Consider the following 132419-nt stretch of genomic DNA (forward strand, 5'->3'; position numbering starts at 1 on the left):
ATGTGATTAATCAGCCTGTCTGGATCATACCAGTCTGTACCATATGCTGACGAATGTCTGGAATTAATGATGCTTGAGCTTTTCTCAGAACTAACTTCACTTTCACATAAAGAGGGTTTATAAAGGGTTTACACAGGTTCCACAGAAGAGTAGGTATAGTTCAATAACTACAGATATATTCTACAAAATCAATAATAAAAACTAAAAAAGTGTCAAAATACTTTTATTAATTTTAAACAATATATCACTTTTAACCAATTTAATGCTTCTTGGCCCAATCTTATTGGCCCAAACATACATACAAGTGTGGCTTAGTGTTCAAATTGTTTTTTGAGGTCACTCTTACCATTTCAGAGGGCTCTGGTCTCTGCCTCTATCTTCCTCTCACCATGCGTGTCAGTGTCTGGGGGGCTGATGGTTTGCCGCACTGCAATTTCTGGCCCACCGCCATAAATACTTAACAAGTACTGCCACGTTTCTTCAGATATCTGCCCGTAGTCTGCTCCTGCAAACCAAACCGTAGATAATGAACTATATACAAAGACACACATATGCGAGTCAGACAAAGTTTTGACATAAGATGAGTCACAGACATGTCAATTTTTGGACAGGAATACCCTGTTTAAGCTGGATATGTCCGCCTTTCATTACTGCAATCTTGCTGTTGTCAATGGGGCCGGGCGGCTCTAAACCATCAGAGAGAGAGAGAGAGAGAGAGAGAGAGAGAGAGAGAGAGAGAGAGAGAGAGAGAGAGAGAGAGAGAGAGAGAGAGAGAGAGAGAGAGAGAGAGAGAGAGAGAGAGAGAGAGAGAGGGAGGAAAAGAATAATGACCTTTACAGTGCATAGGCAAACATTCCCTTGAAAATACAGAGGGTGGTCTTGGCCGAGCTGACAAGAAATCCCGCCATTGGTTGAGTCAATGTTGGAAAGTCAGGCTGGTCGGAACACTCAGACAAACAGAGGGATGTTTTGAATGTGTTTCAGAGCCACAGTGTTTAAAAATTTTAGGGAGAACTATAACATCAGATAAAAATTACACACATCACCTAATGTAACATGGACTTTTGGAATGTATTTTACACAAAGTCTTAAAGGGATAGTTCCCCCAAAAATGAAAATTCTGTCATCATTTACTCACTCTCATGTCATTCAACTTGTATGCATTTCTTTCTTCTGTGGAACACAAGAAAAAGATAAAGAAGATATTTTGAAAAATGTCTGTTTTTTGTCCATATAATGAAAATGACTTATTTTGTGTAAAGAAAAAAAGAAAGTCATACAGGTTTGTAACAGCATGACAACAAATTTGAGGTAAACTATCCCTTTAAAGTCAGCATTAATTGGAAAATGCAATGGAATTTTCTTCCCTTGTGACGTAAATGCAAATAAAAGGGCACCTTGAGCAAGAAAAAAATAATAATTGGGACTTCATTTTGTCTATCGGGAATTGACTGGATTGTTGCCATTTGCTAATTGCTGCGATTGTTTCATGTGAGAGACAAATTGCTGGAGGGGAGGAATTGAAACTTGTCAGGCCATTGGACAACCTTATTGCCAAGTCCTTGTGCTGGTTTACACGTCAACAGAGAAGAGATGTCATTGTAAGGGGAAGGGGACGTTAATGTTTTTGATTAAAGATTATGAGGACATGTGAAAAAAAAAAAAAAGAATGATGTGCATGGATAAATTACTTTTATTGAATACTGCAATTTTTCATTAAAAATAATAAGAATAAGAATTGGCCATGTTGATTTCATAGTGACCATAGTGACTAGTGGTGCAACTGATCACTAAACTCACGGTTTAGATCATATTACAGTTTTTGAGTCACGGATCGTATCATTTTGCAGATCAGCAAAAAAAAAAAAAATATATATATATATATATATATTTGGGGGGTGGGGTAGGTGTAATGTAACTTTCCTTTTGATAATTTTTTTACAAATAAATACAATATAACAAAGTTACAAATAAAGTAAGGTCTAACAGTAGTATTCAGGTACAGAAATGTAATCATTAAATGTAAATTAACACTATAGTGTTCACTGTATAAATTAAATATAGATTAATCTTTGTTTCAGATGTGTTTTGTTGTTTGTTTAACATTAATGACATAGACATCAGTAGATTTTTTTAGGCTGCTGTCACTTTAAGACCTAATGACCGGATCCAATATAATGATACACATCTGATTTCTTCCTCAACTGTTTATATTCACTTCAGACATAACCGACTGTGTTTACGAGAATACTTGCCAAGACGGGTATTTTAACATCATTTTGTGAGTATGTTTCCGTTCAAGCGCAAGGAGACGTGAAAGAGGAATCAATTCTGTGTTTGCACGTGGTCTACAATGCGGCTCTCTCTGTGTGTGCACGCTTTGGGTGCGTGATGCTGTACGCTCAGAAAACAGTGCATGATCAAGTTTTCTTTCGCCTCTTCTCTGAATGGTTTAAATCACTTGAATGTGTAAACTGTCAAGAAAAAAACACATGCAAATGATAAACTTTCAGTCTATGATGGTTAAACTTAGCAAATAATCCACGAATCACATGCATGCCTTACCGTGAGGCCTGGTCCGTATGGATCACGGATTAACTGTGATCCATTGCACCCCTATTAGTGACTGTTTTAATACAAATATAATGCTTAAAAATAGCTGTGCAATATAAACAGACACTTAAATTCCTCCCTCAGGTCAGTGAACTAAATGCCACAGATTTACATTATTATTCATTTTGCTAAAAAAATAAAAATAATTATAATAAAATAAGCAGTACCACATGTTTGTGAGTTTGCATAAGAGTGTACCGTTGTCTTTGCCCTTGACAAAGTTCTCCCATTCTCTGAACCACTGCATGCTGATACACAGGATAACTGTAGGTGCTTCTTCAGCCTGAAACTCTTTATTTAACTATAGACAGACAGAGAAAAAAAGAAACAGAGAGGGATATGACCACTATCAACTTCAAACTCCCTCTAAACAATCTGAGTGTTTCTGTACTCTTTAGCATAACAGTTATAACTGCATTTAATATTGATGTGCCCCTTTAAAAACTGTTCAGTTTCAAACATGACATCCACATTTTTCCAAAGCTTCAAAACATGTCTGTTTCAAAGCTGTTGATGCACCTGATAAGATGCTGCACTCCTGATAAGATTCCAGTACAGGTCACATCCTTGATCTGTTCAGTATGCAGTCTGTTTTTCATCAGTTCTCTGGCTTTACGAGCAGCAAACACTTCCAAGAACATTATGCTCCTTCCAAGAGGAGTTTCCGCACTACGTTACCTAAAATGCTGTTTATCTAAGTGGATAACCTAGAAGAACAGTATTCAAATGCACTCCCTCCTATCTGTGATTCACAGTGAGTGTTGTGGTGAAGGACAGCATCTCATTGTTTACTTTTAAGTGGGCTACAATAGTTGGCAACATATTAAACCCGCAAGAGCAAACTAATTTGTCTGTACATGAACGGCACTTATTTTCGCAAACATTAGAGAACTTTTATCTGTCTGTGTGAAGTCATTTTTTCACCTTGATGAAGGTGTCTATCTCCAGCTTCCGACGTTTGGCTAAGGTCTCGATCTCTACTTGGCAGATGGCACACACATATAAGTGATTCACGGCTGGGCCTCCCCCAAACCTGTGAAAGGCATGAAGAAATGTTCAAAGTATGGCCAGTGAAAAGCACAAACACATAACTCAACAATGTTTACATTGCACTGCTGGTGTAGTTCTTTAAACATGACATCAGATGCCTCGAACCGACAGAACGCGATACACATCTTGTGAGTTCAGGGTTGGACTGAGGTTTTGTTGACTTCAACAGATTAAAAGCTCAAAAATAATCCATGTTCCACTGAGGTGATAAATGTCCTGAGGACTTCCTAAAGGTCAAAAATGTGCATTGCTATGCATGACTCACCTGTTGTAGAGATATTCCCACACATTTTGAGGAAGGATCACGACCAGATCGTCCACATAATGGTACTTAGTAGGAGGGATTCCTGTATAAAATCATACCTGAATTAAGTTTTTACTGCTACAGCAAGTGAAAAAGATTCCAAAATATCTACCAATGTGCAAACCATAGTGGGGCATATACTGGGTTGAAAATGAGCTATTTGCGAAAAGTGCCAATAGGGGGTAAAATGAGTAAAATAAAAAAATAAAAAAATAAAAAAGGTGATTAATTATAGGATTATTTTTGCTATAAACTGTATCACTTGTTGTAATATACTTTCTACGTGAAATGTTGTCTCTCATAAAAACATTTACACGGCTAGATTCGGTGGCTTAATGCAATTAATAGTTCACATATGAGTCATCACATGGAGCTCTAGAAGAGGAAAATAAATAAAAACTTCAGGCCATCCCAGATAAACTTTGGTGGTCATTTTTCCACTGAGGAAAAAGTTGTAAGAAGATGTGCGAGTTGTGACAGCCACACGAGTCTTTACATGCAGACAGAAGAGAAGAAAATACAACTTTTTTTTTTGTTATACAAATTTTAAGACTGTATGTCACTTATGTCAAGCAAAAAAACAAAAAACAAAACTGTGAGGGTCAGATAGGGGTGTGTGATTATGTATTGTCTACGTTAATCTCATAATTGTTGTTTTAATGATGCGTGAGCTAACACTGTTGAGTATGTCACTCATTATGCAAAAACCGAACAAAATCGTGCCTTGAGTGTGCATGCTTTCACTGTGTGATGTAGCCTGTCAGAATGCAGTTAAATTGTCAACAAAAATAGTCTAAAACAAAGCCTACCTGAGCAGAACCATTGCTTGTCTCTGAGAACAAGACAGTGGTGTTTCGTCATCGTACAAATTTTCAGTGTTGAATGAATCATTAAAGTGAATCATATGGATTCACCATTTTGAACAAATCCTTTAAAATAATGCAATAATTCAATGGCTCACCCATTAAGCCAGCAACTTACTGCTACCTACTGGCGGTATTTATTTCATATTTAAAGTATCATTTCATTTTTTAAACCATTTCATAACTCAAAATGTTATTTTTAAAATATTACCCTCGCAATTGTAATTTCGGTGTAAATGCATTTATGAGCTGCATTAAACAGAAAAAAACTTCTAAATGCCACAAAATATTGAGATCATTTTTTGTCAATATCACACACCCCTAGGGTCTAGCAATTTAAACAATCTATTATGTGGCAGTTTACAAACTGCAGCCACAAACCACATACTGTAGCCGGTAAATCCATTTACCCACCCACTAAAGTCAATTTCTCACATTCAGCTCTTCATACTTACACAGTAATCACAGTACAGAGAAGAAAATGTGTGCTTTCATTAGTGCAGCAAACTTTATGACAGAGTAAAGCTCAGAAGTGCCCCCTGGCACCCCCTAAACTCTTCTGAACCTATGGTCTGACAAAACCTTGATGTAGGTAAATTAATATTACAGTCATGTAACTCATTCAACCTAAATTGGTCCAGTTTGGATAGGTTTTAGATATATACGACAGTATTTGTGTGTGATTATACCTCCATGCTGACAGAGGAAAGTGTGGTTGGCGATGGGTCCAGGCTCAGTGAATGTGTTGAACTTGTTGAGCCATTCTCTGGAAATGTAGAACTGAAGCAGACTGGGCTCCTTTAAATTAGCCAGTGCAACAATCTTCTGTCTCTCTCTCACAGATTCTTCACTGCTCTTCCTAAAAGAAAATTAATATGAAATTACAACCATTTAAAAGTGCACTCAGCACTATATGTCCCAATAGTATTGGATTTTATTCTGATATCTATTGGCATGGAACCTAATGAACTTAGCATACATTGTTTTAGTCATTTAAAAATTTTTTTTTACTTCTATTCATTTAATTATATGTAAAACAGTTGCAGAGTAACATAAGTAGCGACAGATCTTTTCTTACGTATCGTGACGTACATACAAGTGAAACAGATTCTCACAAAAATGTAGGCCAGGGACTTGGTTCTATCCATCCGTTGTTGATTGGATGGAGGCAGATCTAAATGTAAGCCTGTGATTGTAAGAAAAGGGGTGGGTTTATGCGGACTAAATGATAAGTCTGGCATACAGTCAGGTCCATATATTTGGACACAGGCACAATTTTTGTTATTTTAGCTATTTGCCAAAACATATTCAAGTTACAGTTATTTAATGAATGGGCTTAATGTGCACACTCTCAGCTTTAATTTGAGGGTATTCGCGTCACCCCTTTTCAAGGGGCCACAAGTAATTAGACAATTGACTCAAAAGCGGTTTCATGGACAGGTGTGGGCTATTCCTTCATTATTTCTTCATTGCTTAAGCAGGAGTTGATTCTAAGTGTACGTTTACATGACAACGATGCGCTTAAAACGGGGACGTTTTTCTTTTGAGTTTTCGGCGTACAGACGAACGGATCCCCCATTTACACGGATCCGCGAAAACGACTAAAAACCTATATTCTGCTGCCCGGCCATTAGATGGCGATGAAACACTATAGACTGAACACGTAATACATGTGCATGACGTCATTGTCTTCAGAGATTCGCATTTTAGGCTGGATCCCAAATGGCACACTTCATGTGGACTCGTGGTCTCATGGCCTTAAATTGAGCGTGCTTGGCAAGTGTATGAGTCCGTAGGGTGTCCCATTCGGCATTTTAGCGCTCAGAAGTGTGCTCGCGAGTGCCGCCTTTGAGCCCTTGATGCGGACTTCGGCGAAGCCCGCACTGTCGCACCCTCCACACGAGTTACCGATCATTGCGAACGCCCGATCAGATAAATGAGGGGAGGAGTTTCGTGGCTGTTTGGCTTTCGGTGGCATGATGTCATCAAGCCTGTCCCAAAATACACTCTCGCTTGCCCTCGTGGACTCAAGGCTAGTGCCCCTTAGGTCTGCACTTCCTGACGTTACCAAGTGTGAACTCGAAGGAGGTCCACAAGGCCAGAGTGTGCCATTTGGGATCCAGCCTTTGTTGTTTACACAGAGACCGTTTTCAAAAACGTGCAGTTTGAAACCAGTTTCCAGCCACCCAAAATGCTGCTGATGTGTAAACGAACGGCCAAAATGCATAAAAAGTTTTACGTTTTTAGTTGAAAATGGTGTTGTGTAAACAGCCCCTAAGTGTGGCATTTGTATTTGGATGTAGCTCTCCATGCAAGTGAAACAGGCCATCATTAGGCTGTTTCAAAAACCAAACAAACCTATAAGAGAGATAGCAGGAACATTAGGATTGGCCAACAGTTTGTTACATTCTGAGAGAGAAAAAAGAATGCACTGGTGAGCCCAGCAACATAAAAAGGTGATGTCCATGGGTTCCAGACTTCAGGCAGTCATTTCCTGCAAACGATTCTCAACAAAATATAAAAAAATTACAATTTATTTATGATTATTTGTCCAATTACATTTGAGCCTTTGAAAATAGAGGGACTGTGTATAAAAACGGTGGCAATTCCTAAACGTTTCACATGATATTTTTGTTCAGATATTAAATCTAAAAGTCTGCACTTCAATTTCATCTTGATAGTTTTATGTTAATTCTATTCTGTGGCATACAGAGCCAAAATGATGAAAATTGTGTCGGTATCCAAATATATATGGACCTAACTGTACATCACCAGAGAGAAGTCTGCCGTTTGACTGGAAGATTGAGTTATAACATTTTGATAAAAAATTATGAGGTCCAAAAATTTTTTTTTAATGAAATATGCAAGGATGAATCATAAACAATAAGGTGCGTAAAAAAAGGGTGAGTTTTCATTTCAAGCCAACTTTAATAAGAAAAACATTACTGTGTGCTCTTTAAACAAACATTACAAAATCAATAAAATAGCACAAAAAAGTACCTGTAGAAAAGGACATATGCTTCAGCATTCTGCACTACTGTCTCGTGCACTTCTGTTACATACTGATCATCAAACTCGTACCACTGTCCATTGATCACATTCTGACAGTACGCTATGTAGTGACCACCTGTTCAACAGGGGGAAAAAACTTTTATTTCACTCAAATAATTCAGACAAAATAATATATTTTTTCTCATCTGGGAAAAGCGCCAGCAATTAACAAATACCAGGCCATTTATCAAAACCTCAAAACGCTATATTTCGCAATATTACACAGAAGTAACTTACTCCCAGCAGTTCCGTGATGACAGATGACAGACAGCAGGTCGTAGGTAGTAATCTGCGACGGGCTCTCCTTAGCCAAGAAGGGCTTGAGATCCAAACCCTCCAATGGAAATGACACATGACTATTTATCTTGAACGAGTACATGACTTCATGCCTGAAACGCTTCAGGTGAACGCACAATATCTGCAAAGGAGATCACACATAAACAAACAAACTAGGAATACAAGTTGTATTGAAAAGAGCAGATCGAAATGGAGGGGGTACTTACTTCTGGTAGACGCAGAACTTTACAATATTTCACACCATTTCTCAATCTGGGAAGCAGGTAGAGTAAATTAGCATGTTTCTAAACAAGTAAACCTAACAGCTACAGTATGGTTTTGGCTGTAAAACCATAATCACTATTTAGATTAGATTACATTTTAGCCTTTTTATATATATATATATATAAGAAATCTTACTTTTTACATCGTTCACAGCTGTACATGTTGTCTCCTGTTTGGCGGAAAGAAAAAAACATCAAACAAGGGTTTCCAAACAACACAACATTGTGGAAAGTGAATATTATTATTTTTACCCTTTGCTGTCACATTCATAATTCCACATTCATAAATGTCAAACATGGTGTGCTTACCTTTCAGCTCATCAGCAGCAAAGAAGGCTGCCAGGCAGTCCTCCAGCGTTACCATTGGACCCCAAAACCAACTGGGAATACAAGACACTACAAACCTGCAAAAAAAACCACACAGATTAGAATCTTAAAAAAATTTTTTTGCAAGGTTTCAACAAAAATACTGAGCAGCACAACAATTTTAAACACCAATAATAATAAAAAGGTCTTGAGCACCAAATCAGCATATTAGAATGATTTCTAAAGGATCATGTGATCATGACTGGAGTAATGGCATCTAAAAATTCAGCTGTCATCACAGGAATAAATTACAATTAAAAAATATATGAAATTAGATAAGAGTTATTTTAAATTGTAATAATATTTCACATTGACTTTTTACTGTATATTTGTTCAAATAAAATATGCAGCCTTGGTAAGCATAAGAGACTTCTTCCAGTCTTAGAGACTTCAAACTTTTGGACTGTAGTGCAATACATTTTTCCATTAGTTAATTCTCAGCCTCAACCAAACTCTCACTATACCTTCTTATAGAATCCATGATGTAGGAGATCCAGCCTTGTGCCGCATAGGCATCCGTGCAGACACCAGCTTTAACTGGAGCGCTCTGGTGGATAGAGGAATGGAGTTTGGCCAAATCTTCTTTACCCGGAATAGGCAAAGACAGGTCCTGAAAGGTCTCCACAGTTGTCGAAACCTACAAAGGCAGATATTTTCTTTAAAACATTGCTATTTCTGCAGTCTTACACATACTATACCGTTGAAATATATCCTTCTACAGTTACATAACATTTGGTTTATGTGATATGAACACAGTCTGTTTTGTGCAGCTATGAATTGCTGAATTCTTCTAGATAGAATGACCTGTAGTGAAAGTGGAGGACCTCAGAAACCACATGGTGCATCACTGACTTCCCTGCAGTACACTGTAGGTTTGATCATAACCGATTTGTTCATTTTGAACAACTCTTTAAATTGACTCGGGAACGAGTTGCCTCAGAGAGTGATTTGTTCATTTTGTGTTGACCGCACATGCGCAACATCCTATTGGTTCTGTACAGGAAACAGAAATGATTAGTTAGGTTAGTCATTTATTCTTTGGTCACATGACGTGACAGCCGTATTCGATAAAGAAATGAGTTAATACTTCCCAAACTTCCTTACAAACATGAGCGTAGTCAGTTTTTTTCCTCTTACAGTTAATGCTGCGTTTCTGGTCTCAAATTGTACTTTCTTATTTCTTACAATTTATAAATTTGTGAATTTCTGTTATGATGTTTCTTTTCCATAACATTGAATGTGGTAAAGAGCTGGTTAATGCTTTAAACGTTATCTTTACCGGATGATGGGTAAAATCACTTTGATAAAGCAAAGATACCTACATATAATAACAACATACAGTTACGACTCAAACTCGAAGACTCGAGAGGTAAACTAATCATTACCTCAGCTTCTGGGCTGTCACGGGATGAACGAACGACTTGAATCTGAAGACTAGAGAGGTGAACTAATAAATTCTGTTTCCGGTAGACTGCACAGCTCAGCTTATGGGGATGCGATGTGACAAAAAAACAAACGACTTAGATCGGGAGGTGAGGTAAACTAACTGAATGCTTTGCCTGAAGACCCAGCTAACCAATAAATTAATTATTTTCTGTTTCTCAGAATTTGGTAGAATTATAGTTTTTTTTTTATAGTAGATGTGTTGGGGTATTTGCCCAATAACATGCAACATTTTAATTATATTCTGCTGAAATTAACAAAATGAATTGAAAAAAAGGTTCATTCATTTTGATGAAAGAGATTCAAAGATCCAAGTCAGTAAAATGATCCGAACTTCCCATCACTACTGTAGTGGTATATTTTTAAGTGTAATGAATGTGATTTGATGCTTGGTGCCCTCTAGAGACAGAAAAACTCCTTGCATCCTTCCTCACCCGGTCACATGTCAAACACTGAACCAGACTCAGAATGGATCCGTCAAAGGTATCTGAAATAACACTGCGGAAACAGGACTGCTTCTTCTTCTTGGTGCTTAGGAGCATCTGAGCTACAAGACAAACAAACATAATGGTTATTTAGTGTAAAGCAAAATCCAACTTTACACAAAAAAAAATATGATATGCTGTATTTGTCTATATGAGAGAAGCAAACCTTTCTTGAAAGTATAAGTGGGTCCAGTTCTGAGGGGGCTGGATCTTGGTGGGCTGCTGGAGAGTCTGGAGTGAAGCTCCTGCAAACTGTGAGCGGGGCTAGAAGGATGAGAGGATGGACAGTGCATGGAAGCTTCATTATCAGGTTCTGCAAGAAAAAGAGGGATCAGGAAGTGAAAAGATTTATGTTTTCACATCCAAACACTTCATGAACTCTGTTAACATACTCTCTACTGTTTAAAAGTTTGGAGTCAGTAAAAAGAGAAATTAATACTTTTATGCAGCTTAAATGCTTCAATTTATCAAAAGTGACAATAGTTTTTGTCTTTTGCAAGACTTAAGACTTTTGCATTTTTCCAAAAGAATTCGAAAAATATGATCATGGTTTCCACAAAAATATTAACCAGCACAACTGTTTATACATAGATAATAATAAGAAATGTTTGTCGAGCATCAAATCAGCATATTATACTCATTTCTGAAGGATCATGTGACACTGAAGACTGGAGTAATGACTGATGAAAATGTAGCTTTGTCGGAATACATCTAAACAGTTCTTTAAAAACATAATAGCATTTCTTAGTATTACTGTTTTTGCTGTATTTTTGATCAAAGTGAACTCTTTCAAAAACACAAAAACATTAGTTGTCCCCAAACTTTTGTTAGTGTAAGGTCACGTTCACACAGCAGCAGAATACGCTTGTCAGTCCTGTATTTAAGTCCTTAATACGGTTATGTTCACAACCGCATTCTTTTACCGAACTCACACCCATACATTTTCAGGACTCACAACTGCATTCTTGGAAAAACCTGTGCTGTGTGTGAACGGAACCGGACTGGACAACAAGTTATCCCTCACATCAAAGAGCCGCTCTGCGCTTCACAAATGTTTGTCTACTGTGTGTTACGGGTTTTCATGAGTGGTTTCGGTAGCTTACAGCGATGCAGATGTGAGCTGTGTGTGATCTGAGGGTTTTAGATCCAGTCACTGTTCTCCAGTGGAGCTGCTCGTATCAGTTTTGTGTTGTACGTGCGACTCAAATTCCCCGCTCTCCATCCAGATATAAAAGCTGCTGTCAGTTAATGAAGATTTGACGGGTGAACTCGCGGCTCGATGGAACTCTTGTCGTGTTAGAAGTGATAAGACTTTTCAGTTTTATGGACGTTGCCATCTTTAATATTACTTTGGTCACTGTCATTATGGTTACTGGTAAGAGAATACAGGCTTGACTCACGTTGCACATTCATACAGAAAGTATCTGAGACGCTACTGTAAGTAAATGTTGTGGGCAATCCCAAAAACTAAGATTATAAGAACATCATACCTGTATTTCCTGATGTCGGCACAGTTGTGGTTGTAGTGGTTGTAGTGGTTGCCTCTGTTTCTCTCTCTGCCTGTCCCTCTTGTGCGGCCGTATCCACATCTGCATCCTCATCCATTTCCCGTGTCCTTTCTTCTCCTCTTCTCTCCTTCAGCCTCTCTTTCTCCGAGATCCCTCCGTTTCCTCTCACTCCAACGCACTCATCTTGGATGAGCAGCTCTGCTTCTCCTCCTGCCCTCTCCACATCTCCTTTCTCGCTTCCTGATCCAGAGTCACACGACAGGAACTCATCCTCAGAGGGGCTTCGGTCTCCATCGACATGGTTAAGGTTGTCAAAGTTGTGATCAGGGTCGACATCTGAGATCGCAATGCTGCAGTCGGTCAAAGGCTCCTTCAGCTCCTCATGAAGCTGGTCCATCAGACATCGCAAAAACTCCTGAGTGTCCTAAAAACACAGAAGCAAGAAGTGTGTACTTTATGGGGCTTATATGAGAAACACAACTACCGTCTTGAAAAGTTGCATAGTAATCTTCATATTTACATTTATGCATTTGGCAGACGCTTTTATCCAAAGTGACTTACATTTCATTTCAAGGTACACATTTACATTCTTATCAGTTCTTGCTTTCCCTGGGAATCGAACCAATGACCTTGGCGTTGCAAGCGCCAACACTCTACTGTTTGAGCTATAGGAAAGCGTTGTTACTGTTGATTAAAACTAAACTATTGTTAATTGAAATAAAGCTCAAATTAAATCAAATAAAAATATTAGGAAAAACTTAAAATATTAGGAAAAACGTAAACTTATAAATATTAAACGAAAATTAGCAACTTGGCAAATTACTCATATAAAATAAGTTGAAGTTGACGTACTAAAATTACTGAAGTAAAAATAAAATATAAATATTTATAAACTCAATATAAATGACAAAAGCACATAAAAAAATTACTAGAATAAACAAAAATTGCAATGAAAACTGAAAATAAAAAATAAAGCCAATTCAATAAACGAATAATTACTGTATAATATTATATAAATAATACTAAAATAACACTGCTTTATATACCTGTTGAGCGTAGCCACGAAACATGGGGTTCACCAGTTTGATTCCATGAAACAGACTAGTGGGAACAACATAGCTTGGCCTAGACAGAAAGCAAAAGAAAGTACAGAAGAGGGAAAAAGAAAACCAACAGAGAACGGTATGGTTCAGATAATTAGGACCAAGCTCAATAGATTAAAATTAGGCTTGCTAGAACTGGCCAGATCTAGTTTAGCGGTTTGGCAAGTCAGTGTTTGTTACCGTTTCTTGTGCCAGAGCTCAGAGATAAGCTTCTGAAAGCTTTTACACAACGCCGGCTTCTTATCCGTACGCACCAACCCACTGCAATCCAGGAAAAACTGAGTCAAAGGAGGACTGAAGAGAAAAATAAAAATAAACAGGAAAACCATCGTCAATTTAAGGGGCATGATGCACAGAACTGAAAAACAAATCAGTTGAATCAGTCACGCTTCCAATCTGTGCTGTCTGAATAATGCCTATTTATGCTGCACACGTTGTGAGCTCACCAGTTGGACAGGGCCTGCAGTGCAGCGTTCATGTAACAGGAGTTCCCAATGTTCTTCATCCCTGTGAGACCTGAGATAGAATAAAGAGTATTAAGCATAACGAGTAATGCAAACACCAGCCTACAACTTTGCTAAATATTGCTTTTGGAAATGACAGATGACCCTCAAATTTTGCAGTGTGGAATAGAATCTTAGTCATTACACATAATCAATGACAATGAGATTCAATTTAATTCAGGCTATGTACTTCCATATTTTCATATTTAAAAAACAGAAAAGGAAATTGACTGGTTATTCGTTCATTATTGAATCCGCACATTTAAGCTGTTGTATAAACAGGGCAAGATAGTCACATCTGTTAGTAAACACAAATGTAGAAGTTTATATAAAAGGTCATCAATAAGATTTTTTTTTATAATATCAATAATAAGAATTAATACTTTTATTTAGCAAGAATGCATTAAATTGATCAAATGACAGTAAAATGTTTTATATTTTACAAAAAATATATATTTAAAATAAATGCTGTTCTTTTTATCTTTCTATTTATCAAAGAATCCTGACAAAAGGTATCACAGTTTCCACAAAAATACTAAGTTTTCAACAAATTGAGCAGCAAATCAACGTATTAGAATGATTTCTGAAGACTGGAGAAATGGCAGCTAAAATTCCAGCTCTTTTAAAATATATATATAAAAAAGAGAAAACAGGTATTTTGAACTGTAATAATATTTCAAAATATTACGATTCTTACTGTTTATTTAATCACATAAAAGACTTTCAAAAACATTTAAAAATCATACTGATCTCAAACTTTTGAATGGTAGTGCATGTGTCCCCATCAATGCCTAGGTGGGTGTCCTCGCCATTTATCATTTATTAGAGGATTTGAAATGCCATGCAATATGTACTAGCTTCCTGTCTACATGATTATACCTCTAGGTTTAAGCTCATCCTCCTCAGATTCTGAGCCTTCCTCATCCGCCACTGCGATAGGAACCGCCTTCAGTGGGTGATATGTCTGGGGAAGATGATCCTTAAAAATGAGTGAATTGTGTATTTTGTGTTGTACATGTATTTTATAAATTCTAAGTGAGATCTTCAGACTGATATTAATAATGCAGAAACAGGAAGTACCATCTTAATCATGTTTATACAATCTTAAACAGCAGAAAGTGTAGATTTCTTAAATATTCGGATGAATTTACCTGTTCATGTGGTTTGCAGCAGTGAGCTAATGATATAGGAGTAACAGGTTTTGGTTCCAGAAACACCTCCCTCTCACAGACATAACACCACACCCTGAATGTGGTCAAGTTTACTGTCAGATTGTGTTTTCTGGCCTGGAAAAAGGTAAAAAGAAGATGCACACATGTACAAAAGAACAAAAAAATCAGATATGGATGATACCTAGATAGAAATCGAATGAATGCTTATGCTTAGATAGAAAGAAAGTGTGCACAAAATATTTAAATGATTAAGCAAACTGTAAGAAAGTCACCTGCGCGTGTATAGTACTGTGATCAGAATATGATTCTCCGCAGCCTACATAGGGACAGTCACACTGTGGGCAAAACAGGACAAAGAGATTAATGATTTTCAAGAAATATATAATTTACTTTGAAGTCGACATGAAACAGAAGTTGCAATAGTCTTTTGTTTCTTTTTGTGACGAATATCTGAGTGAAACTGCCTCTCAAAAAAGAAAAATGCAGGGCGGGACTTGATTTTGTCCATCGGTAATTGATTGGACCGTTGTTGTTTGCTAATGCTGCAATCAAATATGAGTTACAGGTTGTCCTGTTTAGATCAAGAGAAAACAACTTGCTATGCCGAGATCATGAGAAAACAAGAAGGAAAAAATAATAATGCATGGCCTCTTAGGGCTTCCGTAGTATGCCGCTGCCCCAATTCAAGAAGAATCTTACCACCATTAAGACATATGAATGAACTTGGACAGAAAACTTTCTTGTCTGCCATACCATTCCCAACACAGCCCGTTTTGAGTGTCTTTGATCAGAGAGGGCCAACAACAGCCAATCACAACAGGGGGACATTGTTAATGTAATACAAACAGCCAATCAAACTAAAAGTTCCAGAGAAGGCCAGCCGCCAATAGCATTGTTAACACAAAGGTTTGGAAAACTGATTTGTGTGCACAATCATATTTTTTTGTGCTTGAGTTTGGGATTTGGGATATCTTTAAGTTTTCATTTTACGTGCGAGCTTTTTCACAGTGCTCACACTGCTGTAATTCACTTGTGTCCTGGTGTTCATGCACTTGCTCTGTTTTGTCCATCATTTAAAGCCATAATCAGAGAAGAGAAGAAATGTTGTTGCAAGAGAAAGGGAAGTTATTTTGATTAAAGATTATGAGGGCACATGAATTAAAAAAATAATAATGTGCACGGTTAAATAAGATACTGAAATATTCCATTAAAAATATGAACTGTGAATATTTGATTTCATGCTGATTTTAAAGACATGTTCTGGGCCTAATCTTAAAGATTGCATTCATAAATCTTTCTACATGCTTAAAGTATATTGTGCTTGTATGTTTGCTAAAGAAAAGGCTCCTTACCTGTAGACATGCCCAGAGGTTTGGTCCACCTACCCCACATGACTGACACGTGCCCTTGAGTAAAAATAACATAATAAAATTCAATACACAGCACTCATAATACATTTAAGACCTAAACATCAGCAAAAGCAATTCTAACCTTTGATTTCTGAATAAGTTCCTCCTTAGTTACTTCACCAATAAAGTCCAAGTGAGGACAAAGATCCCCGCTGTCAGTCATCTTGATTTTGACGTCACTCTATTACAAAGCACAAAGAATTGAATTGAACTCTGCACAGCATCAATACAATAAACAGCTGTGAAGTTGTGGGGTTAAAGTACACCCCCAAAAAGGAATTAAATCATCTATTTAGCCTCAAATTGTTTTTGACTTTCTAACTTATGTGGTAAACAAAAAGAAATACTAAGTCAGTCACCATTCACATTTATTCTATACACACACACGCACACACTCACAAAAGATTCTGCCAAACATCTCAATTTGTTTTCTACAGAAGAAAGAAAAATAAACAAGTTTGGAAAAATATGAGGGCGAGAAAATTATGACAATTAAATTGTTTGTTGAACTGTCCCTTTAACCTTCTAAAATAAACTTACACTCATCGGTGTGAAAGAGAAAATATGCCATCATTGAATACATTATTTTAAATAATAATTATAGAAGAAAACAGGAATAAAACTGATACTGATTTCTAGTACATCTGCTTAATATGAGATGGCAATGTGAGTCGGTGCCTGAAACTCTCATGACTGAGGAGCCCAAAACTGCTGTTTCATGCGCCTAGCACGACTGAATGATGAATTCATCGCATATCACTCCATCCATTGTTACAGTGGGGAAAATGCACAATAATACATTAAACAAATAATCTGTAAATCTGCTTTTCGCAAGAAAAGTAGCTTTAACTTATCCGCAGAGAAACTGAAGAACAATAATAATATGAACCAGAGTCTATTCATCTTATTAGAAAAAATCATCTCAAAACATACGTTACGGATACTTACTTTCTGCGGCTTCGGTAATTATCTTGTTCTTCAACACAATACAATTCCACTAAATGTCATCGTCAACCACTCAAAAGCTGTTTTACATCACACGATCTTGCAGAATAAACAGGCCATATTTCCACTCGGGCTGCAAGACACTTTTCATACGCTCAGTCGACATGATATTATCCTGACAAATAAACAGTGACACTTCGCTTTAACCGAAGGAAAGATAAAAACAGTTATTTACCTGTCAGACATAAACAAAAATAACACTCATAGATGATCATTTTAGGCCAATCTGTGGTGTTTGTAACAGAGGTGGGTAACAGTGCACTAAACAGCATCCATACTGAATATAGCAATAGTGTGCGTCACAGCTTTGACCAGAGCCAATGAATGCTTTCAGCTCTTTCATCTGATCAAAAACTATTTTTTATTTACTTACACTATTAAAATGTACATACTACTTGTTTGGGCTGTTCCTGTTTTTAATTGTTTGTGTTATTGTTTTTACTTCGGGTTTTTTTCTTTCTTTTTTTTTCCAATTCATAAAAGTAGCTGATCTTCAACCAGTCCCTTTATCCTCCACAGTCGCTTTACTCCGTTAAACGGTTATATGGAAAACGGATGAGCTGATCTTAGATCAGCTGTTAATACAGTAATTGTGACGTCAGCGGAAGTTTCGGGAAATGTGGAGAAAGAGGTCCGTCACTATATACAGACCGCCGACGTTGCGTACTGGCGTGTGAAGGGGTAAAATAAACATTAAATATATAGATTTAAATAGTTCTTTGAAATCATGCCACCGGGTAAGAATTTTAGGAGGAAGAAAGAGGATTCATCCGACGAGGAAGACGATGAGACGAAAGCCGTTGTCAGGTAACGTTAGATAGGTTTATCACATTCAGGCCAAATACACTAAATTTTGCCATAAAATAGATCAACCGAACAACAGAAAAGCATTTATTCACGTGTCAGAATTATCCAGATGTTACATGCAGATGCCTTTTTATAAACAATATATAATGTAAATATGTTTAAATTTGTTACATTTAAATTTGTTTCCAAGGTCCAAACTGGATGAAGCCAGGGAGCTTCAAAGTCTTCGAAAAAGGCAGCATGGAGTGAGGTTGGTCAAGATGATTGTCTACTCAATCTTAAACGTTTGCACAAGTCTTATTTTTGTAACGTACAGTGTTTAATTTTTCATTTCTATTATATATATATATATATTTTTTATATATATACAAAATCATTTTCAATTATGCTCAATTATTATCGGAATAATACATTTCATGTACTTTTCTACTTTTTCATTCTACTTTTCATTCTATTCCTCCAGTATTGCAACGTTACTTGTAGGAGAGAAGCTTCCTTTGGATGCTGAGCTTGAGGTATGTTCTTTTTTTTCTCTGATTTTAATCAAACTACATTTTGTTGTACAATGAATGTCTTGTAGTGTTTAAGTTTGTGTATCTAATAACTAATGAACAAATAATTTATGTTTTGTGCGTTAGGACGACCCATTTAAACTGAAGACGGGAGGTGTTGTTGACATGAAGAAAGTTAAAGACAGAAACCGAGACATGTAAGTGTTACGATATCATGTTTGCTTTTCATTTAAAGTTGATGTTTTTGTATTTTACAACTTAAATAATTAACTTTTCCTCCACTATTAGGACAGCTGATGAAAACGACCTGAATCTTGGTACATCCTTTTCTGCAGAGACTAACAGACGAGATGAAGATGCAGACATGTAAGTTTGGTGCAGACAATGTGTGTGGGCAAAACATCTGCATTCAAGTTTCTGCATGATGGTCTTTCTTCACTGGTGTTTTTGCCTCAGTTTGTTTATATCTTCTCTCTCCTTGTATGTGATTTCATTCAGGATGAAGTACATTGAGACTGAGTTAAAGAAAAAGAAAGGCATGGTGGAGGCAGAGGTGCAGAAGGTGAAGGTGAAGAATCCAGAGGACCTCCTGTACGAGCTTCCAGAGAGCATCCGTGTCAATTCTGCCAAAAAGACCGAAGAGATGTTGTCCAATCAGATGCTGAGTGGAATTCCAGAGGTGGACCTGGGGATAGAGTAAGTAAAGACCAAAACTAATTCAGACATTTTCCATTGATCGCTTCAGATATTTTTCTCTGTAGTCTGGCTAATTAGACCTACCTAGTTATGGATGCCAACTCCAAAACCCTCTCTCTTTTTTTCAATCCTTTTAAGTGCGAAGATAAAGAACATCATCAGCACAGAAGATGCCAAAGCAAAGCTGCTTGCTGAGCAGAGGAATAAGAAGAAAGACAACGGGACCTCCTTTGTTCCCACTAACATTGCTGTGAATTACGTCCAGCATAATCGCTGTAAGTGTACACACATACTACCGTTCCTTCAAAAGTTGGGGGTCAGTAAGATTGTAATGTTTTTGAAGTCTCTTATGTTCACCAAATACTGTAAAACAGTACTGTGAAATATTATTACAATTTAAAATAGCTCTTTTCTATTTTAATCATTTAAAATGTAACTTATTTCTGTGATTTTCAGCAACCATTACTCGTCTTCAGTGTCACATGATCCTTCAGAAATCATTGTTGATTTGCTGCGCTAGAAACTTTTCTTATTAGCAATGTTGACCGCAGTTGTGCTACTTAATTTTTTATATATATTTTTTCCAGGATTCCTATATGAATCGAAATTACAAAACATTTTATTTTAAATACAGGGTGGGCCATTTATATGGATACACCGTGGTGGCATGGGAGTGGTTGGTGATATTGAGGTCCTGTTTGTGGCACATTAGTATATGTCATGGTCACCACCCATCTTGAGGAGTTTGCCCCCTCACATGTACTGGTGCCACAAACGGGACTTTGGTGTCACCAGCCATTCCCATGTTGTTGCGGTGTATCCATATAAATGGCCCACCCTGTAGAATTGTTTGTAACAACTGTATTTGTCCTTCAATAAATAATTATACAATTATTTCTTTACATAAACCAATTTACTGTATCAGTAAGCCTATGTGTATTTTATATTCAGAAGTATTGTTTTGTCCATCACATCAAGATTGAGTTAACAGTTTTATGAATTACAGCTTCATCTATGCCTAATGTTTAAACATGTAGATTACTAACTAGGAATATTTGAAACATTTCCTGTCCTTCCCTAAAGGAGAAATGTTAAGTCATTTTCTGTTCTTCTCTCAAGTCTATCACGAGGATGTGAACGCTCCCCAGAGAAGAGCTCACAGAGAAGAGCCCAAAGCCAGGCCGCTACGAGTAGGAGACACTGAGAATCCGGCACCTGAGCGTAAGATCAGGATTACAACCTATTTTGCTTAATTGACAGATTGAATTGCATTTAATGAATTTATGTTGATGGTTTTTTTTTCTTTTCTTTTTTTCTCCAGCCTCACCACCCAACTTCCGCAAGAGACCGAATAACGAGAAAGCCACAGATGACTACCACTATGAGAAATTCAAGAAGATGAACCGACGATACTAATCCTCCACCTTTGTTATAGTCAACTAGATGTACACTTTTTTTCCTCTCTGTAAACTGAGTGATGTAAATATTTTGTTACCGGTAAAAATTTCCCCATAGCTTACAATCAAACATTTTACAATAAAACTTTCCCCAAAACATTGATCGTTTTTGCAAACTTTTTAAAAGTAGAACATTTTGGTTTAATAGTTATATACTGTGCAATGCTAATGATATGTGTTTCAGTCTGTTTCAACAAAATTGCTTGATCACTATATTAATTAAACCTCATTTTTTAGTATTAAAAATTATTTTTATTCTACAGAATTTACCAATGAAATAAAAGTAAAATTTTAATCTCTATTACAGTTTTTGCTTGGAAGTCTTGTAACAACCTAAAATGGAAAGATCACCCTGAGGTATCACACCAATACAATTTATATATATATATATAAATTATAATTATGTGTGTATGATTAAAATAACAAAGAACACTTCCTTAGCAGTTATGAAGAGCATTACAGCATGTTTACAAAGAAGTCTTATTTTCTATTAGCATAAAAAACACCACTTCCATTAAACAAGTTTAATTACAGAATCATTTTAATTCTACTTTTTTCTTGCAGAACAATAATGAAAATAATGTATAGAATAGTTGCATTATTACTCAAACTAAAGCCATTAAATGTAACCAATAAACAGATAGAAAGAAAAACACTTTATTATACCACTGTTACCCAGAACTAAGTTACCCAGCTTCAATACTGAAATACTATTTATAAGAAATGTTCTCAGTATTAATTCAGTGTCATTTTTGCAGAAAAAAAAATCTCATCAATTCAAGTAGTTCTCTAGATTTGTAGTCTACAGCTGGAGGTTTTAGATGGGGCTTATTTAGATGGAAAGTTTCTTGGCTGTGTAATCTAACTGGTCCATGAAGGAAGCCGCCAGTATTTCACGACTGCTCACTAGTGCTGCTGCCGTGCATGGACTCCTGGGTCCCCAAATGGTCTGAATCCTCTGGGTTGGCATGTGAAAGGTCAGAGGTCGTCTCGGGGGACCCCCAACTGTCCCGCCGATGAAAGGCCTCACAAAGTGGCAACTCAACACCATCCCACTGTCCACAGCTAGAAACGTTATACACACACGTTACACACAAGCACACAAACTAGCATTTCTACTGTCCACTTCTGCCTAAAAACACACTCAGTAAACAATTAGGAGTATATATGAATAATGAACATTCGTAAAGGACACATACACAGACAAACTCACAAAACATGAAAGAACTGGGAAAGGAAGCCCAAGCAGGGAAAGGAAGTTGTGAAAAGCATTATTCAGGATTGCCACTAACTTATTGATTGGAAACGTGTGGTCACATGCTGTCCTTTGAGTTTTGGTCTGTCAGATCACATTACTCTTCTGTTTGCTGTGTTTCTGTGCATTGAACAGATGTGTGTAGAGTTTAATAATAGAATTGCTTAATAGATGAAAAGCGAAAGGCTGTAAGCAGTAGAGAATTTAGACTATGAATTCAACAGACAGAGGCAGAACATAAATTCCAAATCGGAGACGAGCAAATAATAGATCGGACACTAAATGTGCTCTCGTTTCTATCTGGTTTATTTATGGAATTTAAAATGGTTTGTGGAAAAACTGACAAATAATCTGATACATTTTAAACAGGCACTTATGTGACCAACACTGTTTCTACTAAATACGTCACCACAAAGAAACATAGTATAGTGCGATTTTAAACCACTGAGGAAAACAAATGCTTTTTAAAATGATAAATATTACATTTTAAAATTGACATATGCCACTGAAAGCTAAAATATTTTGCCAGTTGCACAATATTCAATTAATTTAACAGAAAAAAAAAGGCATTTATGAATTCTCAGGAAAACAAAAACAAATTGTTTCTTGATCTTAACCATTTTCTTCCAGTAAGCAAATTAATATGATTCTTTAAAAGTAATTTATACAATACTTACAGCACCCGATATTCTTTTTTTTTTTTTATTCTAAAGTCTGTCAAATCAAATATCAAATGACATTCAAATTAAAAAATATTTCAATTATGAAATAATTTCCATTATAACCCAAAGAAATGTTCTCTTCACATATAACTATTAATGGTTACAATGTTTGCGCTTCAAAGACAGCTTAAATGTATTTAAAATCTTTAAATAGCAATAAAGATCCAGATTTATCCTATACTAATCTCTATAAAAAATGTATCTGACCAGCACCATTAATAAAAGTAAATACACATCCTGATTCCTGATTGCAAAATGAAGTAAATCTTCGAAAACATAATTGATTAAGGCACCCAGAGGGGAAATATTTACATGCACTTATATATGTATAACAGAAGGGGTTCTTGTACAAAACCAGTTATATGGAAAGTGCTTTATAATGTCTTTGGTGTGACTGCAATATGGATGGATATGACAATATGGATATATGGATTTTACTATATTAGAAGCATAGCAGAAACAGATATGATAATGTCTGGCTTGTTATAAACATGACAAGTGGAATAAAACCCAAAGGTCTACAGTATCTAAATTGTAAGTGAGTCTTTACTACATGACTGAGGTGTGTGAGAGGAGAATACACTCTTTCATTAGCTATAGGCTTACCTGCAAGAACGAACACTCTTATTAAGGCACAATGGTATGATATGAATGTGTGTATGTGTATGGAGGACCAAACTAGCAAGATGTAATAAAACAAATACGGCAAACCAACAAGGTTAGCGCATATTATAAAATGATCAATGGTTGGAGCCAATAATTGGTTGTGCAAGTAAATAAAAAAATATCTTTATAGACATATTAATGCCTGGCTCCATAAATCACCCTGTGTTATGTTCTTATGATGTACATATGCATCACGTTTGTAAGCAATGGAAGGCAGCGGTAACTGCACACGTTTGGGATCACTGGTCTATTTGTACCTGGAGGAGTAATACTCTTCCTCGAGCTCATACAGGTCGATGGCAATCTCATCACGCAGGGAGATGAGCTTCTTGTCGCACTCTTCCTGCAGCGTGCGCAGCTGCTGGTTGCGGAGACTGATGGCCTCGTTGACAGAGGGGAAGTCATTTAGGATGAGGAACTGCTTCAGGTCCGAGACAAGCTTCATGAGAGACTCTCCTGCACGTACCTAAAACACAAACACATTGAAGGTATAGTACACACAAAAAGAAAAATTCTGTTTTCAATTACTCACCCTCATGTTATCACAAACCCATGAAACTTTCATTCAACTTCAGAACACAAAATGAAGATATTTTTAATGAAATCTGAGAGATTTATGTCCCTTCATTTAAAGTCTAGTCGCTTCAAAATGTAAAGGGATAGTAAAATAAATCCATATGAATCGAGCGGTTTAATCCAAGTCTTCTGAAGAGACACGTTCGCTTTATATGACGAACAGATTTAATTTAGGCTTTTATTCACATATAAACATTGATCAGCGAACGCACATACAGCAAATCAAATATGGTATACGGAAACTTGACACGCAAGAACCAATGATTTTTCTTCTCGCGTGTAACGACTGAGATTCTGTTTACCATAATGTGAGTGCCCTATGTATATATCTGCTGATATATGTTTTACAATCTCTTTATGAACGTTTTGAAACGTCAAAGTTTTGGGCGATTAGACTTTCAATGGAGGGACAGAAATCTCACAGATTATTTTTTTTAAATCCTTATTTGTGTTTGAAGATGAACAAAAATCTTATGGATTTGGAATGACGCAAGCGTGAGTAATTGATGAAAGAATTTTCATTTTGGGGTAAACTGTCCTTTTAAATGTGTTAACTGGTATCTGAGGTGTCTGTTTATCACTGTAGATCTTACAATGTTGGCGGCTCGCACATGCATTTCATAGTGGTCCTGCTCAGCTTGTGTCGCCCTGAAAACCTGAGTCTCATCTTCCACCTGATCGATGGGATAACCAGATTATTGTTTTGGAGTTAAATCATATCAATATGAATGTCATCCAGCACAATGCATGCATGCTAACATACCTTGGCAGTTTTGATTATTTCTGTAAAATTGTCTAGAATTGACCTGATGTCATCTTTAAGTCTCTTGTTGTAGTTCTGCAGTAGAGTCTCTTTGCTTTGCGGGAGGACTCTCTGTGAGGTCATCTCTGCACTTTTCGGGTCACTCTCTACTTAGTAAGGATCTGAAACAAAACTTTATTAGAATTGCAATTAATTTTCACACAAACCGCTACTAAGCACATATAATAAACAGGCATTATTGCATTTTATATGAAATTGTGCTCTCAAAAATTATGAAAAAAAATCTAAAGTATGTTCTAATTTTTAACCCTTAATAATACTGGTTATTACATGTTTAATACAGTTTATACTGTATAGCTTAGTCGTTAGTAATATCCCTATGTAGTCTGTTTTTTAAACAGTAAATGTAAAAACAGACTACATAGGGATATTACTAACGACTTCATACTGTACAGTCTTGTAAATCCTGGTTTAACGTTCTTATCTGCATAATTAAGATGAACAAATAGCCTATGTATGTGCTCGTGATGGCGACGCAACTTCATTTAATAACAGCTCGTCCATCTGTGAAAATGTATTTCTGGCTATTTTAAGAAACACATAAAAGTGGAGCCAAGAGTACTGTCTCTATTCTTCAACACTGTTAACGTTAGATTAATGCGAATGTCTCCATTCGAGATTTATTTTGTTTCACTCAAACGCTATAACTTAACAGCGCGTAAATATTTCTGCGACTGTACATCTCGCATTAATAATTAATGAGTTAAGAACAGTGTAGGTTATGGTTCTCAATCCTGGTCCTGGGGACACACAGCTCTGCACAGTTTGTATGTCTCCCTCATTTAACACACCTGATTCAGATCATCACCTCGTTAGGAAAGAGCTCTGAACTGAACTGGGTGTGTCAGATAAAGGAGACATATAAAATGTGCAGAGCTGTGGGTCCCTAGGACCAGGATTGAGAACAGCTTAAATATATAAAATCGCTACTTACACCGGCAAGCATTCTTCTAATATCGCTTTCTTCTTCTTTTGGTGTTTTATTGCGGTTGGCAAACCAGCTTATGGTGCATAGTCCGCCACCTACTGAGATGGAGAGTGAGGCAATAATATCAAAGGAAAAATAATCATATTTAAAGAGGGGGGGAAAGAAGAAAATCTACCTATATTCTATTATATAACTTTGTTATTATCAGGAAACTTATAAGAGCTTTATAACCTTTATAAGAACTGTTTAGCACATTCAGATCATTTTAATTCCTCTTTTAATTGGAGTCTTTCAGTTTCATACGCCCTACAGTTAATCCGCACATAATCTACTGTTTCTGGAAGTCCACAATAATTACACTGACCGGATTTGTGTTTTTTTTTATATCGCTTCAAATAAACATGAGCTTTTGTTCTGTCGCGTACAGATGATGTCATTACCAATTGTCGCGGTAGTTATATTTCCCACAATCCTCTTCTTCTTCCTTTCCGTCTGAACCAACATGGTGAGTGTCGGATGGTTTTGACTTGGAAGCCTACACTTCTTAAAATCCTTAAGCATCCTATTTTGTAGGGTGTTGTAGGACTCATAGTAAATCGGTTATGGAAAATAAAGCACCAGCGCTTGCTCTCTGAACGAGAATTGTGATCATTTTAAGTATGTAGATGAAGAATTATGAGAACTTCTATAAGGTGTAGTGTCCGCTTTATGTCAGCAAGACGACTCGAGATGTGGCGCATTTAGACCGTAAGCATTTAATTGTCCGCAGTTTTAAAACGGTTAAAACATATATTTTATTAATAACATGTTTATTATTACGAGTAATTCAATAATGGACGCTTAACTCTAATGCTAATATGTTAGCGTATTCATTTGTAGGCCAAAAATGAATCGGATCGGCCCGCTGGTGTTTCTTAAACACATGCGTTGTTGAAGTTTACAGTATTACACGCCCGTTAGTTAATTAATAATTTGCCAATTATGATCAATGAAAATGCAGTGTTGGGTAAGCGTTTATATCTGCAATGCTAAATTGTGTGAGCAATTAAGTTGCTACAACGCATGTCACAACATTAGTTTTTTTTGGTTTGTTTTTTGGCTTTTGCAGTGATGACTTGAATTTCTTCACCTGAACATTGTGTAGAACTCATTTTTTTTAAACTGAGCAAGAGCTGTAAAATGCTGTTTCTGTTGAATGTTCTGCTGTTTGTGGACTCAAGTTAAGTAATGTTGTGTCTCTTCATAGCCTAAGGGGAAGAAGGCTAAGGGGAAGAAGGTGGCACCAGCCCCTTCAGTGGCCAAGAAGCATGAGGCCAAGAAAGTCGTGAACCCCCTGTTTGAGAAGAGGCCTAAGAACTTTGGCATTGGTGAGTAACAACTGGACCGCTGATGAGATTTGAGTCCACACAGTCGTTTGAAGTGTGAGACAGTCAAATAAGTGCAGATGATGTAAAGAATATTTGCTATCTTAACAGTAATGCTGACAATCTCCCACCAAGATCGCTGATGCACAAATGTCTGGATATCAATAGACAATTTGTTTTGCCATTTATTGCAAATGAAAGGCATATGCTTTAATCTTCAGGTCAGGACATCCAGCCGAAGCGTGATCTGACCCGATTTGTGAAATGGCCACGTTATGTCCGGCTACAGAGGCAGCGGGCTATTCTCTACAAGCGTCTGAAGGTTCCCCCTGCGATCAACCAGTTCACCCAGGCTCTGGACCGCCAGACTGGTGAGTCTCTTGACATTCTGATGCTGTATGTACAACAATGCATGTAGAGGCAGACAATTGTGGATTTTGCTGATACTATAACTTTAAAATGGAAAATGTGCTGGTAAGGTTAGTTTTTGATCTGTAATGTGAAGGAAAATTTCTGCTTAATGTAAAAGTGCTTTACTAGAAAATTAAACATGAATTAACCCTGATAATATAAATATTTCACAATATAATTAAAGGGATAGTTCACCCAAAAATGAAAATAGTCATTTACTTGCTCATGTCGTTCCAAACCTGTAAGATTTTCGTTTCTTTAAAACATAAATGAAGATCTTAATGAAATCTGAGAGATTTCTGTTCCTCCATTGACGGTCTATGCGATGACCACTTTCAAGCCTCAGAAAGGTAGTAAAGACATCATTAAATTAGTGTGCCTCCAATGGTTTAACCTCAATTTTATGAAGCAACGAGAGTCCTTTTGTTTGCGCAAAAAAGCACAATTCACTACTTTTACAAAATATTCTTCTCCTACACGTTCACAAGAGCACCACATGCATGTCGATGTGAGGGCAGATGTTGTGTGAACGCGCGTTGGAGATTAATATTTTGTAGATAGTGGTGTGAAAAAGGTTGGTTCAAACAGCACTCGCTTCGCTTAATAGAATTGAGGGAAAACCACTAAAATCACAAGGATTAGGCCTACTTCAATGTCTTTATAGCCTTTCTGGGACTGGAAAGTAGTTGTATAGGCTGTCAATGGCGGGACAGAACAATCTCAGATTTCATTAAAAAGATCTTAATTTGTGTTCTGAAGATGTACGAAAGTCTTACAGGTTTGGAACGACAAGAGGGTGAGTATCACTGACTTTTTATTTGTTGAACTATCCATTTTAATGTAACTTTCAAGTCTCATTGTATATTAGGGAATTAAATAAAAAATTAACAAAAAACCAATAGTTCCACCAGTTAATCAGTAAAAACATTGATTGGCCTCTAAATGTTTTATTAGACTTGGGGCATTTGACTTTTTGTGCATGTGCAGATGATGTGAAGAATATTTGCTATCTGAAAAGTTGATGACAGTTTCCACCAAGATCACTGATGCACTGTATGTTATATAATGCTGCCTAGGAATTGTACTTTAAAAATTAGTGTTGGCTTAAGTTTGTCCTAAATTGTAAGCTTAAAGGGACCTGGCATTGATGCAAGAATTATGATTGCTGAAAAACTAAACTGGCTTTTACATTACACTTAAAATTGTTTAAATGTAACTTTCTGTAGCTACCCAGCTGTTCAAGCTGGCCCACAAGTACAGGCCAGAGACCAAGCAGGAGAAGAAACAGAGACTGCTGGCTCGTGCTGAACAGAAGGCAGCTGGAAAGGGAGACGTGCCCACTAAGAGGCCACCAGTCCTCCGTGCAGGTGGGTCTTTTGAAGTGTCTTTTCCCATGTACAAATGAGTTTGTCATTTGTACATGGCATCCATCAGTTGTTCTCAACCTTTTTGACTTCAAGGCCTCCCTTTGTCCAGTGCTATAATATATATATTTTTAATTTGTCTCGTTATTTCTCAGGTGTGAACACAGTGACCACACTAGTGGAGAGCAAGAAGGCACAGCTGGTCGTTATTGCACACGATGTGGATCCCATTGAGGTGTGTTTCTCTTTCTTTTTGTACAGAATGGACATGGTCAAATTCTTGTGGTTGTCTGCAATGATGTTCTTGAATTTCTTCACCTGAATACAAAATGAAGATTAAAAACACGAGCTTTTTAACCCTGAGCAACAACCACTCAATGTCTCTCAGGAGCATTTCTGTTACAATTTGTTTTGGCTTCTGGCTTGGTTTTGTATATGTGGGGGTTGTTGTCGATTCTTAATTGGTTTAATTTGTCATCTGTAGCTGGTGGTGTTCTTGCCTGCTCTGTGCCGTAAGATGGGTGTCCCATACTGCATTGTCAAGGGCAAGGCCAGACTGGGCAGACTTGTGCACAGAAAAACCTGCACTTCTGTTGCCTTCACACAGACAAACCCGTGAGTAACGCACACATTCATGTTTCACTTTCCTGTGCTGCACATCCTATGGCTATGATGTCTGAATTTCTTCAACTGAACAACCATGTGGTTTCAAAGAGCTTTTTAACCCTGAGCAAAAGGTTTTGCAGTTTCACACTAATTTGGGCATTATGGGACAAGACCTTTGTGGTTAATGTTGTTTCTGTCCTTCTCTCCCACTCTTTAGTGAAGACAAAGCAGCTCTTGCTAAACTGGTGGAAGCTATCAAGACCAACTACAATGACAGATACGAGGAGGTTAGTTTGTTTCCTGCTGTGGTTGCAATTGCTGAAACTAATGCACTACAATTTTATTATTTTCAAATTAACTTTGGATAACCAAATTGCCTAATTTCTTTCTCCCGTTTCAATTCTCTCTTCAGATCCGTCGTCACTGGGGAGGCAATGTCCTGGGTTCCAAATCAACTGCTCGCATTGCTAAAATCGAGAAGGCAAAGGCCAAGGAGCTGGCTACTAAACTGGGTTGAGTTCCCATATTGTTTAATAAATAAAAATGTTCACACAAGTATCTCGAGTTTGACTTGTTCTTTTTAAACTTTCAATATTTTGTTTTTTATATCTTTGTCAATACATTCAACTGAATGATTTCAGTTATGATTTATACACTTTTATAACCTTTATACAAATCTCTAAAAATGTTTTATTTAAATTAAACCAACTTATAGAGCTGGGTTTCAACCATAGACTGTAAAAAAAAAAACAGGTTTCAATACTCAAGGGCATCCCATTAATGTCCATAAATAACACTTTGGTGCTCTTTGATCATTTGTCTGAATTTTTACTTATCAGAATGGTACAAAACTTGATAAAGGTTATATGAACACAAATCATGGACATGATTCAAAGGTTTTGAAAGTCACTAGTACTGCATTGGAAATAAATGGGAATCTAATTTCATAGTGGAAGCTTTTGGTACATCAGAGATCAAGCTCATTTGATTTAGGGTTTAGATTTATGGCTTTTTATGCAGTTTGAATAAAGTGTTTTGGATGGTATATTTCATAAAATATGAAAATAGTATTGTGAATTTTACATAAATGTAAAATTATATAACCTTAAGTTCACTTTTAAAAAAAATCACTTCAGGAATATTCTGCCAAGTGTCATTTTTAAAAATACTCTTTTTTTTTTTTTTATTTTTTTTTTTTTACTTAAGTCTATGCTCCAAAGCATTTAAAATTCATAAAAGTTCAAGCAATTTCAGGCTCAGTGAATACATTGATTATAACTGCTGCAGAAATATAATTGTGCACAGTAAAATCCCCTAAACATACGTTTACGTTTCATTAAAACGTTTCATTAAAAAAATTATAAAATTTCAGTTTACAGAATTGTTATCCTGTTGCCTCTTTTGAAGTTTGCTGAGGCCCCCTAGTTGAGAACCACTGCTTTAGAAGATTATTCCCCTTTATAACCTTTATATCATAGCATGAAGGTTTCTTTAACTAATTCATTATTTTATCATACAACAGATCCACATATTTATAACAGTATTGGGTTCAACATTAAAAGAGCTTTATTATTCTACAGTGAATATTCCACAAGGGCAAAGTTCTGACATTTTTTATAAAGCAATACGCTTGATGAATTTTGCATACCACATGTAGGAAGTGGCAGCACACAGTCCATACCTAAAAAAAAAAAAAAAAAAAAATATTAAGTTGTTAACAATAAAAAAACGGTTAACCTCAATCAAATAGTTCCTAAATAATTTTAAAGCAATTTTGTTTCTTTTTCAAGGGTAATGCATGAGGACTTCACTAAAAATAACTGTCCATTTAGCAATCCAGACAATTAAGGCATGTTTTGAGGTATGACAATGAAGGAGTAAAAATGTGTTTTAACAAACCATGTGATGACATATTGCATGTGTTCATTTCTCAACGCCACTCTTGTCTGCCCTCCTATTGGCCCACCAGGTATTGTGCACTCTGAATGAAAGAATAGAAAAAGATTTTAACTGACTTACATTCATTACAATTGATGTGATCACTGGGCAAAACGTTTTATGGGTTTATACTAAATATTCACCAAAAGTTGGTATATTAAGAGCAGCTCTAACCAAACACAGAATCAATGAAGATCTCCTCAGCACCAGTGACATTTGCCATGGCCTCCAGATCCCGATAGTGCCAACTATTTGCCTTCACATTGTTTTGAGGGACAAATGGTTTCCGCTGCTCAGTTAAACGCACCACGCCAACAAGATCCACATCCTCAGTCACCTTTTAGAAAATATAAACAACCTCAAAAATTATTTAACATGTAGAAAGATTAAGATAATGTAATAAAAAAAACTAAAGTCTCAGAGAAAAATTAATCCAGTAAGACCCTGATGTGAGTTGATAATGTTTATGCATGGATTTGATTCAGTAGAGATTAATGAAGACATTATTACCTGTCCCTTCATCCTGGTTTCTGGTCTGATCTTAGCTTTGGGTACATAACCTCTGTTCACCAAGATAGTGATCCTAAAAATTGATCCAGAAAGTTGTTATGCCCATATTAGAGTGCAAGGCAAGTGTACATAATTCAGTGGAATCTAAATGTATTGTGTTTTTACCCCAGATCAGTGCAGTAGAATGGAGTAATGACATTAGCTCCGCTCTCAGCGCTGGAGGAAATCCTGCCTGCCTCACGGGCCTCTCTCTCAGGGTCCACAGGGGAGCGGGGCAGGACATACAGCTCTTTTGAGTGATCAAAACGCCCACGCACCTTCACTCGCCTGTACTCCAGCTGTTTGATTTCCAGAGAACTGACACACACAGATTGCATTACCACTTCATCACAACGTCTAAGCTTAATAACACTGGAGAGTATGGCACTCAGATGTGGAGAAGGCACAGACTCACTCTATGGGCAGCGGGATAGGCTCTGAAGTCGTCAGGCTCTGAAGATCACGGATCAGCTCCAACTTCCACTCTCTGCGTTTTAACTACAAAATCAAAAGCTAATTGCAGTTTTAGCTATGATTTTATTTTGATTTTTTACAGATAAACAACACCCTCATGCACGTACCTGCCATGTTCCAAGGCCAAAGGTGGTGGCAGGTATTAACAAGAGTAACCACTTCAGGAAGGAGTCTTCTCCTTTCTCTGTTCCCGCAACAGTGGAACTTTTGCGCTTAATAAACCTGGATAGGTTACCTATAAAAAAAAATAATAATAATGTAAACGTTTTTTTTCAAGCATAATGTCTGAAAGAAAGACAGCTATATTTTAGTCTCTAGCCTAGCTTATTAGAAACTCACTCTAACTGTTAACCTTTTTTATTTTACACAACCATTCAAAAGTTTGGGGTTCAACAGAAATTAACACTTTTATTCAGTCGGTGTATGAATGAGTGAGTAGATGGGTGAATGTGAGGCTATGTAAAGCGCTTTGGTGGCCATAGGTCTATGAAAGCGCTATATAAATGCAGTCCATTTACCATTCAGCAAGGAGGCATTAAATTGATCAAAAGAGACAAAGTATACTTTTACTATGTTTTTAAAAATATATATATTTCAAATAAATTTTGTTCTTTCAGTTTCCACAAACAGCACAATAGTAAAAGAAAAAATATATATATATATATATATATATATATATATATATATATATATATATATATATATATATCATTATTAATAAGAAATGTTTCTTGAGCTGCAAATCAGCATATTAGAATGATTTCTGAAGGATCATGTGACTCTGAAGACTGGAATAATGATGCTATATTTTAAATAAATTCCAATAGAACACAGTTATTCAAAATTGTGCCGAACACAAAGTTTTAAACGGTAATATAGTTAGTCTATTGAGAATTAAGAATTTAGTAAAGAGAATTACACCGGAGCACTGGGGCATCCTGCCGTCTGAATAAACCCTGTCGCGTCACAAACAGCGTCCTCTTGGGTGAGATGAGAATCTGAGAAAAGAACAAATGAACTACACTTTAACTGTCAAGAATAAATGACAAACATTTTGATAGTAAATAAACATTATTTTAATGGAAATCTGCTTTATGAGGTGGGGTAAAAAATGAAAATGAACTTACACTTCCTCGAATGATCTTAAATGTATTATGAGAGAACATCAGCATTAATCTAAAACTGCTCATGATAGCTGGGATTGTTGTAACCTAAACAGCATCTGTCAGGTCGACTACATAACATGGCTTGTGCTTTCAGGGGAATGCTTTCAGTGTAACCATTTCCGGGGATTCTGAACCATCATGCGCATGCGCAAAATCAAAAACACGTGCGGCATGTTTCTGAGTACACATTTGGTGAAGTTATTAGGGCTGTCGCATTCAGTCCACATTTGAAGGCTTTTATCCGATTCAGTGTGTAATTTCTAGGGAGGTAAAATGCCTTTATATTTATTCTCCAGTTGATGTAACACAGTTAAAACATCACAGAACGAAGTTGTGCGGTGAAATTTCGACGTTTTTTTATTGTGCGAGGTAAATATTTCGAACAAGTTAAACGCATAATGATACGCTTACTACATTTATTAATTGATGTATTTGTTATTTATTAGTTTGTTTGTGTGTTTGTAATAGGAATCATGGCCAGCCTTGCTGCGAAGTATGATTACCTGGAGAAGTTGACACGTAAAATATGTGTGTCTCAGAACAAGGAGCCAAAGAAAAGACCCTATGGTAATGTTCTGCATTGGTAATTGCACATTAATGAATTATTAATATTGAATAGTTACCTGCAGCAGTGGTGAAATTGTTATTGTTGGTTTATTTATTTATTCATTCATACAAAGTTTTAATTTTCAAGTCAGCCATTGGAAGAAGCATAAAATAACATTTTTGTTAATAATTATAATTAATAAAGTTGTATTAATCCCCTTTTAGTTCCATTCCAAGGCAGTGTGGTTAAAGATGGTGCGCCTCCAAAGAAGAAAAAGAACAAGCAAAAGCCAACAAAAGGAGATAATATGAATGCAAGCAAAAATAAACCAGTTTCAAAGAGCACTCAGCCTGCAATACCTCCAGCAGTACCTCCAGCTCAGAGACAAAATGTTCAGAATGGGATTTCAGAGACACAAAAGAAGACTGAGGGTAAAAAAGCAGTTTGTAAAGAGAGAATATTAGTTCATTCAGAATGCTTTATTTGAACTGATTCATCCCTGTTAGGTGGAACATCCCAGGAATTTAATGCTGTAGACATTCTTCGTCAGAGGCTCCACCAGAAGATTGAGGAGTCTCGTGGACAGGTACATGCTCCAGTTGGACTAAAAGATTAAAATGGAAGAAAATGCCATGTCTGTCAGAGGGATATTAAGTGTTAAAATGCTGAATCTCTTTACTTAAGAGCATTATCTTTTCTACGGGTCAGAGAAATTGCGTAAATTGTTCATAAAAGCTACATGATGTTTTTCTTAAAAAATAACATGATAAATAGTACTTGAATTATTAAATAAAAAAAAGTATTACATGAATAAAATTAAAGCTGCAAGCAGCGATGAAAGGGCCCTCGCACCCGTGCCATCGTCACTCGTTGGCTTTAGGAAGACAGAGCATGGTTGGGCAATGTGCATTTAAGGAGGTATACAGTATATAGTAGTTGCTAGCATGTTTAGTATGTTTTTAGCATGCTTAGTACACAATAGGTATGTGGTTAGTACTGCATTACTGTGTTAACCAGTTCAGTTTCTGTTGGCAGTAGGTGGGGTTATATATCTAAATATTGCTTTGTAGATGTGTTCAGTGCAGGACTTTTATCAAGTATGTGAAGTTTGGGGCAGATTGGATATTGTATGTTTGAGTTACAGCAAATTCATATTTAATTGTAGTAATAGTATGGTTTAGTACTTATAGTGTTTACTAGTATGTTTTAGCATGTTTCTAGTATGTTGGTAGGATGTTAAGCACCTACTGGCATTTTTTTTATATGTTATTAGGAGTCCACAACAGTGTTTAACATGTCACTTCCTGTTGCCAGCAGGTGGCGCTTTGACTGTAACTGAATATGAGCATTGTCATGTGTTCAAGACAGAACGCTTATCAAAAGTGTGAAGTTTGGCGCAGATTGGACATTGCCTTCTTGAGTAACAACAACATCCTGTTTCATTATATTAGCATGCTTTAGCACTTAGCTTAGTATTGCTAGCATGTTTTAACATGTTTCTAGCATGTTTAGAAGTCAATGGTATTTTTAACATGTTGCTAGAACGGCATCAACGTGTTAAACATGACACTTCCTGTTACCAGTAGGTGGCGCTATTACTATAACTGAATATTCTCATGTAGATGTGTTCAGGCCATGACTCTTATCAAACGTGTGAAGTTTGGGGCAGACTGGACATTCCGTGCCTGTGTTACAGCAAATTCCTATTTAATTGCAGTATTAGCATGCTTTAGCACTAAGCTAAGTGTTTGCTAGCATGTTTTAACATGTTTCTAGTATGTTGTTAGCATGTTTAGCACATGCTGGAACTTTTTTATATGTTATTAGGAGTCCACAACAGTGTTTAACATGTCACTTCCTGTTGCCAGCAGGTGGCGCTATGACTGTAACTGAATATGAGCATGGTCATGTGTTCAGGACAGAACGCTTATCAAAAGAGTGAAGTTTGGCGCAGATTGGACATTGCCTTCTTGAGTAACAACAACATCCTGTTTCATTGAATTAACATGCTTTAGCACTTAGCTAAGTTTTGCTAGCATGTTTTAACATGTTTCTAGCATGTTTAGAAGTCAATGGCATTTTTAACATGTTGCTAGAACGGCATCAACGTGTTAAACATGACACTTCCTGTTACCAGTAGGTGGCGCTATTACTATAACTGAATATTCTCATGTAGATGTGTTCAGGCCATGACTCTTATCAAACGTGTGACGTTTGGGGCAGACTGGACATTCCGTGCCTGTGTTTCAGCAAATTCCTATTTAATTGCAGTATTAGCATGCTTTAGCACTAAGCTAAGTGTTTGCTAGCATGTTTTAACATGTTTCTAGTATGTTGTTAGCATGTTTAGCACATGCTGGAACTTTTTTATATGTTATTAGGAGTCCACAACAGTGTTTAACATGTCACTTCCTGTTGCCAGCAGGTGGCGCTATGACTGTAACTGAATATGAGCATGGTCATGTGTTCAGGACAGAACGCTTATCAAAAGTGTGAAGTTTGGCGCAGATTGGACATTGCCTTCTTGAATAACAACAACATCCTGTTTCATTGAATTAACATGCTTTAGCACTTAGCTAAGTTTTGCTAGCATGTTTTAACATGTTTCTAGCATGTTTAGAAGTCAATGGCATTTTTAACATGTTGCTAGAACGGCATCAACGTGTTAAACATGACACTTCCTGTTACCAGTAGGTGGCGCTATTACTATAACTGAATATTCTCATGTAGATGTGTTCAGGCCATGACTCTTATCAAACGTGTGACGTTTGGGGCAGATTGGACATTCCGTGCCTGAGTTACAGCAAATTCCTATTTAATTGCAGTAATAGCATGCTTTAGCAATTAGCTAAGTGTTTGCTAGCATGTTTTAACATGTGTCTAGTATGTTGTTAGCATGCTTAGCACTTGCTGGCACTTTTTTATATGTTATCAGGAGTTCACAACAGTGTTAAACATGTCACTTCCTGTTGCCAGCAGGTGGCGCTATGACTGTAACTGAATATGAGCATGGTCATGTGTTCAGGACAGAACGCTTATCAAACGTGTGAAGTTTGGCGCAGATTGGACATTCCATGCCTGAGTTTCAGCAACTTCCTGTTTCATGGCGAAACATCGAAATTTGTCAGGCCGCCGAGGACCCGCCCTTCGACGAAAACTCAAGATCTTCGCAATTTAACGTCGCAAAGGCCTTAAGATTACACTCACCAAATTTGAAGATGATCAGATTAAAACTGTAGGAGGAGTTCGTTAAAGTACGAGGCATGAAAATGGCAAAAACTGCACAAAAATCTGAGAGGAAGTTGAAAATGGCTGACTTCCTGTTGTGTTTAGGGCTACGCTCCAAGAGACTTTTTTGTAGGTATTAGGTCCTTACATGTATGTACCGAATTTCATAAACGTACGTGGAACATAGCGGGAGGCGCACTCCGTTGAACTTTTATAGGTGGCGCTATCGAGCCATTTTGCCCCGCCCAATTCTGAAACCTATATCAGATGTAAATTTTCGCCAGTTCTGACGCGTGTGCAAAGTTTCGTGAGTTTTCGAGCATGTTTAGGCCCTCAAAAATGTGATTAAATGCGGAGAAGAATAATAATAATTAAAGCTGCAAGCAGCGATGAAAGGGCCCTCGCACCCGTGCCATCGTCACTCGTTGGCTTTAGGAAGACAGAGCATGGTTGGGCAATGTGCATTTAAGGAGGTATACAGTATATAGTAGTTGCTAGCATGTTTAGTATGTTTTTAGCATGCTTAGTACACAATAGGTATGTGGTTAGTACTGCATTACTGTGTTAACCAGTTCAGTTTCTGTTGGCAGTAGGTGGGGTTATATATCTAAATATTGCTTTGTAGATGTGTTCAGTGCAGGACTTTTATCAAGTATGTGAAGTTTGGGGCAGATTGGATATTGTATGTTTGAGTTACAGCAAATTCATATTTAATTGTAGTAATAGTATGGTTTAGTACTTATAGTGTTTACTAGTATGTTTTAGCATGTTTCTAGTATGTTGGTAGGATGTTAAGCACCTACTGGCATTTTTTTTATATGTTATTAGGAGTCCACAACAGTGTTTAACATGTCACTTCCTGTTGCCAGCAGGTGGCGCTTTGACTGTAACTGAATATGAGCATTGTCATGTGTTCAAGACAGAACGCTTATCAAAAGTGTGAAGTTTGGCGCAGATTGGACATTGCCTTCTTGAGTAACAACAACATCCTGTTTCATTATATTAGCATGCTTTAGCACTTAGCTTAGTATTGCTAGCATGTTTTAACATGTTTCTAGCATGTTTAGAAGTCAATGGTATTTTTAACATGTTGCTAGAACGGCATCAACGTGTTAAACATGACACTTCCTGTTACCAGTAGGTGGCGCTATTACTATAACTGAATATTCTCATGTAGATGTGTTCAGGCCATGACTCTTATCAAACGTGTGAAGTTTGGGGCAGACTGGACATTCCGTGCCTGTGTTACAGCAAATTCCTATTTAATTGCAGTATTAGCATGCTTTAGCACTAAGCTAAGTGTTTGCTAGCATGTTTTAACATGTTTCTAGTATGTTGTTAGCATGTTTAGCACATGCTGGAACTTTTTTATATGTTATTAGGAGTCCACAACAGTGTTTAACATGTCACTTCCTGTTGCCAGCAGGTGGCGCTATGACTGTAACTGAATATGAGCATGGTCATGTGTTCAGGACAGAACGCTTATCAAAAGAGTGAAGTTTGGCGCAGATTGGACATTGCCTTCTTGAGTAACAACAACATCCTGTTTCATTGAATTAACATGCTTTAGCACTTAGCTAAGTTTTGCTAGCATGTTTTAACATGTTTCTAGCATGTTTAGAAGTCAATGGCATTTTTAACATGTTGCTAGAACGGCATCAACGTGTTAAACATGACACTTCCTGTTACCAGTAGGTGGCGCTATTACTATAACTGAATATTCTCATGTAGATGTGTTCAGGCCATGACTCTTATCAAACGTGTGACGTTTGGGGCAGACTGGACATTCCGTGCCTGTGTTTCAGCAAATTCCTATTTAATTGCAGTATTAGCATGCTTTAGCACTAAGCTAAGTGTTTGCTAGCATGTTTTAACATGTTTCTAGTATGTTGTTAGCATGTTTAGCACATGCTGGAACTTTTTTATATGTTATTAGGAGTCCACAACAGTGTTTAACATGTCACTTCCTGTTGCCAGCAGGTGGCGCTATGACTGTAACTGAATATGAGCATGGTCATGTGTTCAGGACAGAACGCTTATCAAAAGTGTGAAGTTTGGCGCAGATTGGACATTGCCTTCTTGAATAACAACAACATCCTGTTTCATTGAATTAACATGCTTTAGCACTTAGCTAAGTTTTGCTAGCATGTTTTAACATGTTTCTAGCATGTTTAGAAGTCAATGGCATTTTTAACATGTTGCTAGAACGGCATCAACGTGTTAAACATGACACTTCCTGTTACCAGTAGGTGGCGCTATTACTATAACTGAATATTCTCATGTAGATGTGTTCAGGCCATGACTCTTATCAAACGTGTGACGTTTGGGGCAGATTGGACATTCCGTGCCTGAGTTACAGCAAATTCCTATTTAATTGCAGTAATAGCATGCTTTAGCAATTAGCTAAGTGTTTGCTAGCATGTTTTAACATGTGTCTAGTATGTTGTTAGCATGCTTAGCACTTGCTGGCACTTTTTTATATGTTATCAGGAGTTCACAACAGTGTTAAACATGTCACTTCCTGTTGCCAGCAGGTGGCGCTATGACTGTAACTGAATATGAGCATGGTCATGTGTTCAGGACAGAACGCTTATCAAACGTGTGAAGTTTGGCGCAGATTGGACATTCCATGCCTGAGTTTCAGCAACTTCCTGTTTCATGGCGAAACATCGAAATTTGTCAGGCCGCCGAGGACCCGCCCTTCGACGAAAACTCAAGATCTTCGCAATTTAACGTCGCAAAGGCCTTAAGATTACACTCACCAAATTTGAAGATGATCAGATTAAAACTGTAGGAGGAGTTCGTTAAAGTACGAGGCATGAAAATGGCAAAAACTGCACAAAAATCTGAGAGGAAGTTGAAAATGGCTGACTTCCTGTTGTGTTTAGGGCTACGCTCCAAGAGACTTTTTTGTAGGTATTAGGTCCTTACATGTATGTACCGAATTTCATAAACGTACGTGGAACATAGCGGGAGGCGCACTCCGTTGAACTTTTATAGGTGGCGCTATCGAGCCATTTTGCCCCGCCCAATTCTGAAACCTATATCAGATGTAAATTTTCGCCAGTTCTGACGCGTGTGCAAAGTTTCGTGAGTTTTCGAGCATGTTTAGGCCCTCAAAAATGTGATTAAATGCGGAGAAGAATAATAATAATAAACAGAGCAATTCCAAGAGGGTCCTCACACCATCGGTGCTCGGGCCCTAATTAAAGCTGCAAGCAGCGATGAAAGGGCCCTCGCACCCGTGCCATCGTCACTCGTTGGCTTTAGGAAGACAGAGCATGGTTGGGCAATGTGCATTTAAGGAGGTATACAGTATATAGTAGTTGCTAGCATGTTTAGTATGTTTTTAGCATGCTTAGTACACAATAGGTATGTGGTTAGTACTGCATTACTGTGTTAACCAGTTCAGTTTCTGTTGGCAGTAGGTGGGGTTATATATCTGAATATTGCTTTGTAGATGTGTTCAGTGCAGGACTTTTATCAAGTATGTGAAGTTTGGGGCAGATTGGATATTGTATGTTTGAGTTACAGCAAATTCATATTTAATTGTAGTAATAGTATGGTTTAGTACTTATAGTGTTTACTAGTATGTTTTAGCATGTTTCTAGTATGTTGGTAGGATGTTAAGCACCTACTGGCATTTTTTTTTATATGTTATTAGGAGTCCACAACAGTGTTTAACATGTCACTTCCTGTTGCCAGCAGGTGGCGCATTGACTGTAACTGAATATGAGCATTGTCATGTGTTCAAGACAGAACGCTTATCAAAAGTGTGAAGTTTGGCGCAGATTGGACATTGCCTTCTTGAGTAACAACAACATCCTGTTTCATTATATTAGCATGCTTTAGCACTTAGCTTAGTATTGCTAGCATGTTTTAACATGTTTCTAGCATGTTTAGAAGTCAATGGTATTTTTAACATGTTGCTAGAACGGCATCAACGTGTTAAACATGACACTTCCTGTTACCAGTAGGTGGCACTATTACTATAACTGAATATTCTCATGTAGATGTGTTCAGGCCATGACTCTTATCAAACGTGTGAAGTTTGGGGCAGACTGGACATTCCGTGCCTGTGTTACAGCAAATTCCTATTTAATTGCAGTATTAGCATGCTTTAGCACTAAGCTAAGTGTTTGCTAGCATTTTTTAACATGTTTCTAGTATGTTGTTAGCATGTTTAGCACATGCTGGAACTTTTTTATATGTTATTAGGAGTCCACAACAGTGTTTAACATGTCACTTCCTGTTGCCAGCAGGTGGCGCTATGACTGTAACTGAATATGAGCATGGTCATGTGTTCAGGACAGAACGCTTATCAAAAGAGTGAAGTTTGGCGCAGATTGGACATTGCCTTCTTGAGTAACAACAACATCCTGTTTCATTGAATTAACATGCTTTAGCACTTAGCTAAGTTTTGCTAGCATGTTTTAACATGTTTCTAGCATGTTTAGAAGTCAATGGCATTTTTAACATGTTGCTAGAACGGCATCAACGTGTTAAACATGACACTTCCTGTTACCAGTAGGTGGCGCTATTACTATAACTGAATATTCTCATGTAGATGTGTTCAGGCCATGACTCTTATCAAACGTGTGACGTTTGGGGCAGACTGGACATTCCGTGCCTGTGTTTCAGCAAATTCCTATTTAATTGCAGTATTAGCATGCTTAAGCACTAAGCTAAGTGTTTGCTAGCATGTTTTAACATGTTTCTAGTATGTTGTTAGCATGTTTAGCACATGCTGGAACTTTTTTATATGTTATTAGGAGTCCACAACAGTGTTTAACATGTCACTTCCTGTTGCCAGCAGGTGGCGCTATGACTGTAACTGAATATGAGCATGGTCATGTGTCCAGGACAGAACGCTTATCAAAAGTGTGAAGTTTGGCGCAGATTGGACATTGCCTTCTTGAGTAACAACAACATCCTGTTTCATTGAATTAGCATGCTTTAGCACTTAGCTAAGTATTGCTAGCATGTTTTAACATGTTTCTAGCATGTTTAGAAGTCAATGGCATTTTTAACATGTTGCTAGAATGGCATCAACGTGTTAAACATGACACTTCCTGTTACCAGTAGGTGGCGCTATTACTATAACTGAATATTCTCATGTAGATGTGTTCAGGACAGAACGATTATCAAAAGTGTGAAGTTTGGGGCAGATTGGACATTCCATGCCTGAGTTACAGCAAATTCCTATTTAATTGCAAAAATAGCATGCTTTAGCACTTAGCTAAGAGTTTGCTAGCATGTTTTAGCATGCTTCTAGTATGTTGTTAGCATGTTTAGCACTTGCTGGCACTTTTTTATATGTTATTAGGAGTCCATAACAGTGTTAAACATGTCACTTCCTGTTGCCAGCAGGTGGCGCTATGACTATAACTGAATATGAGCATGGTCATGTGTTCAGGACAGAACGCTTATCAAACGTGTGAAGTTCGGGGCAGATTGGACATTCCATGCCTGAGTTACAGCAACTTCCTGTTTCATGGCGAAACATCGAAATTTGTCAGGCCGCCGAGGACCCGCCCTTCGACGAAAACTCAAGATCTTCGCAATTTAACGTCGCAAAGGCCTTAAGATTACACTCACCAAATTTGAAGATGATCAGATTAAAACTGTAGGAGGAGTTCGTTAAAGTACGAGGCATGAAAATGGCAAAAACTGCACAAAAATCTGAGAGGAAGTTCAAAATGGCTGACTTCCTGTTGTGTTTAGGGCTATGCTCCAAGAGACTTTTTTGTAGGTATTAGGTGATTACATGTATGTACCGAATTTCGTGCACGTACGTGGAACGTTGCGGGAGGCGCACTCCGTTGAACTTTTATAGGTGGCGCTATCGAGCCATTTTGCCCCGTCCAATTCTGAAACCTATATCAGATGTAAATTTTCGCCAGTTCTGACGCGTGTGCAAAGTTTTGTGAGTTTTCGAGCATGTTTAGGCCCTCAAAAATGCAATTAAATGCGGAGAAGAATAATAATAATAAACAGAGCAATTCCAAGAGGGTCCTCACACCATCGGTGCTCGGGCCCTAATAAACAGAGCAATTCCAAGAGGGTCCTCACACCATCGGTGCTCGGGCCCTAATAAGAAATGTATTATATTACACATTTAGGAGATTTTAAGCCAAATATTTTTATGTGTTTTTTTCAGGGCACTCCTAAAGATCCTTCCTCTGTGGAGGTAAAGAAAAAACGAGAAAAACGAAAACAAGAAAGGGAACGTCGTAAGAGGAAAAGGAAAGAGTTTCGAATGAAAAAGTTAGCAGATGCCGCAGCATTACAGGCAGGAGAAGATGACAAAGAAACAGCAAAACCTCAAGTGCAAGTCACCTCAACATCGAGCGTGCCTGCCAAGACGGAGCAGAGCTTCATCGTCTTCAATAAGATGGATGTTGGAGAGGAATATGTGGACAAAGGAACAAAGCTGATCCTGAAAAAAAAACAAAGGAAAGTGAAAGGATTGCTGACTCCGCTCACTGGTAAGAACTACAAGCAGCTTTTAACACGCATTGAGGCGAGGAAAGATTACTTGGAGCAGCTTAGGGAGAAGGATGAAAGCAAAGCAGAAAAAGAGGAAGAGAAGATGAGGTGGACCAATGTTCTCTACAAAGCTGAAGGTATGAAGATCAAAGATAATGAGGAACTCTTGCACAAATCATTGAAGAAGAAGGAGAAAATGAAAACTCAGAAGAAAAAGAAGTGGACAAAGAGGAGCCAGCAAGTTGTGGAGAAGATGCAAAAGAGACAAGACAAGCGGAAAAGGAATATTAAGCAACGCAAGGATGCCAAGATAGAGAAGCGCAAACAGAGGGCAAGAAAAAAGGGTCGTGTCCTGCCTGGGGATCTCAAAAAGGTTGACTTATAGGCAGAAAGGGTGAAAGGCGGAATGGGGGGGGGAAGGGACTTTGCCTTGTGCTTTGAATTGAAAGAGACATAAATAATGTACTACTTTTTCACAAAATTTCAATGTGAAGAAATTGTTTGTTTCTGTTGTCACTTTTAAGATTTCATCTTTATAAAGAGAATTTGTGTCCATATTTTGTGTTTTTATTATTCTGCCAAGGTTGGAGATGTTTATCTACATTTGCATTTATTGATTTAGCAGACCCTTTTATCCAAAGTGACTACAGTAGAGGTACATAAGCAAATTGTCACAGAGCCAACACTATTCGTGGTGTGCTATGCAAGGATTATTAGAATGCTAGATTGGGAAACAAGCAAGAGAAAAGAAAAATATATTTTTTTAAATGTATTTTTTATTTGCCTTTTTTGTTCTCATTTTGTGTTTAAACATTGTAATCATTACAAATTACAATGGGTATGTTGACAGCGTTAGTGCTAGCAGTCACTGGCCCCGCCCACAGCGGTGACGATTCAGTCATCATTTGCTCATCTTCAAGTTGTTCCAAACCTGTACGAATTTATTTCTTCTGCTCAACACAAAAGAAGATATTGTGAAGATGTGTTATCTACTTCCCCTATATCTCCCTTTAAGAGAAGTCTGCTCCCTGGAGGAGGAGCTCTTTTCGCAGGTTCATTGGCTCAAAGAAGTAAATGTGTGACGTCTTTAATAGCTGGGAGAAGTAAACAATCAAGGTTTGGTGCGAAACAAGTTTTGTGCAATGCTTTGGTTTTTAGAATAGACAGTTAAATCGATATTTACCACATTATCGTTGTTTCGTTTGTCTCTTGAATCTCTAAATCCCAATGACAAGACTATACTGTCATGTCACTGAATCATTGACTGCACGTCCGTTTCAGGTTGACAGTTGCTAGAGATGTGGCCTGATTCTAATCTGTTACTGTGTGTTACTGATTTACGGCTTTAGAAAACCTGCAGTAAAGTTATTAGAAAACTTCATGTGGAGAAGAACGGCGGTAATTGGACCTTTGCTGTCAAACAGATTAGCAGTCGCAGGTTTTCATGAGAAGGTAGGAGACGTTTTACGCTCCATCGGTATTCCTGATCATGTTGTGGTTTAGTGGTGTAATGTTAAATCGTTTTGTCTTATTACATTCTTTTCTGCTTTATCACGCAGGGCATAATGTCTCGTAAATTGCACGCGAGAAGGATTGAAGGAATTGACAAAAATATATGGCAAGTAGTTTCGTAGCCTATAAAGCAAGTGAAAGTATAAGACTGTATCCATAGTGCTGTACATTCCGCTTACTCGGCATTTACTAAACAAGGAAATACATGGACATAAATATTGAGTTATTATATAATCTTGCGTAGAAAAAAAATGGGTCAAGCAACAACGAACACTGCAAAAGATTCTTATATTTAAAATGTAGTTACACTTATAGTGTTTATTATATTATATATATTTAAAGGTTTTATGCTTAAAATAAATATTCAAAGTATTGTCCTCCATTTTTATATTTGGTAGTCGCAATAACAGTTTTGAGTCGCGAGATGGCGCTATAGCCATTCTTGTATTAAAGGGAGCTGTGTAATTAAATGGTTACAGTAATGATAGATCTACCTTACCGTTCTGCATCCCACATATTGAAGTAAAGTAAATTCATTTTTTGGTTTAAAAATCCATGGTATTCCTTTTGTGTAGGGTGGAATTCACTCAACTGGCTGCCGATTATAAGGCTGTGAACCTGGGTCAAGGGTTCCCCGATTTCCCCCCTCCTAGCTTCATTCAGGAAGCCTTCTGCAAAGCACTGAATGGAGGTTTCCCCATGCACCAGTACACACGTGCTTTTGTAAGATATTAGAAGTAACGATTTGCTTGTTTACTAAATGAACAACTGCTGCCTAATATAAGTATATTAGTTAAGCTTTGTTAAAGAATCTAACAACATGCTGTCATACAGGGCCACCCAAATCTTGTGAAGATCCTGGCCAAGTTCTTCAGTAGGATTGTTGGCCGGGAAATAGACCCAATGGAGGATATCTTGGTTTCTGTTGGAGCATATCAAGCACTTTTCTGCACTTTCCAGGCTCTTATTGATGAGGGTGATGAGGTAAAGTTATCATTGTCAAGGCAATGTTCATGTTCATAAAATTATATTTTATACTGCGATACATTGTTAGTAGAGAATAAAAAAGTCACTCAATGTCTGTTTCCTTATGTTCAATATGTGACATCAGAATGCCCCTTTTTTCCTTTTCATGAGCAGGTGATAATTGTGGAGCCATTCTTTGACTGTTATCAGCCAATGGTAAAGATGGCGGGAGGAACAGCTATATATGTGCCCCTTAAACCAGTATGTTCTTATATCATGTGACAAGACCTGTCAACTTGATCTGAGATTAAAATATTTATTTTGAATAATACTTGATGTGTATTGACAGAGGGAAGGCTGTGGTCCTGCTTTATCCAGTGCTGACTGGGTGTTGTCTCCTGAAGAGTTGGCGAGTAAATTTAGTCCTCGTACCAAAGCCATTGTCATTAACACTCCTAATAACCCTCTTGGCAAGGTGAGTCACCAACAAACAGAAGACAATTTTACCCAGCCTTATGCTTTATCCAATATATTTTTATACTTGCGAATTTCACGAAATCTGTCAAGAAATTGGAGGGTTATGCAGGTAACCCAGGTTTTAGGTTGGTTGTGTGTGTGGTGTGTTGACTGAGATGAAATAGAGCGGTTGTTCTGTTTAATATTTTGATTGATACTACAAAATAAAATAATTGATGAATAGAAAGTTCAGAAGAACATCATTTATTTGAAATAGAAACACCTTTACTGTCACGTTTGTTACTGTATGCCACAGTATTTTTTTTTTTTAAACTGACCCCAAAATGGTAGTGTAATTTATATAAAAATGTAAATTCCGATCATTCAGAGCTGGAGCTGAAACTGAGCTGAAAGGTTTTTAAGGTTAACCACAGATACATATGCCTGTATGCTCAGCCTAACCCTAACTGGTTTCTTGCAGGTCTATCGGCAGGAGGAACTTCAGGTGATTGCTGACTTATGCATTAAACATGATGTCATTTGCATCAGTGACGAGGTGTACGAGTGGCTCACATATGATGGAACGAAACATGTGAAGATCGGTAAGAGCAGAACTGTGCGAATAATGCAATATATCACAGTTTTGTGGACTTTTAAAGAAAAATAACTTCTTTTTTTTTGACAGCCAGTCTGCCAGGTATGTGGGAACGCACTGTCACCATTGGGAGTGCTGGCAAGACTTTCAGTGCCACAGGGTGGAAGGTGAGCTGGCCAAATTCAACAGGGTTTGTTTTTTGCAATATCAATTGCCTATATTTGTCATTCTGTCTTTGGCTGGCTGGAAGTGCCTCAGCAGTATTATTTTAGATTATCTCTATTTTTGGTCATCACATTACTTTATTTTAATGTAGGTGGGTTGGGCAATGGGATCAGGGCATATCCTAAAGCACTTAAAAACCGTCCATCAGAACTCAGTGTACCACTGTGCTACAGCTGCCCAGGTAAAACAATGCTCCTGTGTTTTAAATATAAAGTTTGTGTCTTTTTTTTTTCAGTGGACTGACATTGTCAATTATTGTTTCTTTAGGAAGCCGTAGCAGTAGGTTTTCAGAGGGAATATGATTTATTTGGAACCGAGGACAGCTATTTCCTCCAGTTACCCCTCCATCTTCATGAAAAGCGACTGAGACTGGCAGATTGTCTGAAGAGCGTTGGCCTAAAACCTATTCTGCCCCAGGGAGGATACTTCATGATTGCAGATATCTCAAAACTTAGTAAGTAACAGAGAAAGTGCAGAACAAAGTATTAAAACAGGAACTCAGATTTAATGGAATTATGGATTATAGAAATACAATTTTCACATCTGTGAATTCCCGATCCATCTGCCTGAGATGAGTAGATTTCATGTTTATTTTGTTCTGAAAATTCTCTTTTTGAGCTTGTTAATTTAATTGCAGTGTTCTTTCATTTTATTGTCTTTTCCAGTAATAATAAAATAAAAATTACAAATATAAATGTAAATAAAATAAAATATACAATATCCATAATTAACAAAAAATATACATTTAATCTATATTTTATAAATTTTTTAAAGATTTTATACATTCCCAGGCCTGTGTTTAAAATGACTAGATATTTCCAGGTTTTCCATGATTAGAGGAATCCTCATATTATAAGAAATCTAAGTACAACAAGGCTACACTCTGTGAAAGCAATTCATGTTTTGACATGACTATTCAAAAATAAAGTGATCTTAATATTGCTTTTTGATTTTAAATGTTTTTCTTTAAGATATCAACCTTACTGACCCAAGTACTAAAGACGAACTCTATGACTACAGATTTGTGAAATGGCTCATCAAAGAGAAGGTACAAGCATGAGTATTTACTGTTATATAATCTTTAATAATCTATATAGCAAAATATGTTTTTAAATTATTAAAGCAAGTTCTTCACTTCTGAATAGGGACTGGCAACTATCCCTGTGTCTGCATTCTACAGCCCGGAACACAGAGAAGAATTCCAGAAATACATCAGATTCTGCTTCGTTAAGGTATTTTTAAGACAGAAATGAAACATGAAATCATTTGAAATAGGCATTTTAGAAATAAAATTGCTTAATTATTTGGGATGTCAATGTTTTATGGGATGCCAATTTTATGCTTTAGAGACTGTTATCAAGTTTATTTATCACCATGACTAGTGTTTTTAGCTTTCTTTTTTTTAATCAACTCTGTTAAACCTTAACAAAGTTAACTGTTAATTTTGACAGCCTTTATGATTTTAGCTTTATATAGGTGAATCATACATTATTGCAGGAAAAGTGAATGCCATTGTGATCTGTAGTTCACCTTGTTAAAATGTTGTTTATATTATTTCATTCATATTTTTGTTAACATTAATAGGAGGACTCTACTCTGCAAGCAGCAGAGGACATCCTGAGGCAGTGGAGTGAAAGCAAATGAAAATTCAAAATGTGCAAAGCAAGTGATCGCTCGCTTTTTTGTAAAGACATAGAAAAGCTAAAATGAGACTGGTAGCAGTTTGGGATATGAATAGTTATTTAAAAAGCATTTGTTATTAGGGTTAGGGATAGTTCACCCCTAAAATGAAAATTAAGTCATCATTTACTCGCCCTGGTGTTGTTCTAATGCCGTATGCCATTCTTTCTTTATCGGACCACAATAGAAGAAATAACAAAAAGAGTCCTGATCGCACTCGTACATATAATGGCAGCGAATATTGTGACCCGAATCAAGCTTTTAAAAAAAGACTCAAAAGGATCATAGTATGGTCCGATGTTTCATGTGTCATGTGTTTCAAGTATGCTGGGGTATATGATAGGGTTAAGCAAAAAACAAACCGGAATTTAATGTATTATTTACAGAAAATCCTGACCTTGGCCTTTCTTCATCTGTGCACGGTGCACATTCATGAGACTCTGATAGGGCCGCAGTTCACTCCGACTCACCCAGAAAAAAAGCACACTAGTTGTAGTAAATCAAGACCTAGTAAATCACGACATATAATCCATGTACTTTCTACACTAAGGTGAAATATATCCTTTGTGTTCATCACAACAAGAACTTATCACGTTCACATCTGTCAAATTGTCATTCTGACTGAGAGCTTGAGTTCCAGTCTTGAGAGATTTAGTTCAGTGAAGAAAGTACTTTTTTGGGAATTCTAAGTATTGTATTTCATGTCGTGTTTTTTTTTTTTATTCTTGATTTCTCACAACTTTTGTGCTTTTTCTTGGCAAGTCGGAGTGAACTAATGAATGTGCAATTGAGAATCATTGCTGCCATGATAATATTCAATATCATATATTAATTTTGGGCTCAAAAACATAATAGTGGGTGGAATCTTTTTAGTCGGTTAAGCATTGGTGTCCTTTGATTGTCATGTTCTCATTTGCTGTTGTTTGTCATCATGTTGGCATATAGTTGCTGCCATTTGGATTATACTTTAAACTGCAACACTGCCTGTTATCTATTAATGACACATTAATAGATTTATCTTAATGTTAAACTTTATCAACATGGCCTACTCAATGTAAGTATTATGTTCAGCCAATTTTCTTATAAAATATTCCAAACTACCTCATGCATTTGCATGTAAAACTTTTTTTTATAGATGATCTAGGCACTGTCACCATTTACATAAATATGTTCATTGCTGCAGGAGGATGCAATAAAGTGTCATTGTCACACACTGGTTTGTTTTAAATAAAGAACACACTATATTGATTGCAGCGTAATTGTAATAAAACAAATTTGATGAAGAGCCATTGGACTCAAAACGTCACCTGTGGTGTATTTTTTTTTTTTTTTTGGAGCGGTGGTGTGGCAACTTTTCCTTCCTTTTAAAAAAAAATTGTGGTTGAGCGCCCTCATTGAGCTTTTTGCCTGTTAGATGTGTGCACTTAGTGTTGAATCTTAATAAAAACAAATTTAAACATACTCCCCTTTGATAAATTGTAATTTTTTTGCGCACTAACTGCTTGCATAGAACAAGTAAAGCAGACTGCCTTTATTGTTAGAGTTGTTTCTAAAAACTTTAAAATTCCCATCAGTATTGCCAAATAGAAACATTACCAGAGGAAACATAAGATTGTATTTGGGAAGTGATACTTGTAGTGAAGATTGTATTTGGGAAGTACAATTCCTTTTTCTTCAAAAAAAATACATTTAACTTACATTTTACTATACATGAACATTTACTCTTACCTTTTAGAATGTGAATTCTGGAGAGGCATATTGCTAATACTCATGCAGGGGTTTACTTTGCATGGAGGTCAACAAATTACTTTGTGACTTTGTTTTCTTATTTTAAACTGTTCAAATAATGTGTTCACATGGAACCTGACAAATTGTGCTGTACAAATACTTTTTTTTTACAATTACAATTACAAAATGAATATGTGCCGCATTGATCACACCCACAACACTGACACAGCAGCTAAACACACTAAAAAAAATTTTGAATTAAGACAAAACAAGTTAAAAATTCTTTAAATTGTTTCAGGATGTTATCACAACTTAATTTTATCTTGTTCAACCAATTTACTTCTATAGATTTGTGTTTAGATTACATTAATTTTTTTTGTTTTAAAGTAGCATTAGAAACTAGGAACAGGATTTCTACTTCCCATCATACTTTACATGGGGCTGGATACACTGTGAGACATTTCAAAGGTATAACTACATGGTACTGTAATTATGTAACACAGTGCAATTACTGGTAAAAACCCAACACTATTGTAATTCATTCATGTGTACTAAATATAAATTAGATATTATATTTTTTTGATTAAAACAATCATTTTATTTTTATCCCACATAAGTACTACTGACATTAAAATTATCTTCTTTTTGTCAACTCTTAACATCAACTGATAAAACATATATGTAAAGAAAAATTACTGATTGTGTAGATATTTTGCGTGTATACTTTACTGACACATATTTTCACCAAACAATGGAATTTACACTAAACAGTTTTGACACATATTTTCACCAAACAATGGAATTTACACTAAACAGTTTGCCTCAAAATAATTTGATTAAATCAAGTTTGGACATGTCTAAGTTTAGTTGAGTTTAAGTTTTTTAAGTATTTTACATTGAGTATTTGAGTAGAGATAACATGTTTCTTGTGTGGAACCACTGACCATTGTTGAATTAAGTTGAGTGGGTTTAGAGGTTAAGAGGGTTTTTTTTTTTTTTTTTTTTTTTTTTGAGTGAAAAATAATAAAATAACAGATGTGTAAAAAAACGCAGACACAGCATAACGTGTAAAGAAGAGTTTTGTTAAACTATACTCTAAAGAGTCTTTATTGTAAGTCAGTTTTATTCACAAGAATGCTGCAAAATTAAATTAAAATGTGCAATGTTCCACTTCCAAAAACTCAAATAGCCCAACTCACTCTAACCTCAATGGAAAGAAAAGGTGATTTCTTGAATATTGACTACAATAAATACATTTAGCATTTTTTTTATGTAACAAAATTAGTTTTATAATGTTGCTGTAGGCCTATTAATAAATGGACAGAATGGAACAGAATTAAAAATGATTTAAGACATAATAATAACACAAATACAGTTTTCCTATGTATGTCTGAGAGTACCTGGGGAAAAAATGTCAGTGCCAACAAAGATGTTTATACATTACACACATAAAAACATCTTTGTTGGTGTGTGTCTCTGTCAAAAACATTAAGTACTTTTTTAAAGAGATAGTTCAGCCAAAAATGAAAGCATCACACACACAAAAAAAGATCAGCTACTCCTAGACAATATGTTTTGGGGGGAACTTCACTTTATCTCCACCCAATGCTCCTTAACACTGTAAAACACACACACCAGTTGGAGGCGAGCTCTTTATAAAAGAGAGCTGAACACTTACAGACATCACTGTGAGCAACTTGTTGTCCTTGAATTGACATGGCGATGCAGAACTACCCAGCAGCTGGCGGGATCCCGATGCAGGGCAATAGAGTCTGCACTGCTCATCCAGTGATACTGTCCATGCCTGAGCAAAAACTCAATGATGATATAGTTTTTTCCACATTCAGTCTTCACTTCTGTAACCCATGCTGCCTTGGGTTTGGAGCATTTTACAACTCAATAAAGGTAAGTAAAACATATAGGCCTATTTCATTATATCATTTTCCTGCTGCTTTTCAAATACCTTAAGGTAATATACGTGTTATGTGTGTCAGGCCAGGGACAGCAGATTGCTTGGAGACTACGCATCGGCACGGTCTTATGGCAGGAGAGCTCGACGCCTAAATGTTGCTGCCATCATTATTGGTGTCATCTTTGTGATTACCGTCATCATTATCTTTTCCCAGACGATGCAACGAGTCAATATGTAATCGTCTTTAACTCCTCCAAAGAATTAATGTCTGAATGCCTTTTAAGGCTTTGTTATTAAATCACTTATATCTATAACGTTCAGTGGGCTAGCATATTGGTCTTGCAAGAGTAATGAAAGATATTAACAAGAAATATGTATGTATATATACACACACACACACACACACACATCCCAGAAAACACTGAATATTATGTTCCCCATTTGGTTATTTTGGGAACCAAATAAAACGTTTGAGTAAAGTTGTGTTTTTTGTTGTTGTTGTTGTTTTTTTACCCAAATTTCTTTTTTCTTCCCAGGACATTTTATGGTGGGTTTATTTATTGATTGATTGTGATTATCTCAAAATAATTCCTACATCTTTGGAATCCAATAGTGTACCTCAGTAAAAAAAAAAAAAAAAGCAAATGTTGCCAGTTAATCACTTATTCCAGCTATAATAATATCAGTAATAATAATAATTAAATCGTTTATTTTAATAATTATAATTAGTTAACATTTTGTAATAATGTCTTCAACATTAATCCAAGTGTTTGGAGCTGGGTATTTTGGCGCGCTCTTCTGTACCGGTAGTTGTCAGTAGAGACGCCGCTCCCTCCCGTCACCGTCCCGCTGCTGCCTCTCTCAGGTAGGGCCTCAGACAGAGCGAAGATGGCGACGGACAAACAGAAACATGAAGGCAGGGTGAAAATTGGACATTATATTCTTGGAGACACGCTAGGAGTGGGAACGTTTGGAAAAGTCAAAGGTAAAACTGTCCAAGATGTTTTGGGTTATTGCTGTGGTAAAGACGGTAAAGCTAAACGAGATGATCGAGTCTTTAAATGCGGCTAAAGCAGCAGCAGCACTTGTTGGCTAATAACAGTGTAGTCATGAAACAAACATTAAACAACGGAGCTCTCTGCGTTTTTCGCTGTTGATAGTGTCAGCCGATCGATGCTTCCGTTGTTTTCTGAATAGTCGCACGCATGCGATATGTTTGTGTGGTTTGTAGATGGATTGGTCGCAGCTAACATGGTTAGCTTCACGGTTTATGGAGTGATTATTGGTGTTCTGAAGTTGCAGTTGGTGGGGACTGATGGATGCGCTCGTGCACAGGCCAAACGTCAACCGCAGATCCAGCTTTCAGAAAGTCTGTCAAAATGACAAGAGACATTAATTATTTGCCAAAACTCATTTTGCATGCTGTGAGTAAGATGAATTAAAAGGATCGTGTTTTTGTAACTTAATTAATCCAGAATGTAGCCTACTGTATATTCATGCCAGGTTAATGACATTCGTATTATTCAGGCTAGGTTTATCTTATATATAGGGCTGCAACAACTAGTCGATAATAATAGATAACAAAATGTATTATGGTTTAATCACGCCTGCGCAGGGAAATCATCCGCCAGTCACGTGACTTTATAGTAGTGAATAACGCATATCTATGGGTAATATGCATCTTTTATTTTTTCACTCTATTATGGTGCTCAAGTTTTAGAATGTAATGTTTATATTTTAAACCATTATTTGCACTATAACAGCCTACATAAATGATTTAGTTTGCACACTGTTTGAAGGACAACATCAGGCAGGATGAAGAAACTTTCTTAAAATAATTTATTTTTTAAATCTGTTTAATTGAAGACAGAATCAACAGATTCATTTAAATATTTGTTACACTTCTTATGACTAACCTTGCCCAGAAGCACCCAGCAGTTGATGGCATTTCTAAAATCCCATTCTTTCTCAATCATGTTTTTTCCCCCCACAAAGTCTGATGCAATCATGAAATGCCTGCTGAACAACAGTGAGAAAATAGTAAATCATGGCTTCCAGCTTGTTGTGCCTCTCAGAGCAATGCAATTATTGAATCATCAATGAATCTTCCTGTATTATGGCGCAATACATGATGCCAACCTTTAAAGAAAGGAAGTATGTTGTTTAGGTCAAATATTTCATAAATAAGGGTCTTTGGGAAACAGAGAAGTTGATACATGTACATTGCTGACAAAACATGGAAACTACTAACCCTATCAATCAAACACAATAGCCTTCATAAAGACGAATAGGCTAGTAGTGCTCTGTTAGGTCTACGGGGTCTAGGACACTCACACACAGTTCCCTCTGCATGACTGGGTGTTGTGTTAATGCATAACTAGAGCAGTCTAGTTAAAGCAGGCAGGGTGTTTTAAATGTTGCAAGTTGACTGAGAACATATACAGCTTCTGGGAACAGTTCAAACTTCAATGTACAGCTTTCAGAACTTACTAATGCAGCAAAATCCAGCCTTATAAGAAGCTGGTTTGCAAGGCATTTGCCCATAATATAAAAACAGTTCATGGAAACATTTAATAAATATGCGGCGCACTTTACACATTACTGGCACTGTAATGTTAATGCACGCTTCAAAGTTGTTGACTCCTTTACATCACACATTCTGCGGTTCAGCAGTTTGACAGTATTTTACTGTCATTTATCCTCAACCAAGGGCAGTACCAAAGTTGTATAATATATATATTTTTTTTTTATTATTATTTTTTATTATTAGCATAAACAGCATTGGCTTAAAGGGATACTCCACTTTAAAATGAAAATTCTGTCGTCATATACTCACCCTCATGTTGTTTCAATCCTTTATGAATTTCTTTCTTCTGCTGAACAGAAAGGAAGATATTTAGAAGAATGTCAGTAACCAGACAGTTTCTGGTCTCATTGACTTCCATAGTATATTTCTTTCCTACTATGGAAGTCAATGAGACCAGAAACTGTCTGGTTACTGACATTCTTCTAAATATCTTCCTTTCTGTTCAGCAGAAGAAAGAAATTCATACAGGTTTGAAACAACACGAGGGTGAGAGTATATGATGACAGAATTTTCATTTTAAAGTGGAGTATCCCTTTAACAATCTGAAAACTGATTAGGCTGACAAGTAAAATGGACCTACTATGTAAATGCTTACAACAGCAAACTAGTGATTTACCAGCATGGCACAAACACTGGGTGAATTAAAGTATTGGGCTAGTATTAGCCATATTAACTTACCAATTGACAGATGAGTTTGTACAATTTTGACAGCAACAGCAAAAAATATACAGGAAATGCTTTTTGCTCGGAAGTATTGTAACTATGCATGATTACATGGTTGGTTGCATTTTATTATTTACAAAAAACAATTTTTCCTTCTCAGAACAGACATGCAACCCACCGGCATTGATTTTGAGTTAGAGTAAATGGGTAATTCTAGAAGATCTTCTTTAAAGATTGATAGGACAGTTGCTTCTACATTGAATTTGTGTGTCTTTTTCATAAATACATTGTGAATTTTATTGTATATTTTTCATTGACCTTCTATAATCTGTCTGTGCAGTTGGCCAGCATGAGTTGACCAAGCATCAGGTGGCGGTAAAGATTCTAAACCGGCAGAAGATTCGCAGTCTGGATGTGGTGGGGAAGATTCGACGTGAGATCCAGAACCTCAAACTCTTCCGCCACCCGCATATAATCAAACTGTGAGTAACATCCATGACCTATTTGTTAAGAACGTGTACCCTTGATCAGGGATGAACCGATGTATCGGCCAATAAAAGCAATTATTTTCACTATCGGTCATCGGTCGATTGTTTAAAAACAGCCGATGATCAGAGCTGCTTATATCCTGTCAATCAAAAGGGGGCGGAAAAAACGTGTCAGACTGCAACTCATACTGTGTGTGAAGAAAATGTCTTGCATTGAATTCTAGCCTGTCTAAGGCTGTTAATAACGCCAGTTAGAAAATATCAACGTTAAAGCAGGATCTATTTGACTCTATGAATCACCCTTGGTTTAAGCCAGGGTTGTCAGGTCCATGGTATTTCCCTACACCAAACATAATTTGTTGCAGTTATAATTCACCCGCAAAAAGCATTGTGCTCTGTTACTTCTGATAAGAAACAGTCTTAGCTTTCAAATTCTGTCCATTTTATCACAAAATTCAAACAATAAATGGGGTTTTGACGCTCTTAAATGTGACGTGACAGATTGCTGTAGTGCCTCAGTTCAGATGGCAGCGTGGAGCAAGTCTTTTCTTCCACTTAATATAGGATATAGCAACATGCATAAACATCAAAAAGTAGGGCTGGGCGATATGGCCTAAAAAAACTATGTTCAAAACTAGTTTTAACTTTATTTTGTTTTGATTTCCCTTCTGGGATTTGATCTGGATTTCCCCCTTAGGGTTAAAGTGCAATCAGAAACAACAAGCTAAAAAGACAAGATGGCAGGCCCTGCCTTTGTAAACAGTGAAAATGTAACGTAACATAATATAAAATGGGTGGATTGGGGATATGTAAAAAACAAACAAAAAAACTTTCATCACAATAAGTGTATTGTGATTGTCAAAACATTTGGTAACTTAACAGAATTTTATTAAGTTTAGTGACAACAATGTTTACATGGTACAATCACTGGTATGCTACTGTTTTTATTATTGCTTGACACAAATTTCACAATTTCAATTCAATGCAATTCTTGTGATTTGATTCTGATCTTGATTCAATATTGATTCCTTTGGATAAATATTAGGTACAGTAGATACGTTAATGTGTTATGTTATTTTGTTTTGGAGAAAAATTATCTCACCTATTGCTGTAAACATACAGAGCCCTGTCAGCTGGTATTATTATTAAAGGTTAAAAATAACATCTCAAATTAAATATAATGCATTTTTTTATAATAACAACGTTATAATACTTTAATGATATAGATAAAAATATAATAAATATGTAATATAGTTATCATATTTAGCAAAATACTCCTCTCTATAGCAATTTTTTAAGTCCAACTAACGTGCTATGGTTATTAAATGGCTTTCCTGAGGTAAATGTAATGTTACGTGACATATTGTTCTCCAGCTGTTTTATGGACCTCTTTCCGCGGTTGAAAAACACTGATCGATCAATTTTATTAAATTTCGGTAAGTTGAACTGTATCTTTCAAATTACCTATTGATCATTCGTGTTTTTTACTGTTAACTAGTAGTAAAGAGTAACGGATGATCGGTTCACATGCCGCTTGAACTGAGATCTGTCAGCGATCTGTCACGTCACATTTACAAGCTCCAAAACGGTGGTTATTGTTTGAATTTCGTAATGAATTTTAAATGTAAGTGTTTATAAAAACTACCTTATGTGCAACTGTTTTTATTTGAGTGTAATTATTATATATGAAAATGAATACCAGTTCAATATAATAGTTTGGGCTAATTCTAACCTCTAATATTATAGCAATGTACCAAATGAGAGGGTTCCCTGTAAAGTTTACGGCATTATTTGGTAGAGTTTTTTTTTTCTCAATCGTACTATCGGCAGATAAAGTTAGTGCATCTCTTCCCTTGATTTAGAGGCTTTAGTGGATTTGTTTTTCTCAAATTGATCATTTTTTTCCCTTCATTCCCTTTCTCTCGTTTCCCATGCAATGAAAAATCACCAAACGCATTTCTGTTTCCATGGCAGATTCATTCCCTCTGAATTCTAATTCACAGATAATGCAGTATTTTATTTAGGGGCTAGAATGCGCACCTATTTGACCTACAGATAATCATTTTGAGTTTATTTAATTTTTTATGTATATCTATCCCAGAGTCATAAGTAAAAGAGGAACAAACTTGATTAGAATGAGACCCAGCATCTGTGGACTGGTTTTGCTTCTCTGGGGACTTTGCTTCTATTTTTTCTTCTTTTTTCTTTTGTGGCATGGAATGAGGCAAGACAGTCACAGAATTAAAGTGGATGGAAAAGAGAAGGGAGGATTTTCATTTCCTCCCATTATAGAGAATATTTGTCTTTCATGTTCTGAACAATTATTTTCTGTCTGTCTCCTTGATTTTGGTCTGTGTCTGTTTATTTACGTGTGAGCTGTTTGTCTGTTGATGTTTTATTTTGAGGTCAATGATAAAGACCTTTACTCTGGCCAGATAATACAAGGAAATGTCGAAGCTATCCAGACTTGCTCCAAAACCATTAGGGATTCATTGACATTTTCCATAAAATGAATAGTGAATAGTTTATTATTTATCTTATTTTATTATTCAGTAAATATACACACACAAAAAAATAGTATAAGTGTACAATCTAGCATTGCTAACTAGCATTAAAACTAAAAACCTAACTGTTAAAATATGCCTGAATTCATTACTTAACCAGTACAAGAAAGGGAATATGTTTTCTTGTTTAGAGTGTTGTAGATCTTAAAAGCTTTACATTTACATTTGAGATGTTTTCATCATTCAGATGCATTTTGCTGTGACTGCAGAAGCAAACACATGTATTCTCTACAAATTTCTGCTTTTTTGTTTTTGTTTGGCAGTTACCAAGTCATCAGCACACCAACAGACATCTTCATGGTAATGGAATATGTTTCAGGAGGAGAACTCTTCGACTACATCTGTAAAAATGGAAAGGTACAGCTTTTTAATTTGTAGGTTATGATTAAGACTGGAAAATGAATTGCTTTTATGATGATAAAAACAATCAACTGTTCATTTAATTGTTGTATAGTTGAGTCTTTTGTGCTGTCACTGGAGAACCTCCAGTGAAAAAAAAAAAACATTTACTTTTTTGAAATATCATCTTATAATTCAAGCATTTCAGTTTTGCAAAGCAAAGAGGCCAGCAGGAAGTGAGAGATTAAATGCCACTGTAATTGCTAAAGCATCATAGTTCTGCTGAAAGTGGAAGTACAATCTAGGGATGTGGGCAATGACTAACTCCATCAATGGTGAAATGAACATTTTGTAACCGACTAGTGTAACCCCCCCTCGCCCCCCGGAGGCAGTCTTTATATCCCACTATTTGAATTCGTTAATCTATGAATGCTGCTAAAACAGGTCAAATACATACTTAGATCACCACAAAAAGGAAAATTCTGTCATTAATTACTCACCATCATGTCGTTCCAAACCCATAAGACTTCCGTTCATCTTCAGAACACAAATGTGATCTTTTTGACGAAATCTGAGCGCTTTCTGTCCCTCCAAAGACAGCTACGCAAATGACACTTCATAAAGAGATTGTAAAACTAATCCATATGAATTGAGCAGTTTAGTCCAAATTTTCTGAAGAGACACGATCACTTTATATGATGAACAGTGTGAATTTAGGCTTTTATTCACATATAAACATTCATCAACTCACACATCAGTCTGAGCTTCAGCAAAAACCAATGAGGTTCATTCTCACGTATTATGCAGCATGTTTGAGCTTCAGCAAGAGGTTTGTTCTCGCACGTCAAACAGGTTCGGTTGAGCAAAGCTCCGGTTTATGTTCGCTGATCAAAGTTTATATGTGAATAAAAGCCTAAATTCAATCTGTTCATCATATAAAGCACTTGTGTCTCTTCAGAAAAATTTGGACTAAACCACTCAATTCATATGGATTAGTTTTATGAACTTTTTGAAGCATCAAAGTGGTATTTGCGTAGAAGTCTGGACAGAAAGCTCTCAGATTTCATTTGTGTTCCTACGATGAACGAAAGTGTTAAGGGTTTGAAATGACATGAGGGTGAGTAATCAATGACAGAATAAAAAAATGTGGGTAAACTAACCCTTTAAGCGTTCACTTAAGCTATGTTAGCCATAGACATTTATTCAAATCAACTGAATCAATAGGACCAAAAAGTTCAAACCTAATAATCTATTATAAACAGATTTCCTCAAATATTAGTTTGTCCACATAAGTCACTCAGCACATTATGGCATTGTTGTTCGTTTCCACGGCAACCACTTTTCTATTTATCATAGAATCCTAAAAGAAAAAATCACAGTTTGCACAAATGTTAAGCAGCACAACTGTTCTTAACATTGATAATATTAAGTAATGTTTCTTGAGCAGCAAATCAGCATATTAGAATGATTTCTGAAGGGTCATGTGACACTGAAACTGGAGTAATGATGCTGAAAATTCAGCTTTGCCATCACTGGAATAAAATGTATAAAAATAGAAAAGAGTTCTGTTGTAATAATAATTGTAATAATATTTCACAATAATATAGTTTTTACTGTATTTTTTATCAAATAAATGCAGTCTGGGTGAACATTAGACTAATAAGAAATAAAAAGAAATATTTCCAACCCCAAACATTTGAACAGTTGTGGATATCAGGGTCCATAAAATCGGCACAGTAAGTTGCAACAGGGGAACAGTAGATGCAGAATGTTCAGTTTAGGCCACATGGGAGATGTTAAAATAAAACATGGTCCTGTCTCTCTGGTCAGTTGGATGAGAAGGAAAGCAGGCGGCTGTTCCAGCAAATCATCTCAGGGGTGGATTACTGCCACAGACATATGGTGGTGCACAGAGACCTCAAGCCTGAGAATGTCCTGCTGGATGCGCACATGAACGCCAAGATTGCAGACTTTGGTATGTGAACTCTTCATATTTGTGAAACATGGTGGTTGTTTTAATGTTTATATCACAAGCTATACAGACTTCGATTTTTCCTCATGCAGGCTTGTCAAACATGATGTCGGATGGAGAATTCTTGAGGACGAGTTGCGGCTCTCCTAATTATGCTGCTCCGGAAGTCATCTCTGGAAGGTACTTTTTACCTCTGTGTCTGTAATTTTTTTTAATTTTTTTTTATTATTATTTCATTATTAAATGATCTTTTCAAAAACCTGCTCTCGTCTTCTAAGATGATGCTCTGTGCGGTTTCAAATGGCTTTGTGAAGTTCATTCAGATTATCTCTTGACGGATCTTGCTGTTCTGATCCAGGTTATACGCAGGCCCTGAGGTGGACATCTGGAGCAGCGGAGTGATTTTGTATGCCCTGTTGTGCGGAACGCTGCCGTTTGACGACGACCACGTGCCAACACTGTTCAAGAAGATCTGTGATGGAATCTTCTTCACGCCTCAGTACCTGAACCCCTCTGTTATTAGCCTTTTGAAACACATGCTCCAAGTGGACCCCATGAAGAGAGCCACCATCAAAGAGATCCGGTCAGAAACTACGCCAAGCTCTGTCTATTTCATTTAGTAATTCCATAACTATTAGGATGTGGAGAGTAAGATTTGTAAAAGTTCAAATCAACATTATCTCTCTTTATCTGTTCATTGCTCTCCATTCTCAGGGATGATGAGTGGTTTAAGCAAGATCTCCCCAAGTATCTGTTCCCGGAGGACGCTGCTTACAGTAGTAATATGATTGATGAGGAGGCGCTGAAGGAGGTGTGTGAGAAGTTTGAGTGCACTGAGGAGGAGGTGCTCAACTGCTTGTACAGGTTTGTGCTAATTTGTTTATTTATTTTAATCTGTAATGAGCAACTCGTTCTTGACCGTCACATGAAGAGGATCACATGTCAAAAATAACACCATGTCAAGAGGGTTAAACAATAACAGGAAAAATAGTAATCCACTGGAGTGACAAACATCGATAAACATTAAACAAAAGAAAAAACAGCAAGTTGGCGCAAATGACTTCTCCGGAGAACAGTTCCTTAAGAGGAAGTACTGTTGAGAAGGACACCAAAAACTTTTATACTCTCCACCCACAAATCAATACATTTTACAATGAAGTCTTCCACAGGTCCTGCCAATCACATTTCAACACCATACTGTCCCCAGGAGGCAGAATGTGGAAAATGGGGCCATAACACCTCTCCTCAAAAAGATTCTGCAAAGAATCCAACAAAAAAAAATGTCATTCCTCTCTTTCTCTGCCAAATAAGACAGATGACAGGGCAAATCAGTAAGAATTTCAGAGTTGTTAAGGCGTCCATCTACTTTCCCCTGAGAATATTCAGCAGATAATTATTAACTGAAAGGCGCTTAGCTATACTGTAAGGTCCTTTAAACTTAGCTTGAAAAGCAAACTTTGTCAAAAAGTTGTTGCATTTTAGTTTGAGATTTACACAACTTCTTTTGAGCAATAGCTTGTGCCTCAAAGTCTACAGCGAAACCCACTCACGTAGTCTACAACATTTTCGGGAGGCTTAGAGGTCTGCCATTCATCAGCTAAAATAGCAGTAGGTCATCATATTGTATGCCCAAACACCAGTTCATTTGGATTAAAACCACTGCTGTCTTTGGTTACTTCGTATAGCCAATAACATCCACGGCAAGCCCTCTTCCCAATCAGCATCAAGTTTCACACAATATGATCTTAAGAGATTTCAAGGTTGGATGAAACCTTTCAAAAGCCCCCTGACTTTTCTGGATGAAGCACTAGAAATATTGTGGGAAACTTGAAGTTGATGCAGGGCTTTTGAGAACTCTCAACATACTTGTCTTCGAACCCTTATCAGATTGAATTGCTTTGGGATACCAAAAATAGACAAGTTAGTGAGTGCTTTCAAGATATTAGTATTGATGGACCTTAATGGGTAAGTTGCAGGATAACGGGTAGTCTGGCACATTATTGTTAGACGATAATGATGACCAGTCCTAGACCGTGGCAAAGGACCAACAAAGTCAATCTTGTTCTAAAAACTGAAAACTTTCGCATAATCCGTTTTTCAGACCCCGGTATGACCAGCAAGTCCTTGATGAGCCAATTGCAATATTTTTTCTCTAAGTGTAAGGGAACTACAATCTGGGTTTTAGGTTCCATCAAAGAATTTCCTACTTTTGGCAAAGTCGACTATCTTCAAGGAAATACGATTCAGAATGATTGTCAGATCCCTCCTTAGACCTTGCTGCAGAAAATAAAGGTTTAAGAGTGTCGTCTGTCTCTTGTGCTGTAATGAACTCCTCTTGAGAGATCTGTAAAAGAGGGGTTAGAGAACAACCATCAACATTAGAAAGGTCAGCACAACTAATATTCTCAGGAGTGAACATTAACCTCAGGTGTTTTAACAGATTCGATCATTGCTTTACACTAGATTCTTCCAGACACAAACACATCATTAGATTCTGGTTTGCCTGAACTGACAAGGAAAAGAGGGTATCATTTAGTGGAACCTCTACAACTTGATGTTCAGATAGTTGTTTAGCCATTGACTGCACAAGCTGGAAACAAATCAGGGAATTAATCGTTGCCTTTTCAACCTCATATTTTATGGGTACAGATACTACTATGGGTGGAGCTACCACAATACTCTCTCCCTGAACATTCTCCCCAGATAAATAATTTCTGAAAGTGTCAAACGAACACCAACCGCAACATCACCAGATACTATCACTGAGGAAAGATGGATTCTGTGCAAAGGCACTTCAACAAACCCCATGTCAAAACCTTGTACAAATACATGGGTTCTGGTTGTTGTTTCATATATGTGTTAGTTTTTCTAATATGTCCTGCCTTTATCCTCCCCTGTTTTGCAGTCGCAATCACCAGGATCCTCTTGCTGTGGCCTATCACTTGATCATAGACAACCGCCGCATTATGAGTGAGGCCAAAGACTTCTATTTGGCCTCCAGCCCCCCAGACAGCTTTCTAGACGATCTGCCCGCTCATCACTCTGCTAAGATTCATCCTGAAAGAGTGCCATTCCTAGTGGCCGAGTCTCAACCGCGTCCTCGACACACGCTGGATGAGCTTAACCCCCAAAAGTCTAAGCATCTTGGTGTTCGGCGGGCAAAGTGGCACCTGGGAATCCGTAGCCAGAGCAGACCGAATGATATCATGAGTGAGGTCTGTCGTGCTATGAAGCAGCTGGATTATGAGTGGAAGGTAAGCATCTGTGCATGTGGTTTGATTTGGACTTTAAAATTCTCAGATCACTGCAGCATTTAAAGGGATAGTTCACCCAAAAATGAAAGTTGTCATAATTTACCGTCATGTCATCCTAAACCTGTATGACTGACTGACTTCTACGGAACTCAAAAGAAGATATTTTGAAGAACTTTTCAACTGAAATAAAAGTCATACAATAAAAGTCAGTGGTGTCCAGCATAACTATACCTTTAAGGCGACTCATAGGGCGTTGCCATGTTTTGGAACAGATTATGTGAATAAATTGCATCCAGACAAAAAAACTGTTAGTCCGTTTAGGCCAGGGATATACAAATTGCAGTAGTAAAGGGTGGAAGAGTGGTAAAAATAGATAAATGGAGCGAATGCATGTTTTGCTATGCATTTTTCTGCTTATCCTCCTGAGGTTCATGATCTTAGGGTAAATTCCATCTCTTCCTTGTGGGAAAGAGTTTTGGGGCTTCTGGTGAAATTCTATAAATAGAAAAGACTTGACCGCTTTCTCTCTTTCTCACACGCGCACACACACACACACACACACACACACACACACACACACACACACACACACACACACACACACTTACAGAGTAAGCAAATAGAATGTTAACAACAAACTTTACAGTATGGTATCTTCATATCTTACAGTCATTATTAGAATAGCCTGGAGCTAAAATGTAAACAGAGCCTCTGAAGTATTAAGGACAGAATTGTTTTTTAATGGTACATTACTGTTCCAAAGTTGGGGGTTGGTGCAAAAAAAAAAAAAAGTTTTTTTGAAAGTAGTCTCTTGGCTGTAGTTATGTTAAATTTACAATTTAAAAGAACAATTTTTGGTAAAAAATTTTTTCAAGTTTTATTTATTCCTGTGATGGCATTTTATATATTTTTTTTCCAGGATTGTTTGATGAATAGAAAGCTCAAAAGAACAGCCTTTATTTAAAATAGAAATCTTTTGTAACATTGTAAATGTATTTACTGTCACATTTGATTGATTTAGTGGGTCCTTGCTGATTTATTTATTTTTTTAAATAACCTCAAACTTTTGAATGATAGTATAAATTAAAGGTACACTGTGGAATTCTGGTCTCTGTTGGATATGGTTGAAACGAGAATTGTTTTGTTTTTTATGTCAGTTTTGTTTATAGTAAGAGGAAATCCTATAAAAGGAATATCCATTAAATGTTGTCTGACAAAGTAATGTATCTGCCGCCGTCATAGAAAGACCTTCTTTGATGTTAGCCTGTGGCTGAAGGCGTTGTATGGTTTGTGTCTTAATTCAACTGGCTGAAGTTCAAGCATGTTTGACTGAGTGAGTCATCAGTTTTGGATGGAAATGGCCTTTGTCTTTGTTTATAAGAGTGTTCATTCTTTGTCTTATCTCTTAGCGGCCTCTCTTATCAAGTTGAACAGTGTTTACTGCTGTTCAGGAGTATTCCATTCAGACCTCCTCAAAACAGTGCAAATGTTACAGTGGAATGAACCTGTCAGCACAGTCCTTTTTAAAGTTAAATGCTGGTAAATATGAATGTCTTTTACAGTCAGATATGTTAACTCTCCTCTTTTTTTTTTTTGTCCTCTTTGGTTTGATAGGTAGTGAATCCTTATTACTTGCGAGTGCGGAGGAAGAACCCAGTCACTGGCATACATACAAAGATGAGCCTCCAGCTCTACCAGGTGGACAGCAGGACATATTTACTAGACTTCAGGAGCATAGATGGTAAAATTGTCACTCTTATGTGTAATTTTATTTAGTGTTTAGTTTTATTTTATTATTTGTTTATAACTGCTTTAATTTACCAATAACCAATAACAAAATGAAAATAGACAATCACACGTAACAATATCAATACTGAATAGATCTGACTGAATAATACAAGTATTATTTTTAGCATGTCTGAACCAACGCATTCTCATCCTAGGGCGTTATATACTGACGCTTTTGACATTTCGTCTACATCAAACGCACATGGCACCCTTTAGCGTCAATATGACACGCACAGAGCTTTGTTCGGTTATGGGTAGGTTTAGGTCTGGGGTAGGGTTAGGGTTAGACCGCTAGGAGGCGCCTTCTGGCCCATATCTATCTGCGTCTCATATTGACGCTAAAGGGTGCCATGTGCGTTTGATGTAGACGAAATGTCAAAAGCGTCAGTATATGACGACTTGGGATGAGATCGGGCTCTCTGAACTGTTACTATGTTATACACTACGTAAAGCTTGTGAGACATCAGTTAGAGTAGTTACTGAATGGTTGTTTATATGACATTGTGTAACTACATATTATGAGTTTTGTAGTCAGTGGCATCTTATAAAATGTTTTTAAATGTAATATTTTTACTTAAAATGTTGGAGCAATTATTGGATTGCCATTGTGTTATTGTAGTTAATTACATCAGCAAGAAACTTAAAATTAAATTTAAATAAAATATTAAATTTACTTCTGATTGATGTCTATTCTGCTAAAATCTCATGATCTGGCAACATACTGCTTGGGTAAACAAAGTTTATGTAGTTTCTTATTGTAAATAGGGGTTGCACAGACTAGTTGACTTTAATGCTCTGCCATGACTCTTTTAAGCTTGATGTCGCCATGGCCTATAGAGTGCGCTACAGGATAATAAATATTTGAAGTCCACTTTTATGCTCCGTTTCCAACAGTCAGTCCTCCACAATACATGTTTGATTATACCATCTGGATGCTCAAAATTGATCAGTTGAATGCACGTTTTATGTATGCACAGCTTATTGTACACGTGAGTTAATCACCGTTCTAAACTAATGCTGCATTGTTACTCGCACACACACACAAACAGTAACTCACACATCACGTGCAGATCATGCACACAGAAACATTCAGTTTGTATTTCGTTTGTATTTGTGTAATCTGAAATTTTGTCAACACTGTTCTGTGAAAAAAACACTGTTCTGTGATTTATCAATAAAATAGCTTAGAAACTGAAAAGTTCTAGCATATAATCTTAGGGTGTATTCACACCAGGAAAGTCCGATACCACCTGCTTTGGTCCGGACCAAATAAAAAGTTTATTTTTTTTTGGTTTGGTACGGTTGGCTTTCACACTGCTCTTTTTGCAAGTGAACCAAAATTTGTAAACAAAACTAAACTGTGCTAAGGTCGTCCATTCATTGGACAAGGATTCTCAAGTTGAGAAATCGGGAAGTGCAAAAAAAAGGCTCAGCATGGAGATATTTCATACTGCAATATTTGTTCTTTTACTGATTTTGTGTTATGCTCTACAAACGCAATGTGAAGAAACTAATGACAATGTCATCATTCTATACGATGTTGTAATTCGGATTGAGAAGACGACAATGTGCTGCAAGACGGTTCCGTCTAGCATTTATGTGCGATTAGACTAAAGAGAACGCTCTGTATGTGAATGTCCTGATGCACACACTCATTCATTCATTCCATTCCAATGATGCACACACGACGCGCAGAAAGATGCGCAACAGTATCGTGTGGCCAGACAGCGCGCCGGAATGGAATTCTCTTTCGCACTTGAACGAACAGTAACACAAACCATTATGCCAAAATGTCCGTTGTGTTAAGTATCCTCATAAGAGCATAAGAGCAGTCAAATAATTAAATGAACGTAAAGGCGCAGTGCTTTCTTGCAATTGGGTCGGTTCATGTTCACATCGTAAACGAACCGTACCAGAGTTCGTTTGGAACCGTACCGAGACCACCTCTTCAGCTGGGTCTCGGTTCGATTGTTTGGTCCGCACCCGAGTTCGATTGCTGTATTCACACCTGCCCAAAAGGTCCGCACCAAGGGTGGAAACGAACTAGAGTTCGATTCAATCGAACCAAACAAGGCAGGTGTGAATAAAAGGCCTAAGTAACTAAAAACCACAACTTCACTATTATTAGAGACGCTGCCAGGAAGAATTAATTCACATGCAATCGCTCTCTCACTAATGCATTCATATAAATGTAATAATCTTTACTGTGCTACTTTTTCTGTATCTGATTTAGAATGAGCAGAAGTGAAAAATATAACCCAAAGAAAAAAGAACTGATAAAAAATAAGCTGTTATGTAGGAGCAATAGTCTTGAGAGCAGCGCTCATTTGCCATAGCTGTGCACAAGGCAACCAGCGTTCGAGTCTCTGCTTGAGGTTCAGGCTTATTTGTTCATTCATGACGTCATCAGCGACTAGTCGACGTCGACCTGACTTTCATCGCATAAATTTAGATAAAAAAAAACCCTAATTGTAAATGTTAAGATTTATTTGATTATTTTTAAATATTGTTTTATTAACTGTACTAAAAGGAAACAACCATTAAAAGGAAAAATTCCCTACAATTCTCATCCCTCTTGTGGCGTGTTCTGGTGTGTTTTCTGCATACTTCACCATTTGATGTCTTCTGTTACTTTCAGATGATATGATGGAAGTAAAATCAGGGACTGCCACGCCTCACCGCTCTGGCTCAGTCGGTAACTACCGGACTACCCTAAAGAACGAGAAAAACGAATGTGAGGACGCAACAAAGGGCGATGCGTCCGCACCCTCCACACCTCCGATATCTGGAGGGAAAGCGGTGGAAAGCTCTCTGGCTTCTTCTCTTACCTCCTCAGTGGATTCCACTGGGGGAGAGATCCTCCCCCGGCCGGGAAGTCACACCATAGAGTTCTTTGAGATGTGCGCCAACCTCATCAAGCTGCTAGCGCGATAACTTGTGGTTCCTCTGATGCCTTTCTCTCTCTCTCTCTCTCTCTCTCTCTCTCTCTCTCTCGTCTTCTCTCTCTCTCTCTCTCTCTCGTCTTCTCTCTCTCGTCTTCCCTCTCACTCTCTGGCTTGATTTCTCTTTCTTCTAGAATACTCTCTACCTCTTCATCCTCTGATGTCTGTCTTCATCCACAGCAGTCCTCCTATCTCTATTCTTTTGTCTCTCTTTTTCTCTCTCAGTGTCTTTAGAGCAATAAGCATGCAGACAGACTCAAGACTCCATGCATCCCACTTGCATGAACAAGCTGAATGGTCTGTGGCCGTACAGTCGCCAGCATCAGCCTGTTTAAGGGGACTGAGAAAAGGTGCAAAAGGGAAAAGGATGGAGGTTGTTTTTTGTGCCACAGTCAAGGTGTCAGAAAGATTGCTAAGCCACTTTATAGTATCTATACTCTTTTAGAGATGGTTTTACAATTCTTTTTCGGGTTTTATAGCAAGTATTTCCTTGCAGAGAGTGAGGCATAGAGTTATACACTGAGCTAGCTGTACTGTACACAATGCTGTTGCAATTCTTGGTGGACCAAGAGATCTATAGAGAAAGAGCCCTTGTGGGCATGTGGGCCGACAAGTGAGACAAAGCGCTTTTGCACAGTTTTACCTGCAAGTTTTTGTGGACCAGTGTCATGACTGGTTATCCCATTGACACAGCCTACTGGGAAGGGCACTCGATTAAGAGGAGCCTACTTAAATAGCGGGCCACTGCTGGGACGGGCCAATTTAACATGGTGGGCACTTTAACACAAAGGGACAACTTGATAAGTCAGCCTTTCTTAAGGAAGAGACCAATGTAAGACCCATTTATCCTGAGGGAGTGCAATGTTCTTGCCTCTGTTTCATAGATTTTTGTTTGTTTGTTTGTTTGTTTGTCACACCTTAGACTTTTTTTCTATTTGCTCACATTTTACTTAAATTTAAGTATATACAGAATTTAAACATGCATTCAGATTTATGTTTATCAGTGCTTTAAATGGGTTTGTAGATTGTACTGAAATTGTGATATTGGACTGGATTATTATTATTTTTCAAAGAAATGTTTGATTATATCGCTGTAAGATGTTTTATTCCATACACTGCTTTATCAAAAAAATTTTTTTTTACTATTATTTTAGTTGTTTTACAAAACAATGGTTGCTTCAACAATAAGTACTCCTTAAATCAAATGTTTCTGTACCCCCCTTTCTTTAGCTTTCTTTAGTTTTTTTGTTTTGTTTTAAATGTAGGCTGCAAAGATAAGTGCCGCTGAGGTGTCCAATATAGTTAATCACCACAATGAATGAGTTTATGTATTAACTCATATATGCAGATATCCTTTAAAAAAAATTGACGAACTGTGGCTGAGTGAGCCACATAGTTTTGTCTTATTCCTTTGTTTGAAAGCCAGTGTGAATTCATAATCTGAAAGATCTGAAAATCGGAAAGCTCCTCCTACATGCATGTGGCTTCATGTGCCATCGTAAGTTAACAAAGAAAGGTCAACATGTCAACATGAATAAAACAAATATTTTATGTAGGAGCTTACTGACTGGAAGAATCCTTCAGATCAGTGTTTTATGTTCCACAGAATGCAATGAAAACAATATGGTTTTTAAATAGTTTATTTGCCTGTCTGGAGCTCCAGCTGTTCAAATTGATTATATAATTAATCGTTTTTAAACAATAAATTCATACTTTTATTTGTTTGGCACAGCTCATTTACAAGTCATGTGATTTAAGCAAGAAGAATGTCTTAATGCACATTCTTACCACAAAGTATAACTTGATTGATGAGGATAACTTGATTGGTCCTAACAAATGCAGCAACATCATATTCTCCAAAAGAAAAAGGAAAAATAGGCCTGTAAATCTCTGATTTGACTGATGGAATTCTTGAGTATTTGTTACATGTTCATGTCTAGTTTCCTATATATATATATATATATATATATATATATATATATATATAAATAAATAAAAAAAGATAGTCTTTTTTGTTCAAAACTGCACTTCAATTGTCATTTCAAATTCTTTATTAATGAGACTTTAAAGCTAAAACTTGACAATCTATGCTTTGTAAGCCAGCTTAAGACAAATCCAGAGAAATTGTTTGGTTTTGCGCTGTCCCCTTTACCTTTTTTCTTTCTTTCGAAATGTGTTTCCCCGCGCAGTAGTCTCATTCAAATGATTACTCTTCCTTATCATTAGGGAACAATTTCAGCCTTTGAAAACAAGTTTAGAGAATCTGTTGATGTACTTCTCTTAACTGCATTTATGTTGATTATCTGTGAAGAGATGCACCTGACAGAGGCTTGCCAATGTACATTTACAGAAAATTACTGATAATTTACAATTAAAAAGATGATTTGTAAATACAACTGCCTAATAAAATAATACATGAAGACAGGATTGTTCTGTGTCTTGTAAAAACATGGTGTATGTTGTGACTATGTATTTAGAAAAAAAAAAGTTAATTATATCACTCTAATATGTACATTACTGTATGTGGGTAATATTTCACAACATTAGTTAATAACAGTAGTATTACATTAATTGCATTATATTAATTAAATTAAAATATATTAAACTTAGAATTACTTATATAATATTATATATATATATATTATATATAATCATACTGGGAGGGACATGATATAATGAATGGGATGCAGAACGTTTTCTGTGATTTTTAGGGTTAGGGGATAGAATATACAGTTTGTACAGTATAAAAATAATTTTGTCAATGGAAAGTCCCCATAAAACATGGAAGTGCTTGTGTGTGTGTGTGTGTGTGTGTGTGTGTGTGTGTGCGGTATATACCCATGCCCAGTAGCTTTTCTGTAGACTTTTGCAGAACATAAGTTACAAGTATATACAGACATGACTTTCTCAATTTCTAAACACCACACTTTGAAACATATTCACTTGAGTAAAAAGAAGGCATCTCCCTTATGCGCACATACTGTACAGGTCTATACTTTAGAAAACTACCAGCAGAGGTCGCTGTAATCTTGAAGATATGTTATCAGCGTTAACTGATAATGAACCTTTTCTGATTTCCAACTCCTTCATTTTTTTTTATATAGGATCTGTCATGACCAACAGATGTCGCTCTAATCTTGAAGACATCATTAACAGCCTTAACTGTTACTGAACATTTTCTGATTTCTAACTCCTTAATTTTTGTTGAGGATCTGCAACTGTATTGGGCTGAATTTGAATAATTTTGTTGATTAAAAACTGCTATTTAAAATCAAATAAATGGCTCGTAACCATGCATGTAGTTATTTTAGCCTATGTTTAGTATAATTGTTTTCAATATTTTATCCCCCACAATTATAAGTCAAGTGGGAACTAGCATACTACTCTTAGTTTTTCTTTATATGGCAGAAAAAAAAGAGTAAAAGTAGTAACGTTAGCATATATACTGCACACCTGCCGTAGTGCGTCATGGCGTAAGCAGCAACTCCTCCATGCGCATGCAGAACAGCATGGTAAAGTTACTCCAGGACTGGCTGTTTACGCTAAGCATTCATTACGGGAGCACTGTTTCAAGATAAACAAAAATGTTCAGATGTAAACGCAGAAGAAACGCAGTTCATCTCTGAAGTTGCGCTTCACTCTGGTATGTAAACAACAGACTCACCTGCACAGTGTGGATAAGGATATCTTATTGAAGTCATTCACTGCATTTGTTTTCACTTTGGACGGTCTAAGAATATTTTGCTGCAGACATGAGATGTAGCCTAATGCAAATAACAATAATGTTTCATAGAAGTGTTTTAAAACATTTTTAAAACAAGTTAAGGTAGAGTATTTATTAGTGCTACCAAAATACACTTTATTAGTTATTGCACACTTTTTTCAAGTTATGTTTACAAGAATGTTAAATGGCCTGTGCTATTTGTTGAGGATGTGGTACAGCTAGTCTCCAGGCAGTGTGTAATCCAGTAAGCCGAAGATATACTGGGCTGTACCAGGAGCAGATTATATCCATTAATGCACACATATATTTCCCTCTTAAAACGAAGTAAATCTTGAGAGTGCTATTTGCAGTAAACCTAACCAGATTGGTGTATCCTCTTTCATTGAATTCCAACAAAACATCCCTTGTTTGTATTTAAGGATCCAACATATGGAATAAATAGAACATTTTAGTTGTTCTGTTAGTGTGTAACAGTCAACAACATAGACTATGGAAACACAAAAAAACAAAAATAAGTTTGATTACTAAATATAATAAAATGTCCAAGTTTATTTTGTACTATAATAAAGGACATTTTGTGCTAATTATATGTATATTAGAAGCACAAATTATTAATCAGTTAGTAGTTATTTCAGGTCATATTTGTTATTCTGCAGTAAAAAACAAATAAAACGAAACATTTGTAACAAAAAAAAATATTTCTAAATTATTTATCTCCTTTTCTCTTTTTCATTAATCATTTTCTTGGTTATTATTCTCAGTTTTACTTTATGCCCTAAAGCCTTTGTTCATATCAGATATACGTGTGTGTTCATGGATCAGTGTGTGTCCGTTCGTGCGTGTTGTGTCAATGTGTCCACGTCCTCTCACTGCCGAGCAATTCAGCTGACACAATGCATGTCTCATGTTTCAGATATCTGTCTGCAGTGACAGTGTAAGCTTCTCCTGGTTTGCAGGGTTTCTCGCCCTCTTCCTTTCCTTAATCAGATGGAATTTTGACATTATGTGGCAGACACATATGGTTTTGCTTGTTGTTGTGTGTCACTAAGCTATATCCCCTGCTTGCAGTTGCAGAAACTGTAAAAACTATGCATTAAAGGGACAGTTTGTCTTATAAAAGGGAAAAAAACAAAATGTCATGAGTTACGCACCCTCATGTCATTCCATGTAACACAAAAGGATATATTTTAAATAATATAAAGTTTTTGATTCATTCAAACCAGTTCATTCAAAAGATTAAAATCCCTTTGTTGTTGTTTTTTTGCTTTTCAGCCTCTCTTTTATCTACATGAGACTGCTTACCTTTATCTTCAGTAGGGGGCAGTATATGAAAAGATAAATCATGTGAGGTTCATGATTGAAAGGTTTCCCTTACTTTTATCTGTTAACCACAAATATATATATCGCAAAATAAATCCAAATCCAAGTGGCATGAATTTAAAATTGATACATGGAATAAAATTAGCAATTTGAACACAACCCTAAATGTACCAGTTTATTGTCATTATTATAACAATTTAGATTATTAGCGGTGTCCTTGATGTAGTATAATACAGTTTCTCAGCTAAACATGTCTTAAGTGATATGTTTGATGTGCTCTTGTCTGTTTTTGCTTTTTCTAGTGTTTCCACTGCTGAGAAAGACATTTTAGTGGTGGTATCGTCTATAAAAAGCTGCCATGACTCAGAAAACACACTTCCACCTGAATCAACAAGGTAAGAATCAGCAACTCTGCAGTTTTCCTAAATTACATATAAATTATAATAAAATGGTTTTGACTTGCATGCTCCCAGTTTCTGAATGCAGGGGGATATCTTTATTTATATGTAGAAGTTTTTTCAGTGTAAAGGCATGGTTTGGGTTTTTTTACTTTTCAATAGAAATGTTTTTGAATGCTTGAGTTGATGGGAGAGAAAGGGAATAAAAAAGCAGTGGGAGGAGGGAAACAAAATAAGAGACTGAAGGCCTGGAAGCGGAGAGCAGAATGAGTAAGACAAGGGCAGAGAGGAGAAAGCGAACAAACTTTACTAGAACTTTTTTTCCTGTGTCTACAACATTTTATTTTTGGTGAAAATTCTAATCTGCAGGTAAGAAAGTTAAGCCTTATTTTGTTTTGAAAGACATTTGCTGCTGAGTTTTTTTTTGGTTTTTTTGTAAGGAATGCATATTTTTATGGAAATCAGATACATTTTGAAAGCTGAGAATGTCACCACTTGAAATGTGCCAGCAATATGAATATGAAGTATATGTATGTACTATTTTATTCAGAATTTTTAAATATTTTTCGTCTTTTTCTTTCCGTCTTAGTTTCATTCTGTGATTTTTAAATAGTGTTTTCAGGCATGTTAGTTATAAACAGTCCACAGTCATACATTTTCATGTTCTTGGCTTGGAAGTATATTTTTATCTTATTATTGAACAGTTTTACTCACAAAAAAGTAGACATTCACTTTATAAATATGAACTTTGAATATGAACTCTCCAATCTCTCCTACCAAAATAATTTGGTTTTCTTTGTTTAAACAGACTGGAGTGAGATCACGGCTGACACTTTTCAGAGTAGCCCATTCAGCATCGATACACCATACGGGTACCAGCTCGACTTAGACTTTGTTAAATACGTGGATGATATTGAGCGAAGTGACACCATTCGACGGCTGCATTTTAACAAGCGACCCGGAGCGGCAAACGCTGCCTCTGAGTCGCAACGCATCTTAAACCCCACACACTGGAATTCTTCAGAGTCTTTGTCCTCAGTGAGCAGTGATGAAGCCAAGAAAACGTCTCCGTCTTCATCTTCTTCCTCTTCTTCTGTCAACAGAAGAAGACCCCCACTTCCCCATTCCAAACCTAAATCCTCCTGTCCAAGAACTGAGGTCCCTCAAGACCTAGTCATCTCTCAGAGGTATGTAGATGGGACGTCTGCCCCACCCACACAACGTCCTACCCCAACCAAACCAAATCCTCTAGTGGAAAAAACTTTGATGGAAACATGCAAACGTTTGGAACACGAGAAAGGCTCGTTGCAGCAAGGACCTCCAGAACCACAGCCACGGCGTAGACTGGCCAGTTTTGGTGGTCTTGGCTCTAGTGGTACCCTATCTCCGTATACAAGCTGGAGTGCCCTAAATCAAGGTGCTAAGATGACAGTCCTAGACCAGCCCCGACAAAGTTCCTTGTTATTGGGGAACACCCTTAAAATCAGCCCCTCAAGCTCTGGCCGAGCATCTCCAGTGAGCGGTGTGAGCCCACTCCACCTGCAGATGGTCAGGGATCAGATGGCAGCTGCTTTGCGAAGGTTAAAGGACCTGGAGGAACAAGTAAAGGCCATTCCTGTCCTACAGGTGAAGATTTCTGTTTTGCAGGAAGAAAAGAGACAACTGACCGCCTTGGTCAAGAGGCAAGATGAAGATCAAAAATCAGGCTCTATCATTGACAAAGATTTTAGCAGCAAACCAGCGATAGAGGGTTGGGAGCACGGTGCCATTTCTGGTCTGACGGATTTTCAACAGCTTAGTGTTGAAATGCAACTGCTTGAAAGGAAGATCCAAGATGCACGTCTTGAATCCTCTGCCTTCAAGACGAGAGATCAAAAGTCTGTTGCAGTTGGAGATGACAGGTCCATTGATGAAGTTGATGTTATTCATCAACACAAATTAAACTTAAGTAAGGATGTTGCTGTTGGTGCAAAACCTGAGACTCAGTCAGTGGCTGTCAGTGTCACCGAGACCATGTTGGGGGTTTTATCCAACGAGGAAGCAGATACAGAGTTGCAACAGCAAACCATCCAACATTTAAGGGACCAGGTTCAGATACTGGAGGCTGAGCTTAAAGAAGCAATGCTCAAGGCAGAAATGGGCAAGCTAAGAAGTGAACTGCGGGAAGCAGAAGCGAGAAACCATGCTGACAAGAGTTCCTCCGCACAACCACAGGTGAACTGCGTCGCAACCCAGACCGGGTTGCGAACTCGCACTCTTGGGGTTGGAAACCACACCAACCTTGTGCATTCTGCTGTTGGGGGAGGACTAGAGCAGATTTCCATTGCTGTTGGAGTCTCCTGCAAACCGGAGGTGAGGGTTGTTTCATCTGGCCCAGATACACCTATGGAAGAGTGGGAAGTACGCCAAAGAGTGGCGCGAAAAGATCAATGTGTTGGAAGCAAACGTGCAGCAACACGAAATCAAGGTGTTGGGACAACAATGTCCATGTGTGACACTGCCACAATTACTTTGGAGACAATTGAGAAGAATAAGAACATTTCCCACCAAACGGTGGGCTGTGGTGACTGCACGGTCGACATGGATGTCATAGCGGTCAAATCGCTAATTTCCCAAGGAACTGTCACTGACCCAGTGCGAAGCGTTGACTTTAGTGTAATGGCAATCCCACAGACTTTGTCACAGCGTACCAGCACAGCCTTTTGCACCGTCTCGCGCAGCACCAGCACTTTGCAGGCCTGTATCTCTGAAGCCAGCACCAACACAAAGCACACACTCACCAGGGAAAGACATACCAACACAGCACACACGATCACTCGATCTCTGGCGGTTGGGGATGGGAAGGTTTGCGACCGAATGGCTGCTGTTCAGATGCACTCTGTTGGAACCACAACATGCTTAGGTAGAGAAACAAACACCCCTGCTGTCCCTAATGTGATAACACGAGATGTTGGTATCGGAATGGCAAATATCAATGAGAATATTCTCATTGGTCTCCATACACGAAACATTGCATGTGGTCCATCCCGTCTACCAGATCCGGTCAAGACACGTAGCATCGGCGTGGAAGTGGGGGACGGGAGGATACGCGACACGGAGGGCCAGATGTTTGTGCAGACTGAGCCTGGACTTGATCATTATATAGATCGCATGCAGAAATTACTTAAAGAACAACAGGACCTGTTAACCGACAGCCACCCTGGGTCAAAACATGGGGTCACTCTCCAGTCCCACGGTCACTTAGATGAACAAGTTAAAGGTAAGGATGTGTATATTTGTGTATCTACCTTTTAAAAGCATTTTTGGTCAAATTTAGATTTAGATGCTTTATGCGGTTTCAGCTAATTGCTTTCTTTCATTTTCTTTCCAATTTCCAGTCACTGCACAAAGCCAGTCATCAAATGAGACTACAATGGTTAAACAGAAGAATCAAATGGAATTGCAGATGTCCGCTGCTCTTCATGGTTTGTATTTACATGTGTCAAAGGTAACTCAAGTTAGCAAGCAAAAGTATTTCATCCTGGTCGAAATGACTCCACCCGACAAAGAAGTAAATGTAAGTTACAAAAATAAGCAGAAAATATGAGACTTTTTTTCAGAGCAATCTTTCTGCTGTGGAATTTGAACAGGAGGTGAAAATAGCTCTCTCTCTCTCTCTCTCTCTCTCTCTCTCTCTCTCTCTCTCTCTCTCTCTCTCTCTCCCTCCCCCCTCTCTCTCTCTCTCTCTCTCTCTCTGGTTTGTCTTTTGGCTGAATAAGCCCTACACTTAGAATATTTGGGCTGCTGTTGGTTTGTGGAATGCTCTAATGTCCTTTGGTATGTGGCAGACACAGACATGAATAACATCCACACTGGAAGCCTGCACTGTGCATGGTTTCTGAAAGGCAGGAGTGCTTGTCTATCAGAAGTCCTTATTAAAGAAAAAAAGCCTTTAGCAGGTGTTTTTGGTGTATAAAGAAGTGTGTGTGTGCTTAGGTGATGTCATTACAAACCAGAGCCAGGGAATGTTTTCTGGGGTTTTCAAGCTTCTTCATGTCAAGGACCCGCAAATATGATGGTTCCCTTCCACAGAGCTTCTTTTCTTAATATATATTAGTTCCAAAGAAGGGGAATGAACATCAACACTATGCAAATTTGTTTTTATCCTTTATCCATTTCCTTCAGGCTCACCCAGTGATGACCGCTGTCTTAGGTCTATCATGAAAAGGAAAAGCACCACAGATAGTACGAACCCTACTACTGCATCGCTAGGGTAAATAAAGGTTTTCATTATTTATTAAATTACTAATAAATTCAGCTCAGTGTCGCATTGTTTTGTTGAGCTAGAGCTCTTTTACCAGATTGGTTGTGTATTGCATGTCTTTTTGAATAATATACTTTGCTATATGCATTGTACATTTAATTGTACATCTCTCTCTCTGTCTTTCAATATACAGTACACAGAGAGGTATTGTGGACCTCTTGTCTGAGGGTGGCGATTCTGAAAATGAAGAGAAGAAAAAAAGAGAAAAGAGAGAGAAAGAGGGCAGCACCAAAGATAAAGTGAAGATTCCTAAAAGAAACGAAAGGTTAATTCTCATAATAACAAGTTTTGTTTTTTCAGTGCAAGATGAAACTGTTCAGCCAAAGTTATCATGGTACATTTGTTTTCTACTGTATAGGTATATATTTAGTGAGAAGATGCTTTCTGCCTGCCAAACTCTGGAGGTTCACCTTAATGGTAGCAAGGTCATATCCAACAGAGAACTGGTGAGTTACAGAACAATAACTGAGATCTGTCTTTTAATGTCAGTTCTTTTACCGTTTCCGTGTATTTTTCTATACTCTGCATTTAGTGGAGGCTTTCTAAGAAGTGTCTGTAACATTTACAGCATATTGTATGAATGTGTTTTGTATGTCCTTTATTATCAGAGATGGATTCCAATACTTTGAATCACTATTGTTTAATAGGCTTGTTTCTATGGCTTTTGCTTTGTAATTATTCATTTCACCTACATTGTTAGTGGCTTCTATTTTTTCCAGTCGCTTTGTCACACACAACAACAACATGTGGGAATGAATTCTCAAGGTTCAAAAATATATAACTCAACAACAGGAAAGCAAAAGAAGGGCAAACCAAACTTAGTTTATGATGTATTGTGGCGCTGCATTTCACAGTCGGAAAAAAACTCAGTTGTTGATGTTTTCTATGTTTACTCAGTCTTCTCCTCCTCCCATAATTACCCACTGGCATATAGATCAGATTGTTCGGTACTCTGTGGGATTTGGGAAGTTTAAAATTATAGCGTTGCTGTATTTTGTTTGTGTTAAAAGCCTGCTTGTGACGCCTGCATTCATTTATTTGGTGTCATTTTGTTCTTGGCATAGTATGTCTAGAAAGTGTCCATGTAGTTTACACGAATACTCTACTCAACTTTTTGATTTGTTTTTTTTTGCATTTTATCTGTTTGTCTTTGCAAAAGCGCTCCTGTCTAAGCACAGTGCAGCAGGAGTGGTTCTGTGTGTCCAGTCAGAAGAGGGCATGTTCACAGATGGTGGAGGACTTCCTCTTCGCTTGCCGCCATGTCTCGCCAGATGTGCTGTGCTATGTGGCCAACATGGCTGACCAAAATGGCAACACAGCCCTTCACTACAGTGTGTCTCACTCTAATTTCAGCGTAGTAAAGATTCTACTTGCTGCAGGTACCCTGAAACCTATCCACCTTATCAGAGACTTCTGATTCATTAGCCGCTATAGTTAAATAACTTGAAGAATAACAAAGTGCACTAAAACTATTTGTGCTACAAACCAGTGAGTTTATAACCATGACAATACATTAAAATGATATGGTAAGAATGATGAGTTTGCAATATAAAGCAGCATAACAAGCTGTTTTGTACAGCTACAAATAACTGGAAGCAGATGACACCGGAAGTCAGACACATTCAATTTACAAATGGCTTTGCTGCTGTTACATAAAAAAAAAGGTGGGTTAACACATAATCGTTGATTATTCCAATGTGAAGTAGCACACCAGATTAAACTTCTCTGTTTGTTACTTTTCTATACCTTAATTTAATATGCTTGCAGGATCTGCATTGAATATTTCACAACCAAACATTACTCTATCGATCAAAAGTTTGTGGTCAGTATTATTATTATTATTTTAATTAATTAAATTAATCAAAAGTGACAGTAAAGAGAGCTTTCCATTACAGTAATAAATTAGTTTTTAACATATATTAAAATAGAACTCAGTTATTGGTTACACTTTATTTTAAGGTGTCTTTGTTACACTGTAATTATACTAAGTAATATTAAAGGCACAATATGTAATTTTCGTCTCTAGAGGTCGCTTAATCTTGGGAATTGTCATCTTGACTCTTCACCTCCACAGCCGATGGAAAGCAATCCAACAGACTCGGGCAGAAATCATGTTCATTGATGCTAATGTATTCAATTTAAACGAGACCGCTGGAGCGAATGCAAATGAAAGACATCTGCGATACATACCGGTCGAGTCCAGCGGAGCTGTTTTACATGGCTAAATAGATGAGTGTGTTGAAATTATGTTATAATGTTAAGGCCAATTTATTCTGCGTCGAGTGTACGCCGTAGTGTACGTCGTAGGCTACGCACGTAGGCGACGCCGTCGTGAGCATTTATACTTCTGCGGATGTCTGTGTTGCTCTGCAGTTACACCGCCGAAACGCTAGTTGTCGCGGGTGGGTTTTAATGTTCCACTGTGTTTACATTCCTCGCGGCTGTTTTGAGTTTAGGTTTCTACGAGCAATGGCGACTGAAGGAGTCATACAGATGGCTGTATTTCCGCACTTCTTCAAGCAATCTCTCGGTCACTTGGTCTATTTCCATGGCTCTTCACTGATCTTCGGAATTTAAAAATGGCGGGCGGGCGGTGCAGAGTGTAGAAGATCATTCCGGAAATGCGTAGGAGGAAACGCGATGCTATCCAGCCGACCAATCACAGATCTTGCGGTCCGCGTCGCCGCGACGCGTAGTTACATTTTTGAGGAGGTGCGCGTCAGGGTACGGCGAAGGGTACGACGTATGGTACACGTCAATGCGTATGCTACGCCGTACCTTCTACGCGCACCCGACGCAGAAGTATAAATTGGCCTTTACTTTTTGCGTTAGCTTGGTGGTGGGTATAACAGACTTGTTGCACTGTAGTAATCTAGTAAGATATTAGAATGTAAAATAAATAAAAACTGGATGACTTCTGTTGCTAAATGACATGCAATTCATTTTAGAGAATGGAGAAAGCTCTTTCTGATTATGCTATGTTAGCCACTTGATAAAATAGTGTCTCTGAGGTAAAAACATGGTACTCGTGAGTCGAGGAAAATCAAGAAAACAACCTATTGATACAGTAAGACTAACCGTGTTCAGCTATATAACAATGATTCGTTTTCTGTTCATAAATGTATCCAAACAGTTGCTCACCTGTCTAATAAAACGCATAACATAAAGCGTCTTTGGTGTTTCCATGGTTTCTACGGAAATCAAGGGTAGCGCGGATATGACATCATTGACAGGCGACGCATGGACACGGTCTGTGTCCTGGTTAAAATAGCTGATTTCTCTGGATTTAAACTGTTGGAAACCTTTGGGATAATGTAAGTACACAAGTTAACAAAATATATAACATTATTCTAGTGATTTTTGGATATTTGAGTCTAAAAACGTACATATTGTTACATATTGTGCCTGTAAGTAACTACATGTATTTTGTTTAGGGTTATTTGCATGTAATTTGTAATAGTTATTACTATAGTAACTACATGTCACAATGTAACAATGACACTTTAACATAAGGTGTTACCCAGTTATTTTAAATTGTAATAATATTTCAGAATATTACTGTTCATACTGTATGTTTGAACAAATAAATGTTTTCTTGGTGAGAATAAGAGAATGTTAGGTAAAAAAACATTTAAACATTGTACTGACCCTTTGAATGGTTGTGGTTTGTTTAATATAAATGTTTATCCAAGATTTCAGAGACTAGACTCAGAAAGAGTGTTAAATGCATCTGTTTCTTGAGCACAGTTTAAATAAATTGTAAAGAGACACTCGATTGTTAAAAAAGGTTAAAATGATGGATCCTTTAATGTTTTGTGGACAAACTAGATGGATAATTAATTTGGTCTTGATTCCTTCTCATGCAGGAGTGTGTAATATTGATCATCAGAATAAGGCTGGCTATACTCCCATAATGCTTGCCTCCCTGGCTGCCGTGGAAGCAAAAGAAGACATGATGGTGGTGCAAGAACTCTTCAGCAGAGGCGATGTTAATGCCAAGGCCAGCCAGGTATCTGTCTCAGTTTATAATGAGTATTTAAACTAAGAGAACTGTTTCTCCCTTTTGTGTTTACTGGACTATTTTCTTCACAGGCTGGTCAGACCGCTCTCATGCTAGCAGTCAGTCATGGGCGTATAGATATGGTCCGGGCTCTACTGGCTGCGGGGGCAGAGGTCAACATCCAGGATGATGAGGGGTCAACCGCTCTGATGTGTGCTGGTGAACACGGCCATGCTGACATTGTCAAACTCTTACTGGCCCAGCCAGGCTGTGATGCCACACTGACTGACAATGTGAGTAACCACATGGCTATCTGACAGAAAAGATTTAATGTGTATTATTCTTCCCATTTATGATTTAAATGTGTGTTCTTGTTTAAATGTGTCTATGACATTTGTGTCTGTGTTTTTATTTGGTATGTTTTGTGTCTGTGTGCTGGTAGGATGAGAGCACTGCTCTGTCTATAGCTCTGGAGGCCGGACACAAAGACATTGCTATGCTCCTCTATGCCCATGTCAACTACTCAAAGGGCCAACCTAGGGTATGACTCTTTCTTATCTATGCCTGTACTCTCTCATAGCATTTCATTTTGTTACCAATTACTCAAATTAGCAGCACAACTGTTTTCATGCTCATCCACAGGGATCCCCTCGAAGCAAGACTCCACCCGCTTCACGCATAAGCTTTTCTGATTAATATGACATTTTCCCATGCGCTCTTCATCTATTCATACATCCCCTCTGAACAACCTGTTCAATCATATGACTGAGATGAATATTACACATTGTCTCTTCAAACAAATGTAATTTTAAAGAGAGCAGTAGTTCTAAAAATGCAGTGCACTAACTGTTGGCAGTTATCTTTCTCAAATATAAAAATGTTATGCAATTTACTAATAAAAACCTATAGTTTAAATTCAACTGTTATACTTAGGAAACTGCATGTCAGAACAGTTTTATGTCTTCATTTTAGGTAATATATAAATTGTATGTATTTTATGATTCTGTATACAATTGATTTTACTTTTAAAAGCTTGATTTAATTTCTTGTAATATATATTCCACTTGTTCTATGTATTTCAAAATCTAAAATCTAGATTTTAGCAACTCTTTATAAAAATGAATTAAATGTAAATATCATGTTCATATATACGTAAATAAATATGTGCTTACATCACCACCTTGTGTTTATTTAAAAAATTGCATTACTTGCCTATCTTGTAGTATTTTAGATCTGAACAGTTATGCCATCTAATGACGAAAAGCTGAACTGCAGGTGAAAATGTTGCATCTCTGAGGAACAAATTTGCCAAAAATATTATTATTGTTATTATTATTCATAATACAGTTGGAATAACCTATGGGTAAAAACAAAACAAAAAACAACAACAACAGTGTTTTGCAATCATTCGTGAATAATTTTTTTTTTATTTTTTTTATTTTTTTATTTTTTTTAAATGAATCGGACAAACTGGTTAAGGACCTGAATCGTTTCGCGATTCAGTCTAAATCATTCGGACAGCTCAATCACGGACTCAATTAGACGGTTAACAGGACACTTTAACAATAACAGAGAACAATAAGAGCGCTGGATGAAGTGGATTTACCTACAATTATAAAAAAAAAAAACCTGCAATCTATTGTTTGGCATTGATGAAGAAGGTCTTTATCAAGTTCAACACCTGCATATGCGGTGAACGACAGCAGGTACCATAATATTACCATGTAAACATCTATTTGTTACAGTCTGGTATTAAACATTAGGGGAGAGAGGGGAGTGTTATAACAAGGGGTCATAGCGTGTTATAGCAGCGGCTCCACAGGGACTCAGGGGCTCAAATATAAAGAGAAAAAAGGGATATTATGCTATAGGCTATATAGTATACCGGTCAAAGTATTGGTACCGGTCAAAGTAAAGATAATACAGAACTGTAATATTGTGATGTATTAGGCTACTATTTAAAATTATGTTTTTCTTTCTTTTTACCTTTGATACTTTTTTCAGGATTCTTTGCTGTATAAAAACTTTAAAAAGAACAGCGTTTATTTAAAATATAAATATTTTGTATCAATATACCGTTCAAAAGTCTGGGGTAATTTTCTTTTTCTTTTTGAAAGAAATTAATAGGCTAATTATATTCAGCAAGGATGTGCTAAATTCATAAAAAGTGATTGTAAAGACCTAATATTAATATTAAGCAGCATAACTGTTTACAACATTGATAATAAATCAGCATATTAGAATGATTTTTGAAGGATCATGTGACACTGAAAACTGGAGTAATGGCTGATGAAAATTCAGCTTTGCATCACAGAAATAAATTATATTGTAAAGTAGCCTATATTAAAAAAGAAAACCATTATTTTACATTGTAATCTTTTTTTTCTTCTGCATGCTATTTTTGAGCAAATAAATGCAGGCTTGATGAGCATAAGATACTTCTTTAAAAACTTTTTTTTTTAAATAGTAATGTCTCCAGATTTTTTGACCGGTACTGTACATACTTTTATATATAGGCCTACTATTGCTGCATAATTATCAAAAATGATAATATAATAAAGTCATTTTATGTCACCATTCCACTTCACATTGTCCAATGAAATTTGAACTTGTGTCAGATGACGATTGGTCGGTGTAGCTTATACATGACAAACAGGCATCAATTTATGTGATATGTTGATTTTTAATCATATCGACACACTTTGATTAATGAAGAAAAAGAAAAAAAAATGTGTAAAAATTGGTTTATTTTTCCTATACCGTCGAGCCATATAGGCTACTCACTGAAACCATATTTTGGCTCGAGAGCATATTAGGTTCCTACTTACCGAGCAGACTGTGAAATAACTAGGCTACGTTTACACTAGTGCGTTTTCGTTTTAAAACGCATAACTTTTGCTACGGTTACGCCTGCCGTGTTCTCAGGTCACCAAAACAACGTTGTCGTGTAAATAAACGTCCAAAACGCATTAAAAGTTTTCTGTTTTCAGTTGAAAACGCTGTCGTGTAAGCGGCCCCTAAGTTAATAACTAATGATTACAACGGAAATGAATCGTTTAAAAACTTACTTAAGCTGGACAATGATTTTCTTCTGCTGCTGAAGCCCACAGCCAAAACAATTGTTGCATTCATTTCCTATTATCACTGTAGCATGCTTTTGAAGCATCTGAATTGTAAAAAGCGCTAGCCTATAAATGAAGGTGACTTGACTTGACTATAATGAAAATGAAAATAAAAAAAGTAGATCGAAGAACAGGACATGTGACTTTTGAAAACACACCTGGCCTTCTTAGCACAGCCAGTGATGAGCTAATTTTACCAGCCTCTGCTAGTGTCTGCTCACAGGGGAGCAGCTCCCACACCAGACACTGATACAGTTGCTTAGAATGCTTTTTATAGAAACTGGTCTGGATGTGAATGTGAACCGTTAGACTGATCTACTCTTTTTAACCCCGCATACCACATCTTTGGAGAGGTTACTCGCGAAGCAAACTTTACCTATATTTATATATATATATATATAGAGAGAGAGAGAGAGAGAGAGAGAGAGAGAAAGAGAGTAGCTAGAAGGATTAATTCCCCATTCATTGTAACTGCATTCTCCAGTACATTTTTCAAAACTAATTATTTTGTGCTCCACAGAAAAAAAAAAAGTCTTACAGGTTTGAAACCACATGAGGTGAGTAACTGATGACAGATTTTTTTTTCATTCTTGTGTGAACTAATCTTTCAAATGAAATCCTATGTGATATTAATGCATTCAGCTGCATAATGACAGTCTGCACCCATTTTTGAGGTTAGACAATAATGTTTGCAATTGTTAACATGATAAAAGAGATTCTTCACAAAATGAAGGCCACTTTTCTTTAAGAATAAGGAGAGAATAACAAATGTAAAAAGGACAACAGCTGATATTCAGTGCTTGTTATGTAGAATAGTTCAGCTGTACTGAAAGGGAAAATAGATGGCTGTCAGATAAAAGACAGCACACAATATCTTGTGGTGAGAAATGAATTTAGAAGGCTGCATTAATTGAGGTTAGGTTAGAAGATTACTTTTTTGTCTTTTGTGTAACATGACGTCTTACATGCATGTTTTTGTGTCAGAGTACAGACACAGGATACATCACTTATATACTGTAGATGCATGCATGTAATTACATTAACTTCATTGCATCTCTTATTTTAGTTCATTTTAGTGGATTTTAGCTCATTTTTATGTAGCTCATTGTGTTTGAGAATGTTCAGCTCAGTGTGTCTGTACGACAAAGTGTGTGTCTGTGTTTTGTGATGAAATGCTATAGCATTACAGCTCAGTGCGGTCTGCAGCCAGTAAAACGTGGTGTTGCCATAGTAACCGCCTGAGATGTTTTACCGAAATGCCCTTGTCGACCTGATAGCAAAACATGCATATGAAATGTAAAATTATGACAGCATGTGATCATACCACAGCACACTAATAATCTGCTCTTCCATGGTCAAACAACATTTAAATACTTCTCAGAAGCTTGTCAGATATTTGATTACATTTGATAAACTTATTTGATCAATTAAACAATGGCTTCTATAATGAAGCTGTTGCCATGGCAAATATACATGAACAATGTTGCATCTTAAAACTGCATCTTATTTTAAATGGACACTTGAGAGGCACATTTCATTCATGAAAATGATGGAGAATAGTAAAAGCAGGAATATAACTCCATACAGGGATCTCCGATGGCAGATGGCAATGTCACCTCATAGGAAAGGTTGGCAATTTTTTAAAACTGAACTTTCATAATAAATTTAAAATCAGTTTACAAAATAGCACACGACATTATGTAGAGTGGATATTACTTACTATTATAACCTATGCTTGTAAAAAGTTTATTTGCTGTTATACTATACTGCTAAGATTAATTTCTAGTAGAAATATGCTAAACACGTGGTCAATTTTTTTTATTGGTGTGTGTGACCCTGACACAAATTTATCAGCTTTAACTCAAGGTCTGTTTTGTCTATTTCAATGATCTACTGCTTATTATTTATTTAGTTATTGATAAACAGACTTGAGTGAATAAAAATGCTTAACATCTCATTTCAGAACATTTTCACAGCCGTCCCAATTCAGGCACAGCATTACATCTCTCAGGTCTGACATCAACCGATCATATTTGACCAAGAATAGAATTCTATATATGACACTGCTGACCCCCTACAATAATACTGCATACAAATAATGAAGTATAAGGCATGACTTTGAGCTGAATGTGAAGCTAATTTATAAGTTAAAGGTCTCAATTCTCAATGGGAAGCAGACAGAAACAGTTATGTTTTAGACTATCTGGTAATATTTATTGCCCCAAATGATTTCACCAGAATCTCTATGCTCTTTTATGTTTTAAAAGCTACCAGACGCGGATACAAACATGCCATTAGCCAGTGTGTGTGTGTGTGTGTGTGTGTGTGTGTGTGTGTGTGTGTGTGTTTGAGAGTGTGTGCAACACAATATTAACTACCCTGGAATCCTCACAAGATGTCAGAAAAGCTTGCAAAAAACCATCTGCATACAGCATAAAAATGGAGCCCGGTTCTTTTAACAGAGGGGCGTTTAAAAAAGACTGAACAAGAGCATAAAAGAAAGGGAGAGGGGAAAAGGAAAAAAGGAAAAGAAACCAGATTGCGACAGTCGATATTAAAACATGCAGTGAGTGAGAGAGAAAAGGAGAGAGAGAGGGGGGGAGAGAGAGAGGAAAACGAGCTGCAGGCCTTTCCACGGGGACAAACTAACAGAAAGGCTTCTCGCAGTTCTCCTTTCTCTCTCTCTCTTTCTCTTTCTTTCTGCTCTCTCTCTCTCCCTCTCTCTCAACATCCTAACGGCAATTGATTTGTGTATGAAAAGCTGGGCGCTTTTCGCCCCCCTTTTGGGCTGTGCGTTTTGAGTGATCAGCTGATGAAGAGACTGGCTGCGCGCTGCAATGCTGGTTTGCTAATTCTCTCTCCTCCAGACTGGAGCCAGCCTGGAGACCACAGTCAGGTAAATCGCCCTCTTGCTTTCTCTCTCTCACTCACTCTCTCACCCTCTCTCTCTCTCCTTCTCACTTGCTCTCTCTCTCCTGCATAGAGCACACAATCACACCAGGCTTCAGCACATGGGCACACAGACAGAAAGTGAGAGAGGGAATGTGTGTGTGTGTGTGTGTAGGTGTGATCTGTGTCTGCTGAAGGAAAACATTGCCCAGACAAATCGGTTGTGAGCGTCCTGACACCTCTTTTTTTCTTTCTAGAGGTTATGGGAACAGGCTTGTGTAGTGTAACAAGGTTTTTTTTTTTTTTTTTTTTTGCATGTTGCACCAAATATAGACTTTTCTGAATGTGCTTTTTGCAAACACCCTGCATGTTTTGTGTGCAGCGGTTCAGTTGTGCGCCTGTGCATGCAAGCGTGTGTGTGTGTGTGTGTGTGTGCATTCTGCATTCCATTATTATGCTGTTGATTATTAGGCCTCCTTCCTTCCACATGGTCCCCTGGGGTACGTGTGAATAAATGCTTTCCGTGTGTTTCTCTGCGCTCTCGCGCTTTCACATTTCTCTTACGCCCGTGTTGAGGATGTTTGCATGAAATGCTCGCGTACTGTGAGGGGCTGTTCTCTCACTTCAGTACATTTGCGTATTGTTTTTTCTGATTTCTTTGCATTTTAAGTATTTGAGAGCGTTCTGTGTGCGTGTGTGTGTGTTTGATGTAGACATCAATGGATGGCGCTGCCCGCATAGCGTCATACTCAGAATTCATATTTTCATCCCTCTCACATGCTCTCTGCGCCAGCACTTGCTACGGCAGGAATATCACTGCACTTTAATTGCCTTTGTGTAAAACACAGACTCGGCAGCGCGCGCGCGCACGCACACACACACAGTGAATTATGCTTTTGCTTATTCTCACACGTGAGGCGTGTGCATGTTCATAAGCGGCGGCGTGGAGCCTCGTCTCGTGTTTACTGGAACACGTTCAGTGGACGCTGTGTATGCCATGGTGAAGTAATGTCAGGCGGAGATGGGCATTGTCGTAAACGTCAATCATTTCATTCACAATGGAAGTGAAGTTCAGTGTACCAGCATCTCTTGCCTCCCCCAAAACCCGTGTGTTGTACAGAACTCGTAATAGATTGCTAACTAAGTGATGCTTTATCAAATTTAAATGGAGGTTAGAGGGGACTGAAGATTGAAGGCAATTTGGACCTGGAAGTGGTCGGATGAAAGGCCAGAAAGTTTATTAAACTGCTTAGTTATTTAACTATCTTGGTTTGTTTTTTATATTTACTCAAATAAAGATTATTTTATTCACAGCTGTGGTTCCGTGATGAAGCTTTTAACATTAAACCTTTCCATTACACAAAAGGTTCTTATTAACATGTTCTGAAAACTTCTTTGGTTAACCAAAAATAGTTATTCTATGGTATTCGCTGCAAAAAGAAAATTCCCTTTTGGAAACAATTTTTATGCGTGTTAAAATGGACCAATGCAAATATCCTAACCCCTGCAAACTTCTACATGTTCATAGTGCATGAATTGCCAGAAAATCTTTCAACTGTGTTATTTGTGGTAATCCATGTCATAATGTTGATGGCACAAAGCTAACCAAACACGGAATTTAAATGAACTTCTGCCATGATTATTAATCCCTCCATATGTCTTAAGAATATAGGCCTACTGTAATGAGTTGGAAATTCACATGCACCATGCATTTAATAAAAATTCGCACAATAATGTCCCGAATAGCTCTTACGTGCATTATATCCTAGAATTTTAGAAATCGTGTCCTAAACTGTAACTCAGTAGCTATTTACTTTGCATTTGTTAATGCATTAGGTACCATGAATGAACAGCCATTTTATTTATTCATTTTGGTTAATTTATACATCTTTATTAAATGTATTATGAAAGAACATGAATTTACAATGAACAGTAAGTAAACAGTCACCTAGATTATTAAATCCTCTATATGAGAATTATTCATTATTTCATACTTATAAAGTGAACCTTATCTAAAAGAAAAATTAACAAAAAATCTCTTTCTTGTTAACTGGCTAACATTAAGCAGGTTATTGAAGAGAATCAAGACAATTCTTAGTTAAAGGTATTCTTTTTATTTTTTTTTTATCTTAGAATGTGCATAGTGAGGATACTTTTCGGTTCCAGTTCATGTCTAAATCCCTATTTCTGTCACACCCAGTAGTGCTCATCAGTGTTCCCATGGATCATGTCTTCTCCTCAGTCTCAGGCTATCCAAAACGGAGTGTCTGAGGTTATGGAGGAGGAAAGCAACTTGAAGAAACGAAAAAGCGATCAACAAGGCAACCAGGGCTCTGAGACTGGTCAGGAGGTGGTGGAGAAAGTAAAAAAGCGACGGGGCCGCCCTCCTGCCGAGAAGCTGCCCCCCAACCCTCCCAAGCTCACAAAACAGATGAACACCATCGTAGACATGGTCATCAACTACAAGGACACGTCAGTACTTAAACACACAGACGTGATCGGTTGTTCTGTTTTTATTTCATGACAAATAAATTGTGACGCTAAAACTTGACGATTTACAAAAGACTTCAACAAAGTTTTGAGTTCATACTTTTTCCCTTTAGTCAGGTCAGTGCACGTGTACTTCAACATGTCAGACAGCACAGTAAAATGCGTAACAGCTCTTTTTTTTGTGCCTTTTCTTGAATACACCTCCGTTCTACAGGTTGGGCCGACAGATCAGTAAAGGTTTTGTCCAGCTGCCGTCAAGAAAAGAGGTGCCAGAGTATTACGAGCTCATCCGCAAGCCAGTCGACTTCAGGAGGATCAGGGTGAACACAAATCTCACCTTCTGCTTCCATCACTCCCTTTTCCACCAGACCATTCTTCACTTTTTTCCATTCTTATCTCCACACTGACACCTCTTTCAGATCAAGAAACACATTGATTTTGCTTTTGTCACACAGGTTGTGTGTTTTTGCTGATTGGGTTTTAGAGTGATATGCAGGAGGCAGAATTTTTACAGGTTCGATAAAAAAAAAAAAAAAAATTGTCATTACTTTAAATGTTCCGAAGGTGTTTGCATTGAAATGGATAAAGCAGGAAATTTATGAATGACTTTTGTTTCTGTCTTCTGCTCTCTTAAACTAATTCCTTTGAATTGATCCTGGTTTTGTTTATGCAGGAGAGAGTGCGTAATCACAAATACCGGTGCATTGCAGACCTGGAAAAGGATATCATGCAGATGTGTCACAACGCTCAGACGTTTAATCTGGAAGGATCTCAGGTGTGCCTGAAGAATATGTTCTTGTGTCATTCATCCTTTAAAAATACTTTCTAAAAACATTTCAAAATCTTTGAATCTCCATGGCAATAATATTTATACCCTGAACTTTTCTCACTTGATTAAAAATACCACATTGATATTTTCACAAAAAAAAAATTATGTTGCAGAAGTTTACACAGATGTTTTATTTACTGTATCTATGACCTTTTGACCTATCTATGTTCCAAACCTGTATACATTTCTTTGTTCTGTTGAACACAAAGGAAGATATTTTAAAGAATGTGACTTCCATCGTATTTTTTCAGTGGAAGTAAATGGTGCCCCAAATTGGCCTGGTTATAAACTTTTTTTGAAAATATCTTCCTTTGTGTTCCGCAGAACAAAGAAATGTATACAGGTTTGGAATAACTTGAGGGTAAGTAAATGATGACAGAAGTTTTGGGTGAACTATCTCTTTAACACTTTTTTTAGAATTCTGTCTAACATGACCATTATGTTAATATTCACATTAAACATTAAAACAATTACTTTAGCAGTTAACAGGTGTGATAAATGGGTCTGAATATTTTTGCAAGGCAAAAAACTGTTTCTATCAGTGAATATAGCGGATGAATTCGGATGTATCGAGATCGTTAAATGTCTCTCTATATCTTAGATCTTTGAGGACTCCATTGTTTTGAAGTCTGTTTTTGAGAGTGCAAGACAGCGAATAGTGGAACTCAGTGAGGAAGACAATGATGCTGTTGGAAGCAGTGAAGCAATTGGTGGCCATCATTTTAATCTAGAGGGTAATTCAAATCGCATGTTTTGCCTTGTCCAGATTGAGATAAAATGCTTATTAAAATATGTGGAAGTTCAGTAATTCTGACGGATGCAAATAGATGATAATCAGTGCAACCCAAAAAAACATAAATGCTTGAAATAGTCTCTCTTTACGACTATGACAAAATCACTCAAATTATTAAGGATAAAGTGTTTAAGGTATCATGTAAAGTAAACATGTTTTTGTCTTAAATGCTTCTGTTTCAGAGACGACAAATCCCAAGCTGGACAAAAAAAAGGAGAAAAATAAAACCAATCCTAGTAATTCCAGCCCAAAGGAGATGGTCACAAACAGTGATGAAGAGATTGGCCAAGAATGTGAGAATAACACAAGAGGACTATTGAATTAGACCCCAAATGACAGCCTCATATATTGTATGCCATTTTAAGAACATTGTGTGGCCATTTCAGTCCAATTTTCCTTGATGTTTCGCTCAAGGATTTGCTCCAAATTTGATCTCCCATTATATCGGTTGCTTTAAACACCTTTATAAAACCCTTTTTATTCTAAAAACAACATTAGTAATGCAGTGCTTCTGCAGTGATACATTTAAAATTGGCATTGTTGTCATGCATTTATATAATGTAAATAAATCATAAACCCAAAATAGATAAAATCATGGTAAAGAAGTTCTGTAAGTTCAGACTGCCTGGAAACGTTCTTTTCCCCCCCAAGGATGGGAAATGGTGGTATGATATTGTATGATTATAAAAAAAAAAATGCATTCAATCTTTTAAGATGCGATAAGCTGTGCTAAATTTTGCAAGCTATTATGTCTCTGTTTCAGAGAATTTTTAATCTGTGGTTTTGTGACTATGAGCACTTTGTCATCATCTCTTTGTACGTTTCCCTTTCCTTCATTACCTGTCAACATCTTTGAGAAAAACAAGTTAAGATTTTTTATCCAGCAGCTTTATCTCTCTTTAGTTTTCACAGGATCATAACTATCTGTACATAGAGGAACTTGGGGCATAATGGCAATGTATTCTTTGGTGACAGATCAGATACTGCCCTCAAAGAGAGGCACCTATTGATGATAAACGCTTGTGTGTTCAGTTTATGATGGATGGCAGAGTTGTGTGTTTGTGGACAGATTCTGACATGAAAATGTATGGGGTTTATATGATGTAAAAGGGCAAAAAGGTTTGAGACATCATCTTGAAATAAACATTTTTATGAAACCACAGGCCTTATGAGGTTCAATTTCTTCTCTTGCTTTGTCGGTAATCAAAATCTGTTTTACGGCAGACTTCAGATTCTTCAAAGCAGGTTTTATAAACTGTGAACTCTAAGTAATACAAAAATACGCTATGAGTTCCTGTTAGTAATTTAGTAATCTGGCTTTCTAACAGTTTTTCTCGATTGCTAACACACTATAACTGATTCAGTTGGCACAGTTTCCCAAACCATTCATTCAGTTCTCAAAACAGAGACACATTTCTCAAAACGTTTAATTCATTTCACCTGTTTTCACACACATTCCAATTTTCTTGATTTCTGCAAAAATCTACACAACATACCCTCCTTTTACACAGATGTAACCATGATCTCATTCATAAAGCACAAACATAACTCAAGCATCACAGTGTGAACTCAAATAGCATACATTTAACCATGAGTAGCCTAAAAATTATAGCAAAACTGATGACGCACAGTATAGAGAATCTCAGGATAATATAAAAAGGGCCAAAGGTGATTGTGCTTTAGTTTAGAAGATGAATCCTAAAAAGAGAGAACTGAAAGAATCATCAACGGGTTTTATACTACATACACATACAGTATAATTACAGTAAACAGTAAATTTTACTATTCTATGTACAGTAAACTGAAGGGTTTCACTTTATTTTGATGGCCCCTTTAACACATTTTTGTTGACTACGTTGCACCATGTCTACTAACTCTCATTAGAGTGTTAGTAGAGTATTAGTAGACTGGTAAAGGGTTAGGGTTAGAATAAATTGACATATAGTGGCAAAGTTACTTATAGTTTGTAGAATGTCTGTTAAGAGTTAGCTAATTCTCTTCAAAAGGGACCAATAAAATAAAGTGTTACCAACTGGAACACGTTCTACACCCTCAAACTCGTGATTGTCAAAATGTATTTGTAGCCAAATTTGTTTTAGGTTTTTTTTACATGTACTATATTAGTAAAAAATAAAAAATATGAATGTATTAAATTAATTTAAGAATGCATCAGTGACATGAATGATAAATAATATATGTATGATCATCATTATTATTAATCATTATTGATGCAAACTTTACATTATATTGTTAAGGTTTTTTTTTATAAATTGATAATTTTATTCAGCATAAAAGATTAAAGAAATGATTAATAATATTAAGTTCTCATAACAGTCTCTCCTATAAAACTAAATTGAGAATTGAGTTTGTCAGTTGGTTGTAAATCTCAGAGCATATGTCAATATAGAATTTGTATAAGGCATCTAACTGTATATTGCCTTTATTTTATGTGCAATCTTCACTTTTGATGCAAACACTCTTTGTATTCTCATCTGCTGGCAGTTAATGCACTTCAAATGGTTTCAGTGCTGATTTGGTTATTGTTAGGGTGAAGCTGACACAAGCACAGAAGATGGCCCTCTCATATTTTAAGCACAGTCCAGGACAGATATTGGTTATTAATGCAGGACTATTTTTTGTTTTTCGCTGCAATTAATGCCCAGAAACGGTGCATGGTTAATGTGATACATAATGTGAAACACTGACAGTTTTGTAAAAAAAATGTTTTTCCTCTGTGACACCTCAGGGCAAGGATGTGCAGTTAGGCCTCGTTTTCTATGTATTGTGCAATATGAAATATAATCCCAGAACAGTTGTTTTTAGGTTAAAAACCTTAATAAGAAGCCGTTTTAACAAATCAGGGTTGGGGGTTGCTAACCTTGTTTACTAAAAAATGATCAGTTAAATTTTTTTAAATGCAGAGACCATGCATGATGGGTAAAGCCTAGAAAAGGTTCAAGAAGAAGAATATGCATGAACCAGGATGCAAAGACTCTCCTAAAATTATTTTAATGATTTCACACACAAAAAAAATGTTTTTTTGTTAAATCAATTTAACATAATATTTTGAGTTTCTCTTGATTAAAATCTCATTCTATTTTGCTTAATTACTTCAAATTACTTTAAGTTAAACCAATAATTATTTTTTTACAATATGAACACTTTATATCCACTTATTGTTTTGTGCGCAATATTTCTATGTAAGGAAAATATTTTTCTTATTAATTGAGATATAAATATATTTGAGCATGTTTGTTATGTATTACAAATATTTTTGGTAATCTAATTAAGTTGCTGTGAGGCATAAATAACATTTGATTATGTTTGTTGAAATTTCTTAATAATTATACTGTTATAGCTAAACCTGCAAACTTTAATTTAGTAGGTTTATTTTTTTATTTTATTTATTTTATCTTATTGGGATATAATAATCAAATTATTATCCTGCATGAACTGTGAAATAGGCTAATTGGCACTGCCAAAAGAATATATTTTTTTAATTTATCATGTTAACAGGCTGCTAGTGGTATAATTACAAAATGTTGGTCTGGTATTATTGCTTAATGACCTGAGCTGTACAGCAGTGGATATGTACAAATTGTACAACAGAGTACAATAGAGTGAAGTCATTAAAATCTAGAGAATAATTTAAGGTTTCAATTAATTCAGGTTAGAACTGGTGAAGCACAGAGGATAAATGAGCGAGTTTGTTAGAGCCATTGTAGCCATTTGTAGTAATTGTACAATTTACAGCCGTTGTTAATAAGGTTTTATTAACCAAAGGTTTTAATGAAGCTGTTGCTTGGATGTTGTAGTACATTTTTATTTGAAATGTATTAAGGGGGATTTTTTTTTTTTTAAATAAGCTGTACATCATCTTCAAATGCAAAAGTTACTCCTTTTCTAATGTTGACATTAATATGTTACTTATGGGTGTTTAGTTTGTTATTCCTTGGGGGGAAAAAATACTTTTCCGAAATGTCTATTTACATTGCTCTGTTCATAATGATTTAAACACATTAGTGATTTAATTAAGCATTTAATATTTGTAAGGCCATTTCAGTGTTACATCACAGAGCATTACGACCAAAAATGATAGAATGGTGCACTTTTAAAAATAAAGGTTATTTTGATATTTTGCCGCACCTGGAACTAAATGGAACTAAGTAATTTTATGGAATCATAATAGACTCCCATGATACCATGCTATAAAACCCCTTTTTTCTAACAATTATTTGTAATTATTTGTATAATGATGAAGAATATTCCACTAGATGGCGCCAACAAACAAAACTTACAGTAGCTCTTTTGTCAGAATCAAATTTGGCCTCAGATGACAAACAAAACCTAAGAATAAACAAACTACTTTCCTGCAGTGAACACTAGTGAGATCAGTTCAAACCAGTGTAACAAAAACCTCTTACTAGGATTTAGGAAAACGTTTGTAGCTCAATGTCTATTACAGTATACAACAAATGAAAGAGTGCATAAACCATAAAATACAACAATGAGCTTGAAAAATGAATTGCAGTACTGTAAAGTGATCTTACAGTTGATGAAAAGCACTCAAAAGAAAAGTTCAAATGCCATAAAATTTAACATGAAGCATGAACTCTGTAAGAATTGATAAATTAGGAAATGCCACAAAATGTCACAATGTGACTGGTACAAATGTCTCATTTCCAAATAAGTAAAACACAAGGTAATAAGGTTTTTAAGAGTTTAAAGATAACTGACATACAATGGAAGGTGATCTCCTGACAAATGGTCACACACCCCCAAAAGGTGCAACCTCTGAATGCAAATTTCTTGTGAAAAAAGGTGAAGTGAAAAAGGTCCTGACTATATAATGAAATGTAGCAAAGGGTTCAGGGCCTTTTCTGTATTTTCAGATTAGCCCGTGAGGCTGAGAGTGAGACCTCTCAGCCTCATGTATTTCTTAATGTTGGGTTGCATCTTTTCTCTTTATTCCAGAGCATTTGATGTTTTGTATCGATTAATCTTTGAATTGATTATGAAATTGGCATGATACATTTACCTGACATAATAAATTGTTACATTTGATTATTCTAACTGACTTTGACATTATTTTCATTAAAGAGTTAAAAGGAATAGTCAAACATTCGCTAACAATTAATGATCCACAGATATCATTAAAACCTTTTCATTTATGGAGTCAGATGAAATAACGAGAAAATACATATTCAAATGTATTGCATTTAATCAAAAAATACTTTGCCTCGAGAAAAGGACATTAACACGTAAAGACCTTCCGCGCTGGTCGGATGCCGGTTTTGGGCCGTTCGAGCGCAAGCTTACAACCTCGCTATGCAACACAATACAGTATACCGTCAATTACAGTAAAAAAAAAGAAAAAAGTTTCTTGGTCTTCTGACAAAATAATTTTTCTGCCTATAATTGCCTATAAATAGCCTAGCTAAATTTGACAATCATGAGTTTGTGGGTGTAGGCTAAAGCGTTCTACAGTAGCCTATACATAAAATAGTAAAATTTCCCTCATACAAAATACTACTGTTTACTGTAATTGCACTGTATGTGTAAGTAGTATAAACCCGTAGATGATTCTTTCAGTTCTCTCTCCAGTGTTAGGATGCATTTTCTAAAGCACATAAACACATGTAAAGCGTTGCTCTGACACACGGGTGAAGATCCAAACGCATCTTCATTGAGGGTAATCCAATCGAAATCCAAAAAACAGTCAAAGGGTCAATAACCATAGGGAAAACAATCCAAATGATAACAGAGTCCAAAACACAGACAAACAGGGAAATCCAGGAAAACAAGGCAGAGTGTCAAAACCATAACACAAGGAAACCTATAGGAACCCAAACAAGACATTGCAATTATTGAGTGGAAACACAGGACTTAAGGCAGAGCTAAACAAGGTAATCACACACAGCTGAACATACCCAGACAACAACATAGTGTCGGCCCAGATCCGGCCCACATCTGGTACACGTGGATTCCACACGGCCCAGATGGGCCGGATCTGGACCAACACTATATTGCTATATGGATAATCACACATAATGAGTCAGGCTATGGCTGCGTTCGAAACCGCATACTTCCCTACTATATAGTAGGGGAAAAGCAGTAGGCGAGCGAACAAGTATGTACGAATCCTTAGTATTCATAAAAGAGTAGGCGAGAATTACCTGGGTGACGAACTAATTCTCGCAAGATTCGGACGTACGTTTACTTATAGTGTGTTCGAATATGCCTACTTTAGTACTTTCCTACTATATAGTAGGAGAAAACAGTAGGTGAAAGGAGTAGTACGTTCGAAACATCGGTATTCATAAAAGAGTAGGCGAGAAGTTCCCGGATGACCTACTGCTTCCGGCCAGATTTTCGAGTTTTCGTCCGATGGATACTTTTCTATCCCAGGAGGCCAGGGGAGATATGCATCATGATCGAACATCACGGAGATCATGCATTTGCTGAACTACTGTAGAGTAGCCTAAACTTTTTAACTGTTGAAGGTGTAAAGGACAGTATAGTATAGTTGTGATTTTGCTGTAAAAACATGTTTTATTATGTATAGCTAACAGGGGAGCTCCAGTAAGCACACGTACGTCTCTAAAGTCATTTTACATAGACAAAATAAGCGTCTTTAAGATGTAACGTTATATGGTTATTTACATCTGAAAGAAAAATCTTCTATAAGTATTGCGGATGAGCACATCACAATATGAAACAGGCCTAGACATCTGAGTGATGAATGTGTGCTATTATGTAGGATAATTCACTGTTGTCAACACTGCTTACATTAGACAAATGTGCTGTAAGTAAAGTAAATAAACAAATCTATAAAGTAACTAAACAAGTTATCTATTGTATTTGTCCCTTAACACTGTTGATAAATTGAGGAACATTTAAGTTGGATAAAAAGTGAGTTAACACATCAGTAACAAGCTCAACATGTAAATGTAGTATTGAGGTCATAAATCACAGAGGTAACGTGAATCATGTCTGGATGTTACAGGGACAGATGAACAGATGTGTGTTTATCCAGTGGAGAGTGGCTCATGAGGCTGAATGCTGCCATCAAAGGCTTTGAGTAAGTATACTACAAAAATGGATAACAAAATCTATTAAATATAAAGTTGTAGTTTATTTTAATTATTGTAATTTCAAACAGAGATATTACAACACTTTTCAGATTCTTGATTTCCTTGGATTTGCTGCAGATCTTTTGTGGTGGAGCAGGAACTGCAAGGAAAGATGATGGCAGCATTTGTGTGTGTGTGTGTGTGTGTGTGGGGGGGATTTAGGGATTTTACTCAAATATAAAGTATGTTACTTTTGATACAGAAATCAAATGACATTGTGCTGTTAAAATGACTGCTTTTGTATAATGTTTGTGCATTTTTGTAGGATCTGAAATCTCTGCAGGCTGGTGTGAGCACTGAGGATGAGGAGCCCAGAGCTGAATCCTGGAAATGGTGCCATGGATGAGACCCTCCATCACTCCACCTGCTCTTATTGCCTCGGATTGTGAAGCACAGCGCAGCACGCAACCACCTCCGGCAAGAAGGCACGGCTCACCTCTGGCGGTCGGCTGATTCATCAGAATAAAGCCGTAGAATGGGAACCTCTGTGTTGAGATGGCAGTAGGATGTGGGGTTCAGCACCTGTAAATACATGATTGTAGTTTATAGAAAATATGTAAATAAAGCTTTGTTTCATGCGTTGTTGACTTGTATATGCATTTGTTTATTGTGATGGTTACTTTTATTTGTTCTTTTACTAATTTATTCATGTTTCTTATTGTTGTAAAAAATTATGCATTTTTTGTTATTTATAAGCCTGATGGATGAAACGAGAGGAAAATTCAACAAGAAAAAGAGGAATTTTTTTGGATATAAAATAAAGAAATTAACAACATATTCAAGAGATGACGATTTTGGGGTTTCTTAATAAAAAATGATATCGTTATAAGGATAAAACTGTGGTCGTATCTTTTAAGTTGTTGCGCGTCGTAGGTCACATGATAACGTCAACATGGCAGATGTCGCATCGCATTCATACTTAACGAGATCTGGCTATATAGTATCTACTCTTTTAGCGCTCGTTAAGTAAGTACTTATTGAAATTAAGTACCTACTCGACGAGGTAGCAAAGGAGACGGAAGGAGTGCCCTCTTAGTGTGCATGCAAATGAAGGGAGTGGAGGAGAGAGAAGCATGTCCTAGACCTAGACAAGACAATGACTAACGTTAGAATTATATTCTCTTGAATTTTAATATGGCCGACACACGACCAAAGAGACGACGTTCCGATGAACAAATAGCAAAGAAGAGGGAAAAGTCCCGAATTTACATTGGAAAAGTTTCCGATTCTGTTTCAGGAAGCACGGAAGGGAGGGGGAGGGGACGGGATGAGGAGGAGGGAGGGTCGAGCTAGCCTCCGTTTTGTTTGACAATACTTCGAACGTCAACAAGAAGTGACGTCACACAACATCGCTTAGAGCACCTTTAAGAATAAGAATACACAGGTTAAACCTGTGTAAAAGGAGAATATTTTTGTGTAGAGTTTTGCAGAAACCATTAAGAAAATTGTATTGTGAGTGAAAACAGGTGGAACGTGTTAATCAGGATTTACTAAAGACACGCAGTGAAAAATTTGTGCTGAAAAGGCACAGTTATTTTTGTGGCTAACCATATTCCATATATGTATTTCCCTTTCAGATGCAAAATTTCTGGGAAGAAAGTATTTAAATGAATCATACAAGGTGATTAAAAAATAAATAAAACTAAATCTATAAAATTATGGGAACCCCGTTATGGGAACCCCTGAAAGGTTCTTTATATGAAGCACCTGACAGAACCCTAGTACCTTTTTGCAGTCATTCTAAAACATTTTGGTCAAGATCGGGGAAGCACATGAAATGGAAAGGAAATGGAATTTCATGATGCAATTGTGTGGTGATATTAGAAACAGGTAAATAAGGAACTGAGACATCAAAATGAAGAGAACTTATGCAATTTCTTTGCCTTGTGCAATGTGTTGTGCAGCACAACAAAGGGAAAAAAAGAGGGAAGGAGTGGAAAAAATCATGAAGAGGAGAATAATCAACATTATTTCACTTAGTTTGAATATCCATAAGCATGAAGGAGATCTGAGACCTAAAGGGGTTATAGATTTGCTTTTTTGGCCATTTGGCGCTTAAGCTGCTGATCACCTGCTTTATTTGTGTGGAGTTTATAATTTTTGTTATAGATCCAGTTAATTAAGTTATGTGCTGCATATTAATACAGAATGTTTGTGCTGTTTGCATAAATGTTGATCTTCAGTTATGGGTAGATTACTTACAAATATGAATCCCTTACTCTAAATTACATGATGAAAATTGTAGTTAGTAACGTAATCTATTACATTACATATTCTATGTAACTGTCATGATTCCTGTCTTGCGTTCTCCTTGTCTTGTGTAGACTTTTGTTATTTCCTGTTGCGTGCCATGTTTTGTAGTCCTTTGTAGTTTTTATGTCTCCCCAGCTGTATCTTGTTTCCTCATTATCTTAAGTTGTTTGCCCCTGTGTATTTATAGCCCTTGTGTTTCACTTGTTACTTTGTCAGTTGTTGTACATGTAATGGTTGCTTCTGTCTCCGTGAGCCTCATGGTTTTGTTCCTTGAGTTCTGTGTTATCTGTTTAATGTATTACTTTACAGCACATTATAGTAATATAATTTGACTTCTTTTTGATAGTTTTAGATTAGTTTTGACGTTACTTGTTTATAACATTTATAAAACATTTGAATGGGAATTTTTTTATATTGATATAAAAATACAAAGTGAAAGAAACAACATGAAGTGCTTACGTCAAGGTTTGCCAAACTGGGGTTCGGGAAGGAACTGCAGGGGCGTTGAGAAAAGCAAATGATTAATTAAATCATAAAACATACAAAATTAAAATAAATATATAAAAACAAATCAAAATTAAAACACTTACTAAAAAAGAATTTGGTAAAAATATAACCAAAAATTCAAAACTCTTTTGAAAATCTCAAATAGCAGAAAGTTTAGGTGTTGCATGGGTTAGGGGGATAGAATAAAAAAAAAAAAACATTACGCCTGTGGAAAGTCCCGATAAAAAACAACGTGTGTGTGTGTGTGTGTGTGTGTGTGTACTGGTTTGACATACATTATGAGGATATATATATATATATATATATATATATATATATATATATATATATATATATAACCAAAAAATGTCCCCACTAGGTCAAAATTTACTGGTAGGCTATTGCTATCCTTCACAGTAAAAAGTGAACAGAAACCCGTAGCCTTAAAATTATTAAGTAAATAAACTTCATGCGTAATTGAAAAAATTAAGTTATCTGGAACTGTCAAGTTCAAATAACTTAATTTTTTTCATATATGCATGAAGTGTATTACTTTTCCTCAGTTATTGGTCATGCATTAACATTATGCTAAATGTGGTTGTTTTGCTCTTTGTTTAAATAAGTATTGTTCATCATCATTCTCTTGTTGGATTTACAGCTAATCCTATTTACAGAGGATTTATTGGCTAATCGTCAGAACAGAATGGACTTTTTATAATAGCTGAACATACAGTAACAAATAAAAGAAAAATGCTTTTTATTGCAGTTATTTTGAAACAAGATACAAATATTTTCAAATAAACAATGACATTATGATTAATATGTGTAGTTTTATTTAATCATTTTAATATGAACATTCAGAAATTTCATACAGTTCTCATTAACTGTTGAGAGTGTAAGCTAATCTGCATTTTATTAACCCAAAAACTAAAAAAATCAAATGTAAAAAGGAGGACTTTGCCTCTGAATAATAAAACATATCAATAATAAATCAAAATATCAGTAAGGCTGGCTGCATGTAGAGCACTCGTCATACTAAGCTTTATCTCATTGTTTTTTCTAGTGATTCTTGGTGGTTGCTATTATCTAAAATGAGCCAAACAAGCTGGAAATAGTTGGCTCTGCTCATGTTTTCAATCTGGAACGTGTTTGGAATACAATGCTTATTTACTTTTAAGTCAATGCCTTTATTTTATTATTTATGGATTAATTTATTTTCCTCACAGAAGTATCCTTGAACATATTTTGGTCCCACCACCAAGAAACACAGAAAACTGAAGGCATCACTCAAAGAAAGAAGTGCTCTATCAACATGAGCTTGGAGGTAATCAATCTGGCAGAGTGATCTGTGGAGCTTCCATTATCCTTTCGCTCAGTGCTGTGCTTGGGATGATTAAAGTTTTGAGTAAAGTAATGATGTTTTCAATGTGTTCTGTGGCTCAGGATGAAATGATCTCTCACTGTTTTCTCTTTGCCTCTGTTTGTCTTCGTTGATTTATGCGCTGCCCTCAACAGAATACAGACACACACAAACACTTTTCAATAGATTTTTATGGCACGTATATTTATGATAATTATTATAATTTGTCTGTTTGTGAAACACTGGTTATATTTAACACTGATCCTTTGGTTTTATCATTAACATTTCCCCTGGACAAAAATTGTATGGTGATTGATTCCCACAGATATTTGAGGTGGCATTTGAAAGACTATTTGGGTCAAGAGAGGCTGTGCAGCACTATTTATATAGAGGCATGGCTGTGTTGATAATCCTATTCCTCTGATGGGCTTGATATATCAATGCTTAATCAGAAGGAAAAGAAAGCAGCCTCTTTATCAGAGAGAGGAACTTTTCTTGCACCATGCACTGTGTGACTGCATTTTTGATTATTTTAATAATGGATGTACAGTTTGTAGTATTGTCAAACCCTTGTTATACTGTAAATATTTTTTGGATATTAAACATTTCATCCCCAATATAAATGACTTGTTTTGTATGTTCAGTTTGAGAACAGTACATTTAACTTGCCCACAACTGATGTTATGTGGCTGAACAAAAACATAAATACACTGCATGAAAGTCAATTTATGCTACCATTGTCTCGCATCTGATTGATAGCAATTATTCTGTCTCTGAAAGAGCACACTGCATCCTGGAAGGGAGAGAAAATATAATGGACATATTGGGCTGCATTCATGAAACACAAACAGAATAAATGTCTGTGTAAATTGTACTCAAAACCATTCTGACATTCTTGCAATGTCTCATCATTGCAATGCGATTTCTGCACTCTAACGAATAAATAACATTGCAAACATGATGTAAATGCATGATGTAAATACAGCAAGTTTTTCACTGTGCAGTGTAACAGTGTCACTGATTATAACGGGAGTTTTGTGTCCAGATAAGTGTCCAGATAAACTCGTGCTGTGTCATCGACAGCTTCAGCAATTATAAAGAGAGCATTCTTTGATCGCTTACTGTATATAATTTAATCACAAATTAAAAACGCATAAATACTCATGTGTACTTCAGTTGTTTGAAGTTAAAGCGCAACACAAAGGTAAGTGCATTATTATTATTGTCATTAATTTTCTGATCACGATTTACACATTTTCGGCTTTTAAGGTGTGTGCGAGTTTTAAAGTCTGTTAATTTCGTCACTGAAAGTTTTTGACAGTCTTTAATAGTTTCTACCTGTTTAGTTATAGAAATTTTTTTTGGGCATCTGCTTATTTTCTTTTAATGTAGCCATGTTTCAGAGTCAGAATTATAATAAATTTAAGAAAAGTTTTACTGAAGATAGTTCAGTTTCATCAGCAGAAGTCAGCTTCAAGACTCACACAGGAGTTCGTAGGCCACTTCGCTTACAGTTACAAAGATCACAGCTGTTATACCCCACACCAAGGTCTATAAGCTACGTCCTTGCTTCAGGTTGAATGATTCTCATTGGCTAAGAAAAAGATAAACATTGTAATTTTCCACACATATACAGATAGACTGAGGCCTATCTCCATCGATTAGGCAGCTGACACTCGGAGCCTGAAGTTAGGCACGTCGTGACCTTCCAGACACAGCTTTTCCAAGGTTGGATTTGGCCAGGCTCTAACTATAAACAGGAGAGTCCTCTCAAAACATCAAGATAATGTGTTCTTTCTCTCAAGGAGAGCTACACTTTAGTCTAACTGGAAAGTAAGGCTTTAACAAAGAAATGGTCCCTTAAACTATTGGCTTCAATGACCCCTATATGTTTTTTTTTTCTCAAACACAAAACAAGTCCCTATTTCATTTCTGGACACAGGGCCGGCCCGCGGCATAGGCGGTATAGGCAAATGCTAGGGGCGCCACTCATCCATAGGGGCGCCAGAATGAGTGAACGAGTGAATTTTTTTTTTTTTTTTACATTATTATTTTTTTATATATAATACTATTTTAAAACCATTAATTCGAAATACTACCAAAAAAAAAAAAAAAAAAAAGTCCGGCTCACCAATCGTCCCCCGCCCATCGAGTGCTTGAAGTGCGTCAGAAACAGAGCGCGCGCGCGATCAGTTGTTGGTAATTTGTTGTGTAGCGTGCGCGACTCCGCATCCAATGTAGACAGCACTGCTTTTGTTAACACACAGCTCGTAGAAACGGGCCTGGCAGCTCGCGCCAGTTCTAGACGCGGTGAAAGTTTCCTGATTGTGACGGAAGGCCGAATTTACATGACACATTATAAATGAGCATAGTCTGCGATAGATACAGTGCCAAAAAGAAGAGAAGAGGATAAAAGGGGATAAAGACAGAGGTAAAGTGATGTAGTGAATGAACAATTTATGGCATAGGAGTAAGATACTATAATTTCATGGCAGTTATTTTTACCTTAAACTTAATGTTAGCAGTTGTTCTGAGTTCTCCAGAGTCCCCAGACTGTGTGGTTTTGTAACAATCATGTCAGTTTTAAGACGCATTTTTTATTATCACTTTTTTATTAATGTTTTACTCTACAGTTGTGCAGTTGTGGGGATACAGTACAGGCCAAAAGTTTGGAAACATTACTATTTTTAATGTTTTTGAAAAAAGTTTCTTCTGCTCATCAAGCCTGCATTTATTTGATCAAAAATACAGAAAAAATTATAAATATTGTGATATATTATTACAATTTAAAAGAATTGGTTTTCAATTTATTATACTTTAAATTATCATTTATTTCTGTGATGCAAAGCTGAATTTTCAGCATCATTACTCCAGTCTTCAGTGTCACATGTGACATCCAGTCTATCGCATGATCCTTTAGAAATCATTTTAATATTCTGATTTATTATGAGTGTTGGAAACAGTTCTGCTGCCTAATATATTTGATGAATAAAATGTTAAAAAGAACTGCATTTATTTAAAATAAAATAAAAATATTTTCTAATTATATAAATCATCTTTACGATCACTTTTTATCAATTTAACACATCTTTGCTGAATAAAAGTATTGATTTTGTAGTGTATATTGTTGTTACAAAAGATTTCTATTTTTAAAACATGTAAAAAAAATTTTTTTTACTATTTATTTATCAAAGTATCCTAAAAAAGTATCACAGGTTATGAAAAAATATTAAGCAGCAGAACTGTTTCCAACTTTGATAATGAATCATCATATTAGAAAGATTTCTAAAGGATCATGTGATAGACCGGATGTCACATGTGACACTGAAGACTGGAGTAATGATGCTGAAAATTCAGCTTTGCATCACAGAAATAAATGATAATTTAAAGTATAATAAATTGAAAACCAATTATTTTAAATTGTAATAATATATCACAATATTGAATTTTTTTCTGTATTTTTTATCAAATAAATGCAGGCTTGATGAGCAGAAGAAATTTCTTTCAAAAACATTAAAAATAGTAATGTCTCCAAACTTTTGGAAAGTTCACATTAAATCTTTATTGTAAATCGTGCTATAAAAGATAATGGGGACTTGACTTGAATGCTATGTAATGCTCTTGGTATTTGTTTAGGCTGTAATGTGTGTGTGTGTGTGTGTGTGTGTGTGTGTGTATATAGGCCTATATATATATATATATATATATATATATATATATATATATATATATATATATATATATATATATATATATATATATATATATGCTAAATCATGAACACAATGACGGGGTGAAATGGGCTGTGATGCATGGGGCGCCAGGTAAAATCTTGCCTAGGGCAGCAAATTGGTCAGGGCCGGCCCTGGACATTAAAGAATCCTTGAAAATAACATTTCAGTAATCACACTGGTAACTTCTATAACATAGTAAAATCTCCAGAGAAGTCATTCAACTCATTTGATATTTAGAAGGAAAAATATAGATTAATACCCACCAACAGATATTTCTTTCAGTCTTTTCTCCTTACATAATTCCATTCCTCCCTCTTCACTCTCTGCATGAATTGTGTGTTTTTTGTAAATTATTTTCCCCAGCCATAACTGAATCGAAATTCCAGTGGCTCTTTTCCCTCTTGCTGTTAACAATAATGAGCCAGAGTCCTGTCATTGTATAATAATAACTGTATTATAATAGTCCACTCCAATCCTCAAATGCCTTCCAGAACTAAATATATTTATTATATATAGATGCTGAAGAACCAATACTATGTTTATTTGTGTGTAATTTAAGTTGATTTAAGTTATAATCTAAATTTTGATTTGCAAACAGTATGGTTCAGGTTCTACTTTAGATGTGGATTTGGGGATGCTGATTATACTTTAGCACAAAAAAAAATGATTGAGGATGCTCTAAAAATATGGTCATGACATCACTTTTTTATATCTGAATTACACTCATTCCATAATTGATGAACTTTACACAGTTATTGAACCAAACTGAACCAACTCTAAACTGATTTCAACTGAATAGTCAAGTCAAGTCAAGTTTATTTGTATAGCGCTTTTCACAATACAGATTGTATCAAAGCAGCTTCACAGTATTAAATTAAAATAATACAACAAAGTTTGTTTCAAGAGGAATTTATTGATTGATAAAATTAGATTAAATATCCCCAAAATATCCCCAACTGAGCAAGCCAAAGGCAACATGGAAAGGCAACAAAGGAATAATGATTGTTTACTGTTGTCTTTTTAGAGCTGCTTCTGCAATGCATGCTAAGAGCTTGCATTTGTTCGACATTATATATTCTATTCTATACTAGGATAACATTTATTGGTCTAATGAATGATTTATTTTCAAATTCACATAAAACGTCACTTTTTCGTCACTTTCAACCATGCTTCAATATCCGACGCACAAAGCACCCTTTAGCGTCCATATGAGACGCATAACCCTACCACATACCTAAACCTACCCATAACCGAAGCGTCACATATGGACGCTAAAGGGTGCTTTGTGCGTCGGATATTGACGAACTTTCGAAAGCGTCAGTTGCATGACGCCTAAACCTACCCATAACCGAAGCGTCACATATGGACGCTAAGGGTGCTTTGTGCGTCGGATATTGAAGCATGGTTGAAAGTGACGAAAAAGTGACGATTTGGGGTGAGAATGTGTTGCAATATCTGTGACTAAAAAAGGCAGATATGCTAGATGTAATGTAATTGTTTTTTTAAAGTGTTATTCAATTTTACATTTTAATGTGTCAAATTTGTAAAGCCTGTGTCCAGTATATGATTCTTTATGCTCTATGAGTGTGTTTATATGCATCACAGATCTGTGAAATACATTTGTGGGATGGTATTGTCACGTGCCAGTGTTTGTTTGTATTAGTCACATGTCTTCCTTTGTTCTGTTTTCCCGCCACTCATTTGTTTCCAATGATAACCGTCATTATCAGTTCAGTTGTTATCACCTGTTTAGTCTTCATCGTCATCTGTCTCACCTGTGTTCTGTTAATCCGTGTTCATCAGTGTTTGTATTTAGTTCCGTTCTGTTCAGTCAGTCCTGGTCGGATCTCCGTCCTACTAAGTGTGTGTGAACCTTCTGCCGGTCTGTACCTGTTTGTATTATATTGTTAGTAAAAGTTTGCATTAGAACTTTTGATTCTCCCTCGTCTTCTTGCCTGCACCACTCCGTGACAGGTATACTGTAAATGATTAATATGTTCTTTGTTTTTAATATAACTTTTAAATGTGTATTTAGCTATAAGTGACAAATCACAATGTCTTCCCCTCTGTCAGGATTTATCTGTTTGTTTTGGTTTTGGATTTGTCTTTTGTTTGAGTTTATAAGGTTTTTTTGTCTTTATTTGGATGGGTCTTTTGGTCTGTGACCTAGTTTTCAGTTTGTTTCCTTATTTACTCATTGTTTGATTATCTGTTGCACCTGATGTTCATTTCATTAATTAGTTTGCTCTTGTATTTAAGCCCTATGTTTCTTTCAGTTCATTGTTGGTCCTCATCAAGATTAGGTTGTTTTTTCTGTTTATGGTCCTTCAAGTTTGTGTTCTGAGTGTTTTGTTTCTTTGAGTTTCTAATAAAAGTAGCTGTTGCATCTAGATCCTTCCAACTTTTCTTTATAGCTGAAACCAGCACATGACGAAAGGACAGACCTATATGGATCTAGCAGCAGATTGTATCCTCCTCCTTTCGCAGGGAAACCAGTCCCTAGAAAGGTGTGCACAGGCATTTTTGGACCTTTACCACTCCACTATGACAACTGTGTGTGCTATTCTGCACCAGCCTTAACACGGAAACGAGAGTGCGCTTGGAGTCGAGCCTCTAGGGACTTTTAACCCTTTGATGCGTATGATCACACCGGTGTGATTGGAACGTTCAATGCATCACGTGATCAACTGCTAAATTCAAACATATTCCCTTACACATATCGTTAGCCTCATAGCATAATTGTCGAAGTCATTTTTTTGGCCAAATTGTGATAGGCAATTATGCTATGAGGCTAACGATATTTGATAATCGGAAAATCAGATAGTTGATGAAATGGCTTGAAAGTTAAAGAAAGCTAGAAAGTTTGTGGATATAAAAAAAAAAAAAAGGAAAAATAAATAAAAGCGATATGTGTCATACAGCACTATTATGGCTGCGGTGTGTCACATGATAACCCTGACACGTCACCATGGAAATAAAAAGGTGATTCGTTCTAAAATATTGATTGCCTTAAACTCACGCTGAGGGATCAGCTAGAATATTTTAAACTAGGGCTGTGAAAAGATTAATCGCATCCAAAATAAAAGTTTGTGTTTACATGATATATGTGTGTATACTGTGTATAATTAAATTTGTATATATAAATACACACATGCATGTATGTATTTAAGAAAAATTTGTCATTTATTTCACAGCCCTATTTTAAACTAATGTGTGAAAGGGTTAAGGAGTACATGGAGTAGGTGGTACTCCACAACAATTCCCAATCTGCGAGAGTGAGGAGGAGAACAGCGTGCCAGCCGCAGCCACCGCCCCAGTGACAGACGAGGCTGAGCCAACCGCAGACGTGGAGCCAGAGTCTGCCACGATACCAGCACCAGTGAGGATAGAGACTGAGCCAAGGATCGTCCTGGAACCCGAGCCCGAAGAAACGTCTGATCAGGTGTGTGAGCCTGCCACAGCGTCAGTCCCTGAGGGAATTTTGGTGGAGTTTGAGGGGATGAAGTGGAACCCTATACTGTGGCAGAGGAAGATTTTCTGATTGATTTTGAGAGGGAATGTGTCCTGCCTGTCTTGCCACCCTGCACTGAACCTGTTACAGCACCCACCACAGTTACTGAAGTCTGTGTTTCCTCCCTGCCTCCCACTCCCACCTCCACTGTCTGTCAAGTCAGCCTACTGAGAAATGTTTGCCTGTTCCAAGTCGTCCAAGAATGTCTTTCCTGAGAGATTTGCCTGTTCAGGAAATTCCTGTCTGCACTGCCCAGTCTTTCAGCCCTGCCTGCACTGTCTCCTCTCAGCCCTTCAGCTCCTCCCATGCTGGCTCCGTTCCCCACCTGGATATGCCCTGGGCATTGTGTTTGCCAGTCTAACCCTGGAGTGTCTATCCAATAGCTCCGCCCAGAACCTCAGTGCCTGTCCCTCCACTTCGGCCTGTTGACCAGTCTGCTTCACCGTGGCTCCTCGGCTCCACCTGGGACCATCGTCCCTATGACTTCACCGGGATTCCTCGCCCCTCCGGCTCTGCCTTGGTCAATCGTCATTCTACCTGCACCATTGACTTCCGGACCTTCAGCTGCGCTTCATCCCTACACCCCTTTGGCGCCGATGGGCTCCTCCTTCCCTCAAGCTCCGCCTTGGTCCTTAGTTGCTCAGCTTTTGTCTCAGTCCTCCGGCACCCTGGCTCCAACCCTGGCTTGTTGCTGCGGCTCCACCCTGCCCTCCAGGAACAGCGCCGCCACCTGGTCCCTGCAGTCCCGCGGTTCTACCTGGATCTCCACACCAGCCAGTTTCGTCTCGTCCTGGCGTTCCTCTGGTCTCGACTGCCAAGGCATCCCATGGCTCCTCCCTCCCAAGACTTCGCCATGGGCTTTCGTCCTAGCCCTTCTGCTGGGGGTTCCACCCTGGTTTTATCTCCACCCTGGACCTGCCTGACCTTTGTCCCTGCTCTGTGTCCCCCACCTAAGCCCCCTTCCGCCCTCCTCTGTTGGACGCTTGTTTTTTGTTGTTGTTGTTGTGGCGTACGGCCGCTGCTTTTTTGTTAATTAGATTGCTCTTTTACTAACCACTGTTTTCATTGTCTGTCCTTGTCAAGATTAGGTTGGTTGTTCTATTCACTGTCCTTTACGTTCTAGTGTTCTGAGAGTTGTTTCTTTGAGATTGTTTCTAATAATTGTAGCTGCAGCATCTAGATCTTGCCGACTTTTATTTATTGCTGCAACCAGCACGTGACACCCTCACATTTTTTGGTAATCACTAGGTTGCCTAGCAACACAGTTTGCTTGAGAGGTTGTAAAACTGTGTAGCTTATTATATGCATTTTGGTGAATCAGACCATCATCTAATAGCCAGTGAATCATTACTTAATGGTTAGGGAGGTTCAAATTGAAAGTCTTGAATGCTACAACCATACAAGTTTATCAAAGCTTTTGAAAATGATTACTCTCTAGTTAGGTTTAGGTTTTTATATCAATATTTTTTTCTCCATTAAACCCATATTCTTCATTCCAAGTTTTCTTACAGTATTTATTTAGTTAAAATAATTAGTCAATGGATAAGTCTTGGATAAGTCTTTATCCATTGAGGTCCAGTCATAAATAATATCAACATTTTAATTGTGTTATTGTTGGGTAAAACACAACTTAGCCATTCTAGTTCTGGAATTTGTTTGCTGTGTCTAACCGTGTGTGCTGTGTCTGGCAACGTATCATGCCAGAATGAGGAAAAGTCCTGAGAAAATGTCAACTATGCCCTATATTACGACTAGCCCGAATCTCCTCCATTTGAATTACTGTTAACATTAAAAGTTTCTACACGCATGCATTCACATTTATACATAATTCATGGTCTCCATTATAATAAAGACAGCAGCACAAGAAACATTCTGTGCAAGGTAAGTATAAACATAGAGAGAGAAAGAACAGCAACACAGCTGAAGTGATACATCATTCATTAGACTACAGTAATGTTACAAAGAGCTTTCATTGGACACACAATGCTTATGAAATCTTTATATATAGAAACTATGGTACAGTCACTCAAGAAAATTGTTTTTCTGCATATTTAGGTTTCATATGTTTAGAGTATGAAAAACTGAACAGAAAAAAAAAACTTGCTAACTCAAGACTGACAAACATCCAGAGACAGCGAACATGAGTGCCAGTGCCAGGAGCAGTGACACATTAATGACCCAGAAATAACTGAAGTTCAAACACCTCCCTCAAGGGTTAAACAAGAGCTGGTGTGAAACAATGCCTCATTACAATTTTTCTGAATTGCTAAAACACATTTATTGAAAGCATCACTCACTTTCTCAAAACCTTAAACACAAAACCAAATTTTCAAACCACATTCAGAGAACCCTGTGACTCTTCAAAATCAGGCAATTGCCTCAAAACCATCATTGCTCAAAAATAAACAATGCTTTCAGATCATACACACAGCGAGTCAATTTTATAAAAACTACAGATAATTTGTTAGACACTACATCAAAAAATGGAGAACACAGAATCCAAAGCATGCAGTAACAGAAAAAAAAGTATATTGTAACAAAGTAAACAAATTTAGCAATTACATAAAGTATAGTAATGACACCTTACAGTAGTAAGGTGAATAAATTGTATACTGTATGCACTGCAAATATAGTATTGTACAAAATATTGTATAGTAGGCCTATCGAATGTCTGTATATTCAGCACTTGCATACTGTGAAAATACAGAGACTCAACTGCAAAAGCCAAAAAGGTTACAGTAAAAAACTCTAAATGAAAAGCATGTTACAGTACACTCAGAAGAGTTGTTCAACTGCAAAATCAGGTCAATGAGAGAGATTGATTCTGCTTCTGCATCATGTCTTCATGTTGGGCCCGGCCTGAGGACTTTGTCCACATCACAGACAATGTCATCTCTGCAGGCAAAGGGAAAAACCCTAAAGCCAGATCCAGCCTTGACAACATTCTTCACACCTTGCTCTTTCTCTTTCTCATTCTCCTCCTATTCCTCCTTGTTCACCATCTCTTTTACACACTCTTCATTCTCTCCATCTTCTATTGTTTCCAACCATTATTGGTATAAACATTCAGTGCAACATTATGCAGTCAATTTTGGGACTCTGAACTAACTTGTATTTTGTCAGTTGGTTTGGTCACATCATTAGAAATAAGTGTGAACAATTTAGAGTCGTATGTGTGTAAATGATGCCAACTGTGTTGTAGTTGTGTTTAACTTTTGCCTGCCGGTAATTAGCATTTTGAAACATAAGTGTATCAGTGCGATATGTGTTTTAGTGTGTGAAAATGAGTTTAGAATTTTGAAAAAAGATTTGCAAACAGTGTTTTAACTACCTGAACTTGTTTAATGTTTTACAGAGAGAGTAATTTATTCGACAAATTGGTTTAGGCTATTGAGAATTTGGTTCAGAGAATGGGGTTCAGTGTTTTAGCAATTCAGAAAAACTGTAAATAAAAATGGTCCTTACTTCTCTAACAGCAAGGTCATGTCTACCCTCCCTCCTAAAAAAATCCAGGCATAAGGTGGTCCCCAGCACAAGGTATGTTAAGCGGGAGAGCTAGTGGACCAGCAAACCAGAGCTGCGTTTCCCAAAAGCATTGTGAACCTTTGATCAGTTGATCATAGAAACCATTTGTGGCAATTGTTCTACGATCAACTTGGGCTTACGATGCTTTTGGGAAACGCAGCCCAGCTCAAGTATATTTTAAGTATACTTTACATATTAAGTATTCTAATATCAATGTACAAGAAGTATACTTGTAAGTGTACTGTTTCAATACTACTTTTAATAATCAACCATGTATATACATGTCTATAAGGCTATACAAGAAAATATCTCAACAAAATGCATGGAAACACATATGTTCCATGTAATAAATCAATGTAAAAAATTTTTTGACATTAACATTTTGACTACCCTAATTAAAATGTGCATAATCACTTAACTTGTTAAAGGATTAGTTCACCCCAAAATGAAAATGTCCTAATAATTTACTCACCCCAATGCCATCCAAGATATCCATGTCTTTCTTTCCTCAGTGGGAGAGAAATTATGTTTTTTGAGGAAAACATTTCTGGATTTTTCTTCAAACAATGGACTTCTTTGGTTACCATCGTTTTTAAGTCCAAATCAATGCAGTTTCAGAAGTCTTTGAAGTGTTTAAACGGGCTGTACGCGATCACAGCTGAAAAAGAGGTTGTTATCTAGTGAAACGATAGGTCATTTAAAAAAAATATATATAATTTATAGACTTTTTACCTTCAATACTTCGGATTGAGCTGATCAACAAATGGACAGGGAACTACGTCATCACGTTGAAAGGTCACGCCGGCGCCGGCATGATTTTCAGAGAATATCTGCTCAAAAACACAAGAACACAGTCAAACAATACAATTTCACACAGAAAAGTTCTTAGTAACAAAGTTTGCATGTGGTGCAGGTAACTTACTGTAATTCAATGTTGCCTCTGAGATGTTCAGATTATTTTAGAAATGTAGGCCTACTAGTTGTTCTGGGGAAACAAAAGAACAAAGCTGATTATATCCATTCACAACATAATATTTATTGGCCAGTAAAGGGCTTTAAAGGGGACATATCATACTAAATCCACTTTTTTAGCCCTTAAATGCATTTTGTTGTATATTTGGAGTGTTTAGAAGTACAGAAAAGTTGAAATTATCCGATTTTTCTGTTCTCTATGACGTTTTTTTAACTATTACGTCACAGTATTTGCAGCGAACTGCCAAATAAGGACATTGACTTCCGGCCCACCACTTCGAGCAATCCGCCATTTTTATTTCTCGCTGCAATTTCGTAGTCCAAGCTAAAGGATGCAGAAGTTACGAGAGGGTAAGTTAAAATGTTCGGTTGTTGGATGTAGTAACCCACACGCTTCATTACACCGTCTAATGTAGATGAACTGCCGCGCTTGTGATAGGGCGCATGTTTAGCTGAAAGAACGAGCAGAGAGAGAGACACGGTCGCGCGCGCGCACTCTCTCTCTTCGGAGCCAGGCGAAAGTGTAAACAAGACTTCACCGTCTCCAAACTAGACGCTGTCTTGCTCCCTCTCCCTCGCACATATTAATCAAAATAAATCGACACGGTGGTAAAAGGTCGGAAGATCAAAGTTTCATGTGTAAATACAGTAACACACCATTGCGATACATCCATATGAAGACGTTGTTCTGCAGGTTCGTCGTCTTCATTTTCATCTTGCTCCGGCTCCGACTCTGGCTCGAACATGTAAGGCTGGCTGGACAAGTCTTCCGTTGTTGACATTTTGTTAATACCGTGTGAATAAAACGTTTCTGTGCCGCTAGATAATCGTATCTCTGCTATCAAACTACAAAAATGGCCGAACGGGGTGGAGTTGAACCGAGTGTCACCGCTACAACCAGGAGAGGGGGCGGGGTATGAAGTGTCTCAATTGTATTTAAAGAGACCGCACCAAAACGAGTTGCTCTCAGACGCACATCAGAAAAGGGGTAGAAAAGGGGCCTGTGGAGCTATAATAATGAGGAATTCAGACCCAAGCATTGCAGTTCCGCTTTATATAGACTACAAATGTATGATTTATATGTAAAAAGGAACGATTTAAAAGCATGATATGTCTCCTTTAAAAGGGTATTTGAGAGAATGAGGGCACCTGTAGTAAATAAACAAAAACAGACCAAACTAACATTATATTAACCACTTGTGTAATTCATAACAAACGCCAATGATGACAGCATGAATAAGCTAAATTAGTTATATCAGCAATTTAAAGAAACAGTTGTGCACAATACTGCACAATACGTTGAATTGAATGACAACAAAAAAATAAGTTTTCAACAATGATTTCAATTTGTGGCATAAATAATACATTTAGTTTATATGTGTATGTGTTTTAATGGATCCTGTGTTTATATTTAAGTTTGATTCAGTATACATAGGCTTACATTTATTTAGTATATTTTATTGATTAATTTAAACCTTAAACGACAACAACAATAAATAATAATAATACAAATAATAATAATAATAATAGTAGCAGGAGGAGAAAAGTTTTTTTCTGTCACGAAACTGCTGCTATTCCTCTGTTGTCATTGCTTCAGTGATCCTCACGCTGCTCACGCGCAACAAAGCTCAGCTGATCATCGGCCCTGTCCCAAATGGCGCACTTCATGCGGACTTTCGGTCTCGTGGACTTGAATTGCGCGTGCTCGCTGAGTCTACGAGTCCGTAGAGCGTCCCATTCAGCATTTTACCGCTCTGAAGTGTGCTCAGCAGCGCCCCCTTTGTACCCTTGAAGCGGTCTTCCACGAAGCCCGCATAGAAGCAGGCTCCACGCACTTTAACTACCCAGGAATCCTTGCGAAAGGCCAATCAGACAACAGATGGGAGGAGATTTCACTCACGGATAATTGTTGACATGGCTGAGAAGAAAATATTATGTTTTTTATGACCTAAATGTACATTTTATCAGTTGTTACCTACAGTTTATACAAACATATGGTCATCAAGCAGTGGTTGATGTCTCAAACATAATAATAGCGCGTTTAATAATACGATCGCATTATGATTTATAATAAATAGAACGAATGGCAGGGCTTTACTGAGTCATAGTAAACATAGTATGAATATTGAAACCTGTAAATTGAAAAAAAAAATTGTTTAAATTATGTTTTAAAATTGTAATCTTAGTTCAAAAGGAACATTATGTATTATTATGTACAACTGTATACATCATTTAAATAAGCATGATATATCTATTGTCTAATGCCCAGGTGATATGCACAATATCAAAATATAGAACTGTAAAATTAGGCTGTGTAGTTGACATGTAGATAAGACGTCGGAGCGCAAAAATGTGATTTCTCCTTTCCAACAACAACCAGGCCGTTATTTCCGGCGTGCCGATCGAGTCTGTCCAAAAAATACCTCTCAATGCCAATGCGCCCTCGTGGACTCGCGCCAAGGGCCCTATAGATCTGCACTACATGACGTCACCAAAGTGTGGACTCTGAGGAAGTCCACAAGTCCGGAGTGTGCCATTTGGGACAGGGCCATCATCGGATTTGAAAGTAACGGCTCCCCTCATCAAAGCCTGCCGCAGCTTCCGCCGTTTGTTCGGCTCTCCGTTACAAGGTTTGTACAAATATTTGATGATCACGTTATTTGACATTTGCATAAGCAATATTCTATCTGCTTTTTCTTATTCACCTGTGTTTTGATCCAGAGATTCTGTACCATTTCAGAAGATGCGTAATAGCGCCCCCCGCATATAATAGTGAAAACATGGTAGGCCTACCGAAAAATTCAGTTAATGGCGGGGAAAGAGTATAGTAGATTCAAAGTAAAGTCCTATGGGCAATTCCAGCGTTATGGATGTGACATTTAAACTCATAATGGCAGGTGAAATGTCTCAGAAAAAAAAAAACTTCTTACAATATTTAAATTTGAAATGCATATTCTCAGAGCAACCAATCTGGGGAATTGACAGGCAAAATATGTTTTTTTCTAAAATATATTTAAGCACCCCCCAAAAAGGAAAATATGCATGCGTTATGGATGTGACGGGAAATGACGAATCGTGCAATCGGGAATTTAGCAAGAGGAATTCGTTCCCAAGGGTTTCACCTCAGATTCCTCTTAAACTTGAACACGAGATTTGCCGCATTGATCATAAGTTTCCTGATTTGGAAGTTACCTCAGTCTGCATTGCTGCTCGCATCGCTGCATTGAGGACTCTATGTGATTCATTCTCCATTCATCTCTGAAAGTCTTCACAAAGCTACAAAGCTAAGTCCTTTTTAATGCTCATTGCTAATATCTATCAGGGTATTGGCAACATGCTTGTTGCTAATGCTATACGTGTGGCTTGGGCTTATCTAACTTAGTCGTTTTCTTTAAAATGCTCTTGCTAGGCTTATGCGATCATATTGGCTATGTGCGTTACTGTGTGTTGTCATTGGCAACTGATCGCGTTGCACACGCTGTGCTTTTAGCACTATGCAGCACAGATTCAAGCAGCTGCTTGATATGAATTAACAATTCATGATTCAAACGGAATAATTCTGCTGTGGCACAGCTTTAAAAAAAGACCGTAAACAACAGTCACAATTCAGTTGAGTCACTTCAGCATTATCGGACACGCTATATCTAGTTCTTGGAAACACGGCGTTCTTAAAGCTACAGTATACCGTGCTTTCATTTTAATGCATTGTTTTTTTTTAAGGGCTTGCATCTTTATAGGCTGAAATTCAACATGGTGGTATATTTAAGCTGTGTATATAATATATATATATATATATATATATATATATATATAAAAATTATATTATTGAAACACTGCTTGTTTTAAGGCTATCTAGTAGCTATTAAAAACTGCTTGCTTTAAAAGCTGTTAGTTGCTATTGGTAACATGGTTGTTTTACTTTCAAGGTTATTTAGCCCAGTCGTTATTTGGAACATGGCTTTGTTTTAGGCTTATACCTGGTGTCATTGTCACATGCTGTGCTAAGCTTATCAGGCATCAGTAATATGCTGTCATTTCAGCAACATTGCTATCAGTACTGTATGGTGGTTGCTAGTGCAATGTTATTGATGAATATATGCTTGTTACTTCGGCTTCTAGTATTTTGCGCATACTGTCCTCAGCAACATGCTGTAGTAATCAAGCGTTGTTTATGCTATCTGGTTGCATTGGGAAAATGCCTGTTCTTTATTCTATCTGATTATTGCAACATGCTGTGTTAAAGTTACCACATGCTTGTGGCTAAAGCTATCTAGATATCGGTAACATGCTTGTGCAAAATACACAGTACATTCACCGCAGAGGTCTGGTATTCAACACTAACAAAATCGTAGCTTGATGGTCCTGTGAAGGAGTGTGGAATCATGGGAGTCGTCATCTCCACCTCCACAGCCGATGGAATCCGTAGGACGGGAGCAGAAATCATGTTAATGAATGAGGAAGCACACTGTATTTAATTGCTTAGCTGTGCACTGCATCTGACTCAGATCTAGTGGGTGTATGCTTCTCCGACCGGACTACACTAGTTTTAATACTAGTCCTATGGTTATACAAACATGCTAGTTGTATCAGTTTCCTTGCCGCTAGTCAGAGCTATTGCTGTAGGGTGTATGCATCCCCTGCCAAACTACACTAGTTTTAGCTATAGTTCCGCGATTATACAACATGCTTGTTGTATCAGATTTTGCTGCCGCTAGGGGTGTAAGCTTCCCCCAATAGATCCTATACAATTGTTAAATTGGCTACAGCAACACGCTTGTTGCCATGTGTCCTTGCTTGCTCCAGCTTGGTGTGATGCTTCCCCCATTAGATTGGATCTATAGTGCTCAATATATGCCTCTGACATCAGGATGTAACCATTCTATCAGCCTCAGTCGTGGTGGGGGTAGTGTGTAAAAAATATAATAACAAAATGTACATATATATATATTTTTTTTTTTTTTAAGAAACTGGAACTGGACTGCGGATATACAAGAAGCAAGCAGCTGATTCATTTTGATATCTCAATTTTTGCTTGTTGCTATGGCTTATGTGGGTATTGGCAACATACTCGTTTAGGCCATCTAGGTTAGGGCAACATACTTGTTGCTTAAGGCTTTCTGGTATTGTTGGTAGCATGCTGTTGCTCAACTTTTTCAGGTATTGGCAACATGCTTGTTGCCTTGGCTCACTCAGGTAACTACAAAAGCATCCAGATTGCGCTGTCAGTTGGGTTGGGGGATATTGGCATATGGTTTTGTTTTGGGGGTTATTGCTGTTCTCCCTGCTCTTATCCATGCTAGACTGCATGGATGCGCAGAGAGTTCTCGCCTAGAACGGAACCATACCGCCAATCCAAACTGTATGCTAATTGTCAATCGTATTTGACAGAAGTGATCCTGACAGAAATCAAGCGTAGCGGTAGTTCTGGCATGTCACGTTTGTCAAGCTCGCATCAGCTGACCCTCAGCTGATCCACATCTACCTATAGGAATACGACGCCTATCACCGTATACATATAAGCTCATTCAGTATTATCAGCAGCTATCGCGTTTCTCAGGAGCTAATTACCCTCCTCCATCCCCAGCTCCTCCTCTCGCCCAGTCAGGATTTGGCATTCTGATTCCCCTTGAATCAGAATAAATTCTTGAATTATGTTGTACTTTAAAATCTTGAATTAAATATATTTGCAAACTTTCATGTTGGTTCTGTTCTGTTTACCCCAAGGGGGATTATTGCTGCTCTGCCTGCTCTTATCCATGCAAGGCTGCATGGATGCGCAGGGAGTTCTCGCCCAGAACGGAACCATACCGCCAATCCAAACTGTATGCTAATTGTCAATCGTATTTGACGGTAGTGGTCCTGACAGAAATGGGTCTAAAATAATTTCAGAACATTAAAGCTCAATATAATTTACAAGGTACATATTTTTATATGTATTTGCGAATAAGATCGGCCCTTCAGGCATATGGGGTGCCTTGGGACTCCCGCTGCGCAAATGAATCCTTCCTTCTGAGAGATCTCCCTCTTCTGTTTCGGTTATTTATCGGTATCTTCTTGAGCATTCATACAAACCCTTATCTATTACAACTGTTTCGGCCAAGGATCTTAATGAAGATGTGCATGTTTTATTTTCGGATCAGGAATGGAGGATGTTTAAGCTGTCTTAAAAAAAACCCCAATCATCAAGATAGGGTAAGTGTACCCATTAAGCCCATGTACCCTTTAAGCCCACTTTCAACTCTGAAGTCAAATAAAAACAGAGAAAATAATATTTTATGCAGCTTATTATTTTAACCAATCCAGTGATTTGTTACTTCCCTGGCATTTTTTATTGCATACCAATCACATTTGGCAATGTTGAGTTAGCCCCATGTGCATGCTGTCTCAGGGGACCTCACACAAATGGCGCTTTTCCACTGCATGGTACGGTACGGCTCGGTTCGGTACGGCACGCTTTGGCGCTTTTCCACTGCATGGTACGGTACGGCTCGGTTCGGTACGGCTCACTTATGGCGCATTTCCACTGCATGGTACGGTACGGTACGGCTCGCTTCGGCTCGCTTTAAATGGTACCACCTCTGTTGAGGTTCCAAGCGTACCGTACCGATACTAAAATGTGACGTGCAAACACTGCAGATCACTGATTGGTCAGACAGAATCATCACTACCAGCGTCATTGTATTTACAACACGAGACACTAAACCCGCTAGATTTAAATAGCCAGTAGACAACAGCCAACACAGCGCCTGTTTTAAAAGTATTTGCTTCAAAAATGCTTTAAAAAAAAGAAATGGCTGAATCGTGGTCAGTGGACGAGGTGCAGACGTTCCTCTCGTTGGTTGCCGAGGAGCGGATGGGGAAACACGGAATGAAAAATTCGTATTTAATATGATGATGTCATGGCAGTAGAGACGGCAACTATAACGATCAGTCCCACCCACTTTGAAGCGGTACTAACTGCAGTGGAAAAGCAACCGAGCTAAAGCGAACCGAACCGTGCCGTACCGAGCCGAGTCGTACCACGCAGTGGAAAAGCGAAGCGAGCCGAACCGTTCCGTGCCGAGTCGAGCCGTACCATGCAGTGGAAAAGCGCCAAAAGTCACCCTAAAACTTTGGTGTTTCGGGACCCTTCAGAAATCAACACATTTCTGCAATTTTCAGCCATTTCTTTGGTAACTACATTGATATTATGTCAAATAAGAGATAAATGTATTGTTTTTTGTGTATGAACAAATAGTAATTTATCATTTTATATCATTTTCCTTTAAATGGAAAGATGAGTTTTATTAGCTTGCGTTCAAAGCTAATCTCTAGGTCAAACCATTAGCCTTACAGAAAGAAAGACTGCCAAAGAATTAAGCTTGTGAACTGCAAACAATAAATGTTTTGTGATTCATTTTAGATTAATTTACAAATAAATAAATCAAAAATAGTTTTGTAGAGAAGATTATTTGTATAAATTAACTTTTTTAAAAGATGGGCTTAAATGGTACAGAGCCACAAAACGCATGCAAACTACAGTCAACACAAGCTAAACCTTGAATGAAAAGGATTTTTTTTTAACTGAATAAATTGTCACTGAATAATTAACAATAAATTGTCACTGAATAAATATATTGATGTTTTACTTCTTTAAAATAAATTTTTTATATATATATTTTGTGAATCAATGATGATGTGGGCTTATTTGGAACACATGCAGGCTTAAATGGTGCCAAAGTACCAATTAAGCCCATGCCAGACTTCTGACTTTATTCCTAAATTATCTTAATTTTATATTCTAAAATGTACATCAACTAATTAATACAATTTCAAATGAAAGATTAATCTTGCATTTTAACAAATGACTTTTCTTATAAACTATGTCAAAATCTATGAAAAAAACCTAAACTTAGATTTTGGTGGGCTTAATGGGTACACTTACCCTATACACTGAAAATTACTACATAGGGTTTACTTGACTCTTATGAAACGTTTCTATATGAATCTATCCTCCTCTCCCAAGTGTAATCTTTGTTCTGAAGGATCTCTAGGCACGTACTTGCACTTCTTTTGGGACTGTCCCTCTCTCTCACCTTTTTGGACACAGCTCTCACTCTCACAGGACTTATCATATCTGTTGGACACTGATATTTTTTTGACCCCACACCATTATTTTTTTTTAACGATTTTAGGGACCTTACCTTATCCATTCAACAAAGATATTTACTGTTAGCCGCTCTCACAGCGGCAAAAAAAATGTTAGTTAACCGCTGGAATCCTCCTCACACAATGGACAGACGAACATGGACAGTGTCTTTGCTGGACATTATATCGATGGAACTCTCAACTTCTCGTATGCATGGATCCATTGTTAAGACTGTGAATTTATGGCATGCTGCTTTTGATATTGTGTCAAAAAAATTAACAACTAGGCCTATGTAATTATTATTATTTTTTTTTATTTTTTTTTTGGGGGGGGGGTCTACATTCTATGTTTGTAATTTATTTTTATTTTCTTGAAGTCTACCAGGGGTGGGTTCTAGATTTGTATAGTTGCTTTTTGCTTTGTATTTTTGTGTTTCTTGACTTTAAAAAAGAAAACTCAATAAACGGTTGTTAACAAAAAAATAAACAGAGTATTTGTTTTCTTTTCGAATTGGTTTGTTTAAAAGTAGATATTTCAAGCTTTATATATGCCTATTTCTCATGTCTGTGAGTATCGATTCATTTGTGACATGCTCCAGTTCTTCTTGCAGTAGAAGATGGAGCAACTTTCTGCTATTAAGTTTATTCCATGCACTGTCAAGTGCTTCTTCAGATTTGTTGTGTTGCCGGTCTTGGCAGTAATTATCTTGTCGCAAATATTGCATTGCGTGCTGTTGGCATTGAGGTTAGTGAAATGTAGCCACACTTTTGATCTTTTCCACATCTTTTCCATCTATGGGGGTTAGGACGCTTACACACTACAGCCTAACGTGTGAGCCACGTTTCTGGACGTAACAGGCTAAACTAGTGTTTTTCCTTGATGCCTCGCCACAGCCAATCATGCTACATGCTTATTGGCTCACTGCATTGACGAGATTAATCCCTTAGGTATCGAAATTTGGTACCGAAGGACAAGAGATTTTTTTATACTCGATGGTATCAAGGCAATTCGGTCGGTGCCTAAAAAGTATCGAACTTGATACCCAGCCCTACTTACAGTTCCCTCTTTCTTAGCAACAGGGACAACTGGAGTTGTCCAGGGACTCCAGTCAACCTTTCAAAGTATTCCTTCAGCTTCCAAGCCATTCAGCTCCGTTTCCACTTTCTGGCGAATAGCATAAGGAACGGACTGCACCTTGAGAAACTTGGGTACTGCGTTCTCATTCAGAGTTATCTTTCCCTTGATATGCTTCAGAGTTCCTATTCCCGATTGAAACACAGCTACAGCCCCATCCAGCATGACAGTATTCAGTATTCGGAGAAAAGGGAGTTTTGCGCTAGCAGACGTAATACGACTGACTGTTCAAAAGGGAACTGAATTGTTCTGCAATGAGCAGTGGTTTTGGTGTTAGATGCTCTTGCAATACTTTCAAATTGTTGTCAAAACTAAGATCAGCAGGCTTTGTGGGAGCAGTGAGGCTTTACCTCCTATCGCACTCAACAACACCCGCTTGTCATCCTCAAAGTCATTAGTTTTGAAATACTGCATGATTCGTTCACAGTACAAAGTCCAATTATCTGTAACATTGTCAAATGTATCAATCTTTGTGATATATCCTGTCATCTTCCTTATTTGACTTCCTTATTTGATTCTTCATTGCATATGTTGTACAATTCCCTAATACGCCCATATTTTGTATACTGCACAGAAGTCTGGGGTAGTACATACCCTAGTAACACAAGATCTCTGTTTTTGTTACAGAAAAAAGCATTAAGGATTATAGACAGGCTACAGAGAACACACTAATAGTTTATTTGTAAATTCTGGACTTCTAAAATTCAAAGATTTGGTTGATTTGAAGATTTAGATTTTTATGTGGAAAGCTAAGCAGAGAGTTCTGCCTATGGCCTTACAACATTTATTTACTCTTGTATCAGAGGAAGATGGCCATAGAAGGCAATATCATTTTAAAACTATTTTTGCACGTATTACACAAAAACAGATGTGTTTGTCTATTTACGGAGTTAAACTGTGGAACACCTTGGACCATGAACTGAAGTGCTGCAAAAGTGTTTGTAAATTTAAGAATTTGTATAAGGAAAAAATACAGGAATGTTATAAAAAAAATTATGACTAACACGCTTAAAATGATGATAATTAAGTGTAAAGATAGGTATTACTGAATGAATGAATGAATTTATGTATGACTTGTGCAATAAATAAATAAATAAATACTGAGTTTCTTCTCTCTTTATCACTTAGGCCTACCCCCCCCCCCAAAAAAAAACACCCATCCGGAAAAAAAAAACTAGGAGACCATATAATATCCAAAAATCCTAGTCGCCAACTATTGTGTTTGTTTATTGTTGAAACAACACAAATAAGAGTCGTGACAACGATGGGCAGTTCTTCTTTGTTTTACTGAGCAATAACTGAATCACAAACTCTGTGAACACAAGTGTCTCTTTAGACAATTATCTGGCCAACCAAATTCTAACCCAGAATTAATCTAGAGTGACCAAACAGTGCTTATTCCTAAATTTACTCTGTGTATTCAATTCAATACACTACATAGATGACCCCAAATCTTGTCTTTACTGTACTCATTTATTGTAATTTGTTGGAACATTTGTACTTATGGTGTCTGCAGCAACACTTCCCTGCTTTCTAAAGCTGTGAGCGTGTTAAATGTGTTGCCTGGCAGATTTCCGGTGGATGATTGCTTTGATCACAGTGACAGCAGCAATGTCACAGTTGACAAAACACACTCAGAGAGCATGTCGCAAGATCATTTAAATTTGATGTTGCCCTAAAAGGCTGATTTTGAAATGGCTATAGAACTTTCAATGTAGACTTTCCACTTTCCTTATGAATGATTGTGTGTTACTTTGTGTTTTCTTCAGTTGTGTTACTTGTTTTAGTTTTGCAACGTGCATGGGTCAGACAGGATTCTCCCGAAAACAGTCGAGAATATAGGCCTAGTGAAGTTTGACTACTGCTCAAATTATTAAGAGCTATGCATGCTCTAACAAGTGATTCAACATAAACAATGTACCTTACTAACAATAAATAATTTTGGAAATGTCTGCAATTCAATGTGCATTGCAAGGCATGCTTATCCATACTCATATTGTTTCTATAACAAAAAGAAGCAGTGAATACACATTACATTTATAATAATTTTATTGTGAACTATTTCATATGCACACAGCGTTTTATTATTTTTACATAAGCATACATTGATATTGTTACTTCATTTCCTCAGGTTACGCAACAAACATTTTAACTTTAGCTAACAAACAGTAGCTACTGTATGTAGCAGATTTTCAAGAAATCAACATATGTTTAATTATAGAACAACTTGATGTAATTTAAATCTGCAATCAAAGGATTATTTGGCACAAAAACTATGACAATTGTTTGTGAAGTGTGACGACATTAAATATAGCCTACAACTAAACCTAGAAGACACTGGAGAATATGAACATAAACATTCATATTTAATACTACATACTTAAAATTATTAAACTAAATATTTCATCATAAAAACACAGGGACTTCAGAGGGTTATTGCTTTAGCATTTCAGCATAATTGTTGTAAATAATTATGATTGGCTTATTCTCACCCTCTTGAAGTGCAGTGCATTTAATGCTGAGTGCTGTTGTGAATGTTTTAAGTGTTGTGTGAATATCTTAAAATAAAAGTTTGAGTGAGTGCCTGTTGTTTGAATGTTGCTATTATGCTATTGTTAAAGTAGTTAAGTTTGTGACATTGTTTCTTTCAATTACTCTCCAGCACTTTACACAACTGCCCACATTTACATAATGGTGGTGTTCTGTATCCAGTCAAGATAAAATATTCAAGAGAAAGGAATAATACTAGATTAATATAATGATGTTATTAACCAGTGCTGAAGTTTTCTGGTCCCTGATGCAATCAGTTTGACTATAACAGTTTGCATGGCACATTTCAGTGCTGACTGTTTTGTGAATGTGAACCCATCACAAAGTAATGCAGTACATTGAACCCGACAGTAAACTTCTAAGTAATTGTGTTATGACTGTTTTGGTGCAAGAAACCTTGACTAACGTTTTATGGCCTCTTGAGAGCCCACGTCTCTCACCGAATTTTTATATACGCACGCCAATGTTGTTACATTCTATATTTCTAGTTAACAAAATGATGATTGAAATTATAATGGATTGTGGCAATGCATTCAACATTTAACACTGCTCAAAGACCTTCACATTGAGAGGTGTCAGGACTCAGGTTTGATCTCCCTTCTGTTTTCTTCCTCTGTTTTTTCTTCTTCTGCCTTTCCACATGCATTTGTGCACAGCTGTTTGTGTTTTGCGCTCACCTGTCTCCCCTTATTGCTTGATTTCTCCTCTACGTGTATATCTATTCTTCCTTTCCCTTTGTTCTCTGCCAGTGTGTTCTTTGCTGTTCACCTGCCCGTTTTCTCTTGTCTAGTTTTGTTATTTTATTTGTTTTTTCTTTTCTTTTTATCTCACAGAATTTTTCTCTACCCATTTGTGTTGCTGTTCTCTGTTCCTCTCCAGAATTCACTGGTCTCGGACTGCTCTATCGCTGCTGACCATTTGGACTGTTACTGGTGCTGGAGTTTGAAGTTTCCTGGGTTACCGTTTGCCTCTCTGTACTTCTTTCTGCTGTGAACACCTGCCTGTTTCTGATCGTGAGTTGGGATGTCCCTGTTGGTTCAGTTTGCTCCTTGCCTGACTATCCTGCTTGTCTTCTCTGACATTGATTTTCACCTAACGATTCGGATTTGATTGCCCTGAACTCTAACCCCTGCCTGCGTGACCCATTCTCTACTCTACTGTTCCGATCTGGTTTGGAGCCGTATAGCTTGAAATGTTTTAATTATTGTTTCAATAAATTGAAGTTAAGCATTCTTCTGCTTTTGGGTCCTCCTTCCTCAGATCGTCACACCACACACTGGCAGGAGTGTACAAGATTCATGAAATGGGGATGTAAAGGGTCCGCTCGCCAGAATTCCCCTAACTACTGATGAGCGCTACCTTTACTTGACAGGATGCAGCCAGATGACCATGGCCACCACAATAAAGACCCTCAGACAACCGTCGTTGTTTTTCCTTAGCAGGAAGATGCATTCTACCAATCTTCATGGGCTCTACACTATCCAATGGTTAAGATACCTGGGAAGCAGAAGGAGAATCGAAAAGTTCTTCCCGTTGCCTGGAAAACTACCCCCAGAACCCGACGATGTAACTCCATTCTGGAATTAAGACGAACGGCAATGTCGATGAGATCATCCAGATGTTCTGGGGGATCACAAGCATAAATTTAATCTTTAATATAATCAATGAGCCCATCCAGGAACTGTGCCACCAGCTGCCTCAGGATTCCACTGACTGGTGGCTGCGTGAGTTCTAAATTAAATAGCATAATCTGCCACCGATCTCTTGCCTTGTCGAAGAGCTGCCAACAGCTTTGAAGCCTTCTTTCCAAACAGATAGATCAAAAACTTTGATCATTTCGGCTTTGAAGAGTTGGAAATCAAAAGCTCTGGGATTGAGCTCTGTGCTCAACAAATCCTGGAAGGCAAGGGCAGTGACTGTAACATTGAGCGAATTTTGTAGTATTAAACACGTATTTATACCGATTTCATCAGGCTCAGAAAATTCTTCAAAAAGAACACAAAGAATGGCCTTCTCAGCTGCCATAGTTGCAACTCTTGCGTCCTCAGAACAGGGTGTTCAACGCACCACCGTTTCCATTTAAAATACGTTTTGAAGCTTTTTGTCGGGGCTGAACAGGTCAGATCATTTGTGTTCTCGTTTTTGTCTTCAAAACGAATTTTTTTGTTTTCTTCACACTTTGTTCTAATGCATCAAATGAAAACACAATACAACCAAAATGAAAAATAAATTTTTTTTTGTAAACATTAGCTACCATTTGTTAAGTTCTCAAACGTTTTAGAGTATCGTACCCCCTAAGGCTTTTAACATCCTTCTGTGTACCCCCTCTCTGCAGTCACACCTTTTTCAGTAATGGGTAATATTTGCCCGCTTAAATATATTTTTCCAGTGCATTTTTTACCTTTATAATATAAATAATGCTTTAAATAAATAAAAATGTTCAATAGGGAAATATGCAATGATGGTAAAAAACGAACAATGCTTTTAAATATTAAATTAAAACCGCCATTAGGTGGCGGCAAGTCACTGTCTTTATGAGTGAGTCATCGAGTCATTCATTCATTCAGTAACGAAGCAAGTGGCTGTAATTATGAATGAATCATTGAAGCATTGACTCTCATGATTTGTTCAAAGCCGCAGATTCATTCACAAACACTGCTGTGTGCTGCTGTTCTGCTGTGGCTTTCGTGGAGCTATTATTTTGTTGAAAAAAATATTGACAGTACTGTGTTTAAATTTAACATCACTATTAATAATTGTTTGTTGAACTGTTGTATAAAATCAATGTCACATTTGCAATCGTGTGGATATTCGATTAATGTGATCAACATTAAACACAGAAACTCACACGGGGTATGTTTTTGTATCGAAGAGAGTTTAAATCTTAAATCGATCTCTATGCACAGTCTGTGTCTATATTTGTTCTTCATGCTAGTAAGTGCTAAATTCCCAATTTGACAAAGGTAGGCTACATGGTCGAGAACAGCAGTAGGCTATAGTGACTCCGGCACGGATACCACCGTCTCTGGCACGGAAAAGTGCACGGACACCGGCGTCTCCGGCACGGACAAGTGCACAGACACCACTGTCTCCGGCACGGACACCACCGTCTCCGACACGGACACCAACATCTCCGGCACGGACAACAACGTCTCTGGAACGGACACCACCGTCTCCAGCACAGACATCAACGTTTCTGGCATGGACACCGGCACGGTCACCACAGTCTCCGGAACGGACACCAACGTCTCCGGAACGGACACCACCATCTCCGGGAAGGACACCAACTTCTCCAGAACAGACACCAACGTATCGGAACGGACACCAACGACTCCGGCACAGACACCACCGTCTCCGGAAAGGACACCACCATCTCCGGAAAGGACACCAACGTCTCCGGCATGGACACCAACGTCTCCAGAACAGACACCAACGACAGACACCATTGCTCCGGCACGGACATCACCCACCGTCTCCGGACACCACAGGCTATAGTGGCTATAGTGACTCCGGCACGGATACCACCGTCTCTGGCACGGACAAGTGCACGGACACCGGCGTCTCCGGCACGGACACCGGCACGGACACCACAGTCACCGAAACGGACACCAACGACTCCGGCACGGACATCAACGTCTCCGGCACGGACACCTCCACACCACCATCTCGGGCACTGACACCACAGTCTCCGGAACGGACACCACAGTCTCCGGCACGGACTCCACCGTCTCCGGAAAGGACACCACCATCTCTGGCACGGACACCAATGTCTCTGGCACGGACACCGCCGTCTCCGGCACGGACACCAACGCCTCGAATTATGAAAATCAAATTATTGATTTAAAAAATTAACATTGTTACTAGTAGCAATTGTTGATATCAAGAATAGACATTTCAACTAGTGACAATTGAATTCTTGATATCGAAAATAAAGGATTTTCTAGTACGAATTGTATTTCTGATATGTGAAATTGGAATTTATAGTAAGAAATCAATTGTTGATATCAACAGTTGATTTTGAATGGCAGCCTATGGTGACATTTCACTTGTGAACAGGGGTTAAAGTGGGCCGGAACGGTCC

General features: G+C 37.2%; 10 protein-coding genes and 1 long non-coding RNA gene across 24 annotated transcripts; 7 read left to right on the plus strand and 4 right to left on the minus strand.

Annotated features, from left to right (window-relative positions):
- Nucleotides 1-335: 335 nt before the first annotated feature.
- Nucleotides 336-17745, minus strand: usp20 (ubiquitin specific peptidase 20). Of its 4 annotated transcripts, XM_082169228.1 has the most exons (25): nt 17611-17745; nt 16513-16611; nt 16374-16427; nt 15294-15356; nt 15001-15135; nt 14729-14828; nt 13793-13862; nt 13527-13640; nt 13290-13368; nt 12226-12667; nt 10902-11048; nt 10685-10797; nt 9272-9444; nt 8751-8845; nt 8578-8611; nt 8385-8430; nt 8119-8299; nt 7831-7957; nt 5520-5689; nt 3929-4010; nt 3538-3646; nt 2812-2914; nt 1139-1173; nt 618-686; nt 367-505 (listed from the first exon to the last, which is right to left on the minus strand). In XM_082169228.1, the coding sequence occupies exons 2-24, from the start codon at nt 16591-16593 to the stop codon at nt 648-650; spliced, it is 2592 nt and encodes an 863-aa protein (XP_082025354.1). In that variant the 5' UTR covers nt 16594-16611; nt 17611-17745; the 3' UTR covers nt 367-505; nt 618-647. The 4 variants fall into 4 exon arrangements, with proteins under 4 accessions (XP_082025353.1, XP_082025352.1, XP_082025354.1 ...); XM_082169227.1 differs by lacking the exon at nt 1139-1173 and having other exon boundaries at nt 336-505; nt 14729-14813; XM_082169226.1 differs by lacking the exon at nt 1139-1173 and having other exon boundaries at nt 336-505.
- Nucleotides 17746-18058: 313 nt separating this feature from the next.
- On the plus strand, nt 18059-21208 carry cUnh9orf78 (chromosome Un C9orf78 homolog). The gene is made up of 9 exons (XM_082169276.1): nt 18059-18242; nt 18433-18492; nt 18706-18757; nt 18881-18951; nt 19043-19120; nt 19253-19450; nt 19589-19725; nt 20570-20671; nt 20772-21208. Exons 1-9 carry the CDS (start codon nt 18163-18165, stop codon nt 20864-20866), a joined length of 873 nt encoding a protein of 290 aa, XP_082025402.1. The 5' UTR covers nt 18059-18162; the 3' UTR covers nt 20867-21208.
- A 72-nt stretch (nt 21209-21280) lies between these two features.
- med22 (mediator complex subunit 22) lies at nt 21281-25986 on the minus strand. Of its 3 annotated transcripts, none has more exons than XM_082169277.1 (5): nt 25884-25981; nt 24890-25050; nt 24720-24800; nt 23808-24016; nt 21281-21972 (listed from the first exon to the last, which is right to left on the minus strand). In XM_082169277.1, the coding sequence occupies exons 2-5, from the start codon at nt 25010-25012 to the stop codon at nt 21801-21803; spliced, it is 585 nt and encodes a 194-aa protein (XP_082025403.1). In that variant the 5' UTR covers nt 25013-25050; nt 25884-25981; the 3' UTR covers nt 21281-21800. The 3 variants fall into 3 exon arrangements, with proteins under 3 accessions (XP_082025403.1, XP_082025404.1, XP_082025405.1); XM_082169278.1 differs by having other exon boundaries at nt 24890-25061; nt 25884-25977; XM_082169279.1 differs by lacking the exon at nt 21281-21972 and having other exon boundaries at nt 22451-24016; nt 25884-25986.
- Nucleotides 25987-26871: 885 nt separating this feature from the next.
- Nucleotides 26872-30180, plus strand: rpl7a (ribosomal protein L7a; the record flags this gene model as incomplete). Its single annotated transcript, XM_082169501.1, has 8 exons — nt 26872-26883; nt 27124-27244; nt 27463-27612; nt 28879-29019; nt 29172-29251; nt 29501-29631; nt 29840-29909; nt 30035-30180. 8 exons carry the CDS (start codon nt 26872-26874, stop codon nt 30137-30139), a joined length of 810 nt encoding a protein of 269 aa, XP_082025627.1. The 3' UTR covers nt 30140-30180.
- A 985-nt stretch (nt 30181-31165) lies between these two features.
- surf1 (SURF1 cytochrome c oxidase assembly factor) lies at nt 31166-33857 on the minus strand. The gene is made up of 9 exons (XM_082169370.1): nt 33711-33857; nt 33503-33581; nt 32691-32818; nt 32525-32607; nt 32236-32427; nt 32071-32143; nt 31735-31897; nt 31522-31603; nt 31166-31303 (listed from the first exon to the last, which is right to left on the minus strand). The coding sequence occupies exons 1-9, from the start codon at nt 33771-33773 to the stop codon at nt 31237-31239; spliced, it is 930 nt and encodes a 309-aa protein (XP_082025496.1). The 5' UTR covers nt 33774-33857; the 3' UTR covers nt 31166-31236.
- A 69-nt stretch (nt 33858-33926) lies between these two features.
- surf6 (surfeit 6) lies at nt 33927-44568 on the plus strand. 2 transcript variants are annotated; one of them, XM_082169369.1, is made up of 5 exons: nt 33927-34118; nt 34196-34316; nt 34521-34727; nt 34803-34882; nt 43685-44568. In XM_082169369.1, exons 2-5 carry the CDS (start codon nt 34223-34225, stop codon nt 44396-44398), a joined length of 1095 nt encoding a protein of 364 aa, XP_082025495.1. In that variant the 5' UTR covers nt 33927-34118; nt 34196-34222; the 3' UTR covers nt 44399-44568. The 2 variants fall into 2 exon arrangements, with proteins under 2 accessions (XP_082025495.1, XP_082025494.1); XM_082169368.1 differs by having other exon boundaries at nt 34218-34316.
- Nucleotides 44569-44877: 309 nt separating this feature from the next.
- kyat1 (kynurenine aminotransferase 1) lies at nt 44878-50908 on the plus strand. Of its 2 annotated transcripts, XM_082169367.1 has the most exons (14): nt 44878-45129; nt 45363-45465; nt 45573-45631; nt 46101-46248; nt 46360-46509; nt 46666-46752; nt 46841-46966; nt 47429-47549; nt 47633-47709; nt 47859-47948; nt 48035-48221; nt 48739-48815; nt 48913-48999; nt 49352-50908. In XM_082169367.1, exons 2-14 carry the CDS (start codon nt 45394-45396, stop codon nt 49409-49411), a joined length of 1341 nt encoding a protein of 446 aa, XP_082025493.1. In that variant the 5' UTR covers nt 44878-45129; nt 45363-45393; the 3' UTR covers nt 49412-50908. The 2 variants fall into 2 exon arrangements, with proteins under 2 accessions (XP_082025493.1, XP_082025492.1); XM_082169366.1 differs by having other exon boundaries at nt 45085-45465.
- Nucleotides 50909-53913: 3005 nt separating this feature from the next.
- prkaa1 (protein kinase, AMP-activated, alpha 1 catalytic subunit) lies at nt 53914-72106 on the plus strand. The gene is made up of 10 exons (XM_082169365.1): nt 53914-54072; nt 56678-56819; nt 59653-59746; nt 61559-61703; nt 61793-61880; nt 62059-62283; nt 62415-62564; nt 64606-64954; nt 66569-66695; nt 69381-72106. Exons 1-10 carry the CDS (start codon nt 53976-53978, stop codon nt 69674-69676), a joined length of 1713 nt encoding a protein of 570 aa, XP_082025491.1. The 5' UTR covers nt 53914-53975; the 3' UTR covers nt 69677-72106.
- Nucleotides 72107-73005: 899 nt separating this feature from the next.
- Nucleotides 73006-84605, plus strand: kank1b (KN motif and ankyrin repeat domains 1b). 5 transcript variants are annotated; one of them, XM_082169361.1, is made up of 12 exons: nt 73006-73327; nt 75031-75123; nt 75935-78385; nt 78504-78590; nt 79291-79378; nt 79563-79694; nt 79788-79875; nt 80589-80808; nt 83296-83438; nt 83522-83722; nt 83872-83970; nt 84072-84605. In XM_082169361.1, the coding sequence occupies exons 2-12, from the start codon at nt 75087-75089 to the stop codon at nt 84123-84125; spliced, it is 3600 nt and encodes a 1199-aa protein (XP_082025487.1). In that variant the 5' UTR covers nt 73006-73327; nt 75031-75086; the 3' UTR covers nt 84126-84605. The 5 variants fall into 5 exon arrangements, with proteins under 5 accessions (XP_082025487.1, XP_082025486.1, XP_082025490.1 ...); XM_082169360.1 differs by lacking the exon at nt 73006-73327 and adding an exon at nt 74690-74752; XM_082169362.1 differs by lacking the exon at nt 73006-73327 and adding an exon at nt 74701-74772.
- Nucleotides 84606-87159: 2554 nt separating this feature from the next.
- LOC309498581 (putative global transcription activator SNF2L2) lies at nt 87160-94708 on the plus strand. Of its 3 annotated transcripts, none has more exons than XM_082169371.1 (6): nt 87160-89447; nt 91644-91912; nt 92145-92250; nt 92604-92705; nt 93361-93493; nt 93735-94708. In XM_082169371.1, exons 1-6 carry the CDS (start codon nt 89364-89366, stop codon nt 93875-93877), a joined length of 837 nt encoding a protein of 278 aa, XP_082025497.1. In that variant the 5' UTR covers nt 87160-89363; the 3' UTR covers nt 93878-94708. The 3 variants fall into 3 exon arrangements, with proteins under 3 accessions (XP_082025497.1, XP_082025499.1, XP_082025498.1); XM_082169373.1 differs by having other exon boundaries at nt 88388-89447; nt 91641-91912; XM_082169372.1 differs by having other exon boundaries at nt 88459-89447; nt 91683-91912.
- A 21271-nt stretch (nt 94709-115979) lies between these two features.
- Nucleotides 115980-118082, minus strand: LOC309498842. Its single transcript, XR_014206059.1, has 3 exons — nt 116477-118082; nt 116287-116384; nt 115980-116212 (listed from the first exon to the last, which is right to left on the minus strand). It is a non-coding gene; the product is annotated as an uncharacterized lncRNA (long non-coding RNA).
- Between the last annotated feature and the right edge of the window lie 14337 nt (nt 118083-132419).

The sequence above is a fragment of the Leuciscus leuciscus genome (assembly GCF_965113295.1).
Source record: "Leuciscus leuciscus genome assembly, chromosome: 5".
NCBI classification, from domain to species: Eukaryota; Metazoa; Chordata; class Actinopteri; order Cypriniformes; family Leuciscidae; genus Leuciscus; species Leuciscus leuciscus.

What these genes read in the sequence shown, in the direction of transcription:
- surf6 (XM_082169369.1), top strand. Translation starts at nt 34,223, where the DNA reads ATGGCCAGCCTTGCTGCGAAGTATGATTACCTGGAGAAGTTGACACGT. An exon ending in GCCAAAGAAAAGACCCTATG is followed by an intron (nt 34,317 to 34,520) that starts GTAATGTTCTGC and finishes ATCCCCTTTTAG; the next exon opens with TTCCATTCCAAGGCAGTGTG. An exon ending in GACACAAAAGAAGACTGAGG is followed by an intron (nt 34,728 to 34,802) that starts GTAAAAAAGCAG and finishes CATCCCTGTTAG; the next exon opens with GTGGAACATCCCAGGAATTT.
- prkaa1 (XM_082169365.1), top strand. Translation starts at nt 53,976, where the DNA reads ATGGCGACGGACAAACAGAAACATGAAGGCAGGGTGAAAATTGGACAT. An exon ending in GCCACCATCAAAGAGATCCG is followed by an intron (nt 62,284 to 62,414) that starts GTCAGAAACTAC and finishes CTCCATTCTCAG; the next exon opens with GGATGATGAGTGGTTTAAGC. An exon ending in AGACTTCAGGAGCATAGATG is followed by an intron (nt 66,696 to 69,380) that starts GTAAAATTGTCA and finishes TGTTACTTTCAG; the next exon opens with ATGATATGATGGAAGTAAAA.
- cUnh9orf78 (XM_082169276.1), top strand. Translation starts at nt 18,163, where the DNA reads ATGCCACCGGGTAAGAATTTTAGGAGGAAGAAAGAGGATTCATCCGAC. An exon ending in GAGACGAAAGCCGTTGTCAG is followed by an intron (nt 18,243 to 18,432) that starts GTAACGTTAGAT and finishes TTTGTTTCCAAG; the next exon opens with GTCCAAACTGGATGAAGCCA. An exon ending in AAAGACAGAAACCGAGACAT is followed by an intron (nt 18,952 to 19,042) that starts GTAAGTGTTACG and finishes CTCCACTATTAG; the next exon opens with GACAGCTGATGAAAACGACC.
- kyat1 (XM_082169367.1), top strand. Translation starts at nt 45,394, where the DNA reads ATGTGGAGAAGAACGGCGGTAATTGGACCTTTGCTGTCAAACAGATTA. An exon ending in TTATTGATGAGGGTGATGAG is followed by an intron (nt 46,510 to 46,665) that starts GTAAAGTTATCA and finishes TTTCATGAGCAG; the next exon opens with GTGATAATTGTGGAGCCATT. An exon ending in CTAATAACCCTCTTGGCAAG is followed by an intron (nt 46,967 to 47,428) that starts GTGAGTCACCAA and finishes GGTTTCTTGCAG; the next exon opens with GTCTATCGGCAGGAGGAACT.
- usp20 (XM_082169226.1), bottom strand. Translation starts at nt 16,593, where the DNA reads ATGACTGACAGCGGGGATCTTTGTCCTCACTTGGACTTTATTGGTGAA. An exon ending in ACCTCTGGGCATGTCTACAG is followed by an intron (nt 15,357 to 16,373) that starts GTAAGGAGCCTT and finishes TTTTGCCCACAG; the next exon opens with TGTGACTGTCCCTATGTAGG. An exon ending in CACTTATACTTTCAAGAAAG is followed by an intron (nt 10,798 to 10,901) that starts GTTTGCTTCTCT and finishes TTTGTCTTGTAG; the next exon opens with CTCAGATGCTCCTAAGCACC.
- surf1 (XM_082169370.1), bottom strand. Translation starts at nt 33,773, where the DNA reads ATGAGCAGTTTTAGATTAATGCTGATGTTCTCTCATAATACATTTAAG. An exon ending in TTAAGATCATTCGAGGAAGT is followed by an intron (nt 33,582 to 33,710) that starts GTAAGTTCATTT and finishes TTCTTTTCTCAG; the next exon opens with ATTCTCATCTCACCCAAGAG. An exon ending in ATGCAATATGTCATCACATG is followed by an intron (nt 31,304 to 31,521) that starts GTTTGTTAAAAC and finishes TTTTTTTTTTAG; the next exon opens with GTATGGACTGTGTGCTGCCA.
- LOC309498581 (XM_082169371.1), top strand. Translation starts at nt 89,364, where the DNA reads ATGAAGAGACTGGCTGCGCGCTGCAATGCTGGTTTGCTAATTCTCTCT. An exon ending in GTCATCAACTACAAGGACAC is followed by an intron (nt 91,913 to 92,144) that starts GTCAGTACTTAA and finishes TCCGTTCTACAG; the next exon opens with GTTGGGCCGACAGATCAGTA. An exon ending in TTAATCTGGAAGGATCTCAG is followed by an intron (nt 92,706 to 93,360) that starts GTGTGCCTGAAG and finishes TCTATATCTTAG; the next exon opens with ATCTTTGAGGACTCCATTGT.
- kank1b (XM_082169361.1), top strand. Translation starts at nt 75,087, where the DNA reads ATGACTCAGAAAACACACTTCCACCTGAATCAACAAG. An exon ending in CTTCCACCTGAATCAACAAG is followed by an intron (nt 75,124 to 75,934) that starts GTAAGAATCAGC and finishes TTGTTTAAACAG; the next exon opens with ACTGGAGTGAGATCACGGCT. An exon ending in GATGTCCGCTGCTCTTCATG is followed by an intron (nt 78,591 to 79,290) that starts GTTTGTATTTAC and finishes CATTTCCTTCAG; the next exon opens with GCTCACCCAGTGATGACCGC.
- med22 (XM_082169277.1), bottom strand. Translation starts at nt 25,012, where the DNA reads ATGACCTCACAGAGAGTCCTCCCGCAAAGCAAAGAGACTCTACTGCAG. An exon ending in ATGTGCGAGCCGCCAACATT is followed by an intron (nt 24,017 to 24,719) that starts GTAAGATCTACA and finishes TTTGTGTTTTAG; the next exon opens with GTACGTGCAGGAGAGTCTCT. An exon ending in GAAGAGTATTACTCCTCCAG is followed by an intron (nt 21,973 to 23,807) that starts GTACAAATAGAC and finishes TAACGTTTCTAG; the next exon opens with CTGTGGACAGTGGGATGGTG.